The sequence below is a fragment of the Pelophylax lessonae genome, assembly GCF_965119305.1.
Source record: "Pelophylax lessonae genome assembly, chromosome: 3".
NCBI lineage: Eukaryota > Metazoa > Chordata > Amphibia > Anura > Ranidae > Pelophylax > Pelophylax lessonae.
In genome coordinates this window covers 314550120-314692974 of record NC_138770.1, presented here as the reverse complement: position 1 = coordinate 314692974, position 142855 = coordinate 314550120, and the positions used below count along the sequence as shown (strand labels likewise).

The 142855-nt window shown below is 45.0% G+C and overlaps 1 protein-coding gene across 1 annotated transcript; it reads left to right on the top strand.

Moving 5' to 3' along the window:
- Positions 1–21924: 21924 nt before the first annotated feature.
- CAPN10 (calpain 10) lies at positions 21925–106243 on the top strand. The gene is made up of 10 exons (XM_082252572.1): positions 21925–22188; positions 22276–22407; positions 36310–36506; positions 42337–42527; positions 55757–55898; positions 72202–72368; positions 79688–79947; positions 82363–82565; positions 92147–92396; positions 105984–106243. Exons 1-10 carry the CDS (start codon positions 22063–22065, stop codon positions 106173–106175), a joined length of 1860 nt encoding a protein of 619 aa, XP_082108698.1. The 5' UTR covers positions 21925–22062; the 3' UTR covers positions 106176–106243.
- The last annotated feature ends 36612 nt before the right edge of the window (positions 106244–142855 follow it).

Genomic DNA, 142855 nt, shown 5'->3' with positions numbered 1-142855 from the left:
AATTATTTCTGCTGAATCAAGAATGGCATTTCTAAGCTTGCTCTAACTTTGGATTTTAAAAACTCTGCTAAACATTTGGAGTATTGTTTTTCTTTTACCTGATTTTAATTTGATTGCTAGTGGTGGAGAATAATCATTTTAAATGTGTTTTAGTGTGACAGCAAGTTAAACCCTTACCTTAAATTTACTAGGGCAGATCTTTCTAGCTGCACTTTAATTTGCCTGCTCATTCCATTTCTATTTGTAGCAGCCCATACTGGTGTTATCAACAAGGCACTTTTTGTTTTAGGTCCCTGACTAAAATGGATAACCAGCATGCATTTTTTTTTCTTCATATTTGGCCAGTTGACTGTCTTTTTTTTTTCCCTGTGATGATTAGATGATTGGTCAGGGGCAATATTCCATTAATAATTTATTCCCCACCCCTATGGCTCTTTTTACTCTCACGTACCAGCAAGTCATTGCCCTTTGCTATACTAATTACCCGTTTTAATACTCTTTTGTATTGCTGTAAGCATTGTTTCTCAAGAAGAGGTAAGAAATAAAAACTTTTTTTTTTTAACTGTTTTTTTTTTATAGATGGCATTCAAACTTCAAAAATTAAACAATGCTTACATTTCTATAATGTGTATGCTTGTCTACATGTTTGAGATACAATTAAAAGACAGCCTTTCATGAGGGAAAAGTGCACTGGCACTCCCAACCTACTCAATGTATAGTTAGGTCTCTGCCTGCTGATCCAACTATCCTACAGCTAGTCACTTTCACAGAGCTAGTTAAAAACTGGTATAGTCAGGACTTCCAGTCTACATGCTTATTCCAGGTCATTGACCCAATAGGTGGTAAAGCTGGAAAATGAACATGGCAACCAGGAAACTGGAAACCTATAAGGAAGGTCTGTAATTGCAGTGCACATATTTGTCTCATATTTGTTTCCTTTTGTACAGCATTCATAATACGGGCTGGTCTCCTGGCCAGTAATAAAAGGTGGCACACTATTACCAACTTGTCTAAATAAGGCCGTTTTTTTTGTTTCATCCTTTTTGCTTCGCCAAGAAAATGGAGACTTGAGAATGATTTCAGGCAGAAGAGCGTACCATACTTTTATCAGTTTTTTTTTTTTTTGGTATGTTTTTGTGTGCATTAAAATGGTTTTGCATATTAACAGTTCTGTATACTGTTCTGTGTGCCCTCATCACTTTCCTGTTTCCCAAAGCAGTAGACAATTCTGAAAACTTACCTGGGAGGCTACAATACTCACCTCCTCTCTGGTGCTATCCCCAGCTGTAATTCCTGTTCACCATTAAATGTCCTTAGTCTTCTAAGTTGAATGAGGCCCAGAATCCTATGAATGTAGGGAGTCATGGACTCGCCCCCTGATGGGAAGTCACCATATAGGTAAACACTACTATACAAAAGTTTTAGGCGAGTGTGAAAAAATGCTGTAAATTAGGAATGCTTTCAGAAATAGTAGTTTTAATAGTTTATTTTTGTCAATTGCCAAAATGGAAAGTAAAAGAACAGAAGAGAAATCAAATAAATATTTGGTGTGACCACCCTTCCCCTTCAAAACGGCATCAAATATTTTAGGTACGCTTGCACACAGTTTTTGAAGGAACTCGGCAGTTAGGTTGTTCCATATATCTTGGAGATCTTCTGTGGATTTAAGCTGCCTCAAATCCTTCTGTCTCTTTATGTAATCATAGACAGACTAGATGATGTTGAGATCAGGGTTCTGCGGGGGCCCAAACCATCACTTCCAGGATTCCCTGTTCTTCATTATGGTGGAGATGGTTCTTAATTACATTGGCTGTATGTTTAGGGGTCGTTGTCCTGCTGCAGAATAAATTTGAGGCCAATCGCATGCTTTTCCTGATGGTATGGCATGATGGAAAAGTATCTGACTGTATTTCTCAGCATTGAGGACACGATTGATCCTGTCCATATCTCCAACTTTATTTGCAGAAATGCAGCCCTAACTTGCAAGGAACCTCCACCATGCTTCACTGTTGCCTGCAGACACTCGTTATTGTACCCCTCTCCAGCCCTTTGGTGGACAAACTGCTTCCTGCTACAGCCAGAAATGTGAAATTTTGACTCATCAGTCCAGAGGGCCTGCTGCAAAGTTTCTGCACCCCAGTTCCTATGTATTGCTGCATAGTTGAGTTGCTTAGCCCTGTTTCCATATCAGCAGTATGGTTTTTTGGCCGAAATTCTTCCGTGAAGACCTCTTCTGGCCAGACTTCTCAGTAGATGGGCATACCTGGGTCCCACTGATTTTCACCAGTTCTGTGCTGATGGCACTGCTGGACATCTTGCAATGGGGAAGGAAAGTAAGCATGATGTGTCGCTCATCTACTGCATCAGGTTTCCTTGTGCTTCTTCAAAAGAGCTTGAAAAGCACATCTTGAAATCCCCATCCTGCTACAAAATATTTGCCCGAGAGAGACCTTGCTGATGCAGTATTGTTGCTCAGTGCTGGGAGAAGATTATCTAGAGCCCAGGACAAACATGGCAAATTGGGCTCCCCCTCAAGATGTTTGAGCATTATGTGTCAGCAAAAATCCCTCCCCCCAAAAAAAAAAAATCCACCCTCTGTAAAAATCTCATTCGAGCACAAATCTTGCCCCCCCCCACTCAAATCCTTTTAGTCCCTATATGCTCCCAGAATTTACCCCCCCCCCCGAGACAAAAAATCTCCTCCCTCGTAGTACACATCCTCTACCCTTCAAATTTCCCCTCTTGAGTACAAATCCTCTCCTCCCACTCCAAATCCCCTACCTCCCCAGGAAAAACTCTCCCCAATCCCCCATCCTAGCACACATACCCCCAATTATCCCTATTCACACAATCTCTTAGCACAAATCCCCCCTCCTATCACAATTCATCCCCCCCCCCAACACAAATCCCCTCAAATAAACACTCCTAGCACACCTCCCCAAATTTCCCCTCCACCCAACTTCCTTGTGGTGCCCCCCCACCTCACATTATACCACAGTGCCCAGGGCAGCCACCCTTGTCCCAACCCTGTTGTTGCTGTTGTGTCTTGTGCAGTATTGTTACCTTGTGTTTTGTTGCTATGCTCCGTCTTAAGAGCATGGTGTATGACATGAAACTGTCTTCCACAACCTCACCTTAGTAATGTAGAATTTGGCTGTTCCTCACCTAGTTTTAAGCCTTCTACACTGCTGTTTTTGTTTCAGTTAATGACGGTTTCTACCTACATATGAGATTGATAAATATTAGCATCTGCTTGGTATAACTAATTTAATCATATACCTGATTCTTATCTTACAGTATGCCTAACCTTGTGCAAGTGTACAAAGTGTGCAAGTATAAGAATTGATGCTGGTTTGAAGCCAAAGGGTAGTCACACCAAATATAGATTTGATTTCGATTTTTCTTCTGTTCGCTCGCATTGTATTTTGTAAATTGATACAAATAAACAATTAAAATTAAAAATATATATTTCTCTTTCGTTCATTGACTGACACAGCTCCTTATCTTCTTGACCATTGGGTTTTACTGCCCCCTACAGGAGTAGGACACTAGGCAGGAAAAAACTTGACTATGCCTATGGGGCAGTCCCAGGGGGTATACTCCCACCCTAAGCTATATGCATCTGCATAGTCCGGAGGATAGAGTAAGGACTTAGTTCCATGCTGGAAACTCTGGTCCTGGCAATTTTCCCTTTTTTAAATTGAATTTTTTTAGATGTGGGGGGGGGTACGCGCCACCTGCGACCGGACAATCGAACTTTGGGTGGGGGCTGTACCTGATGGGGGCTCCTGCCAGGGCCCCCCTTCCTACTGGTATCCTGTTAGGTGCTCCTGGGGTCCCCCCTGGGCCCCTGGGACCTGCGTGGCGCTGCCATTTTCTTGTGGCCTTTTGTGCTGCAGATCGGTGACCATGTTTGTGTAGCCTCAGCAGCCATTTTCTTGTGGTTTTCTCATTGAAAATAGCGGCGGCCATGTTTTTGAAGCTATATGGACGGTGATTTTGGCGGTGGGGGCCTCTCCTCATCTAGTATGAACTCTTGGATCTTTCTCTTCCTGGTCACAGCATGGTGTGGTTTGCCTGGTGCTTGTAAGTGCCTTATCGGTGGTGGTGAGTCTTTTTGTGGGGTCTTTTTGTGGGGACCTGGTCTGGCAAGTCATGAGCGGGCTCTTCCAGACCTGTGGACAAGGCTTCCTCTGCATGAAGGGGCGCCCTCATCTGTATCTGGGGTGGGGGGACGTCATTGTGGGTTTTCGGATCCATGGACCTCCCTGGTAAAGGACAAGTGGGTCCACGAAGTCATTTGGTTCAGCTACAAGATCGAGTTTTGGTCTTATCCTCTGGAAAAGTTCTTCCCTTCCAACCTGCGCTTGTCCCCAGATCGCTTACAGGGTCTCTTTGAGGCGGTGCAAGACTTGTTACTTTAAGGGTTTTACTCAAACCAGTTTACAGTTCCCAAGAAGGAAGGCAAGGTACGTCCAATTCTGGACCTCAAGGCACTAAACTGCTTTGTGCAGGTACAGAAGTTCCGACTGGAGTCCATTTGCACGGTACTGGCGTCCCTACATCAGGGGGATTTTCTCGCTTCTATCGACATCAAGGATGCCTACCTTCACATATGCGCCTGTCACCAGCGCTTCTCCGCTTTGCCATGGGTGAGGAGCATTATCAGTTTGTGGCGTTACCCTTTGGTCTCGCCTCCGCTCCTCGGGTCTCCAGAAAAGTGTTTGTTGGCCCAGGTACTAGCATTGTTGCGTCAGCAGGGGATCGCGGTAATAGGGTACCTGGACGATCTTCTGCAAGCAGAGTCTCTGACTGCTCTGATGGACAATTTCCAGATTACTCTGCGAACTCTGAGGGAGTTTAGTTGGATTCTGAAACTCCAGAAGTCTGCTCTGGTTCTGTCCACAAGACTGGACTATCTGGGTCTGACTCTGGACTTGTCCTTAGCCAGAGAGTGTTTTCCTCTGGAAAAACTCAAGAAATTGCAGGAGGCAACCAGCTTCTGTTGGCCAGCAGACGGTCATCCCTCTGGGCTTGCATGCGGGTGCTGGGCCTGATGGGGTCTACCTTCGAGGAGGTTCCGTTTGAACAGTTCCACACAAGCTCTCTACAAAAAGAGATTCTGGTGAAATGGGACAAGAACCCACAGTCTCTAGACAATCTGATCCTGTTGAGCCAGGGTACGAGAGGGTCCCTGAGCTGGTGGCTTTGTTCTCCAGCACTTCGTCAGGGAAAATCCTTTCTCCCCCTGTACTGGACGGTTGTCACGATGGATGCCAGCCTGTTGGGTGGGTGGGCATCCTCGGCACAGATTGTGCTCAGGGGGTCTGGACTCTGGAAGAGTCCAGACTGCCGATCAATTTACTTGAACTCCGAGCATCAGACTTTGTCTGGATCGTTGGACAATTCGTCTTCAGGGGTGTCTGGTACGAATTCAATTGGACAATGCCATGTCCTATGTCAATCACCAAGGGGGCACAAGAAGTGTCCTGTCGGCTTGGGAAGTAGCTGGCATTCTAAGGTGGGCAGAACGATTCCTTCCAGCCCTCCCTGCTGTACACATTCCAGGGGTGGAAAACTGGCAAGTGGATTACCTCAGTCGACAGGCGTTGGACCATGGGGAATGGTCACTTCAACCGGAGGTGTTTCATCAGTTGTCTCTCTGGTAGGGTACTCCTGAGGTGGACTTGTTGGCCTCTTGTCTCAACAGGAAAGTACAGAGGTTTGTGGCATGGTCACGGGATCCTCTGGCCAACGCCACATTTGCATTAGTGGCTCCTTGGAGTCAGTATCATCTGATTTACTCCTCCCCCCCCCCCCCCCCTCAAACTTCTGCCAAGACTTCTGCGCAGGATCGAGGCAGAAGGGATTCCGGTCATTCTAGTGGCTCCAGACTGGCCTTGCCGATGCTCCTTGAAAACTTTCTCTCGGTGAAGATCTGTTGTCCCTAGAGCCAATCTTCCATCCTGCTTTACAGTCGCTGGCTTTAACTGCTTGGCTGTTGAAAGCCAGGTTCTGAAGGATAGAGGTTTGTCTGAATTGGTGATTCCTATGCTGCTAAAGGCTAAAAAAATCTACCTCCTAGGAAGATCTACCATCGTACTTGGAAGATATACATTGCGTGGTGTGAGTCTCTTGGGGTTAACCCTTTCTTCTTTTCAGTGGCTCGGATCTTGGCTTTCCTCCAACGGGGGGATTGAGCAGCGCCTGGCCTTGAGTACCATCAAGGGCCAGGTTTCAGCCTTAATGGTTTTCTTTCAATGTCCATTGGCTACACATTCCTTGGTGCGTTCCTTTATCCAGGGAGTTCAACACTTGGCTCCTCCAATGCGGGCTCTTTTGCCGTCATGGGACCTCAATTTAGTGTGGTCAGTTGTTCAGAAACCTCCCTTGGAAAGTCCTCGGGAGGTTCCCCTGCTTATGTTGTCCCAGAAGGTGGCCTTTTTTGGTGGCCATTACTTGTGCAGGGTGTCAGAACTGGTGTAGCTGTCTTGTCTTTCACCTTACCTGGTGGTTCACAGAGATAAGGTCGATCTTTGTCCCTGTCTGTCGTTCCTTCCATTGGTCACCTCTGATTTCCATTTGAATGAAGACATTATGTCCCAGGCATAAACATCCTAAGGAAATTGCCTGGATCTGGTTCGGGCAATCAGGGTGTACATGGCAGCTACGGAGTCTTTTCGAAAGTCAGGATCCCTATTTGTACTCACGGATGGACCTCGAAAAGGATTGGCTGCTTCTGCTGTGACCATTTCTAGATGGACCAGGCAGACAGAGATTCAGGCCTATTCAATTAAGGGTCAAGTTCCTCCTTTCCCTGTTAAGGCGCACTCTACTTGGGTGATTAGTGCCTCCTGGGCCTTCCGTCATCAGGCGTCAGTGCTGCAGGTTTGCAAGGCGGCCACCTTGTCGTCTGTGCGCACTTTCACAAAGTTTTATAAGATGGATGTGTTGGCATCTGCAGATGCTTCTTTTGGCCGCAAGGTTTTGCAGGCTGCTGTTTAGAGAATCTGGTCCTCTTTGAGGGTGTATTGTTTTTTTCATTGAGCTGGAGTTGTTTACGGTTGAGCTTCACGTTACCTGGTTGGTTACGGTTTAGCCTTGCCCATTTTTTTTTTTCCTTGCTGTTCCCACCTATCGTGTTTGACACTGCTTTGGGCTAACCCAATGGTCAAGAAGATGAGGAGCTGTGTCTGTCAATGAATGAAAAAGAAAATGGGATTTTTAACTTACCGTAAAATCCATTTCTCTGATGTTCATTGATGGACACAGCAGCCACCCCTCTGTGGAGTTGGCTTTCTTCTGACATTGCTTATAACAAAACTGAGTGCCTATAGCTGAGAGGGAGTATACCCTCTGGGACATCCCCATAAGCGTAGTCAAGTTTTTTCCTGCCTAGTGTCTTACTTCTGCAGGGGCAGTATAACCCAATGGTCAAGAAGATAAGGAGCTGTGTCCATTAATGAACATCAGAGAAAAGGATTTTACGGTAAGTCAAAAATCGCATTTTTTTTTTTTTTTTCAATTCTTACTTTACAGCATTTTGTCACACGTGCCTTTAAAACTTTTGCACCATGCTGTACCTTTGTTAGACCTCAGTCTGTCTGGCCAATATGATTACCTGGTGCATAAGCGCTGTTCATAGCTCAATTCTCAGCACACGGCAGTTTATTCCAACGTAGTTTTACTTGTTAAATCAGAGTATGTGGATGTTAATGAATCAAGTCAAAGTCAATGCTGATTAAAAGTAATTGTCAATGAAGACAATGATCTTCTACATCATGTGCCCACTATAAGTGATGTAAGCTATCTGAGGGACATGAAAAACAAGGGAGGGGTCTAGCTAAGGACTCAACCAACTAGTGTAGACATACAGTTAGACTGGATTGTACCATTTCACAGACATTAAAACAAGTTGCAGTTATAGAAATTGACACTAGATGCCAACACAGATATTTATACATCACATACCCAAGTCCAATGTAAGGTGATGGATACCCCATAAGTGTTCCAGAACACTTCCTGTCTGAAATTGTCCGAGTTCACTACTAAACATAACATGGCTTTATCCCATAACAGAGGAATTATTATTGAGTGCATCACCAATCTCCCCTAAGACATGATCAATGCAAAGAATATATAATGACAATACATGCTCAACCAAAAGATGTGCAATATAATCACTACATAAAAATTACATTTTATATAACATTTGTAAAGAAAGTTAAATGCAAAAATTCCCAGTCCATGTGCAAGTGAAATCCGGAAACATTCCTCCAAAACATAAATTCTTCCAGGTGATATCCATACCACCACTGTGCTATGAGCAAGTGAACTTTTACGGGATGGTAATGGTGGTCATAAACAGAATGATTGGTATATAGCCGTAATGGACTCATAGGATTATTTTAAAGGCTTCACAAATATTTAGGTAGCTCAACCACATAGTTAGTTTACAACAGTGATCTCTTTGCTATCATCCTGGTCCAGGAAATAGATCCTGTTGTTGGATGATCTGTGAAGTTTTCTGGTTGATAGTGTCAAGGTTTGCATATTGTTGGACAATCATAAGTCTCTTCTCAAAGTCAGAGATAGGTCTGTAGAGCTTTGGCTAGATCGGTGGGGGTCAACTTTCTTGATATGGGGGGCCTGCACATAAACTTTAGTGAATGTTCAGTGCCAGAGACAGCAGACACACAACAGGATAAAGTTAAAGACCATGGGCAAGATACGAACAATGTGGAGAAGATACAAGAGATGGTCAGAGGCTGTGGAGATGATACAAGAGATGGTCAAAGACTGCAGACACGATACAAGAGATAGTCAGAGACTGCTGACATGATACAAGTGATGGTCAGAGATTGGACAGGATGCAAGAGTTGGTCAGAGAAAGCAGACAGGATACAAGAGATGGTCAGAGACTGCGTACACGATACAAGAGATAGTCAGGGAGTATGGACATGATACAAGAGATAGTCAGATAATGTGTACATGGTACAAGAGATGGTCAGAGACTGCAGATATAATACAGGAGATATTCAGAGACTGCAGACATGATACAAGAGATGGTCAGAGACTGCTGACATGATACAAGAGATGGTCAGAGACTGCAGATATAATATAAGAGAGGGTCAGAGATTGCAGATATAACACAAGAGATAGTCAGAGACTGCAGACATGATACAAGAGATGGTCACAGACTGCAGATATAATACAGGAGATAGTCAGAGACTGCAGACATGATGCAGGAGATGGTCAGAAACTGCAGACATGATACATGAGATGGTCAGAGACTGCAGACATGATACAAGAGATGGTCAGAGATTGCAGATATAATGCAGGAGATAGTCAGAGACTACAGACTTGATACAAGAGATGGTCAGAGACTGCAGACATAATATAAGAGATGGTCAGAGATTGCAGATATAATACAGGAGATAGAGACTGCAGACTTGATACAAGAGATGGTCAGAGACTGCAGACATGATATAAGAGATGGTCAGAGATTGCAGATATAACACAGGAGATAGTCAGAGACTGCAGACATGATATAAAGCCCCGTACACACGTACCGATCGTCGGCATACAAATGTTCGTCTTTTCTCCCCGGGATGTCGGTGTCTGTTGAAAAGTGCAAAGACAGCACAAGGACAGCACAAGAATTTTGTCTGCAGACTTCAGCTGACTGCAGAAGTGATGTCATGTAATGGTTAACTTTCCCTGTGTTTTTAATTTTCTGAGCATGCCCAGTCTTGCAAATCTGCGGTCTGTCGGCCGAATTCTGTACTGACAGGCGAACAATCGTCCGTTCTGGTGTCCGCAGACAAAAATTTTCATGTTTGCAAGAAAGACTTTTGTCCGCGGATTGTGCGCAGACAGCTGTCGGAGGCACCATACTAACACGCGTACAATCGGCAGATCTTTCGTCCGCCGACGTTTGTATGCCGACGATCGGTACGTGTGTACGGGCCTTAAGAGATGGTCAGAGACTGCAGACATGATACAAGAGATGGTCAGAGACTGCAGATATAATATAAGAGAGGGTCAGAGACTGCAGATATAATATAAGAGAGGGTCAGAGATTGCATATATAATACAGGAGATAGTCAGAGACTGCAGACATGATACAAGAGATGGTCAGAGACTTCAGATATAATACAGGAGATAGTCAGAGACTGCAGACATGATACAGGAGAGGAGATGGTCAGAGACTGCAGCCATGATACAAGGGATGGTCAGAAACTGCAGACATGATTCAAGAGATGGCCAGAGACTGCAGACTTGATACAAGAGATGGTCAGAGACTGCAGACTTGATGCAAGAGATGGTCAGAGACTGCAGACATGATATAAGAGATGGTCAGAGATTGCAGATATAATACAGGAGATAGTCAGAGACTGCAGACATGATACAAGAAATGGTCAGAGACTGCAGGCATGATATAAGAGATGGTCAGAGACTGCAGACATGATACAAGAGATAGTCAGAGACTGCAGATATAATATAAGAGAGGGTCAGAGATTGCAGATATAATACAGGAGATATTCAGAGACTGCAGACATGTTACAAGAGATGGTCACAGACTGCAGATATAATACAGGCGATAGTCAGAGACTGCAGACATGATACAGGAGATGGTCAGAGACTGCAGACATGATACAAGAGATGGTCAGAGACTGCAGACTTGATACAAGAGATGGTCAGAGACTGCAGACATAATACAGGAGATGGTCATAGACTGCAGACATGATACAAGAGATGGTCACAGACTGCAGACATGTTAGAAGAGATGGTCAGAGACTGCAGCTTTAATACAGGAGATAGTCAGAGACTGCAGACATTATACAGGAGATGGTCACAGACTGCAGACATGATATAAGAGATGGTCAGAGGCTGCAGACATGATATAAGAGATGGTCAGAGGCTGCAGACATGATACAGGAGATGGTCAGAGACTGCAGACATGATATAAGAGATGGTCAGAGATTGCAGATATAATACAAGAGATGGTCAGAGACTGCAGACATAATACAAGAGATGGTCAGAGGCTGCAGACATATTATAAGAGATGGTCAGAGATTGCAGATATAATACAAGAGATGGTCAGAGACTGCAGACATAATACATGAGATGGTCAGAGGCTGCAGACATATTATAAGAGATGGTCAGAGATTGCAGATATAATACAAGAGATGGTCAGAGGCTCCGGACATATTATAAGAGATGGTCAGAGATTGCAGATATAATACAGGAGATAGTCAGAGACTGCAGACATGATACAAGAGATGGTCAGAGGCTGCAGACATATTATAAGAGATGATCAGAGATTGCAGATATAATACAGGAGATAGTCAGAGACTGCAGACATGATACAAGAGATGGTCAGAGACTGCAGACATGATACAAGAGATGGTCAGGGACTGCAGAAATAATATAAGAGATTGCAGACATAATACAGGAGATGGTCACAGACTGCAGACATGATATAAGAGATGGTCAGAGACTGCAGACATGATACAAGAGATGGTCAGGGACTGCAGAAATAATATAAGAGATTGCAGACATAATACAGGAGATGGTCACAGACTGCAGACATGATATAAGAGATGGTCAGAGACTGCAGACATGATATAAGAGATGGTAAGAGACTGCAGACATAATACAGGAGATGGTCAGAGACTGCAGACATGATATAAGAGATGGTCAGAGACTGCAGACATGATACAAGAGATAGTCAGAGACTGCAGACATGATACAAGAGATGGTCAGAGACTGCAGACATGATATAAGAGATGGTCAGAGACTGCAGACAGGATACAAGAGATGATCAGAGACTGCAGACATGATACAAGAGATGGCCAGAGACTGCAGACATGATATAAGAGATGGTCAGAGGCTGCAGACATGATATAAGAGATGGTCAGAGACTGCAGACAGGATACAAGAGATGATCAGAGACTGCAGACATGATACAAGAGATGGCCAGAGACTGCAGACATGATATAAGAGATACTCAGAGACTGCAGACATGATACAAGAGATGGTCAGAGACTGCAGACATGATACAAGAGATGGTCAGAGACTGCAGATATGATACAAGAGATGGTCAGAGACTGCAGACATGATATAAGAGATGGTCAGAGATTGCAGACATGATATAAGAGATGGTCAGAGACTGCAGATATGATACAAGAGATGGCCAGTGGTCAGATCAATGTGAGATGGTCAGAGATTGCAGATATAATACAGGAGATAGAGACTGCAGACTTGATACAAGAGATGGTCAGAGACTGCAGACATGATATAAGAGATGGTCAGAGACTGCAGACATGATACAAGAGATGGTCAGAGACTGCAGATATAATATAAGAGAGGGTCAGAGACTGCAGATATAATATAAGAGAGGGTCAGAGATTGCAGATATAATATAAGAGAGGATCAGAGATTGCATATATAATACAGGAGATAGTCAGTGACTGCAGACATGATACAGGAGATGGTCAGAGACTGCAGACATGATACAAGGGATGGTCAGAAACTGCAGACATGATTCAAGAGATGGTCAGAGACTGCAGACTTGATACAAGAGATGGTCAGAGACTGCAGACTTGATACAAGAGATGGTCAGAGACTGCAGACATGATATTAGAGATGGTCAGAGATTGCAGATATAATACAGGAGATAGTCAGAGACTGCAGAGATGTTACAAGAGAGGGTCACAGACTGCAGCTATAATACAGGAGATAGTCAGAGACTGCAGACATGATACAGGAGATGGTCAGAGACTGCAGACATGATACAAGAGATGGTCAGAGACTGCAGACTTGATACAAGAGATGGTCAGAGACTGCAGACATAATACAGGAGATGGTCACAGACTGCAGACATGATATAAGAGATGGTCAGAGACTGCAGACATGATATAAGAGATGGTAAGAGACTGCAGACATAATACAGGAGATGGTCAGAGACTGCAGACATGATATAAGAGATGGTCAGAGACTGCAGACATGATACAAGAGATAGTCAGAGACTGCAGACATGATATAAGAGATGGTCAGAGGCTGCAGACATGATATAAGAGATGGTCAGAGACTGCAGACAGGATACAAGAGATGATCAGAGACTGCAGACATGATACAAGAGATGGCCAGAGACTGCAGACATGATACAAGAGATGGCCAGAGACTGCAGACATGATATAAGAGATACTCAGAGACTGCAGACATGATACAAGAGATGGTCAGAGACTGCAGACATGATACAAGAGATGGTCAGAGACTGCAGATATGATACAAGAGATGGTCAGAGACTGCAGACATGATATAAGAGATGGTCAGAGATTGCAGACATGATATAAGAGATGGTCAGAGACTGCAGATATGATACAAGAGATGGCCAGTGGTCAGATCAATGTGAGATGGTCAGAGATTGCAGATATAATACAGGAGATAGAGACTGCAGACTTGATACAAGAGATGGTCAGAGACTGCAGACATGATATAAGAGATGGTCAGAGACTGCAGACATGATACAAGAGATGGTCAGAGACTGCAGATATAATATAAGAGAGGGTCAGAGACTGCAGATATAATATAAGAGAGGGTCAGAGATTGCAGATATAATATAAGAGAGGATCAGAGATTGCATATATAATACAGGAGATAGTCAGTGACTGCAGACATGATACAGGAGATGGTCAGAGACTGCAGACATGATACAAGGGATGGTCAGAAACTGCAGACATGATTCAAGAGATGGTCAGAGACTGCAGACTTGATACAAAAGATGGTCAGAGACTGCAGACTTGATACAAGAGATGGTCAGAGACTGCAGACATGATATTAGAGATGGTCAGAGATTGCAGATATAATACAGGAGATAGTCAGAGACTGCAGACATGATACAAGAAATGGTCAGAGACTGCAGGCATGATATAAGAGATGGTCAGAGACTGCAGACATGATACAAGAGATGGTCAGAGACTGCAGATATAATATAAGAGAGGGTCAGAGATTGCAGATATAATACAGGAGATAGTCAGAGACTGCAGAGATGTTACAAGAGAGGGTCACAGACTGCAGCTATAATACAGGAGATAGTCAGAGACTGCAGACATTATACAGGAGATGGTCAGAGACTGCAGACATGATACAAGAGATGGTCAGAGACTGCAGACTTGATACAAGAGATGGTCAGAGACTGCAGACATAATACAGGAGATGGTCATAGACTGCAGACATGATACAAGAGATGGTCACAGACTGCAGACATGTTATAAGAGATGGTCAGAGACTGCAGCTTTAATACAGGAGATAGTCAGAGACTGCAGACGTTATATAGGAGATGGTCACAGACTGCAGACATGATATAAGAGATGGTCAGAGACTGCAGACATGATATAAGAGATGGTCAGAGACTGCAGACATGATATAAGAGATGGTCAGAGATTGCAGCTATAATACAGGAGATAGTCAGAGACTGCAGACATGATATAAGAGATGGTCAGAGACTGCAGACTTGATACAAGAGATGGTCAGAGACTGCAGACTTGATACAAGAGATGGTCAGAGACTGCAGACATGATATAAGAGATGGTCAGAGGCTGCAGACATGATACAAGAGATGGTCAGAAACTGCAGACATGATACAAGAGATGGTCAGAGACTGCAGACAGGATACAAGAGATGATCAGAGACTGCAGACATGATATAAGAGATGGTCAGAGGCTGCAGACATGATATAAGAGATGGTCAGAGACTGCAGACAGGATACACGAGATGATCAGAGACTGCAGACATGATACAAGAGATGGCCAGAGACTGCAGACATGATATAAGAGATGGTCAGAGGCTGCAGACATGATATAAGAGATGGTCAGAGGCAGTGTTGGGGGTAACTAGTTACAAAGTAACTGATTACAGTAACTACATTACTTTTTTTGGTAACGAAGTAATGTAACTAGTTACATTACTAATATTGGTAACTGATTACAGTAACTACATTACTTTTTTTGGTAACGAAGTAATGTAACTAGTTACATTACTAATATTGGTAACTACACTACTTTACTAGGCTATAGGAGGTAACTACACTACTTTACTAGGCTATAGGAACGCGCTTTCCTGCATTACCCAAGCCGTGCGAAACAATCGTTATTTCGAAGAATAGAGAGGGATGAAGTTTATGACTTTTTGTTGCACTTTATCTTTTATTCTGTTTTTTCAGGTTTTGTTCTCATGTTTCCGAAAGCCTGTGTTTATACAATAAACTCTATGCAGAAAGAGTGTCATGTATCTTCTTCTACACGGTCAATTAAGAAAGAGGAGAGTAAAGTAATAAGTAGTGAAGTTACTTTTCAAATGCAGTAACTAGTAAAGTAATCTCATTACAATTTACAGAAGTAACTAGTAACTAGTTACATTTTTTGAGTAACTACCCCAACACTGGTCAGAGGCTGCAGACATGATACAGGAGATGGTCAGAGACTGCAGACATGATATAAAAGATGGTCAGAGATTGCAGATATAATACAAGAGATGGTCAGAGACTGCAGACATATTATAAGAGATGGTCAGAGATTGCAGATATAATACAAGAGATGGTCAGAGACTGCAGACATAATACAAGAGATGGTCAGAGGCTGCAGACATATTATAAGAGATGGTCAGAGATTGCAGATATAATACAAGAGATGGTCAGAGGCTGCGGACATATTATAAGAGATGGTCAGAGATTGCAGATATAATACAGGAGATAGTCAGAAACTGCAGACATGATACAAGAGATGGTCAGAGGCTGCAGACATATTATAAGAGATGATCAGAGATTGCAGATATAATACAGGAGATAGTCAGAGACTGCAGACATGATACAAGAGATGGTCAGAGACTGCAGACATGATACAAGAGATGGTCAGAGACTGCAGAAATAATATAAGAGATTGCAGACATAATACAGGAGATGGTCAGAGACTGCAGACTTGATACAGGAGATGGTCAGAGACTGCAGACATGATATAAGAGATGGTCAGAGACTGCAGACATGATACAAGAGATAGTCAGAGACTGCAGACATGATACAAGAGATGGTCAGAGACTGCAGACATGATATAAGAGATGGTCAGAGACTGCAGACAGGATACAAGAGATGATCAGAGACTGCAGACATGATACAAGAGATGGCCAGTGACTGCAGACATGATATAAGAGATGGTCAGAGGCTGCAGACATGATATAAGAGATGGTCAGAGACTGCAGACAGGATACAAGAGATGATCAGAGACTGCAGACATGATACAAGAGATGGCCAGAGACTGCAGACATGATATAAGAGATGGTCAGAGACTGCAGACATGATATAAGAGATGGTCAGAGGCTGCAGACATGATATAAGAGATGGTCAGAGGCTGCAGACATGATACAGGAGATGGTCAGAGGCTGCAGACATATTATAAGAGATGGTCAGAGATTGCAGATATAATACAAGAGATGGTCAGAGGCTGCGGACATATTATAAGAGATGGTCAGAGATTGCAGATATAATACAGGAGATAGTCAGAGACTGCAGACATGATACAAGAGATGGTCAGAGGCTGCAGACATATTATAAGAGATGATCAGAGATTGCAGATATAATACAGGAGATAGTCAGAGACTGCAGACATGATACAAGAGATGGTCAGAGACTGCAGACATAATATAAGAGATTGCAGACATAAAACAGGAGATGGTCAGAGACTGCAGACTTGATACATGAGATGGTCACAGACTGCAGACATGATATAAGAGATGGTCAGAGACTGCAGACATGATATAAGAGATGGTAAGATACTGCAGACATAATACAGGAGATGGTCAGAGACTGCAGACATGATATAAGAGATGGTCAGAGACTGCAGACATGATATAAGAGATGGTCAGAGACTGCAGACATGATATAAGAGATGGTCAGAGACTGCAGACATAATACAGGAGATAGTCAGAGACTGCAGACATGATACAAGAGATGGTCAGAGACTGCAGACATGATACAAGAGATGGTCAGAGACTGCAGACATGATATAAGAGATGGTCAGAGGCTGCAGACATGATACAGGAGATGGTCAAAGACTGCAGACATGATATAAGAGATGGTAAGAGATTGCAGATATAATACAAGAGATGGTCAGAGACTGCAGACATAATACAAGAGATGGTCAGAGGCTGCATACATATTATAAGAGATGATCAGAGATTGCAGATATAATACAGGAGATAGTCAGAGACTGCAGACATGATACAAGAGATGGTCAGAGACTGCAGACATAATATAAGAGATTGCAGACATAAAACAGGAGATGGTCAGAGACAGCAGACTTGATACATGAGATGGTCACAGACTGCAGACATGATATAAGAGATGGTCAGAGACTGCAGACATGATATAAGAGATGGTAAGATACTGCAGACATAATACAGGAGATGGTCAGAGACTGCAGACATGATATAAGAGATGGTCAGAGACTGCAGACATGATATAAGAGATGGTCAGAGACTGCAGACATGATATAAGAGATGGTCAGAGACTGCAGACATAATACAGGAGATAGTCAGAGACTGCAGACATGATACAAGAGATGGTCAGAGACTGCAGACATGATACAAGAGATGGTCAGAGACTGCAGACATGATATAAGAGATGGTCAGAGACTGCAGACATGATATAAGAGATGGTCAGAGACTGCAGACATGATACAAGAGATGGTCAGAGACTGCAGACATGATACAAGAGATGGTCAAATACTACAGACATGATACAAGAGATGGTCAGAGACTACAGACATGATACAAGAGATGGTCAGAGACTACAGACATGATACAAGAGATGGTCAGAGACTACAGACATGATACAAGAGATGGTCAGAGACTGCAGACATGATATAAGAGATGGTCAGATACTGCAGACATGATATAAGAGATGGTCAGAGACTGCAGACATGATACAAGAGATACTCAGAGACTGCAGACATGATATAAGAGATGGTTAGAGATTGCAGACATGATATAAGAGATGGTCAGAGACTGCAGACATGATATAAGAGATGGTCAGAGATTGCAGACATGATACAAGAGATGGTCAGAGACTGCAGACATGATACAAGAGATACTCAGAGACTGCAGACATGATATAAGAGATGGTCAGAGATTGCAGACATGATATAAGAGATGGTCAGAGACTGCAGACATGATATAAGAGATGGTCAGAGATTGCAGACATGATACAAGAGATGGTCAGAGACTGCAGACATGATATAAGAGATGGTCAGAGACTGCAGACATGATATAAGAGATGGTCAGAGACTGCAGACATGATATAAGAGATGGTAAGAGACTGCAGACATAATACAGGAGATGGTCAGAGACTGCAGACATGATATAAGAGATGGTCAGAGACTGCAGACATGATATAAGAGATGGTCAGAGACTGCAGACATGATATAAGAGATGGTCAGAGACTGCAGACATAATACAGGAGATAGTCAGAGACTGCAGACATGATACAAGAGATGGTCAGAGACTGCAGACATGATATAAGAGATGGTCAGAGACTGCAGACATGATATAAGAGATGGTCAGAGACTGCAGACATGATACAAGAGATGGTCAGAGACAGCAGACATGATACAAGAGATGGTCAGAGACTACAGACATGATACAAGAGATGGTCAGAGACTACAGACATGATACAAGAGATGGTCAGAGACTGCAGACATGATATAAGAGATGGTCAGATACTGCAGACATGATATAAGAGATGGTCAGAGACTGCAGACATGATACAAGAGATACTCAGAGACTGCAGACATGATATAAGAGATGGTCAGAGATTGCAGACATGATATAAGAGATGGTCAGAGATTGCAGACATGATATAAGAGATGGTCAGAGACTGCAGACATGATATAAGAGATGGTCAGAGATTGCAGACATGATACAAGAGATACTCAGAGACTGCAGACATGATATAAGAGATGGTCAGAGACTGCAGACATGATACAAGAGATACTCAGAGACTGCAGACATGATATAAGAGATGGTCAGAGATTGCAGACATGATATAAGAGATGGTCAGAGATTGCAGACATGATATAAGAGATGGTCAGAGACTGCAGACATGATATAAGAGATGGTCAGAGGCTGCAGACATGATACAGGAGATGGTCAAAGACTGCAGACATGATATAAGAGATGGTAAGAGATTGCAGATATAATACAAGAGATGGTCAGAGACTGCAGACATAATACAAGAGATGGTCAGAGGCTGCATACATATTATAAGAGATGGTCAGAGATTGCAGATATAATACAAGAGATGGTCAGAGACTGCAGACATAATACAAGAGATGGTCAGAGGCTGCAGACATATTATAAGAGATGGTCAGAGATTGCAGATATAATACAAGAGATGGTCAGAGGCTGCGGACATATTATAAGAGATGGTCAGAGATTGCAGATATAATACAGGAGATAGTCAGAGACTGCAGACATGATACAAGAGATGGTCAGAGGCTGCAGACATATTATAAGAGATGATCAGAGATTGCAGATATAATACAGGAGATAGTCAGAGACTGCAGACATGATACAAGAGATGGTCAGAGACTGCAGACATGATACAAGAGATGGTCAGAGACTGCAGACATAATATAAGAGATTGCAGACATAAAACAGGAGATGGTCAGAGACTGCAGACTTGATATAAGAGATGGTCAGAGACTGCAGACATGATATAAGAGATGGTAAGAGACTGCAGACATAATACAGGAGATGGTCAGAGACTGCAGACATGATATAAGAGATGGTCAGAGATTGCAGACATGATACAAGAGATGGTCAGAGACTGCAGACATGATACAAGAGATACTCAGAGACTGCAGACATGATATAAGAGATGGTCAGAGATTGCAGACATGATATAAGAGATGGTCAGAGATTGCAGACATGATATAAGAGATGGTCAGAGATTGCAGACATGATACAAGAGATGGTCAGAGACTGCAGACATGATATAAGAGATGGTAAGAGACTGCAGACATTTTATAAGAGATGGTCAGAGACTGCAGACATGATATAAGAGATGGTCAGAGACTGCAGACATGATATAAGAGATGGTCAGAGACTGCAGACATAATACAGGAGATAGTCAGAGACTGCAGACACGATACAAGAGATGGTCAGAGACTGCAGACATGATATAAGAGATGGTCAGAGACTGCAGACATGATATAAGAGATGGTCAGAGACTGCAGACATGATATAAGAGATGGTCAGAGACTGCAGACATGATACAAGAGATGGTCAGAGACTGCAGACATGATACAAGAGATGGTCAGAGACTACAGACATGATACAAGAGATGGTCAGAGACTACAGACATGATACAAGAGATGGTCAGAGACTGCAGACATGATATAAGAGATGGTCAGATACTGCAGACATGATATAAGAGATGGTCAGAGACTGCAGACATGATACAAGAGATACTCAGAGACTGCAGACATGATATAAGAGATGGTCAGAGATTGCAGACATGATATAAGAGATGGTCAGAGACTGCAGACATGATATAAGAGATGGTCAGAGATTGCAGACATGATACAAGAGATGGTCAGAGACTGCAGACATGATACAAGAGATACTCAGAGACTGCAGACATGATATAAGAGATGGTCAGAGATTGCAGACATGATATAAGAGATGGTCAGAGACTGCAGACATGATATAAGAGATAGTCAGAGATTGCAGACATGATATAAGAGATGATCAGAGACTGCAGACATGATATAAGAGATGGTCAGAGACTGCAGACATGATATAAGAGATAGTCAGAGATTGCAGACATGATATAAGAGATGATCAGAGACTGCAGACATGATATAAGAGATGGTCAGAGATTGCAGACATGATATAAGAGATGGTCAGAGACTGCAGACATGATATAAGAGATGGTCAGAGATTGCAGACATGATACAAGAGATGGTCAGAGACTGCAGACATGATATTAGAGATGGTAAGAGACTGCAGACATAATACAGGAGATGGTCAGAGACTGCAGACATGATATAAGAGATGGTCAGAGACTGCAGACATGATATAAGAGATGGTCAGAGACTGCAGACATGATATAAGAGATGGTCAGAGACTGCAGACATGATATAAGAGATTGTCAGATACTGCAGACATGATATAAGAGATGGTCAGAGACTGCAGACATGATATAAGAGATGGTCAGAGATTGCAGACATGATACAAGAGATGGCCAGAGACTGCAGATATGATACAAGAGATGGCCAGTGGTCAGATCAATGTCTGTAGGGTCTGAGAGGCCTCTGGGCCATGGGTTGGGTACCAGGGAGGATAGGTCGTGGAGGACACAGTCCATAGTAACGTAAATAATATGGCACTGTAAGCGTGGACCCTGAAGAACATAAACTGTTCTTAGATTATAAATAAGCAGAAGTTACCTATCTGCTATACACCACACAGCAATAGAAAAGGCACATGTATTGCAGCGGTAGCCTACAGCAATGGACACGACGAGACACATTCAGGGCTGGCTGTTAGGACGAACCATGGCAAAATGAAACAAACTGAGGCTAGAGATTGATTACTATGCACAAGTTAGTCAATTCTCCTCAGCGATCATAAATAATGAATTCCTGCTAAAGTATGCTCAGTCCCATCCCTAAAGCCTTCATTCACACACGGGGCTTGGTTTTAGGGAGGTGGTACAAGCTACAGCAAAGCCTCGCCCACATGTGAGCGGCAGCCAATCCCCATGCGCGGCACTCGCATATTAGCTCACCTCTCATGCAGGCACGTGTGTGAAGATTTGTGATTGGCTGGCGGCGGGGTGCCTGGTGGAAGCAGAGTGGGATGGATGGGGGGATGTGGAGAATGTCAGTGATGTCCCCTATGCCATGTTGTGTCAGTGCACTCTGCTCGGGGTCACACCGTTCCCGTATATATCAGTGAGGAGGGCCTGATGGAGATGCCATATGCTGACTCCCTGCAGGTGACATGCCGCCTCCCATGTCGGAGCTCTTTGTGGACCCCGAATTCCCTCCCTGTGTGTCTTCCTTAGTCCGGAGAGGGGGTACCCCTCTATCCCCTCTGTGTGACCGCATTACATGGCTAAGACCCCAGGTGAGCCCTCTAGTCACAGTGTATTTCTTCCTGCACCCTGGATGAAGTGATTGATCAATAGGTGTTATGTCTTCTTCCCTCTCCTAGGAGATCTGTCCGTCCCCTCATCTATTCGCAGAGAAGCCCAGGCTTGCTTTGGGAAGGCAGGGGATATTGGGGGACTGCTGGTTTATATGTGCCTGCTATGCTCTTCACAAATCCACAAAGCTTCTTCACCAGGTACTATTCTTCACATATCTTTTAGGCCCTGTCCATACTGTTGCATTGTGGGAAAGCGTGTGTTTTTGCATGTTTGACCGCAACATGAGGTACCACCCGCTACTTGCAATGGTGTGATACAGTGCCATTCATTCACAATGGCTCCCCCGTGCTGGCCGAGGTGCACTGCACAGCAGCTAATGTGCGTTGCAATGGGCAGGTCTGATTTCTGGGCCGCTGAGCTGAGCGCCAGACCGGTTCTTTATTAGAGATGGGCTCTGGTGTGTTCAGGATTCTAGTCCCAACCCACCTGCCTGACACTGCTAGAGATAGGTTCTGGTGTGTTCAGGATCCTAGTCCCAACCCACCTTCCCGATACCGCACACCGCTAGGGATGGGCTTTGGTGTGTTCAGGATCCTAGTCCCAACCCACCTTCCCGATACCACACACCGCTAGGGATGGGCTTTGGTGTGTTCAGGATCCTAGTCCCAACCCACCTACCACACACCGCTAGGGATGGGCTTTGGTGTGTTCAGGATTCTAGTCCCAACCCACCTGCCCAACACTGCACACCGCTAGAGAGGGGCTCTGGTGTGTTCAGGATCCTAGTCCCAACCCACCTGCCTGACACTGCTAGAGATGGGTTCTGGTGTGTTCAGGATCCTAGTCCCAACCCACATTCCCGACACCACACACCGCTAGAGAGGGGCTCTGGTGTGTTCAGGATCCTAGTCCCAACCCACCTTCCCGACACCGCTAGGGATGGGCTTTGGTGTGTTCAGGATCCTAGTCCCAACCCACATTCCCGACACCACACACCACTAGAGATGGGCTCTGGTGTGTTCAGGATCCTAGTCCCAACCCACCTTCCCGACACCGCTAGGGATGGGCTCTGGTGTGTTCAGGATCCTAGTCCCAACCCACCTGCCCAACACTGCACACCACTAGAGATGGGCTCTGGTGTGTTCAGGATCCTAGTCCCAACCCACCTGCCCAACACCGCACACCGCTAGAGAGGGGCTCTGGTGCTTTCAGGAACCTAGTCCCAACCCACCTGCCGGACACCGCTAGAGATAGGCTCTGGTGTGTTCAGGATCCTAGTCCCAACCCACCTTCCCGACACCACACACCGCTAGGGATGGGCTTTGGTGTGTTCAGGATCCTAGTCCCAACCCGCCTGCCCAACACTGCACACCGCTAGAAATGGGCTCTGGTGTGTTCAGGATCCTAGTCCCAACCCACATTCCCGACACCACACACCGCTAGGGATGGGCTCTGGTGTGTTCAGGATCCTAGTCCCAACCCACCTGCCCAATACCGCACACCGCTAGAGAGGGGCTCTGGTGTGTTCAGGATCCTAGTCCTAACCCACCTGCCCGACACCACTAGAGATGGGCTCTGGTGTGTTCAGGATCCTAGTCCCAACCCGCCTGCCCAACACTGCACACCACTAGAGATGGGCTCTGGTGTGTTCAGGATCCTAGTCCAAACCCACCTGCCCAACACCGCACACCGCTAGAGAGGGGCTCTGGTGCTTTCAGGAACCTAGTCCCAACCCACCTGCCTGACACCACTAGAGATGGGCTCTGGTGTGTTCAGTATCTTAGTCCCAACACTGCACACTGCTAAGGATGGGCTCAGGCATGTTCAGGATCCTAGTCCCAACCCTGCCTGAACCCATAAGAAGTTGACTTCGCCCACCGCTAATCACAAGCAGTGAGACATTTCCTGGTCTGTGCAACTGCGGACTGGAAAATGTCTCACTGCCTGTGATTAGCAGTTTCAGCACCCTGGCAGGATTGGGCAGATGGTTTGGGGCTAGGATCCCAAACACGCCAGAGCCCATCTCTACACACCGCTAATCACAGACAGAGAGACATTTCCTGGTCTGCAGCTGCACGAACAAGGAAATGCCTGTGATTAGCAGTGTTGGCTTCCTGGCAGGATCCTAGTCCCACCCCACTTGCCCAATCCCACCAGGAAGCCGACACTGCACACTGCTAATCACAGGCATTCTCTTGTCTGTGCAGCAGACATTTTCAGGTCTGTGCAGCTGCGGACCAGGAAATAACCCACTGCCTGTGATGAGCAGTGTCGTCTTCCTGGCGGGATAGTTTGGGACTAGGAACCCAAACACGCCATAGCCTATCTCTACACACTGCTAATCACAGGCAGTGAGACGTTTCCTGGTCCGCAGCTGCACAGACTGGGAAATGTCTCACTGCCTGTGATTAGCAGTGTGCAGTGTTTGCTTCCTGGCAGGATGCTTGTCCCAACCAACCTGCCTGACCCCGCCAGGAAGCCGACACTGCAAACCACCAATCACAGGCAGTGAGACCTTTCCTGGTCTGCAGCTGCACAGACCAAGAAATGTCTCACTGCCTCTGATTAGCAGTTTGCAGTGTCAGCTTCCTGGCGGGATCCTAGTCCCAACCCATCTGTCCGATCCCGCCAGGAAACCGACACTGCTAATCACAGGCAGTGAGACATTACGGATCAGAAAATGTCTTACAGCCTGTGATTAGCAGTGTCAGTTTCTTGTGGGTTGAGACTAGGATCCCGAACACGCCTTAGCCCATCTCTATTCTTTATATATGGACTGCCTAAAGTGTGTAACAAAATGTGTGCTGTACATGCCATACCTTAATAATTGTAAGCCTAGCTGTGTTGTTAACCAGTTCAGCTCATCGAGCGTAGTACGTATGTCCAAAAAGTCAAGGATTAAAGTGGAAGTAAAGTCAGCTTTTGATTTATTCCAACAGGTAAGTCTATAATAAGGCTTGCCTCTAGGTACAGTAAATATCTCCTAAACCTACACCGTTTAGGAGATATTTACTTTAGTAGCAGCCAGTGACGTCACTAACTCATGCGCTCTGAATGGCGGTGTCGTCCATTCAGAGCTGTGTGTCACTTCCATGACTCCTGTGTGCAAATGGCTGAACCCCGTGAACCCGGAAGGAAGACACTGTGACCATGGAAGCCCCAGCAACGGTGACCGCAAACCACTAGAGGTCTCTTTGTCTTAAATTTAAGTTAAGGAGATAAGTTCACCTTTTGGGAACACGTTACATGTTCCACCCAATTGTAGGGTGGGACATGAAACATTTTCCCAGTGCTGTATCTGCTGTGTCCCCCCCCGTGGCAGCAGTACAGAAAAAAGTTCCCTGAAGTAGCTGGCACTATTTGAAAAATAGTGCATCTGTGTCATTTATACACACAGCTCTGTGTGTCTGAATGAACTACAAGCCAGACATCCTTAGCGCCTGTCAGCTTGTAGTTCTTGAACTACCACTGCGCTGTGGAGCACTGTGGTAGTTCCTTGAGTCTTCCTGTCGGGGAGTATTGCGTTATCCGTACACGATGTACAGGTAAGCAGATACACTGACAGTGTGCAGGCGGCCTGTATGGCATCAGCGATCTGCTGATAGCTGGTAAAATGCTTTCCAGGCGCCTATTACCAAAGAGTAATAAATGCAAATTTTTTTTTTACCTGCAAAAAAAAAGTGCACTGATTTATTGATTAGTAATCAAGTTAACTTATCCTTTTAAGATAAGTCTGTCATAATGTGCTAGTATGTGGTGCATACTAGCACAAATTACATTACCCTACAGGGGCCCAATTTATTTATTTATTTATTTATTTTTCTCCTGCTTTTTTTATTTTCTCATCCGGCTCCCGGCTGTAAATTGAAAGTGATCCAGTGGCTGTACAGCTGCTCTTTATTCTCACAGTGCAGGTAGTGTGGTGCCCTGCTGGTCCCACCTCCCACCTGCTCTGGCTCTCTCACCAGGGACCACATCTAGAGCTTCGACAAAATGGTGGGCAAGAGGAGACTGAAGAACATTTGTTCTTCGTTCTCCTCTGTGCAGAATGAAACTGGAAGCAAAGCAAATTTCTTTACTTCCTGTTTGAGACTGGACTTTTGTGGCAGCTACAGCTAGAGAAGCATGAAACTGCACAAATCTCTGCTCAAGTTACTTGCTTTGCAGGGCGGACATTGGGGTAGATTAGACCGTCAAATGTCCATATAAGGAGTACTTGTCATCTGCTCACTGTTTGTTTACTGTTTGTGATAGCCATAACATTTAATTTAAAAAGTTAAATATAAAATTAAGGGGCGGTTCACACTCTTGCGAGTGCGGCGATCGCATGTAATTCGGAGCGCACTGCTCCTTCATTACATGCGATCGGATGTGCGGTGCGAATTCAGCCATACACTTTGTATTAGTTCGCACATGATCGGATCGAACAGTGGTTCACACTTGTGCGATCCGATCCTGTGCGAACTGTCAGATCGCACTGCGATATGCGATCAAACTGGGGGTGTCGTTAACATTTAATTGACACCCCCTACGTATCGCATATGGCAGTGTGAACTGCCAGATGTGCGTTTGCGATGTGGGAACAGGCTGCAAATTCGCAGCCTTCCCGCATCGCACAAGTGTGAACCGGGACTGAGTGTCGGTTCACTCTGATCCGACTCGAAGTCACCCGACTCCGGGCGACTAATGAAGTTGCCCATGCACCGCTACTTCGGCACGGCTTGCAATGACTTCTCATAATGGAAGTCAATGCAAGTCGCTCCGACTTTGCAAAAAAATAGTGCAGAAACCTTTTTCTAAGTCAGAGCGACTTGAGTCGCTCTGCTTAGAACGGTTCCATTGCACAGCATTGGAAGCTACTTGTCAGGCAACCAAGTGGCCTGACAAATCGGATCCGTGTGAACCGGCACTAAATGATGTGTTAAAAAACAGAAACAATTTTTTTTAACCTTTACTTCTGCTACCCTGCACACATCCGCAAACGCATGCCCAGGGTGCACATGTGTTAGTAAACCGCACCACACCTGAGATAGAATTATTATCTCACTCTGAAGTTCCCAAAGCGAACACCAGAGCTCCCTGTAAACCGTTCCACATACCCAGTGAAGTGACTGGCCTCTAGTGATACACAGAGAGGATACAAATCCTCTTACATAAATTGTATCTGTCTGTCTGCATTCTTCTTTTCTCTACAGACATTCAAAGTGCTGAATTTTAAAGCTTGTATGAGCTGCCATAAAAAATGGGACGGAGAGCTGAAGTTCGTCTGCAGAGCTCAGCGAGGAGAGCTGATTGGAGGGAAGGGACACACGCCCTTCAAACAGGAACACAGCTGAGGCTGTCAGATCCCTCCCCTGTCCCCTGTCAGCTGGAGATCCCTCCCCTGTCACCATTTTTCTCTTGGTGCCAGGAAAACTTGTCAGAAGTAATCCATGCTGATAGCAGAGGAATGAAGCAGCAGACAGACACTTAGTGCTCTTAACTAAGACAAGTACACATTATAGAGGGATATGCTTTGTACAGTTTTCATGTTTGAGGTTTACAACCACTTTAACTCTAAACTGATGAGGTGCAAAGGCTTTTCAAGCATTATCTTTTGAGAAATGTTTGGCATCTGTTTACTGGATGCAACCTCGTCTTTTTATATTTTACCGAAAAAAAAAAAAATATTATGTTGTGTTTTTCCCTAAAAAATTATTTTTATAATATTTTTACCTGAAAATATGCATTTTTTTTTTTTTTATATAATCTTCATTTTATTTAACATAAAACACACAGTACTACAAGGAAAAGATACGGGATAAGGCCGAACATGGCCAAAAGCATAACAGTATAAAAAGCCAGTTTCCGGGAACATCTTGCACATAAAATACAATTGCATATCTACCACATGACGTAGGTTGGGCTGCTGGCAGCGAATGCCCAGATAGACACCAAATGGCTACGGGTGTAGTACAGAAAAACAGTGCCAGCCCCGCAAGATGCCCGAGCAAGGGCACACACCGGAGGAGGGGGGCAAATACCGCCTGCAGCAAACCTCCCCCGATGCAGCGCACCCCACTAGGAGCCCCCCCATTCACACCCCCATCCCCCAAGGTGGGTGAAAGGAGGGGGCCTAGCAAAAGCAAACTTCTCAACGGGGAAGCTCTAACATCATCCGAGCTACCAGTCACAATGTATATTGATGTTAAATGTACTGCCAACAGTCAACCAGCCTGGGTCGTAGTGGTAAACCCTCCATATTAGGGCAAGAGCATCAAGTGTAAAGGACAGAGAGAAAAAGTGGAAGAGAAGGAGAAAAGAAAAGAGGCCATTTGTTCTCCCAGGAGGAACCAAAGGTAGCCCCCGAGAGGGGCTAACGGGGAGACAGGGGGCGTCAAGTTTAGAAGCCGGTTCACCCGATCCCACACTTTAAGTGCATGAATCGTGAAGGGAGACCTATATTCTGACAGCCCCCTATACTCTCGAGACAGCCACGGGGTGTAGGACAGATTCCTTCCCGCCAAAAATGTCTCCATCGAGACCGAGAGTTTAGAGTGGGTGTTGAAGCGCCAGTTCAAGATCCTCTGAAGGACGATCGCCCTATAGTACCGCTGTATGTCTGGAAGTCCTAAGCCCCCCAAATGCTTCGGACGTTTGAGAGCAGCCATGGTTATTCGCTTTCGCAGCGCGTTCCAGACAAACTCCGATATCATGCCAGAAAGTTGAGTAAAGAAGCTCCGCGGCAGGGGGACAGGTAGCATCTGCAGGTACAACAAGATGCGCGGGAGGATATTCATTTTAACTATGTTCGCCCTCCCCAGCCAGTAAGAGGTCCTGTTTAATGGCGCTCAGCAACTTAGGGTAGTTGGCCGCGTATAGAGTGTCAAAGCAATCAGTAAGCTGGATACCCAGATACTTCAATGAAGAGGTGGCCCATGTAAAGGGAAATGCGGTCCAGAGGGACATATTCGGGGACGAGGGCAGGCGGATGGAAAGGATCTCAGACTTGGTAAGGATAATTTTGAAATTTGAGAGTCCGCCGAACCTCTCCAGTTCCCACATCAGAACCAGCAATGAGACCAGGGGGTCCGTAAGATGGAACAGCACATTGTCTGTGTAAGCGGAGAGTTTATGCTCCGTATTGCCAATCATCACGCCTCTGATATCCACATTCGCTCTTACCTTACACAAAAAGGGTTCAAGAACTACAGCTAAGAGAAGAGGCGAGAGTGGTCACCCCTGTCTGGGGCCATTCCTGATTGGGAGCCTGGTGGACAGACATCCATTCACCCGAACCCTCGCGCTAGGGTAGGTGTAGAGTGCCATGATCCAAGTCAACATGTGTGGCCCCAAACCCAAGGTCTCTAACACCGTCCGCAGATAGGCCCAGTCTACGCGATCAAACGCTTTTTCTGTATCGGTCGATAGTATTAGGTAGGGTGGAAAATCGGAATGGGTATTAGCCCAGTGGATTAACTGCACTGCCCTGATAGCGTTGCCCCTAGCCTCTCTACCTGCAATAAATCCGGTCTGATCAGGGTGGATGACTTGGGGCAAAAAATGTTTCAACCGGTTCGCCAGGATCTTGATGTAGCACCCTCCTGGATAGGTGCTAGATTAAAAGCATTTTTGCTCCATTCTGCTTATCAGGGGAGGCTGATCTGTTAGTTATGCCTGTTACATGTGCCCAGGTGTGAGTCAATTGGTCTGAGGGAGTGTCCCCACTGTATCCAATAGGGGAGCCTGTTGTACAGTGGAGGAAACCTGGCCAGTGGCAAACAGGCTTTAGTGGCAGTCCCAGTGGGAAGGCACCACTGCAGTGCATCCTGGGATTGACCATAAAAGCCAAGGGCACACGTGACAGGGCGTCTTTGGCGGGAAGCAGAGTCCCAAGAGGAGGGTGACGGCTGTCTCTCCTCCTGCTGTCTGAGGAAGGTGGACCCTGACAGTCTGCCTATTGGACCAGGTGTGGAGCTGAACCTAAGGGATCCTGGAAAGCTGACTGTGTTGATGCGGGCAGAGTCCTCTGGGAAAAACAGTGTCCATGAGTACCAGTGGCTTGCCAAGGGGTCAGACTAGGAAAGGGGACCACTCCAGGGAAGTCAGAGGATAGCCGGTCAGCTCACACGGTTAGCAAGAGTAAAAGGGGGTGCCAAACGTGACCCTGAAGAGTAAGGGCAAAGGAAGTACCAAGCAGGGCCCTGAAGAGTGATTCACTGTATATAAGCAAAATAAATATATTAAAAGCTTGGGACTTTAAATGAGGTGTGACCAGCTACTAAAATGAGGGTAGAAATAATGTAGAAAGTATGAAACCAATGTAACAAGGGTTCAAACCAGTGAAGATATCACTTACAATATAATATGAAGTATATATGAGGAGGATTGGAGGCAACGGGTCATGCGAGGGTATGTCCTGCCAGGGAACTGAGGGGGCGAAGCCCGTGCATGTCAAGCATCTCACCCATATTATACCTTTTTATAATAATTTTTCTTACCTATCATATTTACCATTGCATCTTTACTATTATTATAGATATACCCTTAGGAGTGAAGGGTTTGAGATCTTCTTTTGGAGAGCCATATTACACTAATGTTTGACTCATCATGCCTGCTTGACATGCACGGGCTTTGCCCCCTTAGTTCCCTGGCAGGACATACCCTCGCATGACCCGTTGCCTCCAATCCTCCTCATATATACTTCATATTATATTGTAAGTGATATCTTCACTGGTTTGAACCCTTGTGATTATTGGATATACACTGTTGCTCATCTATGTACATTCTCTTTAGATATCTATACTGTTCCTACTCCTGACGAAGTGAAAGTTGTTCACGAAACGCGTTGAGTCTTCTACGGGCCATTTCTGCAATTTTATACATGCGATTAACTGTTTTATGACTGTTAAAACATTAGTATAATCTATGTACCTTCTATATGTTATTATCATGATATTATTGTATTACCTTGTACCATTATTATGGTCTTGCATATTTACGACTGTACTATTCATCGTTACGCTCATATTTTGGGGTTACATATTGAACATGACTGGTTCCTACTAGAGCTGCACAATTAATCGTATGAAAATCGCAATCTCGATTCACCCCCCCTGACGATCTAAACCTGACATATTCTCGATTCTTTGCATAGCTGAGGGAGCAGAGAAAACAGCTGTGGAAAACTCCCAGTAACTATAAACAAAATGATTACATTGTATCTTTCCTCCCGCAAACGCCTATCAGCATTAAGTCTCCCAGTAACTATAAACCAAATGATTACATTGTATCTTTTCTTCCCTCTGCCAGGGAGAAAGGAAGTTTAACCTCTTAAAGACTAGACCTTTCTCTGACACTTGTTGCTTGCAAGTTAAAATATTTTTTTTTTGCTAGAAAAGTACTTAGAACCCCCAAACATTTTATATATTTTTTTTAGCAGAGACCCTACAGAATAAAATGGCGATTGTTGTAATATTTTATGTCACACTGTATTTGCGCAGCAGTCTTTCAAACGCAATTAATAAACTTTAATGAATAAAAAAAAAAAAACGTAACAGTAAAGTTATCCCAATTTTTTTTTGTTACACAAAGAATCGTGAGAGAATCGTGATCTTTATTCCAAGCTAAAAAATCGTGATTCTCATTTTGGCCAGAATCGTGCAGCTCTAGTTCCTACCAATAAATCTATTATGCATGTTACATTGGTTTCATATTTTCTACATTTATTTCTACCCTCATTTTTGTAGCCGGTCACACCTCATTTAAAGTCCCAAGCTTTTAATTTATTTCTTTTGCTTATATGCAATTTAGGGATGGAGACTCTGTTGGCCATGAGTCTCATTTAAAGTCCCAAACTCCTTCCCCATGTTCCACTGATTCACTGTATAGTTCGCTTATCTTATACTTCACTACAGTGGTAAGGTGAAGCAGTGGCCTTGCTGCATTCAACATGGCCAGAAGTCTTCAAGTCATGCATAGTTCATCTAGTTGGAGTATCCCACTCATCCCTTCTCCCATCCCAATTTTTACAATAAACAACAAAAAAAAAATTCCCTAGACTGTTTTCTGACACAGCCAAGAACCTAAAGTACTAAGGATTTGCCTGTTGTTGCTATGAGTAACCCCAGGGAACCCGCTTCAAGCAGCTCCCAAGGGAGTAGTGCTACATTACCTAAGATATTGATGTCTGTGTTAGGCAAGGATATGGGACGATAGCTCTGTGGGACTGCGGGATCCTTATTCTCCTTCGGGATCACCGTGATGTGTGCTAACAGTGCTTCCGATGGGAACCCCCCCCCCCCTCGAGGCCAAAGAGTTAAAGTAACTACACATGGGTCCCTGCAGGAGGGGGGAAGAACTGTTTGTAGTAACTTAGTGTACCCGTCAGGGCCAGGACTCTTACCATTGGGCAGGGACAGTAGGGTTCGTTCTAATTCGGCCGTCGTGAGCAGAGATTCTAGGTCAGAGCATTGGTCAGCAGTCAAGGGGGGAAGCTATGGTCGGAGAGATAACTCTGAAACGCAGTCAGCTTAGCAGACTGAGCATAAGCGGTGACGGGACCATCGAGGTTATAAAGATCAGCGTAGTAGTCCCTAAACCTCTTGGCACTCTCGAACGGTTTAAAAAACCGTGCCCCTGATGGGGATCGAAGCTTATGCACTCACATTTTGCGCTCTCTTTTTACGCAGGGCTCGGGCTAGCATCCGACCACATTTATTCCCCTGTTCATAATATTTATGGGACATGTAGCGTAAGGCCCCTTTCACACTTGTGCAACTTGTAATGTAATTTGGGACTGCAAAATAGCATGACAAGTCATTCTCCTTTTATTTCTAATGAGTACCATTCATATCTGTGCGACTTGAAGTCGCACCGACTTCAGAGTAGTCCCTGCACTACTTTGGCACGATTTTGATGCGTAGCCTAGTCAAACTCGCATCAAAATCATGGCAACAAAGTCTCGGTAAAATCGTGTGACTTTGAAGTCGCACAAGTGTAAAAGGGGCCTTAACGTCAACGGGTGAGACGGTCCAAGAGGTGGGAGAAAAGCACCCTAGGGTCACTGAACCATTTCAATGCGTCAGGGTCCCCTGTCTGTTTATGGCAAAGTTCAGCCTTCTGAAGGGAAGACAGCACTCTCTGGAAGTCTGTCTGTCTCTCTCGCTTGAGCTTGGTGCCGAGGGAAATAAACTCCCCTCTCACCATAGCCTTGTGACCCTCCCACACCACCCCCTCACTCAGAGTATCCGACCCATTTTCCTCAAAGTAACATCTTAAGACCTCCGAGACCCTGGAGACCACCAGCGAGTTGCCCGATAAATTTTCGTTCAGCCGCCATGACCAGGACCTGTGGGAGCCAACAGGTAAGGCGAGCTCCATCGTGACAGGTGCATGGTCTGAAATATTTTCTATGGATGACACTGCAGGCACTCCAGAGTGGGGTGGGCAACATAGATAACATTAATCCGTGTATAGACATTGTACATTTTAGAGTAGTAGCTGAAGTCTCGCTCCGTTGGGGAGCACGACCCTCCAAGTGTCTATCAGGAGATGGGATTGTAAGGTCTTACGAAAGTGCTTAAGGAAGGAGTAGGAATGAGATGACCGACCGTGTGAAGTATCTATCAAGGGATCAGAACGGATATTAAAGTCTCCCCCAACAATCAGTGAACCCTGCCTGAACTCTGCCAAGCGCTCAAGCGTCGCATCTAGGAAAGTGAGCTGATTTGCATTAGGGGCATAAACCGAGGCAAAGGTAAACCTCTTACCCAGAATGGTCCCTTTTAGGAACACCTAACGACCCTGGGGCTCTACCATGTGGCCAGTGGGCTGAAAAGGGCAGGTCCTATGTATCGCAATAGCCGTGCCCTGCGACTTACTGACCGGGGAGGGACTCTGAAACCACTGATTAAAGAGGTGCGTGGGCAGCATTGGTAGCGACCGAGGGGTAAAGTGGGTCTCCTGGAAGAAGACCACCTGCGCCTTAAGCTTCTTCAACTCCCACCATAACCTACTACGTTTGTGCGGGGAACATAGACCACGTACATTGTATGAGATTACCTTAAGTGACTCCATGAGCAATTTGGGAGGCAGGTAGGTTTCCCACGAGATGGTAGCACGGCACAAGCCGCATTGAAGACCATGCATCCAGGGGGTCAGGCACGAAGAAAGCAAGGAAAAAGAAAGAGGGGAAAAAATAAGAGAGTTAGCACATACATAAAACACATAAACAAAATGAACCAAAAAAAGTGGTAAAGAGATCTAAACCAGTTAGGAGAGAAACTAGAGGCCGCGCCAAGTGTGCCACCCCAGCCGGGACAACACACTGGGCCATGGCCCTGTGTCCCAAAAAGGGACAATACCTGTAAAGTTATGGCCTACTTGGGAAAAGTGTACCAACCACAGGGGGAAGAAAGGGGGGGAACGAGAGAACACCCGCCCTGCACGCACCACCCCAGCCACATGATAAAGTGCTAAAGAGTCAGGGGGCAGTCCAGTGCCATGGTGACACCAGCGCAATGACCAGACCTCAGACCAAAGTCACGCTGTCTCGCCAGCAGAGGCAAAATGGGGAATTGAAAAGCCACAAGCGTGCATGAGGATCAATTAGAAAAGGTGCATAGGACAGAGAAGCAATCAGGTCCCCGAGGTAGAGGGGTCAGGGAAAGGATCCTCGGTAGGACGTGGGTGACCTCTTCTGCGCTGTTTGAGTTACAGGCTGCCAGGGCTGGGGTAGCTGTAACGCTGGGAGATCTGGCAAATTCCTCCAATCTGGGAAGTCCACAGGATCCAAGCCCAATGTGGATAGGAAATTTGGGAGGTCATCTTTAGTACGTAGAGTAGCTTGCTTGCCATCCTTGGTAGCTTGTAGGTAGAAGGGGAAACTCCCAGCCGTAGGTGAGGCCCTCGGCCTGGATAGCTGTCAGGAGGGGGCGGAGAGCCCTGTGCTGCATGAGAGTACATCGTGATATGTCTTGATAGAAAAAAAGATGTGCCCATCAAAGTCAAAGTAAGGCTTATTGCGCATTTTCCGCATAATGCGGTCTTTGAGAGTGTACTTGTGTAGCTTACAAATGATATCACGCGGGTTATCTGCATCCTGTGAAAGGGGATGCAAGGCCCTGTGCGCCCTGTCAATCTCAATAGGAGCAGTAGCCGGGAGCTCCAGGATCTTTGAAAATGTCCATCAGGGTGGGGATGATATCCATCGGTGCCATGGCCTCAGGGAGGCCCCGAATACGGATGTTGCCTTTCCTGCTGCGATTTTTTTAAAGTCATCTAGCTGTGCATCTATTTTTCTGTCTTGCTCCTCACACCGTTGAGAAATAACAGGCAGGGTGTCACCAAAACGCTGCTCTAGAATCTCCAAATAGGTCCCCAGATGGGAAGTGTCAGATTTAAGCTGAGCAATGTCCTCTTTAAAGGCAGTTTCTACCCTGGTAATAAACCTGTCCAGGTCCGCTTTAATGGGTAGGGCCCATATATGTCTCTTCAGATCCCCATCCTCAAGCACCTCCGCCATATCGGATCCCCCTCCCAGTGATGCCGTGGAGGGAGGGGAAGCTGGAGTTACCGAGGCAGTCACTGACCTTGGTGGGGAGATCCCAGGTTCTGCACTCCATGTGGGGCTCGCCGCGTGGTGCTGAGAGGCCGGCTCCGCCGGCGCCATCTTGGAGGCCTGCATCTCCCTACCACGGGTCTTGGGGAAGAAGGAACGCAGACGACCCTGCCGGGAACGATTGGGTCGTGGTTGTTGCGAGGCTGTCCGGCGGTGCTGGGACATGATGTGAGCTGGTTTGGAGCAGGGACATCCCTGTAAGCTGATGATTAAGCGGGTGCGGAGCTGAAGCGGCACATATCCTTACCCGTCTATAGTCAGGCTACGCCCCCTGAAAATATTCATTTAATAAACAGTTGCCCAAATATCGTGCAACATAAAAAAAATTGCAACGACTATCTTTTTATTCTACAGGCCCTATGCTTTATAGAAAAATGCAGATGTTTACAAAAAACGAAAAGATTGCTCTAGTGCCAGAGTAGTTTAAATATGTACATCATATTTTATGTGTTTATGTTCCCTTTAGCCTATGTTTCATGGTTTGCTTTCTTTACCAAAGGTGTTTCCCAAAGGACAGTGTACGTGGAATGAACCTGGATACACCGGACGCTTTACTTGTCGATTTTGGAGATTTGGACGTTGGGTGGAGGTGACCATCGATGACTGCTTACCATGCTTGGGACAAAAGCTCTGCTTCTCCCATTGTCAAGACCAGAAAGTCTTCTGGCTTCCACTCTTGGAGAAAGCGTATGCTAAGTATGTCATCCTTGTTATTGCACTAATATGTGATTTGTGATTGCAAATTTTCTATAGTTGAAGTTATAGGTGAATGTTCTACAGTAATCTTCCCTAAATGGTGGACCACCGTCCTGGATCAGACTGAGTGACTGTTCTATCTGGACTTCCAGCCCCCAGCGAAGGTCTCCCCTTCCCAGGGGCGTAACTACAGGGGTTGCAGGGGTTGCAATTTCAACCGGGCCCAATGCTCCAGGGGGCCCGGCATTGGATAGGAGGGGAGGCTGGGGCAGCATGTAGAGAAATCACTGTCCTCCTTTTTCCTCCTGTAGCTGCAGAAAGAAAATGGAGGAGATTGGATCCTCTGTATGCTGCCCCCGCCACTCCTCCTATCCATTTCACTTGTGTTCTGCTGTCTCTGGGCCCCTGTGTGCTCCCCTGGTCCCCCCCCCCCCCCAAGTGTGATCCCTCCCCTCTCCTGCCAGCTGCTGCAGGGGATGTGTCACAATAGAGAACCAGGAAGGGGTCGGTAAATATGTAATTTACCAGCTCCTTCCTTTTCTGAATGGACAGAGTCATAGTCAGTGACATTGTAAAAAAAAATCAAATAAAATGATAAAAAAAAAATACAATTAAAATACCAAAAAATAAAAACTACTGACACCAGTGGGTGAACTTCCAGGATCGCAAAGGTCACACTTGCAACTGGGCCCTGGGCTTCCACCACCGTGGGGAGGCCCCAAGATGGCAGGAAGGGGGCCCACTGCAAAACTTGTGAAAGGGACCCGCTGTGGGACCGTAATAAAGGGCCCCGCAAGTGGAGTAAAGGGCCCCAGGATCAGTGGGAAGAGCCCTGGGCTTGAAGAGAAGGGCCCCGGCCAGGGGTCCGGGGGGGCCCTTCATGTTTTCTTGCACCGGGGCCCTGAAGGTTCTAGTTACGCCTCTGCCCCTTCCCCCACTCCTCAGTGATTTGTTGTTAGGACCGCTGGTGTCCTTTCAACTAATAGTGTCACGTGTACGCCCCACCCCCAGCACAGGTGGATGGAATTGGAACTTCTGTCCAGACCTGCAGTCTGCAGGTCTGGACACCACCTTTCAGCCCCCACCCTCTCCATGCCTGGCACTAAAAGGTACAGCAGCACTGTGATGGGGATACCTGGTGTAGGGGTGCACTGTGATGGGGACAACTGATGTAGGAATTGTGAGCATAAGTCTGACCAAAGACAGCTGGCACATTGCTGCCAGATCGTCTGAAATTTGAGCCATGGGTCGACCTGCAAGCACCACCCAGCTTAACAAAAGAAGTTTTAAAAATTGACTGAGCTGGGTAGAAAATCATGGGCCAAACAGACTGAAATTTTTCATATTCTATCGGTGTTCAACAGTGCCTCTGTGTTTAGGCAGCTGTGGGTGCTGTGATTGCTGAAAGCATTAAATGGCAGTGGAGATTCCTCCATCCACATTTAGTGTGGAAGGGGAGATTGATTCATTTTTCCCCTGTTTAGCCCGTGGGCTGAACAAGAGAAAATCGAGCAGTGTATAGCTAGTCCTTTTCTCCCCAGAGGGCTGATGAACCTTTAACCGCTTGCCGACCACCCAACACAAATATACTGCGGCAGGGGGCTCAGCTGCGCAAAATCACGTAGATCTATGTGATTTTGTGCACGCGGTCTCGGCACAGCAGGAGGTGGGCGGCGAGAGGAGTGGTGGCGATTACCGACGGCCTCCTGCGATCGTCAGAGAAACTGACAGAAGTCCCGCCTGCTTATGTAAACAAAGCAGGGCCGAGTCTTGTGTCACACAGGCAGGGAGAGACCAGGAGTTTCAGCTAAGCTGAAACCCCGATCTCTCTCTGCCTGTCAGACTCCCCCCCCCCCCCCCCCCCCAACAGTGAGCAAGCACCCACAGGCATACATTAACCCCTTTGAGCACCCCCAGTGTTAACCCCTTCCCTGCCAGTGTTATTTATACAGTAAAAGTGCATAATATTTAGCACTAAATACTGCATTAGTGTCACTGGTCCCCAAAAAGTGTCAAAAATGTCAGTTATGGGTCCTATCTGTCCGCCGCAATGTCGCAGTCCCCCTAAAAATCTCTGATCGCCGTCATTATTACTAATAAAAAGATAAATAAAAAGTCCAAAAATCTATCCCGTAGTTTTGTAAACACTAAAACTTTTGTGCAAACCAATTTAAAATACGCTTTTTGGGATTTTTTTTTTTTTACCAAAAATATGAAGCAGAATGCAAATTGACCTAAACTGATAACATTTTATTTTTTTTATTGGGAAGGTTTTATAATGGAAAGTAAAAAAACATGGTGTTTTTGTTTTTTCAAAAATGTCGCTCTTTTTTTTGTTTATAGCGCAAAATCTAAAAACTGCAGAGGTGATCAAATACCACCAAAAGAAAGCTCTATTTGTGGGAAAAAAGGGACATTAATTGTATTTGGGTGCAGCGTCGTAGTACTGCGCAATTTTTCGTTGACTACTTCCGGACCGCCGACCGCAGTTTTACTGCGGCAGGCAACCCCTCCTTCGCGAACCGACGTAGCTCTAAGTTGTCGCGCTCCTACAGCGAGGGGCGCGTTCCCGCCCCCACTCGGCCGCAGGGACTCCAATGCAAAGGGCAGGCGGCTCCGATTGCCGCCTGCTACCCACGATCGCTACCCGCTGGGCTCATTAGGATTCAGGTCAGGTGATTGACTTGGCCATTGCATAACATTCCACTTCTTTCCCTTAAAAAACTCTTTGTTTGCTTTCGCAGTATGCTTCGGGTCATTGTCCATCTGCACTGTAAAGCGCCATCCAATGAGTTCTGAAGCATTTGAATGAATATGAGCAGATAATATTGCCCGAAACACTTCAAAATTCATCCTGCTGCTTTTGTCAGCAGTCACATCCTCAATAAATACAAGAGAACCAGTTCCATTGGCAGCCATACATGCCCACGCCATGACACTACCACCACCATGCTTCATTGATGAGGTAGTATGCTTTGGATAAAGGGCAGTTCCTTTCCTTCTCCATACTCTTCTCTTCCCATCACTCTGGTACAAGTTGATCTTGGTCTCATCTGTCCATAGGGTGTTGTTCCAGAACTGTGAAGGCTTTTTTAAATGTTGTTTGGCAAACTCTAATCTGGCCTTCCTGTTTTTGAGGCTCACCAATGGTTTACATCTTGTGGTGAACCCTTTGTATTCCCTCTGGTGAAGTCTTCTCTTCAGGGCCGCCATCAGGGGGGTACAGCCAGTACTCCTGTATGGGGCCCCGGCACATAGGGGGGCCCGGGCAGCAGGAAGATCGGTAGGATGACAGCATACCTCCCAACCTCGGCAGGACTGTCCCGCTGTACAGAGGCTTTGTTTGGCATAATTCTGGTGATAAATGTTACCTTCTAGCTCAGAAGGACCTGCAGCAGTGGGAACATTTAGAACAGCCAGGGATTGGCTAACAAACCAGCTGGGTGTGCACTGTGCAGCCACAATGAGAGACTGCACCTGTCAAATTCATGCTGTGATGTCGGTAATGGGCAGGACTGCTACTCAGACCCGCCCCCTGTGTCAAGCAACACGTGCATAGGGAAGAAGGAGAAGGAAGATATGGCAGCCAGCAACAGAAAGGTATTTTAGAAAGGTAATCATGTGGAAGATGGGGGGACCTTTGGGGAAGATAAGGGCAGAGGAGAGGTGTGTGTGTTGCAGAGGTTGTAGCAGCTGGGAAGAGGTGCAGTACAGAGGCATTTACATACATTCGCTACTATGTACAGCTTGGTATGGCACTACTCCTATTAACATTGGCCTCAATGGGAAATCTTGGTCACCTTGGTATAGCACTACTCCCGATTTTTAACATTGGCCTCAATGGGAAATCTTGGTCACCTTGGTATGGCTCTACTCCCGATTTTTAACATTGGCCTCAATGGAGAATCTTGGTCAACTTGGTATGGCACTGCTCCCTGTCTAACATTTGCATCTATGGGAAATCTTGGTCAGCTTAGTAAGGCACTGCTCCCTATCTAGCACTCTCCTGAACCCTGTGCATAATGCACTCCAGAACCCTGCATTCTGTATCTAGAATTCTCCTGAACGTATTCCTGACCCCTGCACTCTGTACGTAATGCATTCCTGACCCCTGCACTCTGTACGGGGATGGGGTTGTGAATTTGCGGAGGGATTTGGGGGGTTGCGCTGTGAGGGGTGATTGGGAGGGATTTCTGCTAGGAAGAGGCATTGGGGGAGGGGGTGATAATATAATTTTGATATTTTCGGTGAAAGGGGGGGGGCCCTGTCAGGTAGGCTGTATGGGGCCCCAGGATTTCTAGCGGCAGCCCTGCTTCTCTTGATTGTTGGCTTTGACACACATACACCTACCTCCTGGAGAGTGTTCTTGATCTGGCCAACTGTTGTGAAGGGTGTTTTCTTCACCAGGGAAATAATTATTCGGTCATCCACCACAGTTGTTTTCCATGGTCTTCCGGGTCTTTTGGTGTTGCGGAGCTCACCGGTGCATCCAAAAATATACGCTTATTGAGATTTTATTTTTATTTATTTTTTTACCAAAGACATGTAGCTAAATTTTGGCCTAAATGTATGTAAAAAAATTGAGTTTATTGAATATTTATCATAAGAAAAGGTAGAAAATGTAATTTTTTTTTTCCTTAATTTTCAGTCTCTCTCTTTTAGTTTATATTGCAACAAATAAAATTGCCAGTGGTGATAAATTACCACAAAAAGAAAGCTCTATTTGTGGGGAAAAAAGGGATATGCACTTCGTTTGGGTAGAGCATTGCATGACCGCACAATTATCAGTTAAATTCGCGCAGTGCAATGTTGCAAAAAATGGCCAGGTCATTGGGCAGGGGGGGGGGTTTAAAACCTTCCGGTCCTTCAGTGGTTAATATCGTAAATTCCTGCTAGTCCACTTATGGGCTGTCCTGGAAGAGGACTGGGGAAAACTGGAGTTAAACTTATTGGTAACTCTGTTTCCAGACAGCCAGGTTCCCGTCCTTAAGTTAATGGTTGTTTTTATGTTTTGTATATGCTTAAAGGTTTCGCCCTTTTGGTTTTTGTTTTAAAACGGACCAGTTCAGCAGAGGGACTGCTTTTTAAAGTGTATTGGTGATCTGTTTCCTGTTCCTGTTCTCTCATGGGCGATCCTGGAAGACTACTGTAAACAATTACCGGTAAGTCTAACTCCGGTTTTTGCGGTGCGCTGTGAGCCCAAACAAAATGAATAGGCTCAAACTGCATTGGAAAGAATCGCATGCAATTTGAACAGCAATGCAGTGCGATTCCTGTCCGAATCCCATGTGGTTTCCCCCACCACTCCTGTGTGAACCTAGGCTCGTCATAGTGCTCATATCGCACTCTAAAGGTATTGGTACAAGGTATCAGTGAATACTTGATCGAATGTATCGGTACTCGATAACAAAAAAAACATATCAGTGCAACCCTAGCGTAGAGAGCTGTTGACTCCCCATGGCCATCAAAGCCTTATACTGTGTATTTTGTGGTGATAAAGAATTTTCTACAGCACTCCCAACTTTGTTTGCTTTAGAAAAGTGAATTGCATTAGTAGCAACAAGCATCGATTGCTGATGGACAAATTGACAGGACCACTGGTGAGTCCTTCTCAATCAACATTTATTCAAAAAAGTCCAGGTGATATGTCAAACCCAAAACCTATACACCATCCTAGGTAGGGTTGTTTGTGCTGAAAAGTCACTTGTATCTGGTGCAATAAAGTCACTTAGAAAGGGCTTGTTTGTGGTGTAGATCATCTGTACACATGTACTTTACATGCATTTAGCAAGCACACTTTATTTCAAATGTTTATTTTATGTATCCGCAGGTTACATGGCTCCTATGAGTCTCTGTGGGCAGGTCAGGTTGTTGATGCTTTGGTAGATCTGACAGGTGGGATGGTAGAAAGATGGTCCTTAGAAGATGCAGAGGACAGCGCCCAGAAGAAAATGCTTTGCAGAATGTTGGACCTGAAGGACCGCTGTGCAATAAGTTGTTCTGTGCTCCACAGTAAAGAAGGTAGGGGCAAGATCTATGAAGTGGTTTAGTGCATTCTTGCTTTTTTTTTTTGTGCCTTTTTTAAAGTGGAACTTCACTCTCCCAAGCAACCTTGATTACTTTTAATCCTTATGCTACTTGCACTATTAAATAGATAAAGTATATCATATTTACTTTTAAACTTGAATGCATGCTTGAGCTAAGGGCAGATGGATTTTGGGAAGTAAATACTACATGACTCATTTGCCCTTACTCAAGATCGCCATAGGCAGAAATGCTAGGTGGTGTTTTTCAAAGTGATTTCTCAGCAAAATAAAGCATGGAGACATAGATGGATGGTGGAGTTTGCTTTGAATATCAAAAATGAATTAAACAGTGTTTTTGGTTTGTTGTGGAAAAAAAAAACAATATTTTTCACATTCTGCTATAGGACATTCCCCCTAAAAAATGTAAAAATCAAAATGTTTTAATATTTTAGGCCAATTTGTTTTCTGCTACATATTTTTGGTAAAAAAAAAATCGCAATAAGCGAATTTTGATTGGTTTGCGCAAAAGTTATCGTGTCTACTAACTACGGAAAAGATTTAGGTCATTTTTATTGTGTTTTTTTTTTTTTTTTTTTTTTGCGGGACTGCGACATTGTGGCGGACAGATCGGACCCCTAACTGACATTTTTGACACTTTTGGGGGTACCAGTGACATTACTACAGTAATCGGGGCTATAAATATGCACTGTTACTATAAAAATGCCATTAGCAGGGAAGGGGTTAACCCCGTGGGTGATCAAAAGGGTTAATGTATGCCTAGATGCTTACTAACGCGTGTGTGTGTGTGGGGGGTTCTGTGAAAGGCACAGACAGATCGCAGTTTTAGCTTAGCTGAAACTGATGATCTGTCCCTGCCTGTCTCACAGAAGATCTGCCTGTTTTGTTTAAGCAGGCGGGTCTTCTCTCCGTTTACCGGACGATTGGGAGAGGAAGGCGGCAGTCGCCAACAGAATCACATGCACTCCAGTCATATAGTACTACGTGACTGGATGCAGGGGAGCCGCACTGCTGCAATAATATTACTGTGGCCAGTCGGCAAGTGGTTAAACAAGACAGATCGCCGTTCTATGAGAGGGGAGGATGGAGATCCTGGGGTTCTGCTAAGCAGGAACATGGATCTCTGTCTTCCCCCCAGTCAAAGCACCCCCCACACAGTTAGCAAGCAGTCTCTAGGAACACATTTAACCCTTTGATCGCCCATGATGTTAACCCCTTCCTTGCCAGTGTCATTAGTACAATGACAGTGCATATTTCCCTTTCGTTCATTGACGGGGACAGCTCCTGATCGTCTTAATCATTGGGTTATACTGCCCCTTACAGGAGTATGACACTAGGCAGAAAAAAGTCTGGCTAAGCCAATGGGCAGTCCCAGGGGGTATACTCCATTTCTCTGCTATAGTCACTCTATTTTTTTTTTTTTTTCTGCCTTTTCAGGAGTAAGGACATTGTTACTTGCTTGGATTTCTGGTCCTGGCAATTTTTTCTTTTTAGATAGATTTTTTTTTCTCCTGTTTTTTTTTCCTGTGAGATTTACAATCAACTGCCGGACTGGGTGACGGGCTGGATAATCTATATCCAGTGGTCACCCCAGTCTGGCCAGAGAGTGCGCGTAGGCCTTAGCTCTGCGACAGGTCGGCCGCAACATAGCCCCACCGCAAACTCTGACCGAGTGGGCTAAGCTGTTACGCCGTGACCTGGAGGGGGTGCAGCTACTCCTTGCCTTTGCTTAGCTGGCGAACCAGTTGGTCCAGGTGCTGCAGTTTATCTGTGATGCCTCTTTGGATGTGGCTCCCCTATTTGCTAGGTTCTCTGTTTCGGCAGTGGTCCTTCGGCGTATTTTGTGGCTCAAATGCTGGTCTGCGGACCAGACTTCTTACTTTTCAAGGAAATCGCCTGTTTGTAGCTACCCTGGAGGACATCTTTAAAGATCTCACAGCGGGGAAGAGTACCTTTTTCTTCCGCAGGCTAGTAAGTGCAAGGACCCTCGTCGTAGATGTGGGCCATCTTTCTCGGCTCATAAGAAGTTTTTTTGTCTCTCAGGTAGGACTGACAAGGGATCAAAACCTTTCAGGGCCTTCTCTGGTGGATCCGAGCAAACTTGGTCTGGCAAGTCGAGAGCAGGCTTTTCTAGACCCGCGGACAAGGCTCCTTCAGCATGAAGGTGCGCCCTCACCTGTATCTTGGGTAAGGGGGACATCTTCGCTGGTTTCCGGACCTGTGAATTTCCCTGGTACAAGACAAGTGGGTCCAGGAAGTCATACGGTCTGGCTACAAGCTCAATTTCATTCTTACCCTCCGGAAAGGTTTTTTCCTTCCAACTTGTGCTTGCGCCTGTCCCCGACCGCTTACAGGGTCTTTTTGGGGTGGTGCAGGACCTGTTACTTCAAGGGGTGATTGTCCCGGTTCTGACATAGAAACGTTTTCAAGGGGGTTTTACTCAAACTTGTTTAAAGTTCCCAGGAAGGAAGGCAAGGTGCGTCCAATTCTGGCCCTTAAGGCACTGAACTGCTTTGCTTTGTACGGGTGCAGAAGTTCAGAATGGAGTTCATTCACATGGTGGTGGCATCCCTGCGTCAGGGGGATTTTCTTGCCTCTATCGACATCAAGGACGCTTACCTTCACATTCCAATATGTGCCGGAAACCAGCTCTTCCTTCGCTTTGCCATTGGAGAGGAGTGTTATCAGTTTGTGGCGTTACCCTTTGGTCTCGCCTCCGCCCCTGGGGTCTTCACAAAAGGGTTGGCCCCGGTGCTAGCATTATTATGTCAGCGAGGGATCGTGGTACTGGGATACTTGGACGACCTCCTTCTGCGAGCGGAGTCTCCTACTGCTCTGGTGGAAAACCTAGAGATCACCATACGAACTCTGAGGGAGTTTGGCTGAATTCTGAATTTTCAGAAGTCTGCTTTGGTTTCTGTCCACAAAGCTGGACTATTTGGGTCTGACTCTGGACTTGGCCTTGGCCAGAGTTCTCCTTCCTCTGGACTATCTGCAGGCTGCAATTTGTCTTCTGCTGTTCAGAAGATAGTCATCCCTCCAGACTTGCATGCGGGTGCTAGGCCTAATGGTGTCTACCTTTTTTGAGGCTGTTCCATTTGCACAGTTCCATACAAGGTCCCTGCAAAGGGAGATTCTGGGCAAATGAAACAAGAATCTGCAGTCCCTGGATCATCCGATCCGGCTGAGCTGGGGAACAGAGGGGCCCCTTTTATATGGTGGCTTTGTTCTCCGGGTGCATCGGCTGGGCAAATTCTTCCTCCCCTTGTATTGGATAGTGATCACCATGGATGCCAGCCTGTCCGGCTGGGGAGGCATCTTTGGCAAAAATTCAGCTCAAGGGGTCTGGATACTGGAAGGGTCCAGACTGCCAATCAATGTCTTGGAACGCCCAGCAATCGGACTGTGTCTGGAACATTGGATTGATCGTCTTCAGGGATGTCCAGTCCACATTCAATCGGACACAATGGCACGGCCGGGGCTTATGTCAGTCACCAGGGGGGCACAAGAAGTGTCCTGGCGGGTAGCCGGCATTCTAAGGTGGGCAGAACGGTTCGTTCCAGCCCTCTCCACCTTACTCATTCTCATGGTGGAAAACTGGCAGTCGGATTACCTCAGTCGGAAGGCGTTGGACCAGTGGAAGTGGTCTTTTGGTCCAGAGGTGTTTCATCAGTTGTGTCTCTGGTGGGGCATCCCCGAGGTGGATCTGTTGGCATCTTTGCTCAACAGGTGCAGAGGTTTGTGGCACGGTCACAGGATCCTGTGGTGGACACCACATAAGCGCTCGTGAACCCGTGGGTTCAGTATTGTCTGATTTACACCTTCCCTCCTCTCAAGCTTCTGCCAAGACTTCTATGCAGGATTGAGGCCGAAGGGATTCCAGTCATCTTAGTGGCCCTGGACTGGCCTCGCTGGGCTTGGTACACTGACCTGGTGCTGCTGATTGCTGACATTTCTTGGAAGCTTCTTCTCAGGGAGGATCTGCTGTCCCAAGGGCCAATCTTCCATCCTGCTTTACAGTCGCTGGCTTTGATGGCTTGGCTGTTAAACGGCAGGTGCTGATGGATAGAGGTTTGTTGAGTCAGTGATTCCAACACTGTTAAAAGCTTGGAAATCCACTTCTAGGCAGCTCTACCATTGTACGTGTAAAATGAACATTGCGTGGTATAAATCTCTTAAGGGTTCATCGTCACTCCTTCTCGGTGGCTCGGATCTTGATCTTCCTTCCACGGGGGGGGGGCGGGTGGAGCAGAAACTGGCCTTGAGTACTATCAAGGGCCAGGTGTCAACCTTTCGGCACTTAGCTCCTCCAATGCAGTCTCTCTTGCCACCTTGGGATCTTAATTTGGTGCTCTGTCCTCCAGAAGCCTCCTTTTGAGATTCTTCAGGAGATTCCCATGCTTACGCTCTCTCAGATGGTGGCCTTTTTGGTGGCTATCACTTCTGCGCACCAGATGTTGCAATTGGCAGCGTTATCCTGTGATTCACCTTACTTGGTGGTTCACAGAGATAAGGTGGTTCTTCGCCGCTGTCCTTTGTTGCTTCCAAAGGTTGTCTCTAATTTTCATTTGAATGAAGACATTGTGTTGCCTTCCCTGTGTCCCAGGCCAAAACATCCGAAGGAAATTGCTTTGCATGCCTTTGATGTGGTCTGGGCAATTTGGGTGTACCTGGCAGCTACGGAGTCTTTTAGGAAGTCGGACTCACTATTTGTGCTCGCTGATGGCCATTGAAAAGGGTTGACCCCTTCCTCTGACCATTTCCAGATAAATCAAACAGACGGTGATTCAGGCCTATTCCATCAAGGGTCAGGTTTCTATTTTCCCTGTCAAGGTGCACTCTACTCGGGTGCTCAGTGCCTCCTGGGCTTTCCGTCATCAGGCGCCAGTGACGCAGGTTTGCAAGGCGGCCACCTTGTCGTCAGTGCACACTTACACAAAGTGGATATGTTGGTATCCGTGGATGGTGTTTTTTTTTTTTTTTTTTTCTTTTTTTGGACACAAGGTTTTGAAGGCTGCTCTTTAAAGGACCTGGTCCTCTTTGAGTGTGTATTGTGTTTTTCTTTTTTTTTTCTTCAGGTGGGCGCCAGTTGTTTTGGGTGAGCTCCTGTTTTACCTGGTCGGCTATAGTTAAGCCTAGTGTCCTACTTCTGTAGAGGGCAGTATAACCCAATGGCTAAGAAGATCAGGAGCTGTGTCCGTCAATGAACATCAGAAAAATGGATTTTATTTTTTTTTTTTTTTTTTAGCACCGATCACTGTATTCGTGTCACTGGTCCCCAAAAAAGTGTCACTCAAATTCTATAGAAAATATCTCCTAGTTTGTAGACACTATAACTTTTGCGCAAACTGATCAATATACGCTTTTTGGGATTTTTTTTTACCAAAAACATAGCAGAATACATATTGGCCTAAATGAGATTCTTTTTACATAGGTTTTATAGCAGAAAGTAAAAAATATTGTTTTTTTTTTTCTTTTGAAATTTGTGTTTTGTGTTTTTAGTTTATAGCGCAAAAATAAAAAATGCAGAGGTGATTAAATACCACCAAAAGAAACCTCCATTTGTGAGAAAAAAAAAATCATTTATTTAGGTACTAACCTTTTTTCTCCCTGTATAAAATATATACCTATTAGTCCATAGAGTCCAATGTGTGGCTTGCAGGCAAAGTTCTCTTTACCATGCTCTCTTCCCACACTACCATCTTGAATTTGAGATCTGGCACATGTGCAGATATATTGTGCATCTCTGACTAGTCATTGGGACCTGGCAGAGAGTCTGGGCATGTGCAAAATCTCGCAAACTGCCTTTTGTAATATCTACGTCACAGATTCCAGGTGGCAGTTTGTGATCTCTTACAAATGCGCAGACCTGTTGCGGGGGGGGGGGGCTCTGTTCTATTCCAGACTAAGATCCAAGCCATTTCTGCACAGGAGTGGGATTCTATTGCATCACCCTAAAGATCTGCTTTAATGTAAATTGAGTTTGACGATAACAATATATATACCAAAACAAAATAATTGTTAGGATTTATATACTCATATATAAAGCCTGTGATGTTTTAAAATCCCCTTAACTTGGCCACTCTCTTTTGATATCAAACTTTTGTTTTTAGGCCCAACAGTCACCTCCATTCTTCAAGAACACAAAAGTCTGCCACGTTGCCAGGGACATGGTACAATAATATGGTATATCCAGGATAAATGGTAAAACACAAGTTTATGCAACGAAGCATGAATGCCCATTCACAAAAAAAAAAACCTAAGCTCCATTAATTGCATTATTGGTATAGCCCACAGTACAAATGGAATCTAAGGTGTGCGTTAAATTCAAAACCCTCTCCAGATAACCAGGATTATGTATGAAGTTTAGGCTTTCTTCCTTAAATTATAATTAAAGTCAAAACTTCTTGTTTAGTTTTGAATAGCGTGCTGAGAGATTTGAACGCTTGTCTGTTTTTATTGCTGTCTGTGCCCCGTTGAAGAGATTCACCCTCTCTATTTGTCCTGTTTACCATTAAAGAAAATCCCAAAATTTAGGTTGTCCCCAAAAAAGTAATAGCAGGGAAATCTTGCAACACTAGTGCTGGTGACCTGGGGTCCCCAATGGATTCCCTTTATTTGCAGTGATTTCCTCTCCCTTCCTGTTTTAGCTATGGGACAGGAAATTAAGGGAAATCTCCACAATGGGACACAGATGGCAATAATATACCTGACAGGGGTTTATTATCCTCCCTTACTGTATGGGGGGGGGGGGGGGAGTTTTGCCTATAGTTCTACTTTAAATGAGGTAGAACGCCTGTGTTGGTAGAGGTATTTGAGAGGAAGCTTAAAGCCTCGTACACACGCAACGAATTTCCGCCGACCGGTCGTCTGTCTTTTGTCCAGAGTGCATGTCTGTTGGTTGGAATGTGCTCTAGACTGCACACAAATTTTCCCGTACGACAGAATTCTACTTCAGAAGTGATGTCATGTGTTGGATTGCTTTTTATGTGTTCTTTCATCTCTGAGCATGCCTAGTCTTGCTCATAAGATTTTTCCCCATCGAAATCTGTACTAATGAGAGGAAAATCGGAAGTGTTTTGACTGAGGACAAAAATTTTAATGCCTGCACACCAGGATTTTGTCAGCCGAAAAGTCGGAGTCGGCTGTCGAAAGCACCATACTAACAAGCTGAAAATCGACAGATCGGTCGTCGGACAAAATTTCCCGGCCAAATTTCTTATCGTGTGTATGGGGCTTAACAAGGAAGTGAATGTTCCTCAGGTTGTTACCTTGGCTCTTTCAGTTGTTCTAATTAGATCAATACTTGCTTCCGTATACAGTGGTTATAGAAAGGAATCACCCCCCTGACATGAAGACGGACACAGTTTTTGTTTTATCCAGCTGTATTTGCTAGTGAAACTTATAATATCCAAGTGAAATGTATAACACCAACCATGGCAAAAAAAAGAAATAAAAGAAATTCAAAAACGGAATCACTTAATTGGAAAGGGGATCACCACCCTCATGCCAGTATCTTGTTGAACCACTTTTTCCTTTTATTGCCTTTAGTCTGCTGGGATATGTCTCATCTAACTTTGCACATCTAGACTCTGCAATATTCGCCCACTCTTCTTTGCAAAAGTTCATTTAAATTTTACCGTGACTGTTTGTGGACTGCAGTCTTCAAGTTATTCCACAGATATTCAATGGGGTTTAAGTCTGGGCTCTGACTAAGCCATGCAAGGACATTTACCTTTTTGTCCTTTAACCACTGTGTGGTAATTTTTACTGTCTGCTTTGGGTCATTGCCATGTTGGAAGCTAAACCTTAGGGCAGCATCCATTTTTCCTTCTATCCTGATAAATAAGAGACAACTAGGGGAGTAGAGGACACCCCTGTATTTTTGGACCCTACTGATGAGTGGTTGGAAACCCTCTTTACAACTGGTGGACTCTGGCCTTTGTTCCTATTAGTGCTATGATTTTAATTTTTCAAACTGTGGCAGAATGGTCAATATATCTTACTAGATCTCTAAACTGGGGCAGTGCATCCTACCCTGATGAAGCATGTTGAGCAGATGCTTGGAGCTTTAAAGTTTAGCTTTTTACACTGAAAGCATCTCAGCCTGTTCCCAGCCTTGGTTCTTTGTCAATATACATCCGTAGAGCATTCTGGTTAAATTGCTGTTCTGTGGAATCTGCATCCAAGGAGGACTTGACATGCCTAATCTTTGAGGGACAATTTCTCTTTGATCCAGCTTTTGATGTTATAAAGGATGCCACTGGGGGCAATAGCTCCCACTGCCCCAGCTTTCGAAGCCTAAAGAAAAATTTACAGAGTCTCCGCCCTTTTTAATTTCTTTCACCTAGTATGCAGGTCTAAAGTTTGTTCTATGGTCACCTGAAAATAGTTGGGGTGGAAAAAGTGTGAAGGTTTGTGTCACAGATCAGCTGCAGAGCTGATCTGTGTCTTACTGTTTGCATATGTTTTTTTTACCTTTTTGCTGCTGTAGGTCTGCTGGCACCTGTGGTTCCACAAGCTTGTGCTCTGCTCTTGCTGCTCTGACTTTACCAGCTATGGGTGTCGCCCGCCTCAACTGATGGCTAATATACGTTCCTTCCAGCTACTTCCTGTCCAGCCTCCCATGTGTCTCCCTATTTAAATCCCACTCAGACCAGTTTCTGGTTGCTTGAGCAACACTTGTTCCTGAGCCCCTCCCGTGCAATCATTCATAACCTGAATTCTTGTGGACTGATCTCTTGTGTACCGACTCGGCTAATTCTCCTGATTAAGTTTGTCTGCTGCCCGCCCAGTCCTTGGCCCATTATCAGGCTCTCCTTTTGCTCCATCCATCCGTCCATCCGTGCCTGCACTGTGTCTTTGGGAACTCTCCCCGCAAGCAGGGTGAACCTGGGGGTCGTGACCTGAGGTCAGCACACAGCTAAGTCCAAACTACTGTGAGGGGGTCTCTGGCAGAACATTGGCTGGCCCTTAGATTCCATGCCCGGGGGATCCCATGTCACCTGCTCGCCTGTGGGCTCACACCCGTAGAATCATGAGTGTGCTTTCTCTTTCCAAAGTGGTTCGGGAGGGAGGGTGTAATTGATAGATTCTTCAGGGCTCCTGAGCAGGTGTGTGTGTGTGTGTTTTTTTTTTTTTTTTTTTTTTATACCTGGTTGTTGTCCCCGGTAAATGGAACAGCTGCCTCCTTTGGGGCCTGCAGGTTCAAACACTTTGCATGGTGTTCACAAAATCTACCAATCCTTCCTGTCCCCAGTTGGATATTCTGACTTCCATATGCAGTTGAGGATGTGTACCTTACAGGCCCCAAACCTTTCAGCTCTCTAACTTGTTATGCCTGTCCCTGTATCCTGGTTGGTCACCAGGGACCTGAACCCATTGTTCGCCCTGATTTGTTTGTCATGGAATCCCCATTGTGAGATATATAGACTATTTCTAGTGGAGGACACAGTTGGCACAGGCTCTGTTGGATACCATCTCTTTGTCCAGATGTCTTAATGATTCAGTTAAACATTGAATCTTCAGAAATCCATGCCGGAACGGTCTCTTTGTCTGCAGGCAACTCCAAACAAAATGATTTTCCCCAGAAATTTTCTTTGGGTTGTCTGATCTCCTGTCTTTGGCCTTAAGTCCCAGAGTTAGCCATTTTCTAGCTGTTATGGATCTGTGGGTAACACTCTTGAAGACCTTCCCTTTTCTCCAATCTAACCCCATACTGTCTCCGGGTACACTCTGGCTTTGTAGTACAAGTGACCCAGTTTTTGTACAGTCAGAATTTCAGTCCTGGAGATTCAGGTAGTTTGATGGATCAGTCCCTCAGCCATGGAATTGGTGGACATCTTTCCTATCCACCTGAAAGATTGTATCTTTAGACCTCAGACTCTCACCATGGCAGGTGCCCCGACTGTTGGAGAACTCTGGACTATGGGACTGCATCTTGTAGTTTAAAGGAATGTGGTTGTTTCTGCATTACTGGCTTATTCCCTTGACCGGTTACTTTATCTGAGTCTAGCTGGACAATGCCGTGGACGTGGTGTGCCTCATCCACCTAGGGAGAACAAAAGATCTTGCTCTGGTAAAATAACACCCTGCCATTGGAGGAGCCTTGTTTGTTGTCAAACTCTTGTCTACTGGTCTACATCTTGGAGTTTCACAGAATGTAGTGGTTTGCTTTGCAAATTATTCCTTTGACAGGTTACTTAGTCTGTTTGAACAACACCACAGTGGTGGTGTGCCTCATCCTTGTTGGAAGAACAGAAGATCTTGCTTCAGTTCTTATCCTGTTTGCTATGCTCTTTTCAGGGGTGGACCGGCTTCCCCCAACTGCTTTTATCTGAAAGTTGTGACGTGATCCATGCACCCAAACACCCTCAAGAATCTGCATCACAGGTGGAGAATGCAGGTTATTGACCTCCTGATATCCTAGTTCTTCTCCAGGTGCAGGAATCTTATACCAGTATCGGTAGATGCTTTGGCAACTAGTGTGGGATCTAGGCTTTTCCTCTTTTTACTCTTATGCCTTGCAGACTCTAGCTAGAGGGCCTTTTGGCAATCTCTTTCCCGGAATGTTATTTGCTGACCTTGTAAGGTACCTAACAGTTACTCTGTAGGTTTCAAAAGATCATTGAATTTTTGGAGTCAAGAGCAGGGTTTCCAGGATTGTCTATTTTGGGCCCTTGCCCTAGCAGTGATTTTTCTTCATTGCAGAAGGGTTGGACTAGAGTTTAGTTCTCGGCACTAGTTTGGATTTGGAAGTCTGGGTTCTTATGTTTTGATTAAAGCGATTTTAAACCCAAATCAAAAATGTAATATATATTTCAACTTACCAATCATTAGATGTGGTGTCTCTGTTAGTTTTCTTTTTTAGGCTTTTTTTTCCCCTCTGTTTTCCCCTGGTGAGCTAGCCAATACCACCTCCTGTAGTAGAGTCCCACATTCTGGATGAAGGAGCACAGGGGCACTTTTGAACAGCAGCATTGTCAGTCTGGGGGAGGGTAGTGTTAGATTCCCCAGCAGATTTAGATACACTAACAATTTGAAGCCAAAATCCAGCTCACGCTGCAGTTACACAATCCTTTACAGCAATGGCTTTTTTTGTTCTGTTCTGTTCCTTACCGCATTTGTCCTCCATGACTCTGTGAGATCAGACTTGGTTGCATATTCAGGAATTGCTGTTTGGACTCCTTTTTTTGAGGTAATTTTGTTCATCATTGAATGTTTTCCTGGTAGTCCTAGCTTCTGTCGGGTGAGTGTCTAACCTGATAGCCATCCGTGCACAGAATCCCCTTTTCATTTTAATTATTGTAATGGGAACAGCTGAGCTGAGGCCTAGGCCTTTTTTTTCTGACCTAGCGTAGATTTTAGATCTTTCTCGAACAAGCCATCATTCCTCAGTTCCCCTGTCTGCTCTCCAATTCTTTGAGAGTACCTTGCTTTCTTGCTTGACTATGCTTCTTGGCGTCATGGCTACTGATTCCATTTTTTGGTTTCCCTGGATTTGTAGGGTGATTTGGGGTTTTTTACTCTGCCATTCTGGTTGATTCAAGTAGACTAGCTGCAAGCTTATGGTCCTAGAATCATTTTCTCCTTTTTCTGTCAAGACATACTTCACTGACTATGTTAGTATTCAATCCTTTGGCATTGCACATCGGTTTTTCCAGTGCTGGGCTACCACCTGATCTGTTCTTATGATTTTACTACCAGGCAGTGATGCTGATGGTGGTTACAGCCTGTCCTCTTGTACAGGCCCCATCGAGTCAGCAGGGGGGCCCAGACACAGTAAGGGCTGCCTGTGACTCGCCTTTCCCAGAATAGTTTATTTCCTTATTTCGGTCTCCTGTATATCTCCTCCCCATCTGTTCCCTATAAGATGCACTCTGAGGCTAGCAGTCAGTGGGCGCTCTCTGAGCTCTGCTTCCTCTCCTGAGTAAACAGGGCTAGGATGTGGCCACCTCTGCCCCCTCCTCAGACAAACCGTTTCCCTAAAGCCTGATACACACGGCCTGAATATTTGTCAGTACCACCCAGTTCAACAGAAACCGGCCGACAATCCGCTCATGTGTATGTCTGTCTGCCAACAGCAGCCAGCTTCTGTTGCACAGGCATGCTGGAAAACCAGCATCTAAACGGCATCCGATCAGTGCTAGCAGCCAATGGCTGCGAGGGCTGATCAATGTGTTCTGGTGGGGGGGTGGGGCTAGGATGGGGGCAGTCTGCATGTCAGAGCACAATAGCTTAGCGGGGAACATCACATTTTTAGTACCACAAGCTCCTACCAGGGTTTTATTTTTTTTCTTCAGCCTGCTGGGTGTGTACCAGGCTTAACTCCTGCACAATGCTCTGCTTTGCTGCTACCTGACCTCCCAGCCCTGTAACGCCACAGTACCCTGCTGCCACCTGCTGTCTACTGTCCTGCACTTCCACTCCACACTGCTTTGCCCTGCAAATCTATACTGTTCACTCTCTGCACTGCCATTACACACTGTCCACCGACTTGCCACTCCACACTGCCCACTGTCCTGCCTTGCCACTACATACTGCCCTACCACTGGTTATTGTTTTGCCCGCTACATGCCACTCTATGTCCTGCCACTACATGCTGCCTATTGCCCACTGTCCACTTTTCTGCCAGTACATACTGACCACTGCCCTGACCCGCCACTCCACGCTGCTTTGCCCTGCCACTACATATTGCTTACTGTCCTACTATTGCCAGAAAACATTTCACTGCTTGCATCGAACTGCCACTATGTACTATGCATGGCCTTGCACTTCTCTACTACAACATAAGGCCATACATTATTCAGCTAAATACCACACAGTCCACAGCTCTTCACTGCCATTTCTTACTGCTCACTGTCCTGCAGTGCATAATGTTCATTTCACTTTTCTCTACTTGCTGCTTTAAAATGGACGCTTCATACTGTTGTCGCACATGGCACACCCTATCTTTGACCGTCGCAATGAGCAGGGGGTGGGGTTGGCTGGCCCTGCTACCAGGTGGAGATTGTGGCATCATCTAATGCCAGCTTCTACAGTTTTTAGGTTGGGAGTGTCCATTCCTCCAGTAGGAAACAGTATAACCCAAACATTAAATACTTTCTGTGTTCCATTGGAGTTCAAGAAAGATTTTAAAGGGAGTGCAAAAATCAAATTCTTCTGTTGGTAAATTTTAATATGCTGATATCTCTGTATGTATTTTAGGTGCTGGAAATCTGGGTGAATTTCATGCCTTTACAATCACAGAAATCAAGGCTGGAGTCACAAAGTTTGGACATGAGTTGATTTTAATACGTGTGCATAATCCTTGGGGGCGAAGCTGCTGGAGTGGAGCATGGGGGAGAAAGTAAGTAGCAATTGCTAATTTTTTTTTTTTTTTTTTAAGGAAATCATTTTTCATAAAGTAAACGGAGACTGTATTATATTCACCTATTTATGTCCCCTATTTATGCTGTGTGAGGCCACTGACATGCAGCCAATTAGTGTCCACCAACAGCTTAGCCAATTCATGGCCAAGCTTAAAGGAGCTGCTGCGCATTGCTCTGCCTTTCACATGCTAGAGCCTGTGGTCCCTTGCAACTTTTCAAGTAGTTTCCTGTGCCTCCCAGTGTTATTTCCATGACTTCTAGTGTTTCAAGTGGCTGTCCAGTCTGTACCCAGCACCTGTGCACTTTCAATGATCCCCAGCCTGTCTGTGTGTCGTTGTGCTCCCAGTGTGTCCTAGCCTTCAGTCAGCCATGTGATCCCCAGTATCCTGCTTTGTTGACCCTGTGCACTCCTGCTGGCATCCATTCTTCATTCCAGTGTGGACTGGAAACACGCAAAAAGTATAGCAGGAGTGATTTTTAAAATCACGCCACACGAAACCATTTGGTAAAAACACCTGCGGTCAGGTCAAATTTGAAAAAGATTGACATCAGAAAGGACCAGATGTGGTGTCAGACCGTATACTGCGTGGATGTGCAGATCAGTAAGCAGGTGTGTTTACTGATATATTTATTCTGTCTCTGAAGCAGGCTGCAGTACCTTCTTGTTTTAAATATGCTATTATTGTCCCGAAACCTAAAAAATCAGCAGTAACGTGCTTTAATGATTATCGTCCAGTTGCCCTAACTCCTTTTTAATAATGACATGTTTTGGGAGTCTCATATTATCAGATATTAAGGCAAGCATTCCTGTGGATCGGGATAAGTATCAGTTTGCCTATCGTTCAAACAGATCCACAGATCATGCATTTGCTATTGCATTGCATACTGCCTTGACACCTCTTGAGCACTCAAACACATATGTTAGGATGTTATTCATTGATTTTTAGCTCAGCATTTTTTTTTTTTTTTTATGTAATCTTTATTGGCTTTTAAACATAAAAAGTAAAACGGAGAGCAGTATAGCAGACATGAACATCATGCCCCATAAGTCAAAACTTGTTTAAAATGCACGTAGCAACAAACATTTCGCCATATCTGTGAGTATAAGCATTACCTAGCATAACGTCGAGAGAGGACAAAGCTTGTTTACCCTAGGATATTGCAGAACCCACACAAGGGGAGTTCAGACCACTAGCAGCCAGGATAATCTTATGGTTTGGATGCCTCCAGCAGAAGGAGGAGGCCAAGCTGAACCCCATAAGATCTGGAGGTAATTAATGGGCTGCGCGGTGAGAATACCACTTGGGGGATTTGCCCTGGCACCCACCGCACAGTCCACTTGGCTCAAGGATCACCAGGACAACATCGCTAAGTTGCCCAGGGCAGTAACCTCTTAAGGCCCTCAAGCTTCAAACTCTCTCCCAAGGGTGGTAGAAATTTTGAAAGACTAAAGGAATGTGAATGTAAGGAAAAAAAAAAGAAGGGGAGGGACAAACAAGAGTAGGAGAGGAATAAGGTGGGATGAGATGGTAAGAAGAATAAACGGGGGGGGGGTTAAGAGAGGACAGGGATCAGGGTTAGTAGACGCATTACGTACCTGGAATTCCACAAGACCACTCACACCGGCATATATCCTTGTACTAACAGAAGATCAATACGAAGTCAGGCTACCCAAAATTGGGGACTGCTAGTTTCAGTGGGGCCACATCAAGGCTTGATGAGACAGTTTGCAGCCGCTGTGTGTTCCTACCATGCCATCTAAGTGGCACAATGTTTATCCATTGTACCTTTTAGAGGTAGAAATCCATTCCTCAGCTGCCATCATTTTATTACCTTTCCTGATCCATTCCTCACAGCCCGTACCTGAGGTCGCTTCCAATATGATGGTATTAAGCGTTTTACAGTAGTTACTATTTTGCTGTCGCTGTTTCCAGTTAGTCTAAAAGTGCTTTTGTGCAAAAAGATTGCTTTTTGGACCCGTGATCATTCTCAATTTTCCAGGCACAAAGAACTGAAAAAGCACAGGCAGGGCACTGGAAAAGCCACCAGGTGGCATGATGCAGTGTAATCCGTTAGGATTAAAACTTTGTATCATGTCATTTGGTGTGTTTACATTTTTGAAATTGCCGCCGGGTTCCACCCCCCTGCGTTGCTACGCTCGCAGGGAAGGGTACCGAAAGACAGGTGCCAGCATTGGCTGAGCGCACAGCGGAAGGATGGCTGGAGGACGGTGGGGGATCACAGGGGAAGGTGAGTTTTTTTGTGGGGTAATCCCAAGTGTGGCTCGGGGTTACCGCTTTTTGTACTCTATATTAACCCAGAGCCACATTCGGGAATACCGCTAGTGAGGTTAAGATGAAAATTCTCCCTCTTTTCCTCCTACAAATGGTACCAGTGTCCTTACCAAAAAGTTTTTTAACCCAGCTCAAAAATGTTTACTGTCTTTGTCTGGTCAGACAGAAAACCTTGAATAGCCAAGCGGGTGACTGTTAGTCTGGTAGTCCAGAACTAGTTCGAAAATTCTAGAGAAATGTTTAAATAATGCATTGCAATTTACCTTAACCAATTTGAGTTGTAGTTAACTAAAATATGAGATTTTAGTAGACTAATATGTACTGGAAATTTTAGTCGGCTAAAATACGACTAAAACTGAAATAGCATTTTAGTCAAAAGACTTTGACTAAAACTAAATCCAAATTTGCTGCCAAAATTAACACTGCTCTCAGGCCTATGCAAATATCCTCCTATTCCATCTCCCGGACCCCCTTGTCTCGCTTCCTAACCTGATGAAAGAATTGCAGCTTTTTGGCTTGGTATCTAACTTCACGAAGTCTGAGATACTACCCATTACTCTACCTTCCACCCTAGCTACTAATTTACGACAGGCCTTCCCATTCACCCCATTCACCTGGGCGAAATCCTCTTTGAAATACTTGGGTATCAAACATACTGACCAAGTGGAGCTGCTATACACACAGAATTTCATTCCCCTGTTAAGCTCTATTCGCCATGACTTACAAACCTACGATAAGACTGCCTTCACCTGGATGGGTCGCAAATTTTTTTTTCTCTTACGTCCTCCGACAGTCGCCGCCCACTCATACAGTCTTCACCAATGGGGTATTGACTTCCTCTCCGCAGGAGTAGCTAGGCATAAGACTTGTTAAGAACAAAGCATTTACATAGTCACACCATGGGGGCTGTGCCACTGATCCAATACCCCCCTGCAATAGCCATCCCAACTCAGTTTTTCTTCTGCCTAGTTCAGGAGTAGATAGGCTTCCCTGTGCTGGGGCTACAGTCTCCGCCTTCTTCTTCTATTTTAGGATTTTATTTTCTGCAAATGTCATTTTTTCTTTGCATTACTAGCTGTTTTATTTTGTCAGCGTTAGTTAGTCGGATCTTTGGATGAAGACGGCGTTTGCGGAGCTGGGAATCGGACTGGTCGTCCTGGTGCTCCGGGGACAGAGGATCAGATGGAATCCCAGCCCGCCATCGAGCGTTTAGCAGGCTATGGGTTAGCCCTGGCCTCGCAAACAACCCATCCCTGTCCTCAGGGATGCAGCCTGTGAGGTGGCTACCTCACCGGACACATTCTGAGGGTGGGTGGTTTCCCGTTGATATGGGGCACCCCACTCCATCGAGTACAGGTAAGTACACTTCTGTGTGGGGCCTCTGTCTGGGGTCGGCAGTCCTGTGTGTCTGTGGTGTCCCCTATGTCTGTGCGTTTTGGGCTCCCTGATCCCGGTCCCTGCAGGGGTTTTTTCTCACACAGCCAGCGCTGTGTGGATTTTTGGGGGTTCCTCTCCTGTGTCACTTTAGGGTGCTTGGAGGTACAGACAAGTGCGGCGACCGCTGCAGGGTTAAAAACCGCCGGTCCGCCATTTTAAGTGTGGGCAGCATGTCTGGCTTCACTATGGGCGCTTATACAGCATGGAATGTAGTGTATTTTGGCGCCTTGCGGCGCCATCTTGTGTGTGGCAAACGATCGTTCCGAGCACATGTCGGCGGCCATTTTACTGAAGCCTCCCATTACTTTCCATAGGCATCCATGTTTCCTTAGCCTGCAGCCTCAGTTCAGTCTCTGACGGTGACATCACTTCCTTCCGTCACTCTGGAGCGACCGACGGCGGTGGTAACACACTTGTTGGGCTCTGTTCTGCTGTCCTTTTCCTCCCTTGTGCAATCTTCCTGGCTTTCAGTTTGTCCCTGCGGGGGGTCTGTGTTCCAGACCCCCCGCGGGGTCCGCGGCGCGCTTAAAGGGCCAGTACCTTACAAAAAAAAAAAAAACTTTTTTGCAATGGAATCCCAGGACAGCAAATTCCCTCCAGCTTTGGTGGGGGATTCAAGTTCCTAACTGGCTACATGGGCTGTGAAGGAAACTGTATTTATACAGAGCACCAGAGCGGTCACTTCCATACACCCAAAACTAACTGCAACGCTTCCACCTAGTGCCAGGAAAAGGCACTACATACTGTAAGCAGCCAATTTTATCTTTTATTTTGTCACTATAATAAAAACCGATTTACACTATATTTTGGCTTCCCTATCATATTTTTCCATATACATCCGTTTGAGACCCTATCATGTGGTCCAGATTGGAACATCTACCACCCATCCTTGGATTGGATAAATTCGGTGGAGGATTGATCTATCCTTAACCGCTTGCCGACCGCCGCACGACTATTTACTGCGGCGGTCAGCCCCTCACAGGCAGAGCGACGTAGTACTACGTCGCTAGCCTGTGAGGGTCTAGGGAGCGAGCGCGCACCCCTGCTCGGTCACGGACCCCCCCCCCTGCGTGTGACCGGCGGACCCGATGTCCGCCGGTCACTCGGCGATCGTCGGTGCGGAGGGAGAAAGGCAGGCGGCTGATGTAAACAAGCTGCCTGTCATTCTCCCCTGTGTAGGAATAGTGATTATACGGTTCTACTATGTAGGACCGTTGATCACTGTTCCTACACCTCAAGCCACAGCCAATCACAGTTAGAATCACGCCCCTAGGGACACACACCACCCCTCCCTCTCAAAAAAAAGTTAACCCCTTCACTGCCAGTGTAATATTACAGTAACAGTGCATATGTATAGCACTGATTACTGTAGAAATGTCACTGGTAACCCCAAAAGTGTCAAAAATGTCAGTCAAGGGTCCGATCTGTCCGCCGCAATGTCGCAGTACCGCAAAAAAAATCGCAGATCGCCGCCATTACGCGTTAAAAAAAAACAACAAAAATGACAAAAATCTTTCCCTTTATTAGTAAACGCAATAACTTTTACGCAAACCAATCAAAATACGCTTTTTGCGATTTTATTTTATTTTTTTTTATACCAAACATATGTAGCATAAAACAAATTGGCTGAAAATGTTAATAAATTTAGATTTTTACATTTTTTTTTTTTTTTTTTTTTTTTTTGGGGGGGGGGGGGGGAATTTCATATAAAAAAATTTGAAAAATATTTTTTTGCAAAATTGATGCAAATTTTTTTGTTTATAGTGCATGATCAAAAAATCGCACAGGTGATCAAATACCACCAAAAGAAAGCTCTGTTTGTGGGAAAAAAGGACGTCAAATTCGTTTAGGTACAGCGTTTTAGGTACAGCGTCGCACGACCGTGCAATTGTCCGTTAAAGTCACGCAGTGCCGAATCGCAAAATAGGCCCTGGGAATTTCATATAAAAAAATTTGAAAAATATTGTTTTTTGCAAAATTGATGCAAATTTTTTTGTTTATAGCGCATGATCAAAAAATCGCACAGGTGATCAAATACCACCAAAAGAAAGCTCTGTTTGTGGGAAAAAAGGACGTCAAATTCGTTTAGGTACAGCGTCGCACGACCGTGCAATTGTCCGTTAAAGTCACGCAGTGCCGAATCGCAAAATAGGCCCTGGTCAGGAAGGGGGTAAAATCTTCCGGGGCTTAAGTGGTTAAAAGGGATCAAAAGCGATATAGGTCCTTGTGGCCTAAAGCCATCTGGTAAGAGGCAAATATTGCTGAATTTTTATCAAGAGCACATATTGGAGCACAAAAGCACTTTGAAGATTTTATCAAATCACTACGGACTTTACTTCACCTATTGCACAAAAATATAAATGTAAAGGGAGAGCTGCGCTAAATTGATGGAAAACCAGAGTCACCCAGTATGAACAAAATAAATTGCAATATGGTAAACCCATAATAACAGATGGTACTATGTCAAAATAAATTCTTCTGCAACACAGACACATATATATCACAAATTGTCAGCAGGCATAAATAAAGATGTAAGAAATAGTCCATCAAAAGAAGTCCATAAGGTTGAATAGGTGTCCAGTGAAAAGGATGAAACCACACACCGCTTCCAACGTGTCTAATTCTACAGGTGCCACATGCAAAGAGCTCAAGATCTGCTTACCAGAGCTCATAGGATTATGAGCATAACACACATGTCCACAAATGGGCCAACCAAAATCGACCATATGTACCGTAATACCACTATTCTTGGGCGGATGACCCCGAGCTGGAATAGGAGCCCCTCGGTGTTCCACGTCCCAAAAAAAGAAGGGTACGATAGCGTAGTACGTCCACACAAGTTTATTAAACATAGGTTAAAAACACTTACATTGTATATAAGAACAAGCGCTTGTAATAGTCTAATGCCGCCCGACTTCCGGGTCGCGTCGTGGTGACGTCAGCACGCCTTCCCTACGCCGTTTCGTGACACCTCACGTCTTCCAGGGGATGCGGGCGGCGCGCTGACGCACCACTTAAATAACAAACAACAGACCACCTCCTCCGCTGTCACACGGGACGGAAGCCGCCATCTTAACTAATGGAATGCCACTACCTAAGAGGTTTAACATCAAGGCAGGCAAAAAAAACACATAAATCTCAAAAACAAAGCCACCGGAAGGAGCTAGGTCCGTATCAATATGCCATTTTAGACAAAAAGCTACATTGCAAAACAAACATCGTGTTGGTCCAAAAGCCCCCATGATGCTGTATTCAATTATACTGACAAATGATATGCAATTAACCTCAATATCACAAAGACTTCACAAATGGGCAAACGCCCAATCTGCCATGCTAAATGCTGGCAAAGTGGAAAAGGGAACCTAATCCATACAGCATAATCACAATAATATGGATATCAATATACACTAGTATTTAAATAAGTCTACCGGGGCAGACCTAAAAGTAATTTGGGCAGAAGTAAGGATAGATTAGATCTACCTACCTATCTACCTTGCAGTTCGGTGTGGTGCTCAATGGGCTGGAAAGAACAAGACTTAGGAATTTCTACAGCTGTACCCTGCAATTTAGCAATCGGTAAGGAACTGGGATACCCGTGAGTGAAGAGATGGCTGGGCAGCTTGGGCGTGGAGGTATGTGTAAAATGGGTTTCCTGTCAAAATAGTCCATGAGCTCCCAACTTTTCCAGCTCCAGCCATAATTTACTGCGCTTATGTGGAGAGCAGAGAGCCTGAACGTTATAAGAAATTACCTTGAAAGTAGCCATATTAAGCCTGGCTGCGATGATGCCTGCCGCTTCTGGTGCATAATAGAGGGTGTTTTAAAGGCTTAAATCGCCCTCTAGGCTGAATAGTAGCTGCAGTGTGAGCAGAGCTCCGAAGCAGCACGTCCACATGCTTTCATAGCCAAGCCATGCCCCCTTTAGCTCAGCATTTAACACAGTAGTCCCTGGCAAATTAGTGAAAAAGTTAAAAGCTTTGGGCCTATGTCCATTGCGGTGCTCATGGATTATGGATTTCATAACAAACAGGCCACATATCGTAATAATAGATTAGGTGTTGAATACTATTATTTTGAATACAGGGGTACCACAGGGATGTGTATTAAAGTGTTACTAAACCCAGATCCTGCATTCATTATATCTGGCCTCCCACAGTACACAGAACATGGAAATACAATACTTTAGTAAATATAAACTGATAAATACCCTTTTTCATCAGCTGTAATAGCAGTTAGAGCACTCTTGTGACTTGTATCAGTGAGTGCTCATAGCTCTCTAGCAATACACACCAAACGGAGCAGCCTGACTCTGTAGACTCTGTAAATATTAGGTTATTTTTTGGAGTCTGTGGAAGGAGGAGAGGATCAGAGAAGACAGGATTGAACAGCCTTTTTACACAATGCAGAGGATTTACCCCTTAGGATCCACAGTAAGGGGTATAACAAGCCTGCTTTACTGCATTCGCAGACAAATTTTTACTGTTGTGGGTTTAGTAACACTTTAACTTTCACCTGGGGTGACATCTTTATTAACATAGTGTTCCATATTTCAATACACTCCTGTCCATAGACCACGTTAACCACCACCACACATTTGTGGGGAAGAGACCCTTGTCCTCTCAACATTGATACAAGCTGCTTTCTCAGTGCAGGTGTTTGGAAGCTGGCAGTGTGTTATAAGGGGGATGAGGGTGACAGGGGGTAGTGTATTAGGAAGGTTGCAGTGGGGTGCCAGGTGTGATGAATAGGATGACGACGGGGTAGGTTGTTAGCAAGGTTGCAGTGTACCGTTTAGGAGATATTTACCTTACATGCAGCCAGTGACGTCACTGGCGCATGCGCTCTGAAGGAACGGCCACTGGTGCCGTTTCCTCAGAGCCCCGTGCCGTGACTGTCGGCTCCTGCGCGCGTGCGCGGGAGTGACGTCACCGCGGCTCCGGCCAATCAGATGGCCGGATGCCGCGATCCCGGAAGACGGGCGACTGGACATGTCGCCCGTCATACAGGTAAGCGGGCGGCACGGCGGGGGCTCATTCTAAGTTAAGTATTTCATAATGAGCTAGTATGCGATGCGTACTAGCTCATTATGTGTTTCTCTTACAGGTTGCAAAAATAAAATAAAAAAAGTTGTATGGGTTTACAACCTCTTTAATACCATGGGACATGAATAGCTCAGCTAAAACCAGGAAGTGTTCTCTCCAGCAATAGACCAAACTGAGCATGTGCAGCTGAATTACACTTACTTAGGCAGGAAATTCAACATTTGGTGGTGTGGAGAAAATGATTTAATTATTATATAGTATTTATATAGCGCCGACAGTTTACGCAGTGCTTTACAACTTGAGGGTAGACAGTACAAATACAATACACTTTAATACAGTAGGAATCAGAGGACACTGCTCATTAGAGCTTACAATCTAATACGCAATACTGCAAAAACTAAAGAAATAATGGACTATAGGGGATCAAGAAAGATCAACGCCCAGTGTATATATAGGTGGTGGAAAGGGTGGATATTATTACATTTTTGGGAGTGCATATTACAAAGGATTTGTCGTGGTCTCAAAATACTTATTTTCTCTATCGTCCATTGACAGACGCAGCTCCATATTTTCTTAGACCATTGGGTTATGCTCCTCCCATCAGGAATAGGACACTAGGCAAAAAAAAAGCTTTACCACGCCTATGGGGTTGTCCCTGAAGGCATAACCCCACACACTCTGTTACAGCTTGTTTCTGCCTAGTCTAGGAGTAGGACCTAGTTCCCTGCTGGGATTTCGGTCTTGGCTAAATAAAAGGAAATTTTTTGTTTTATGTAATTTTTATTTACTAGTTAGAGTTCCTGGAGAACTACAAGCAACAGCCGGCTGAGGTTTCGGACTGGATAATCTACATCCTTATGGTCTCCCCGCCTGGCCAACGAGCGTGAGCAGGTTATAGGTACTAGGCCTTGCCACGACAGTGCCCCGATGGATGGGGACGAGCCTGCGAGTAGACCGCTTCGCTGGGACGTGACAATCTGGAACGCCCTGAGTTGCAACATACCCCCTGGCTGGCAGCACCCCCAACCCGGGTGGAAGGTGGTCTGTTCGGAGTGGTGCCCACCTGGTACCATGGTATGGTGAGTAATGCTGTCCCCCCAATCCTCTGGCGGTCTCGGGGTGGACGTGGGCCCCCTCCTGGGAATAGTTGGACCCTCGGGATATCCTTCGGTTCCCCTGGCCTCTCGGACATACCAGGCCCCCCCCCCAGTTATTCCCCTCCCTTAGTAGGTTCCTACCTTGGGGGGGGCAGTAATATTATGGCCGCTGCTGCGTTCCTGAGGGGGGGGGGTGACTGTCCTGGTGGGGTCTTTTGTTAAGGTCCTTCCGATGCCACGTGTCTGGGAACCCCCCCCCCCCTCGGGGGTCCGGGAGACCGCATTGGGCACCGTGGGGGGCGGTCGTTTTGCTGTAGATTCGTGCTCATTACTTTCCATTGACCATGTATGGGCAGCCATTTGCTGTTGTTTTTGGGGTCTCCTATAGGTTTTTCTTACTCACTCTATCAGATAGTAATGGATTCGAATTTGTGATACTGCTAGTAGGGCGGTGGAATCGCGATTTGCGATCTTTTGAAAGTGACACTGCATTCTTTTTAATCCATGAAAAATGGAGTCCCAGGACAATGTTTCACCTACAGACCCCCTCAGTGTCGCTGCGGGACCCTCTGGGTCACAGTCTCTGTCTGCTTTTACAGCAGTCCTGGAAAGCCTGTTGTCAAAGGTAGATTTTGTGTTCAAAAGTGTTGATAGCCACAAACGTCCACTGCCTTCACCTCCATCAGTGATATCTTCAGATTCTGAGGCAGATATGGCCGCCACAGACGCTCCCCATCCTGATGAATCGGTGTCCTCGCATTCAGATGGTGAAGAGAACCTGTCCTCTTCAGCCGCCAAGCCGCAACGCGTGGAACACTTTCCGTGTGGGAAACTTTAAAAGTGGCAGATGAATCTACAGCTTTAGTTACGTAGGTGTATTTTGGCTCCCACAAAGCCCAGAAGTCAGGCAAGGTGTTTCCTTGTCTGGAGCTTTTTGACGATATTGTAAGTGAACAATGGCGGTGCATCAAGCACATGATAGTAGTGCCCAAGGCCTTTAAATGCCGTTATCCCTTTGTGGAGGCGGTCTCCACTCGATGACCGCGCCACCAACCCAGTTTCCAGAATGAATAAGTCTACTGTGGTTCTGGTGGAGGAATCCCCAGCTTTTACAGACCCCGTGGATAGACTGATGGAGTCTCTGTCCCGCCATCTACACATGTTGGCGGTTTCCATAGTAAAATCAATCTTTGTGAACGTTCTGGTGTCACAGACGGTCACTGAGTGGGTGAAGTTACTTAAGGGGAACTTGGAATCTGAACAGATTCCCCGGCGCTGAGTGAGCTCCTGGACCAGATGACTCAAGCCCTTGTGTTCATGTGTGATGCATCCTTAGATGTGGCCCCCTTAGTGGCCACGGTGTCTGCAGTGGGGATTGCCATTTGACACATGGTGTGGTTAAAAAGCTGGTTGGCAGAGCAGGCTTCTAAGAAGGCCTTTGCGGACCTTCCCTTTACAGGAGAGAGGTTGTTTGTATCTTCTCTGGATGAACTGATCAAATGGCTTATGGGTGGGAAGAGTACTCTTCTCCCTCAATCCCTTAAGGGCAAGGCGCCACGTCATAGGCGGGGGCCTTCCTTCACTGCTCATAGGTGGCTTTTTCGTACCTCCAGGTCGCAAGAAAAAGGCAAGCTGTTCAGCTCTTCTGGGGGTTCCAAGAAGCCATCGTCAGGTTAATTTAAGGACCGGCCAGTCCGGTTCTGTAGACAAATCCTCGTCTGCATGAAGGGGGCGCCCTCACCCGCTTTTGGGGTGGGTGGATGTCTTCGCTTCTTTCCGGAACCATGGACTTCCCTGATTAAGGACAAATGGGTTCACAAACTGATCCGATCAAGGTACAAAATAGAATTCTGGTCTCGACAGGTTCTTCCTGTCCAATCTGCATCTGTCTCCAGACTGCTTAAGGGATCTATGAGAGGCAGCACAAGATCTGCTTGCACAAAGGGTGATTGTGCCGGTTCCCTCAGGAACGCTTTCAAGGGTTTTATTAAAACCGGTTTACTGTGCCTAAAAAAGAGGGCAAGGTGCGTCCAATCCTGGATCTGAACTGCTTAGTACGGGTACAGAAGTTTGGGATGGAATACATTCGCTCGGTAGTGGCGTCCCTACAACAGGGAGACTTCTTGGCCTCCATAGATATCAAGGACGCATATCTACACATCCCTATCTACGCTGGGCATCAGCGGTTTCTTCACTTTGCCGTAGCAGAGGAGCTTTACCCTTTGGTCTCGCCTCCGCTCTCAGGGCTTTTACCAAGGTACTGGCCCCCGGAGTTGGCATTGCTGCACCAACAGGGGATTGTGGTGGTACTGGGGTATCTGGATGATCTTATTTTGAGAGCGGACTCTCATTCAGCCCCGTTGGGTAATCTGTCGATCACTGTCAGAACCCTGCAAAAGTTCGGGTGGAATATCATTTTCAAGAAATCCGCCCTGATACCTTCATTGAGACTGGATTATCTGGGCCTGACTCTGGATTCCGCCTTGGTGAGGGTATTTCTTCCCCTGGACAAGCCGCAGAGGTTGCAGGGGGCGATTTGGTCCCTGTTGGCAAACTATCTGTCCTCTCTGCGGATTTGCATGCGGGCTTGGGGTCTGATGGTATCAACCTTCAAGGCAGTTCATTTGCTCAGTTTGACCTTTACAAAGGGAGATTCTTGTCAAATGGAACAAGGATCCGAAGTCCTTGGACAATGTGATGCGGTTGAGCCACAACACAGTCTGCTCTGTTGTGGTTCAGTCGCCAGTACTAAGCCAGGGCAAGTCCTTTCTGCCATTGTTTTGGATGGTGGTGACCACGGACGCCAGCCTGTCAGGCTGGGGCGGGGTGCTGGGAAAGCTCTGTGCCCAGGGAACCTGGACAGTAAGAAGAGTCAAAATTACGATCAATGTTTTAGAGCTCAGAGCAATAGCTTTGTCTGAGCCAATGGTGGACTCCTCTGCGAGATTGTCTGTCTGGTTCGGATTCAATCAGACAATGCCACGGCTGTGGCTTACATCAATCATCAGGGGGGCACTAAGAGTTTTTGGTGACCAGGGAGGTAGCTGAGATTCTGGCTTGAGTGGAAATGTTTGTTCCAGCCCTCTCTGCAGTACACATTCCAGGTGTGGAGAACTGGCAAGCGGATTACCTGAGTCGTCAGATGTTGGATCAAGGGGAGTGGTCCCTACACCCGGAGGTGTTTCATCTCCTGTGTGTCTGGGGGGGGGGGGGACACCCGAGGTCAATCTGTTTGCTTCTTGTCTCAACAGGAAGGTTCAGAGGTTCATAGCCAGGTCTCGGGATCCTCTGGCCCACGCCACAGATGCACTGGTGGCTTTTTGGGGTCAGTATCGGCTGATTTATGCCTTCCCTCCGCCGAAACTCCTGCTGAGGCTTCTACGCAGGATAGAGGTGGAAGGGATTCCGGTCGTTCTGATGGCCCCAGACTGGCTTCGCCAATCTTGGTTCACAGACCTGATGAGGTTGGTTGCCGATGCTCCTTGGAGACTTCCTTTCAGGGAGGATCTGCTGTCTCAAGGGCAGATCTTCCATCCTGCTTTACAGTCCCTGGCTTTAACGGCGTGTTGAGAGATAGAGGTCTTTCTGACTCTGTGATTCCTACGCTACTGAAGGCCAGGAAGTCGACTTCCAGGAAGATCTATCATCTTGCGTGGAAATCGTACATTTCATTGTGTGAATTATTAAAGGTGCACCCTCGCTTGTTTACAGTAGCTAGGGTTTTGGCCTTTCTGCAAAAAGGGGTTGAACAGCAGTTGGCTTTGGGCACTATCAAAGGCAAGCATCAGCTATATATTTCCAACGCCCATTAGCTACGCATGCCTTGATTCGCACTTTCATTCAGGGAGTGCGCCATATGGATCCCCCCCTACTTCCGTGGGATCTGAGTTTGGCATTCTCTGTTCTTCAAAAGCCTCCTTTTGAGAACATTCGGGAGATTTCTCTGCTTTCATTGTCTCAGAAGGTTGCCTTTTTGTGGCTATCACTTCTACCCGCAGAATGTCTGAATTTGCGGCGTTGTCCTGCCGCTCACCTTTCTTGGTGGTCCACAAAGATGAGGTGATACTCCGAACGACCTGATCAGTCTTTTCTTCCTGTGGTGTCTGATTTTCATTTGAATGAAGATATTGTGCTGCCTTTGTTCCAAGCATCCCAAGGAAATTGCTTTGCATTCTTTGGATGTAGTTCAGGTGATCAGGGTTTACCTGGTGGCCACTGAGTCTTTCAATAAATCAGATGCTCTTTTTGTTTTTATCGAGGGACCTCGTAAAGGATTGGCTGCGTCTGCTGCGACCATATCCAGATGGATCAGGCAGACGGTTGTTTAGGCTTATTCATTGCAGGATCAGGTTCCTCCTTTCCCTGTTAAGGCGCATTCTACTAGGGCGCTGAGTGGCTCTTTGGCTTTTCGCTATCAGGCGTCAGTGATGCAAGTTTGCAAGGCGGCAACTTTGGTCGTCTTTGCATATGTTTACAAATTTCTACAAAGTAGATGTGTTGGCATCCTTGAATGCCTCTTTTGGCCTTTTTGCAGGCTTCTTTTTAGGAGAGAGAACCTTTTTTGTTCTCTTTGAGGGTGTATGTTTTTCTAGGTGAGATCCAGTTGTTCCTGGTGGAGCTCCATGTTACCTGGTTGGCTAATTTTAGCCCTTGTGGAATTACGTTATTCTTTGCGTTTGTTTTTCCCACCCCTCATGCATATACTGCTTTGGGACATCCCAATGGTCTAAGAATATATGGAGCTGTGTCTGTCAATGGACGATAGAGCAAACTGAATTTTTGTACTTACTGTAAAATCCTTTTCTCTGAACTCCATTGGCAGACGCAGCACCCACCCCTCTACTTATGAGTGAAATTGGGTTTTTGTCTTCTAAATAGTGCTTGCAACGAAACTGGAAGCTGTAGCAGAGTGTGCGGGGTTATGCCTGCAGGGACAGCCCCATATGCCTGGTAGAGCTTTTTCCTGCCTAGTGTCCTTTTCCTGATGGGAGGAGCATAACCCAATGGTCTAAGAAGATATGGAGTTGCATCTATCAATGGACTTCAGAGAAAAGGATTTTACAGTAAGTACAAAAATCAATTTTTTTTCTAGTAAAAAAAGCACAGCAGAGAGTTTTTCCTTTGGATACTGAAGCAGGCTGGATTGCCCTTACGGCTACTGGTCAATCCCTGTCATTGTACTATTGAACGTATTCTTCTCCACTGCGCCGTAGTGTGGTATGACCGCTGCATCGTGGAGGGTAAGAAGTGCCTGTCTCGTGTGGTGAAAAAAGCACAGCGGATCATAGGAACAGAGCTACCAGATTTGGACACAGCATATTCCAGCCGATTAAAAAAGCTGGCAAAAGCTATTAGTAGTGATCCAACCCACCCGGGGTACAGTGTGTTTGTTGTGTTGCCATCAGGAAAAAGATATAAGACACTTAAAACGCACACAAATCACAAAGTATAGTTTTTTTTTTATTTCCCCTAGGACTGTATTGTCCATAACCCCACTAGGTGCAACATTTTAGGAATTTGTTATATTTGGTATATGAAAAGAGTATCCTGATACATTTTGTAGTATGTATACAATGACAATAAAGTATATCATATCTATCTTCTATCTTATCTTGGTACTGTGGTACCATGTAATTTGGTGGCCATGAATGCAAACGTGTTTGCCAGATGCATGAGCGTGTCATTAATAATGGCACCGATGCGTGTCTAAGGATGGCAGAGTGTAACTGTGTGGTGTGGGAAACGTGTGTTTTTCGCGCATCACAGGTGGTGTGAACAGGCCCTGTGTTTCCTACTGTCGCATCAATGCAGTGCACCAGCACTGTAAGGGACTTTTATCTGCTGTCAGTTGCAGCCTACTTGGGTGAGTCAGAGGACTAATCTGGGTGTCACCTGCATCATGACATCTCCACCCCTAGAAGCTCTGGTGGAGACCAGGCAGTACTGTAGACTCAGTGCCTTGTTTCTTCTCAGGACTCATATCCCTACTAAATTAGTGGGCACACTGAGCTCTTTGGCCTTACATTGTGCCTTTCTCCACAGTCTTCTCAGTTGCTACAGCTAAGTCTTGGTCAGCCACTCTACTCCTAGTGGAAAGGGATCTCCAATCTGTGACAGAATGTAACCTATAAAGTTAGATTATTTTGTTAGCATAAATTGATAACGTGTCGAAATATGTAGCAAAGACAGATTTTGACACAAAATAAAGCCACCATAGCTCTGCTGTGACCACGGTGCTGTTGGCTTTGTGTAGTTGCATCTTATGGCTATTTAGCTGTAAGGACTTGTGTATTAAACTTACACTTTAATGTCTGTATCATAAAATGTGGTTTATGAAACCAGCAACTTTGCTAGGTAACCTGTGGTAACACTGAATTTCCAAAGTAAATTTTACTCTGCCTTTTTCTTTAGAGGTGATAAATGGGCCTTAATGGACAAGTCAGAAAGTGATAAGTTTCTTTATGGTCTTCAAGATGGGGAATTCTGGGTAGAGAGAGAAGAATTTCTGCAAGAGTTTAATGAAGTTATTATGTCGTTTCCCATTGATGAGATGGAGCACATACAAAGCATTTGGACAGGTGAGATAATGTGGTTATAGAATGTCCATTGTCCAGATATAAAAGCTAGAAAGCTGTTTGTAGGCTGTGTTGTCCCCAGAGTGATAGCCACATAATGTGGTGTAACCTCCTTTGTCTTACTGAGGAACCCATCATTAGGCTTCTTTCACAAGAGCATTCCGTATGTCCGTTTTTCAGTGCACATATTGCAGACAAAGAATGGGGGCTGTGTGCGCAAGAAGAGAGCCAGAGGAGAAGAGCATTGTGTACAGTAGGCTTCGCTACTGGATCACTGAATGGAATCTGTGTATCCACTCACTGCAAAGTTTGAATTATGAAACTGAATCCATTTCAATTCATTGTCCAGGATCCTCTCATTTCAGGATGAGTAGGGAGGGAGCTGAAAATAGCAGCCTCAGCTCATGATTTGCAAAATGAGCTATAACATGATTAGCTGTGTAAGCCATCAAGACTCCAAGTCTGAATTAATCACAGAGCACGCCAAATTCTCTTTTGAACGATGAGCGGTCTGTGTGTGAGGCAGGCAGCAGCAAGACTGAGTCTGTAAATGACTCAATGACTCAGAGAGCACACATGTTTTGTAACATGAGCTGTGTGTGTGAGCCAGCAGCTTAAGGCCCCTTTCACACAGGCAGACCATTCAGATCCGCCTGTCCGTTTTTCAGGCGGATCTGAACGGATGCCCCATGCATCTCTATGGGGCATTGGATGTCAGCGGAGACATGTCCGCTGACATCCGATCCGTCAAATCTGGACGTATGGAAACCCTATTTTCCATCTGTCCATCGGATCGGATGAGAACGGACAGACGGTCCGTTCCCATCCGATTCCCCCATAGAGAACAGCGGGGACCTGACAGCTCTGTCTCCGCACATAGTGCGGAGACAGAGCAGCCATCTGCTTGATCGGCGGATCGATCCCCCGCTGAGAAAAACGGAGTCCACCGACGGACTCCCCTGTGTAAAAGGGGCCTTAAGGCCCGTACACACGTACCGATTGTTGGCCGTAAAGATTCGGCCGACGACCGATCGGCCGATTGTAGGCTTGTTAGTATGATGCTTCCGACAGCCGACAGCGCACTTTCGGCCGAAAAGAATCTGTCGTGCAAGCATTAAAATTTTTGTTGGCCAACACCAGAACGGCCGATTGTTCGCCAGTCAGTACAGAATTCGGCCGAAAAATCGGCAAATTTGCAAGACTGGGCATGTTCAGAAAAGAAAAAAGACCAGGAAAGTTAACCATCACATGACACCACTTCTGCAGTCGGCTGTTGTTGGCCAACAAAATTCGTGTGCAGTCTTTTGCAGTTTTCAACAGACACGACAGCCCTGGACAAAAGACGGCCGATCGTTCGGCCGACGATCGGTACGTGTGTACGGGGCTTTACTCTTTAGTCTATGAATGAGTCATCAGAGCACATAAGATTCATGAGCTACTGTGAAAAGTCTCTGAATAAATCGCAGAGAGCACACAATGATTCTGGATTGTGTATAAACCAGCAGCATGACTTTTCAGTCTATGAATGACTCGCAGCCTAGAGAGCTCACAATGATTCAGTATTGGATCACGGGCTATGTTTTTGAGTCAGCAGAAAGGCTGAATTGATAAGGGACTTGCTAGTTGCTAAATCTAGACCATTACAGTCAGTCAGGAATTATTCTCCTAATCAACTTTTTTTTTTCCAAATCAGCTGCTTTGGCCTAGATTTTGCAATTCCTTTACCAATTCACCTTCATGTATTTTTTTTTTTAGTGGATAACCTAGAGCAGTGGTTCTCAACTCCGGTCCTCGGGACCCACCAACAGGCCAGGTTTTCAAGATAACTAAATTACATCACAGGTGATTTCATTTGCTGCTCAGTGATTGTGGTATTCTAGTCTGCATCCCCCAAGGTAATACTTAAAATATGGCCTGTTAGTGGGTCCCGAGGACCGGAATTGAGAACCACTGACCTAGAGCAGTGATGGCAAACCTTGCCACCCCAGAAGTTTTGAAACTACATTTCCCATAATGCTCATGCAGTCTGCAGTGTAGTTGAGAATCATGGGAAACATAGTTCCAAAACATCTGGGGTGCCAAGGTTCGCCACCACTGACCTAGAGAGTCTCTGAACTGCATCATCACAGCACACAGGATTCTCTAGTAACAGGTTACTGTTTAAATTTAAAGTCCTGTCTTTAAGAGATACAGTGCGGGATCACTTTATTTGAACAGTGCCAGACAAAGTAAAATGCAAAATATGCTCAACTGTGCTGTTTGCAAAGAGCTCACCCACTTCAAATTTAAGAAGACATTTGCACCTGAAACATCCGATAATTAATGTCAATGAAACTCGTAAAAACACGACTTTGGAGATGAAAATCAGTTTACCCTTGGGAATTTTTTCTTGCTGTTCCCACCCCCCACATGTTTGACACTGCTTTGGGACGTCCCAATGGTCAAGAAGATCAGGAGCTGTATCCGTCAATGAACGAAAGGGAAAATGGGATATTTGGCTTACCATAAAATCCATTTCTCTGATGTTCATTGATGGACACAGCACCAACCCCTCTATGGAGTTGTAATACTTCTGACACTGATGTAACAAAACGGAGTACCTATCGTAGAGAGGGGGGGGGGGTATACCTCCTGGGATTGCCCATAGGCGTAGTCAAGTTCTTTTTCTGCCTAGAGTCCTACTCCTGTAGGGGCAGTATAACCCAATGGTCAAGAAGATCAGGAGCTTTGTCCGCTAGTGAACATCAGAGAAATGGATTTTACGATACGCCAATAATCCCAGTTTTAAAGTATGCGTATATTTCCAGGTAATGACCACTAAAACATTGGTTTGTGAGGAATTGTTCAACCCTCCTGTTTCACTGCAAGTGAAGTTGTTTAACCTTTCTGTTCTACTGAAAGCTCAGCACCCCCCAGCAGTAAAAACAATGCAAAATGACTGGATTTACTGTGAAACCATTGCTGGTTTCCAAGCGCATCAAAGTAGACATTTAACATGGTTGAAGCCCAGAATTTAGAAGGTTACTTTCATTTGCAATAATTTTTAAGTTTTCAAAAACAGGGTGACAATCATCAACAGTTAAAATGAAACAAATTTAACCGCTTGCCGACCGCCGCAAGTAGATATACTGCGGCGGTCAGCCCCGGCCAAAGTGACGTATATATACGTCACTAGCCTGTGACGGGTTTGTGAGCCAATAGCGGTCGAGCGTGCGCCCCGATGAGGCTCGTTCACGGAGGAGTCCGCGCGTGTGACCGGCGGACCTGAAGTCCGCCAGTCACACTACGATCGTCGGTAGAGCGGGAGAAAGGCGGGCGGCTTATGTAAACAAGCCGCCTGTCATTCTCCCCTGTGTAAAAATGGAGATCAGACGGTTCTACTATGTAGAACCATTGATCTCTGTTTTTACAATAGGAGACCTGTCCCACTACAGTTAGAAACACGCCCCTAGGACACACTTAACCCCTCCCTCTCCAATACAGTTAACCCCTTCCCTGCCAGTGTCATTTTTACAGTAACAGTGCATATGTATAGCACTGATTACTGCAGTAATGTCACTGGTAACCCCAAAAATGTCAGTCAAGGGTCGGATCTGTCCGCCGCAATGTCGCAGTACCGCAAAAAAAATCGCAGATCGCCGCCATTACTCGTTAAAAAAAAAAACACCAAAAATGACAAAAATCTTTCCCTTTGTTAGTAAACGCGATACCTTTTGCGCAAACCAATCAAAATACACTTTTTGCGATTTTTTTTTTTTTTTTTTTTTTTTTTTTTTTTTTACCAAACATACGTAGCATAAAACAAATTGGCCGAAAATGTTAAAAAATTTTGATTTTTACATTTTTTTTTTTTTGGGGAATTTCATATAAAAAAAATGTGAAAAATATTGTTATTTTTGCAAAATTTACGCTATTTTTTTGTTTATAGCGCATAATCAAAAAATCGCACAGGTGATCAAATGCCACCAAAAGAAAGCTCTGTTTGTGGGAAAAAAAGGACGTGAAATTCGTTTAGGTACAGCGCCGCACGACCGCGCAATTGTCCGTTGAATTCACGCAGTAAAAAATCGCAAAAAAAACCCTGGTCGGAATGGGGGTAAAATCTTCCGGGGCTTAAGTGGTTAAGAACATAAAAACTTGTCATAATGAACACAGGCCACAATGGCAACCATAAACAGTGGGACAGCACATGTGCATAAGGCATACTGGGCAGTAAAAAAAAAAGTAGAGAAATATAGCGCATATGGCAATGGATCTCTCAAAAGGTAATATAGAAGGTTACTTTCTATGCCTTATCCGTATTATGAGCCACCAAGTAGGAAGACTCTCAAACAGTTTGTCTGATCTATATGACAAGAAATTAGAAGAAGTCAGTTAAGCTGTTCATCATTTGGCCTACATTTCTTGTATCACTGATGGCTGGACATCGTTTAAAAATGAAAAATATTTTGCTGGCAGATGAAGTGTCAAGTTAAATGGGCAAGGTAAATGGTGATTTGGGTGTGGTACTGGAGGCAACGCTGCTCGATCCCAGATATAAAAATTGTGGTTTTACAAAAGATGGTCAGTGCTTCAAACAAAGGAAATCATCATAAATATGTGCTGTTAAATATAAGGAAGAAACGGAGAGCCTGAAGCACCAAGGGGGTCAATCTGTTCAGCCAACCATTCAGTCCAGTCACCTTGGGACCCCTGGTTCCAGACCTATGTCTACAATCAGGCAGGAGTTTGAAACTGCAGCAGACATGGTCCAAAATCAAGTGGATGTGCACTTGCCAAGTGCACATTGCCAACTTGCAAGTGAGCATGCCACTACTACATAGAGGAAAACCCACTGAGTTGGTGGAAGGAAAATTTAAACCGATTTTTACTTTCACTTTTTGAAATCATGAAACGCCGTCTCTGCATCATGGCCACATCGGTACCATGCCAACAAATATTCTCAAAGCAGAAACAAACAATAACTGAAAGACATACTTCACTTTCTAGTAATAAAGTTTCATAAATCATGTTTTTAAATTTCAACTTAAAATAGGAGCAGGTAATGTTTTTCATTGTTCAGGTCAGGATCCATTTAAACTTTTATTTTTTCATGTTTTTGGTGTGCCAGAACAAGCTATAATTGTTTGTATTTATGTTTATGTTAATTATGTTTTTGTATATTCAAGGTATCTGTCTGTATACAATGATTAATTACTATTTTTGTTGTATTGCAGAGATTATAGAACGGTTATTGTTATATACCTTACAACAGCAAAATAGTTACTTAACAATTATTATGCTCAGCTGATTGTACTGAATGTATCACAGGACTGAAGTTCGTGATCCGTAATCTTAGCTTGGAGGAAGTGAGTTGATTCAATGATTCAAATCATTTCACTAAACTGATTCAAATTATTTGAATCAAGTCTAGTGTACAGCCAGGCTCCCTCACTTGGCGGCCCTTACTATCATTGCCCGGCTTTAAATGTAATTGCCGACTCTCTTCTTCTTTCTTTTTTCTTCTTTATGGAGCTGTCATTCGGCCCTACTGCTAAGGTAAACAGAGGGTCTGGGTCACCGGTTGATGTCACCAGCACTTGCTAAAGAGGAATGGCGGCGGGGGACCCCAGAAGAGAGTCAGGGCTACTCTGTGCAAAACTATTGTACAGAGCTGGTGAGTATAACTTGCTTATTAAAAATAAAAAATCAATTATGGCTTAGAATTACCGGACCGGAAGATTGAACACCCTTAATGACCAGCCCATTTTTTGCGATACGACACTACGTTACTTTAACTGACAATTGCGCGGTCATGCGACGTTGTATCCAAATAAAATTGATGTCCTTTTTTTCCCCACACATATAGCTTCTTTTTTTTTTTTTTGGCGGTGGTATTTGATCACCTTTTTGCGCTTTTTTTTTTTTTTTTTTTTTTTGCGCTATAAACAAAAAAGCGTTAACTTTAATTTTGAAAATAAAACACAATATTTTTTTACTTTCTGCTATAAAACACAGCTAATAAATAAAAAAATTTAAAAATCTATTTTTTTCCATTAATTTAGGCTAATATATATTCTGCTACATATTTTTTGTAAAAAAAAAAAAAATAAATAAAAAAATCTCAATAGGTGTAAATTGATTGGTTTGAGCAAAAAGTATAGGGTCTACAAACGAGGCAATATTTTTATGGAATTTTTATTATTATTATTTTTTTTTTAAGCTGGACTGCGACATTGCGATGGACAAATCAGACATCTAACTTTTGACACTTTTTGGGGAGATCAGGGGTGATCAACGGGTTGGGTGTCCCTAGGGTGTGCTTACTAACTGTGGGAGGGTTGCACTAATTGGGGGAAGACACAGATCCAAGTTTCTGTTTAGCAGGAACACAAGATCTCCATCTTGTCCCCTTGCAGTATGGCAATCTGCCTTGTTTACATGGGCAGATTGATGTTCTGCCTCTCCCGGGAATGATCGTGGGTGGGCGGCTGTCATCTGGTCCGTCAGACCTGTTGATTGAAATCCCCGCTAGCCAATCACAGCGCGATGGCGCCTCCGGCGGTGCAATGGCGCTATCTAGTGGTTAGCAAATGAAACGACGTACAGGTATGCCATTTTGCGCAATAGCGCCACTTTGCCGCAGTATATACACAGCGGTTGGTCGGCAAGTGGTTAAGGTGAAAATTAAACTTTGGCATAAAAGAAACAAAGAATACCTACTGCTTTTTTTTTACAGGCATAGCAGTTGAATCCACCCCATTCATTTTTGGTTGGTGATCTGCGAACACCTTTTGCTAAATTGGTTGTAATATAGGATCAATAGTCCTAAATTCATCTTCTTTAGAATCCTTGCTTTTTCATGCAGCCACCAGTAAGTCAAGTGTACTTTGGAAGTGTGACAGTGACTGCTAATACATCAAGCAGAAAAGGGACATATTGCACAGTACACATACCCAGCCTGCATATGAAGAGCCCTGGTAAATCTTGATGCAGGGGAGAACAGACATGTAGTATATTTAGTGTTTACTAAATAGTATTAGGGTCTCACTAATTTTTCTTCACATGTCTTGAGTTTGTTTAAATTTACAGGTCACAAATACAGGAAATCAATGAGTATTCTAGTCTGAATTTGCCTTACGCACTCCATGTTTCCCTGTTAGTATGCTTTATCTTTAGCTGCCTTTCCCTTGTTTTCCACAAAGAGTGAACTGGGAAATACCATGTTTTAAAACCAGCGACTGACATTAGTCATGATGTTTTTAATATATTGGATGTATCCTATATGCAGCAATTGCTGTATTTGTTTTATGGTACCTACATGTGCATTTCTTGTGTTACAGAATGTCCATTGCTCCACACTCAGCAGTTATATGGTTCCTGGGTCAAAGGTCATACTGCAGGTGGATCCCGCAATAATGTCAGTTTCGCGGACAACCCTAAATTCTGGTTGGTTGTTAGGGAGCAAAGTGAGGTGTATCTGGCACTTATGCAAAGGCCACAAAGTGAAAAATCATCTGCTGATGGTACACACTGGAACCAGTCAAGAATTATGATTTCGAAAAGTACTCCTCTGTATGCTATTGGATTTCATGTCTGGAGGGTAAGTATGAGAAATCACCGAAGGGTTCTTTATAAATAAAGAAAAAATATTGCATTTTGGCATTGTTATCATATAGTACATTCATAGGACACAGGCTCTTAACCATTATGACTTGTTTATATGCAGCTACTTTCAGGTGAATAGATGCTTGCCAGAAAATATGAGAGCTGCAGGCACACCCCTTTATAACCCCTCGCACTCCCAGCTTGCCTCAGTGTTTGTTGTGTTTTTTTTTTCTTTTTCGCTAGTGTCCTTAAGTGATGGCCTTCTTTCTATTAAGAGAAGCCTACCATCTTTTATGGAGGTTTTTGTTTCTCTTGCGCTCTCTATCTATATCTTTCATCAACATTCTTTTTCTGTCAAGATTCCTGTTTCACCATAGCCACTGCAGCTCCTCATAAAGCAGTGCCTTGTTGGAATTTATGCCAGATGAAAGATGTGGGACCGGCCAGTAGAGTTTCTTCCACTCCCTGGATCCTGCTGTTTTGGTCCCCTTGGTAAATATTGCAACGTGCTGAGTTAGTTGCAGGATGCATTTCAGATCAAGGTCTGTTGTATGCTTGCAGCAGAGCTCTGTTCCTCTGTTCCAGGGCTATGACCATCATGGAGGGTGAAGCCAGAACCGGGTATATTCATTGTTACTCCAGCTTCCCTTTAAACCTATAGCACAGGGTGAAAGTGGATAGTAATGCGCTTCAATAGTAAACCAACAATATTAATGTGTAAAACAATCAAATCTTTTAGGTGCAAAAATAGTGCACAAAATTGGAGGACTTCAGAATCATGTGTAAACAAAATACAGTTTATCAATTAAAGTCCATAATCAAACATGTGCAAATAATATGTTCAGTGGCGAGTCCACATTTAGATGGTGATTGTGTTTAAATTCCAACGTAGTGAATGGCCTCTTACCATGTGTTAGACAAAACAGAGCCTCCAAATAAACTTGACAATGTGATAATAAAATAACGCCCAGTGATAAAGATGGACTCTTACCAGAGATGATGGAGGTAAAAACTTCAAGCAAAGTAGGTAGATGATCCCATGTTAGCAGGACCGAAGAGGTGGAGCACTCTCCTTGAGGATCCTCCAGATCACATCCACCCACAGCATCCAGAAAAAAACTTGGTGCGGCTCAAGATGAAATGGCCCAAGGATGCATTCCCAAAAGAAAGAAAAGGACTAATAGTGCATTATCTTTTAAAACCAAATTCAATATAGGCAAATACACTTACAGCAATCCAAGTTAAAAAGATGCAACAAGCTGCAGAACGGTATCGTGACAAAATGACAGCGCGACCAGCTCCTTCCGACGCGTTTCCACACAAGGGGTCGTCTACTTGGACTGGAGGTAGACAACCCCTTGTGTGGAAACGCGTCAGAAGGACTTATCCTCTTAAGGACTTATCCTCTTAAGGACTTATCCTCTTAAGGACTTATCCTCTTAAGGACTTATCCTCTTAAGGACTTATCCTCTTAAGGACTTATCCTCTTAAGGACTTATCCTCTTAAGGTAAGTCTTCTCTCTATGCACATGCACAGGACTCTTTGGTTTAAGTGCTAGTCAGCTGAGCTTCCACGTAAGAAACGTTTTCAGCGGTTACCCTTTGAAACTAAGGGCTCCTCCAACGTTTGGCCCCTCCTTGGATGAATGCATCAAGAAGATCCTTGGGGGCAAGAGTACTTTCCATTCCCAGAAAAAGAGGAAATACACTTCCTATTAGTATGTTTTCTACCCTGAGCATTCATCCCTTCAATCCTTCAATTCCAAGTCTAAGTTAGAAATGTAGTTTCATAACAAGACATGACCCTTCAAACCAACCAGGGCTTTATCCAAGGCCTCTTCCCAATAATGTAACACCCTCATGTCTGTCAGCCTTCTGGTCCCAAAAGTGTCATTCAATGCATAGGTCCAGAGTGCCATTTCCAGGGGCTACAAACTGGAGTTTGCACTCTCCTTCCCTATATCGTGGTGGGTAGATCTTTTTGCTGCTTTCCAGCAGCTTTGCCCCCCCCCCCCCCAAGCTTTTACCAAGGTACTTGACCTGGATTTAACTGTCCTGTGCACAGGACATTTTTTTTGTGTGGTAGTTAGATGATCTCTTGTTAGATGATCTTTTGTTAGATGATCTCTTGTTAAAGGACGAGTCCTCCATGTTTGTGTTTTGAATAAAACTGAAGATTTTGGAATCTAAGTTATATTATTATACTTTCATGTAATGTGCTAAACAAATGTTCTATAAAACCCAGTTTTGTCAAAATTTGGAAATTGTTCTTGTGTTTTTTTGAGATATTGATTAAAATCTTACTTTTCAAAAGGGGTGTACTCATTTATGCTGAGCACTGTATATTAAATAAGCAGTTTGTAAATTTATGAAACTAGGTTTTTGGTAATATATCTAATTTTCTTTGTAGGTGGAAAAACATCGTTTTAACTTGCAGAAGACCGTATTATCACCTGTTGTTGCTGGCACCTCCTCACATTCCTATGATCGACAGCTTCACCTGCGTTGTGAGCTTTCTCCTGGATATTACCTGGTTATACCCAGCACTTTCCTCAGGGACACAGAGGGGGACTTCTTGTTGCGAGTCCTATCTAGTGGACCAATCACCCTCAGGTAGCATCTTTCACACTACATATTGAATTTACTACTGTTAAAGCAGTATTGGCACCAAGGTCTGGTTTACATGCAGTTAAAAACTTAAAGCGTAACTCCACTTTTATTGAGAATAAAACATTCCCCTCTGGGTGATCTCTGTATATTACAAGGATTTTAACAAGCTTTGTTGCAGATTTCTACCTTTTGTTATTCTGAAGAAATCATTGTTTGTTCATCTGTCCTGAGTGGGTCAAATGGGAGTGGTTTCATAATTATCGATCAGCTGTGGCAGCTGCAGAGCTCTGAGGAAAGCTACTGGGCCTGCATCCCTTTTAGACGTGTTCCTATTGGGAGTATCTCACCATAAATCACATTTTTGTTGCAGTGGATGCCAGAAATCTGACTTGTATCTTAGGCAGAATTGTGGGAAAATTGGTGAGCCCAATCACACTAGCAGGAAATTATGTTTCTCTGTCGCTCATTGACAGACGCAGGACTGATATCTTGATATCCGTAGGGTTATACTGCCCCCTACAGGAGTAGGACACTAGGCAGGAAAAAAGTTCTGGCCACACCTATGGGCAGTCCCAGGGGGTATGTCCTCTCTCTCCCTGCATAGGATGTCAGTTTTTTTCTGCCTAGTCAGGAGTAAGGACCTAAGTTCCTTGCTGGGATCTCTGGTCCTGGCAAGCTTTTTTAGATAAATCTTTTTTTAGTTGGCTTTTTTCTCCAGTTGTTCCTGTGAGATCTTCAAGCAATTATGCCGGATCTGGGAGACGGGCTGGATGTTGAGATCCAGTGGTCACCCCAGCCGGCCTACGAGTGCGTGCAGGCCCTAGCTCCGCGCTTGGTCAGCCGCGACATAGTCCCTCTGGACGGGGACTGGCCGCGGGTTAAATGTCCCGCCGAGTCGCATACAACCGGTCGACGGCCGAGTCGCAGCGTCTCCTTTGGCCGACACCCCCCCACTAGGCGAGGGGTTTTGTCTGGAGTGGCGCCCGCTCTGTTCCGGTATGGTGAGTAAATGTTTCCCCCCTGCTCCTCATGGCTGACTCTGGGGTGGACCCGAGCCCCTCCCTGGGACGGTTGGACCCACACTAATCTGGGTTCCCCTGTGCACCCTCCCCCTGTGGTGTTCCTCTCCCCCCTCCCTTCCCCCCTACGGGGGGGTGTTTGTCTGTGTGTGTGTGTGGTGGATAACCGTTCATGCAAGCCGCTAAGGGGGTGGGGGGGTCCCGAGTGCGGACGGCTGTTGTGCGGGGGGCTTCCTCCCTGGCTTCCCAGGGCCTACCTGCCGATGGATTGTCTGTTAGTAGATGTGGGGACCCCCCTTCCCACAGCAGTGCTCAGGGCTGCCATTTGTATAGAGTCCCTCATGTGGCTCATGGGGGTGGCCATCTTGGTACACCCAGCTCGTTTTGTTTGCAGAGCTGGGCAGCTGTGGGAGTTACTGAGGGCATGTGAGGGGGCGGAGCCCCTCCCTAGACCCGGGAAGGTTGCTCCACAGGACTTGTCATGTAGACCAGTGGTCCTCAACTCCCGTCCTCAGGGCCCACTAACAGGCCAGATTTTAAGTATTACCTTGGGGAGATACAGACTAGAGTACTGCAATCACTGAGCAGCAAATTATATCACCTGGGATTTATTTCAGTTATCTTGCAAACCTGGCCTGTTAGTGGGCCCTGAGGACCAGGGTTGAGGACCACTGATGTAGACAACGCTGAGAGCAGTCCTTTTGAACTCTGGTGCATCGTGTGGTGAGCCTTTTGGGGGTCTCTCACTCTCTGCGGGGGTCTCGAGGCACGCTGTCTCAAATTTTTTTAAATTTTGTCATACTTTGCTGACGGGTTCCCCTGGTGTTGCCATGGACCCTGCTGCACATGTGACACCACCTGATCCCCTCGAGGTGGCCGCAGGGGCCTCTGATTCTCCGCTCACCATTGATGCGCTTCGGCGGTCCTGGAGTCATTTGTGTCCCGGGTGGAGGTGGCCTGTGTCACGAAACCATGAACCAGACGTACAACAACAGATAAGTGAAAATAAGAAGGCTTTATTGAAAATCAAGCTGTAAAGCAAAAGTCCAAACGGATGGCGAAACCGAGGCAGAGTCCTTGCGAAGCCAGAGGTCAGGAACCAGGAGGGTAGTCAGACGAAGCCGGGATCAGGAACCAGCAGGGTAGTCAGACGAAGCCAGGATCAGGAACCAGCAGGGTAGTCAGACGAAGCCAGGATCAGGAACCAGCAGGGTAGTCAGACGAAGCCAGGATCAGGAACCAGCAGGGTAGTCAGACGAAGCCAGGATCAGGGACCAGGAGCAGCAGCAGTCTTAGAAGCATGTGAACACAGGAGGACCAAGCAAGGAACTGAAGCCACAGACCTCCTATATATATGAGCTAGGCATCCAGCTCCTCCCAGTGGGAAGGAGGAGCCGCAGGGTGGGAGGCTACAAGAAACCCAGAAACCAAGATGGCCGCCAGCACATGTCAAACGAAGGAGAACAGCAAGAAGGTAAGACCATGACAGCCTGCCAGGGACGGGGGGCTAAAAAGCGACCCCCGCCTACCCCTGTCTTGTCTGATGCCTCAGATTCTGATCCTGAGCCAGTCGCTGCTGCTGCAGGTTCCTCCTCTGGGGCTGCTGTCTCGCGCCCCGTCTCGTCTGATAGTGAGGATGACCTCTCTGCCTCCGATATAGCGCAAGACAAGGCACTAGTGGACGCACTGATTGTGTCTGTCCGGGAGACCCTAAAACTGGAGGTTGCACCTGCGGATGCAGCTCATACGGAAGTTGCCTTTGGCACTCGCAAGCCCTCCAGGGTGGCGAAGGTGTTTCCTTTTCCCAAATGCTTTGACGATATCATTAAGAAGGAGTGGGTCCGTCCAAAACGACCCCCAGGGATGCCCAAACGGATTGCTAGGCGCTACCCGTTTGAAGAGTTCCTCCTTAAAAAATGGACGGTGCCACCTTCGGTGGATCCGCTGGTTTCCTACCATTGCTCTGGTTTTACAGACGTTGACGGAATGGGCCAAGCTGTTACGCCATGATCTGGAGGGGAGAAGTCTCCCCCCTGCTGTGGCGGAGTTGGTGGAGCAAATGGTGCAGGGGCTACAGTTTGTGACGCCGCACTGGACGCTGCTCCATTGCTGGGGCGTGTGTCGATCTCGGCGGTGGTCCTCCGGCGCATGCTATGGTTGAAGTCCTGGTCGGCGGATCAGGCTTCCAAAAAAGCCTTGACTGATCTCCCTTTTCAGGGGGATCGCCTGTTTGGTGCTACCTTGGATGAGATTATCAAGGATCTCGCTGGGGGCAAGAGCACCTTTCTACCACAGGCTAATAAGGGTAAGGAACCTCGTCGCAGACAGGGACCTTCCTTTTCAGCTCACAAGAAGTTTTTTCGCTCTTCCGGGGCGGGTGACAAGGCGAAGCCCTTCAAAGCCCACCCGGGGGGTTTCAAGAGACCCTGGTCTGGTAAGCAAAAATACATTCCTTCCAGACCTGAGGATAAGACCGCTTCAGCCTGAAGGTGCGCCCCCACCCATATTAGGGGTGGGGGGGGTCTTCGCCGGTTCCTGAACCCGTGGCTCTCCAGGGAGGTCATACGGTCGGGATACAAGATCGAGTTTCGATCGCTTCCACCGGTGCGGTTCTTCCCTTCCAATATGCAACTGTCCCGAATCGCCTAACGGCTCTGTTGGGGGCAGTGCAGGACCTGATGCAACAAGGAGTGGAGTCCATTCGCACAGTGGTGGCCTCCCTGCATCAGGGGGATTTTCTGGCGTCCATAGTCATCAAGGATGCCTATCTTCATGCTCCCATTTACGCAGGACACCAGCGGTTTCTGCACTTTGCTGTGGGAGAGGACCATTATCAGTTTGTGGCGTTACCCTTTGGTCTCGCTTCTGCTCCCCGGGTTTTTAAAAAGGTTTTGGCCCCAGTTCTGGTGCTGTTGCGGCAGCGGGGCATATCGGTCCTGGGCTACCTGGACGACCTGCTCCTCGGTACGGAGTCTCCGCAAGCTCAGTTTCATACGCGGACTCTCCAAAAGGAGATTCTTCTCAAATAGAACCGGAATCCCGATTCCCTGGACAATCGGATCCGGATGAGCGAGCGGACCAGGGAGTCTCTGGCTTCTCAGGGGCTCTGGTCCCTGGAAGAATTCCAGGTGGCCAATAAATGTGTTGGAACTGAGAGCGATCAGGTTTTGCCTGGTTCACTGGATCGAGCATCTTCGGGGCTACCCGGTTCGGATTCAGTCGGACAATGCCACGGCCGTGGCTTATGTCCATCACCAGGGGGGCACCAAGAGTGTTCTGGCGGCCTTAGAAGTGGCCGGCATTCTTCATTGGGTGGAACGGTTTGTTCCGGCTCTTTCCGCAGTTCACATTCCGGGCATGGAAAATTGGCAGGCGGACTTTCTCAGCCTTCAGACCTTGGATCAAGGGGAATGGTCTCTTCATCCAGAGGTGTTTCACCAGTTGTGCCTTCATTGGGGCACCCCGGACGTGGATCTGTTGGCATCTCGGCTCAACAGGAAGGTGCAGAGGTTTGCAACCCGTTCCCGCGATCCTCGGCGGATGCCGCAGACACGCTGGTTGCTCCGTGGGGGCAGTATCAGCTGCTGTATGCCTTTCCTCCTTTCACGTTGCTGCCATAACTTCTTCGCAGGATAGTTGCGGAGGGAATTCCAGTCATCCTTGTGGCTCCGGACTGGCCTCGTCGGGCCTGGTACGCCGACTTGGTCAGGCTGGTCGCGGACGCTCCTTGGCGACTTGTGCTGTCTCAGGGACCGATCTTCCATCCTGCTTTACGATCGCTGGCTTTGACGGCTTGGCTGTTGAGAGCCAGGTGCTGAAGGACAGGGGTTTGTCTGTTTCAGTTATTCCTACTCTGATTAAAGCGAGGAAAGCGACTTCCAGAAAGATCTATCATCGCACATGGAAGTCTTAGATCGCGTGGGGTGAGTCCCTCGGGGTTCCTCCACGTTCTTACTCGGTGGCTCGGATATTGGCCTTCCTGCAACGGGGGGTTGAGCAGAAGCTGGCCTTGAGCACTATCAAGGGTCAGGTTTCAGAATTGGCGATCTTCTTCCAGAGGCCACTGGCTGCTCATTCTTTGGTGCGGAACTTCATCCAGGGGGTGCGGCACCTGGCTCCTCCGGTGCGCGCGCCCTTGCCGCCCTGGGATCTTAATTTGGTGTTGTCGGTTCTCCAGAAACCTCCCTTTGAAAATATTAGGGAGATTCCCTTGCTTACCTTATCCCAGAAGGTGGCCTTTTTGGTGTCTATCACTTCTGCACACAGGGTGTCGGAACTGGCTGCGTTGTCCTGTCGTTTCCCCTATCTGGTGGTTCATATGGATAAGGTGGTTCTTCGTCCGAATCCATCCTTCCTTCCTAAGGTGGTTTCCGACTTTCACTTGAATGAGGATATTGTGTTACCTTCCCTGTGTCCTAAGCCCAGTCATCCTCGGGAGTTTGCGTTACACTCCTTGGATGTGGTTCGGGCGATCAGGGTGTACTTGGCTACTACTGACTCTTTTCGTAAGGCTGATTCACTTTTTGTGATCACGGATGGCCCTAGAAAGGGGTTGCCTGCGTCTGCCGCGACTATCTCCAGATGGATCAGACAGACGGTGGTGCAGGCTTATTCTATTAAGGGTCGGGTTCCTCCGTTCCCTGTTAAGGCGCACTCTACTCGGGCTCTTAGTGCTTCCTGGGCCTTCCGCATCAGGCGTCGGTGCTTCAGGTTTGCAAGGCGGCTACCTGGTCGTCGGTTCATACCTTTACAAAATTTTATAAGGTCGATGTGCTGGCATCGGTGGATGCTTCTTTCGGCCGCAAGGTTTTGCAGGCCGCTGTTTGAGGGGACCTTTGGTCTACCTCTGGGGTTTTGTTTTTTTTCAGGTGGGTCTCATCTGCTTGGTTCAATGAGTCTGTTCTTCTGGTTGGCTCTGTTTTGGCCTTCTGGATTTGGATTTTATTTCTAATATCCCACCCCTCATTTATGGCACTGCTTTGGGACGTCCCTACGGATATCAAGATATCAGTCCTGCGTCTGTCAATGAGCGACAGAGAAAACTGGATTTTTGACTTACCGTAAAATCCTTTTCTCTTAAGCTCATTGACAGACGCAGTACCCGCCCCTCTATTTTGAGTTGGGTTGGTATGAGTCTCTGACACTGCTTTGTTACATAACTGACATCCTATGCAGGGAGAGAGAGGATATACCCCCTGGGACTGCCCATAGGTGTGGCCAGAACTTTTTTCCTGCCTAGTGTCCTACTCCTGTAGGGGGCAGTATAACCCTATGGATATCAAGATATCAGTCCTGCGTCTGTCAATGAGCTTAAGAGAAAAGGATTTTACGGTAAGTCAAAAATCCAGTTTTCTGGGGTGGGGGTCAGTACACATTCTGTATACAGAACAGCTCCAGGTAGACATATTGCATTGAAATTTCAGAAAATTATAACAGCTGCAGATTGAAAAGGAAAGGCAATTTTTAATGACATTCAATCACAATATGATTTGTCGCAATTGTATACGCTATATTGTTTTTTCTTTATTTGTTGATTTTATTCCCCACGAAAGTGGAGTTAGACCCCATTCACACTAGCGCGACTTGTCAGGTGACTTGAATCGCCTGACAAGTCGCGGTGGGTCGCCTGCCATTGATTAGCACAGGACCGGTTCTAATAGGAGCAACACAAGTCGCTCCGACTTAGAAAAAGGGTCCTGTACTACTTTGGGGCGACCTGGAGGCGACTTGCATTGACTTCAATTATATGAAGTCCGTGCAAGTCGTGTCGCCCCCTGTGTGAATGGGCTCTTACCCTTTTAAATATCCCTACATCATTTAGTGCACCAAACATAGATCACAATCCAATTTAAAGCCAAACTATGCAAAATATAAAAATGACTAGATTAAAGGTTCACCTTTCCAAAAAAAATAAATTCACATCTTCTTTTTTTTGCAGGAAAAAAAAGTGCATTTATTATTTATTTTATTGGGAGCCTGCGATGCATTGCACTCACATATGCAGGGCTCTTGCAGACTGTGTAAGCTGTGTGCTCGTACCTCGTACAAGCAATCAGTTACTGAAAAGAACTTTCGAGGGACTACCTGAGCGCTCAACAGCTCCGTGGTAGTTCATTGAGAACTACAACCTGACAGCTGCCAAAGCCGGTAATTGTAGTTTCCAATTCACAGGCCCGCAGGCCACGGCTTTTTTCAATTGTGGCAGCAGACCTAGGGAGAAGATCTCCAGTCTGCTATTACAGCCGGGATCATGGCGGGGGGGCAGGGGCAGCTGCAGAATGAACATGTTACACCCTGAAAATGGATGTGACATGTTAGAAAAGGTGAACTTCTCCTTTAACCATTTTCAGCTGTCACACCTGTTAGGGCTGAACGATATTCGATGTTTACATCGACATTATGCTGTGGGAGTGGGCGATAGTCACATCGCCGGAACATGCGATGGAAGACACAGTGTGGAAGGCAGAGAAGTCGGGACTCCCAGTGAGTAGAAGTCTGCCCTGCAGCTAGTTCTCCTGACTGAGCGGTGAGCAGCGTGCCCTGAGCAGCGGCACAGCGAACCAATCACGCGTGCCTGCACACGTGATTAGCTGTGCCGATGCTCACGACGTGATTGGTTCGCTGTGCCGCTACTCACGGCGCTCACCGCTCAGTCAGGAGAACTAGCTCCAGGGCAGACTGAACATGTCAGGGGACGGATTTCAGGCTGGCTGTGTTCTTCTAGAAACTCACTGTGAGTCCCGACTTCTCTGCCTTCCACCACACTGTCTTCTTAACCTGCTGTAATACTCCCCCCCCCCCCCCCCCCCCCCAGCTCCCTACATTAACATTAACCCTGGCCTGCCCTGTATGGTACAATCGGAAGGCTGCATTGCTTCCCTACTGTAACATTAACCCTGTATGGTACGAAGGCTGCACTACTTCCCTACAGTAACATTAACCCTGGCTTGTATGGTACAATCAGAAGAAGGCTGCACTACTTCCCTACTGTAACATTATCCCTGTATGGTACAAAGATGGCTGCACTACTTCCCTACAGTAACATTAACCCTGTATGGTACAATCAGAAGGCTGCAGTACTGCCCTACATTAACATTAACCCTGTATGGTCAGAAGGCTGCACGTTCTACGTGCCTGCACAGTCACACGTCATTGGTTTGCTGTGCCGCTGCTCACGGTGCTCACCGCTCATTCACAACATTTATCAGTACTAAAAATGCGCGACGAAGAGGATCCGCCGCAAAAAAATATTGCAATATATATAGTTGGGAAAAAAATATGGCAATGTGATTTTTTTTTTTTTTTTAATATCGTGCAGCCCTACTAACTATGGAAAAGAGCAATTTTTATGTTTGTCAGGGGCCTATTGATTTGAGCAATTAATTTGCCATTTCTTAACACAACAAAGCTGTGTGTTTTTACTATTTTAGGACAAACCATGCATTTTGGTGATCTTGCCCTGCATAAACATTTCTTTTTTTTACAATCTATGAAGAAAAAAAAACACAACAAAACAAAAGAATTGTTACTGTAGATTCATCGTATATATTTTTATTATTTTATATCTGTTCCATTTAAAATTAACTCAAAGTACATTGTATATACACGTGGGGTCTGTTTCATGGAAAGAAAAAAAAGAGAAAAAATCTCAGCCTTCACATTCACAAATAGTGCCTGTAATGTGACTAATATGTTTATTTTTTTATGAATGCCAGTGCCGTCTAGTGATTTAGGTATTTTATGAAGATACTTTAATCATGGTAAATTGATTGTGCACTCTATATCTATGGTTTCTGTAATATGGGCAGCATCTAAAGTTGGGGAGTGACATTGTCCTTTTTTCATGAGGTGAGGAGACTGATCATTGTCCCTTGTCATATGTATCATAATCGTCACCTGGGCATTATGTATAACAGAGCAATAGCTGCTCTTCATAGGACATTGCACTAAATTCTCCACACTGATGACTTTGTGTCCATAGTGCTATATGCTGGGTGTTTAGTGTGCCCCTGTACCTTTTAAGGAGGGGTGGGCCCAGCCCATCTGCCCTCTATCCGTCAAAATGCATGTTCTTCCACTGTGGAGCCTCTTAAAAGTTAGAAGTAGGAACTACAGGTAACGGGGTCCCTTGGCAGGGCCTGTAGCTTACGCATGTATTTGCAAATGTGTGCAGACTAAACCCCTGTTTTTAACAGGAATTTTCCTTGGCTTTTTTTTTTTTTTAAACTCTCTACACTGATCCTGCATTTTTTATTTAATTTGTAAAATGCAGAATGCATTGTGGAGCCTGCAGTATCCTTCCATGTGTATTCTACAAAGCGCTGCAGAGAACACTTTGAGATGGGAAATTCCTTTTACGTGTCAGTCATGTGACTTTTTTTTTTTTCTCTATCTCCCTGACCAAATTTTTTGCTTCTATCCCTTAGAATGAGTAGGGCTTTGCTTTCTTTTGTGTCTCAAAGCAGACAAAATGGAAAGCACATTTGTGTAATATTGAGTTTGGTTATGAATGTGCTGGAGATTTAACTGAGCTTTTCTTAATAATTTTATGTTTGCATCCTACAGTGAAATAACCTCCCATCAGCCACTGGTAAAAACAAGTGAAGATGATATTAAAGGAACTTGGAAGACCCAAGAAGTAAAAGGCCAGTGGAAGAAGGATGTTGATGCCGGAGGCAGCAGGAATTTTCCATCTTACTGCCGTAATCCAACCATCCCTTTTATAGTGTCCAGTAAAGCCCGACTGGTGAGGGTGACACTGAAGCAACACTGTCAGGGAAAACACTGCCATGCAATAGGGTTCCATGTGTACATGGTAAGAATTGTTTAAGTGTTTTGGGAAACATAATTGTAATGTCTTACCCTCTACGTATTGTGTGAACTTCGATACAAAGAGCACACTAATTTCTTAATTGCAGAGTTAAAGGGTCTCCTTACTGTAACTGTGTGATCAGTCCATGTATTTATTAAGCAAATCTGGTAGGAACTGCAGTGAGTGGAAAATTACAACCCAAAATCGACAATCCTATTTAGTATACTGTGGGGTTAATTAACTAAAACTGGAGAGTGCAAAATCTGGTGCAGCGCTGCATAGAAATCAATCAGCTACACTCAGGAGGGAGGGGCCTGTTTTGGCGCCAAACCGGTGTGCAGGCTGATGCTGTGAGCTGCCCAGAGAGATGCAACTTAAGCCTCTCAGCCCACCCGCGCCCATGATCTGCTGAATGACCCCCCCCCCCCCCCGGATATACCCCCCCCCCTACCTTCATCAAACCTACCGAGCAAGGAAGACCGGTAGATAGCGGTGATATTCCAGCACAGCCGATAACGAAGCCGGACCTTGCCGGATGCGAGGGGAGGAGACCTAGCAAGCCGTGTAAGCACACGAGCCGAGCGACGGCTGAAGCTTGAAGGCAGACCCTAGTCGAATACACGGCGGAGGATCAACCACCCGCACCCAGCCTTCCTGCCATACAATAGCCGACCAAGCCACTACAGAGAGAGAGGGGACTGTATCTCGGAGGCCAGAGGATGGAGGAAGCACGGCCAACCAGGGAGTGGTGAGAGGGCGAAAAGCCCGCTGTTTATTCTCTGATTCACTGAATGTGCACACCGACCATTACTCTGCTATTGTTTTTTTTTTGTTTTTTTTTGAAAATCTTTTTTATTGAGTTATGCACAAAAAACACAACAACAAAAACAGAACAAAACTTGGTGCGGGAAAAACTCTTCAAGGAGACATGTACTGGTGTGCTGCCTGCCACAGGCGGGGTCAATACAGTAAACAAGCATAGTCATACATTATGTGTCAACAACTAAACTGTAACACCGCTACTACACATCAGTATTCAAATGTCAGGACATAGAAAGCACCCAACTGCAGCCGCCACGCCAGGGCGACCGTACAGAGAGACCGTGAGCTAGTAGCCCATGGGCCATCAGAGCAGCAGTGCGGAGGAAGACTCCTCGAGCCAGCGTGTCCACACCCTGTCATATTTCTTGGGGCAACCTCTATGGCAGTATGTATCACGATACAGCGGGATGGCGGCGTCTATCAGAGTCCTCCATTGAGGAATCGTGGGGGAGGATCCCTGTTTCCAGCGGAGGGCAATATTTTTCCTAGCGTAGAAGAGTAAAAGTCCTAGCAAAGTGCGATCTGCCACCCTCGGGACAATGTCATCCAGGAGACCCAGAAGACCCAGTCGAGGAGACGGGGCAACCGGGACCCCCAGGACAGCAGAGGACACCGCAAACACCTTAGACCAGTATGGTAGAAGTTCAGGACAGCGCCAGAAGATGTGTATAAAATCACCCGGTGCATGGCCACAACGCCAGCACTCCGAGGAGTGGGAGGCATGTATCTTATTCATGCGATGTGGGGTAAGGTAGTCCCTGTGGACAATCTTGTATTGCACTAACCGGTCCCGAAGAGAGACCAGAATAGCGAAGGGGGAGTCCCAGATGTGCAGCCAATCCACCGAGTCCAGGTCCGGGACGTCCCGGGCCCAACGTGCGTGAAGGCCAGAGAGCTCCGGAGACGAGACACGGAGGAGATGAGCATGTAGCACCGACATCGCTCGTGCAGAGCAATCGTGACGCAGCACCCTCTCCAGATCTGACTGCACCAGCTGGGAGTCTGGGCCAGAGAATTGAGCTCCAAAAGCATGAGACAGCTGTAAAAAGTGGAAAAAGTAGGAGGACGGGAGATTACGATCCGAAGCCAACTGCGCAAAGGAGGGAAGGGAGAGACCACCCGTGAGGTCCGAGATCCTCTTAATGCCGCGTCTAGCCCAAAGAACCGGGTCCGGCAGTCCATACAGGTGGGGCAGGGAGGGGTTGAGCCACAGGGGGGCGTTGGGGGAGACAGCGGCGTCCGGATAAGCCTCCAACAACAACCCCTGCCGCCAGGCCCGGAGTGTCGTTTTCATGGAGGTAGTGAGACCGTGAGGGGCCCGAGGACCCCTGAAGAGCAGATGAGTCAAGGCCTCCACTGATCCCAGCACCGCGGCCTCCACCACAACAGCGGAATTAGACGCCTCCGGGCTCAACCACCACCCCGCGGTGACCAACTGAGATGCCAGGAAATATTTGTGGCAATCAGGGAACGCCAGTCCCCCCTGTGACAGAGGGCGCATAAGCGTAGCAAACTTGTACCGGGGAGGACTAGCGCCCCAAAGAAAGCCAGAAAACAATTTGTTAAGTTGACAAAAAAAAGACCTCGGAATCCAGCAAGGGGAATGGCGAAACAAGCAGGTAAGTTTAGGGAGAACCTTCATCTTTACAAGGTTAATCCTACCCAAGAGAGAAAGGGGAAGGCGCTCCCATGCCCTTAATCTGGCCCTAAGGCTCAGTACAACCGGATCTAGGTTGAGAGCAATGAAGTCCATCGGATCCCGAGACACCCGCACCCCAAGGTAGGTGAACGTCTCCACCCACTGCAAGGTGTGACTTGGACCAGTTCACCCTCAGGCCCGATACAACTGCAAAGGAATTCAACACCCGCAGGGCTCCCCCCAGGGAGGGACCAGCATCGCCCAGAAACAGCAGAAGGTTGTCCGCGTACAGGGCCACCCGCTCCTCCAGCCACGCCACCCGTAAGCCCTGGATGTGGGGGGAGACGCGGAGCGCCTCCGCCAACGGCTCCATGGCGATAGCAAATAAGGCCGGAGATAGAGGGCAGCCCTGCCGCGTACCCCTCCAAATTACTCTGCTATTGTTACATGCAGGTTGAGTAGCATAAAAGTGGTGAACTGTAGAGAAACACCGCATATTAACCCTAGGAGAGATCTAGCCGTATCAAAAGGGGACTGAGGGGAATCTTCCCACGGGTGGATAAAAAGCCTGGACCCCCTCCTATACCCCAGGATATCCCAGGATAAATAGACTCTCACTATCAGTCCCCCTCTAAGTGGCTTAGGATAAGAGACCCCTATAATTGAAGGTAAAACTAAAGCGCTGGGTGCGCAACCCCTGTTCCGGCGAGAATATACTTAAAGAAGGAATCACTACTATTGAGGATCCTTACAAAAGGGTATAAAGGATTGAAAAGAACATCTGAAATAAATACGCACTAAGTTTATACCATCACCACCTATTAAAAACCCAGCAGCGCACAAAGTCCAAGACATTTCTTGAAGTAAAAAAAAAAAAAAAAAAAAGAGACCCTCTCAAGCAATAACCCACAGATACACCGACTTTCAATCATCTAGAAGCGGTTGTATATGCTGCAGAGGCTTGTCTGTCTTCTTTTGGTGAAGCGGACCTCTTCTCCCTAAACCCTCTAACTATACTTATAAAATACTAAATATACTTATATGGCCTCAAGCTATTTACATATTAATGGACTAACACACAGGAGAGGCATAGCAACATTAAAAAGGAAATCCCAGTGAAAAAACATCCACCTGTTGATTAAAAATAAGGGTCAACTTACACCCCAAGAAAATTTTCTTTTCTTTACCAAGCTACACCATAGGAGGAAAGGAAGGAATCCTACCAGTGGAAGGGTATATCAAAGCTTTTGGGTTTATGATACTTCCCAGGGTTTACGGAAACAAGGAGATCGACAAATCGAAGCCCCTTAAAAGGGCGGAAGGACTGACTAAGATAATATAACTTGAAATAAGTCTGTACTCTACGCCTCCACTAAATATACACCAGTATATAAAGAATAAGCCTTGTTCGCAAGTAAAACCAGCTGGCCCCTCTCAATTAGGAGCCTTGCTTTGGCCGCACGTTTCTTGGTTCCAGAACACCAGAGAGGAGCTGTTGGAAGTTGTTCTCCGTCCCCTAAAACCTCTTAAATACGTTTACAGATATATTTGGTGTATCATATCGATATTGAACTAATATCTGTGGCAGGATAAGAGAAGGAGGATTGAAGACAAAAATGAAGAATAAGCAAACAAAAGAAGTTTCAGGGAAACCCCCAAAAGGCACAGCAAGTCCAGGTTCAATCAAAATGTATATGACACCAGAAGGAAAAGGACAAAGCCTACCGCCAGAGAGGCAACCAGTAGTAAGATCAAAACAGAACACAGAGACAAGTAAGAAAAGTAAAAGCCAAAAAAACAAGGGTGCAAGCGGAGAAGAAAGTCTAGAAGTATCAAGAGAAAGTATGCAAAATCCAGGGGATGAAGAAATGAGTAGGGAAGAAGAAATCAATGGAAAAGAACTCCCCCCATCAAAATCGGAGATGCGGGAAATGTTTGCAAGTCTCGAGAAATCTATCAAAACTGAAATGGCTACCCTTTATAGGGATATGGGACATGTCCTGGTGAGGGTAGAGGAAACAGAAGACAAGATAGTCCATCATGGAAAAAAATTGAAATATTTAAAGGAACAAGTTAAGAAAATGCAAATCGACCAGAGAAATATGGTATATAAAATGGAGGACCAGGAACATAGACACAGAAGGAAGAACTTCCGAATTAGAGGAATACCGGAGAAGGGACAAACAGAATATATTTAATCCTCTCTTGGGAAAAGCGATCACAGAAAAAATTGAAGTTGAGAGAATACACAGAATACGAAGACCAGCTAATATATCAAAAGAGAAAACAAGAGATGTGATTGTGAGATTCCACAAATACGAGACAAGAGCCCAAATATGGGAGAAAATGAGTGAGAGACCAGCATTAAAATATGAGGGTGAAGATATACAGATTTTCCCGGACCTGTCGCAAGAGACGATTAATAGGAAACGTATTCTGAGACCAATAGTAGAGGAACTAAAAAAATTAAACATACAATATTTCTGGAGCCACCCAGCTGGTCTGGGTGTACGGCGTGAAGGAAGGACTATATTACTTAGATTCCCTGAAGATACCTAAGCTTTTTGTGAAGCCTTAAAAATACCACTGATAGAGATACCGGGCTGGACAGACCAAGGACCCCCAGAAGAGGAAACAGACGAAGAAGATTGGACTCAGAGGAAAATGAAGAAAAAACAAGAAAAAACGACTAAAAAATGAAAAAGAAATGATGGGGGCGGGGGGACCTGGGGAGGGGGAGATTGGTAGAGGAGCGGGGGAAGGGGAGGAAGGGTAAATAAGGTAAAAAATGATAAATAATGGGCAGCTTTACAGTATTCAGCAAGCCTTTACCATTCTGGCCTAGGACTAGGTAAGATGGGCGGTAAAGGCGAGCATGGCCAGAGCCCAACCTCTGTAACCAGTCGATGGGAAAGGGAGAAGGAGACGTCGACAATCCTGGCCAAGGGCAGGGGGAAGGTCAGGCCCTCACAGGGGCAGGGAGGGAGGGAGGGGGGTAGGGGAGGCAGGGTGGAGGGAGGTTGGGGAAGGGAAGAAGAGTGGGAGGGACAGTTAGAGAAAAAACCCTTAAAAATTTGACTAACTCCGATAAGAAAGAGGGGGAAAAAAAAAAAAAAGAACCAAATCCTATAAGATACAAATCGACCCAAAGGAGCAAAACCCCTCAGGTGTACGAGATCATACTAAACCCCAGACAGGAAAGACGAGAAATTATAAAAATGAGAAATGGCAGTAATTAAAATATTATCTTGTAACGTACGAGGCCTGAACGCACCAGACAAAAGAAAAAAAAATCTTAAAAGAAATCAATTACTTGAAAGCAGACCTAGTCTTTCTACAAGAGACTCACATTTCCCACGCGTCTAATATCAGGCTATATTCACAGAGTCACCCTACCTGGTACTACACGGACTCCACGGGGAGAAGATCTAGGGGAATAGCCATTGGCATTGCCAGAGGCCTCAGATTTGCACTTGAGGAGAGATGCGTAGACCCAGAGGGAAGATACCTCTTTTTAAGAGGGAAAATAGGAGAGGAGGAAATTACCCTAGTAAATATTTATAGTCCTACTGTAAGACAAATAGATTTTCTGAGTAAGGTAATGGGTAAGTTAATGACGTTTAAAAAAGGGGGAGTGGTCGTAGCAGGAGACCTAAATCTATGCCTCGACCCAAAAATAGATACTACCTCAAAATCGGAAGGCATCAACAAAAACCAGAAAAATAGAATAAAAGAAAAACTATTAAAAAACCAATTAGTTGACATTTGGAGAATGCTCCACCCGAAAAGCAGAGATTATACATGCTTTTCGAATACATACAGAACCTATTCAAGATTAGATTACATACTAATAGAACATAGATTGATAGAGAGGGTAATCGAGGCGGAGATTGGGACAAGGACCTGGTCCGACCACACCCCCATTACCGTAAAAATAAGAATGGACAGGGAAAAGCCGAAGAGGGACGCGTGGAGAATTAATGAAGAGATGTTAAGCGATAAAAAATGGGGAAAAGAAATAGAGAAGGAGTTGGAACTCTACTTTCAAGAAAATGATGACAATGACTCGCCAAAAAATATGGTCTGGGAAGCTCATAAAGCATATATGAGGGGGATAATGATATCAAAAGGGGCAGAAAGGAAAAAAAGAAAAATTAATAAGGATAGACTCCATACGGAATTGTACCACCTCGAGCAAAAACATAAAAAAACACAAGACATATCCACATATAACTTGTTAGAGGAAAAAAGAGAAGAATGGAAAGACCTCCTAGATCAAGAAGTCAGACAGGAAATGAAAAGATATACAAAAGAAAATTATAAGGAAAGTAATAAAGTGGGAAAAAACCTGGCAAGAACCTTAAAAAAGAGGAAAGCGAGGAACTTCATAGACAGAATAAAAAATAAAAACGGGGATATAATCCAAACAACAGAAATCGCTAAGGAATTCCAAAAATATTATGCAAATCTCTACTCAGTAAAGAAAGAGGACACACAGGTTATGGAGCCGGACAGGAGCGAGAAAATTACAGAATACATCAGAAATGCAAAATTGACAAGGGTAGAGGAAGATAAATTAATAGCCCTAGAGAAGCCAATCTCAGAACAGGAAGTAGAGAAGGCCATTAAAGATACTAAATCAGGTAAAAGCCCAGGTCCGGATGGGTTTACAATAAACTACTATAAAAGATATAAGGAAATACTAATACCAAAATTAAAAGACTATATGAATGGAATTGGTACTCAATATGAGATGAGTAAAGACGCCCTGTCCGCCTCTATAACCGTCATCCATAAAGAGGAGAAAGATCCATTACTGTGCTCAAGCTATAGACCCATATCTCTCCTTAACACAGACACCAAGCTATTTACAAAAATACTAGCCACCAGGATTAAGAGCCTGATGAAGGAATGGATACATAGAGACCAAGCGGGGTTCATACCAGGCCGGCAGGGCCGAGATAATGGAATAAAAACAATTCTCCTAATTAATCAAATGTCAAAAAATAGACCAGCAAGTATAATAATGTCATTAGATGCAGAAAAAGCATTTGATAGGGTGAATTGGGAATTTATGTTCAAAACCATAGAAGAGTTAGGACTTGGCCCTATAATGTTATCCAGGATCAAATCCCTATACAACCAGCCTACCGCCAGAGTTAAGATCAATGGTATTATGTCAGAACCCTTCAAGATGTTTAATGGAACCAGACAGGGGTGCCCGTTATCCCCAATGTTGTTCGTGTTATCCCTGGAACCATTACTAGCAACTATCAGGAGAAACGTGAACATTGGGGGAGTTAGGCTAGGAGAGGATGAGTATAAGGTATCCGCCTTCGCGGACGATATCCTATTATATATAACCAAACCTACGATCACACTGCCAAATATAATAAAAACTATGAAATACTATGGCAAGCTTTCAAATTTAAAAATCAATCCAAAAAAATCAGAGATACTAAGTATAAACATTGACAAGCAAGAAGAAGAGAGGTTGAAAAATGAATTCAATTTTAAATGGCGCAAAGATGAAATAAACTATCTAGGGATTAAATTAACAGCATCCCCTGAGAAATTATATAAAGTAAACTTCCTCCAAATGTTAAATAATACGAGAGTAGAACTAAATAAACTATCCCCAAGAGTATTCTCTTGGATAGGAAGAATAAATACAGTAAAGATGAGAATCCTACCCAAAATACTATACATATTCCAAATGATCCCTTTCCCAATTCCACAAATTTTTTTTAAAACACTAAAAACGTTGATAACCCAGTTTATATGGAAGCACAAAAAACCAAGGATTAGCTACACGACACTAAGTAGAGAGAAAGGACATGGAGGGCTTGCACTACCAGATTTTAATAAATATTATTTAGCATCAATAACTACACGGGTGATAGAGTGGAGTAAACATTTTTGTCGATTTGTGGTGCCTCAAGTCAGGTGTGGGATTTTAAGGGCAGGAGTAAAGCGAGTAAACAATAGTGGTACAGTTTATAGATAAAATTTATTCACATGTATAATTATATACAGAAATTTGAGTGAATTGATGGGTAAAGTCCCATTGTGATAGTGAAGAGAAAGTAGTAGGTGTGTTTACACGTGAAAACGGTGACTTAGACAAGAAAAATAGATGGTCCTGCCCTGCTGTTCCTCATATCAAAGAATGGGAAATTGTTGCAGAGAGGGGCCTGATCGGTATTCCGACATGTTTCGGCCTGTAGGGGCCTTTATCAAGGATGTTACCGATTCTAGGAATAAGTACAATGCATTTGTCAGTAATAATAATATATAGTTGTTCAGATTAGATTATATATAGAATTGTACTATAACATACATATTTTTTGTCCACTTTCTGGAGTATTGCTGTTCCCAGACTTTCTCCGGGAGCTGCAGGAACAATGCTGTATTGGGTGAAAAAGGTGTGGTAGGGTTGTAATTTGAGCCACAAGTAAAAAACAACATGAAGGGTTGTTTGTAGTAAATAATATAAAGTATAATAATAATTACTTCTTGGGCCACGTTTTTCTGGTCCAAATGGTTCAATGTGGCTATGATATATAGATTTCCACATTGATAGAGATCATCTGTGGTGTTTGCACATTGATGGAGATCATCTGTGGTGCGGGGTATATAAAATTTAGTACATAGTAAAGGTAAAGGATGTGGTTTAAGGTAAAGTAGAACATCCTTAGTTGAAGTACTAAAAATTAAAAGTTTTGGAATTGTATAAAGAATTAGGACTTGGTTGAAAGATGTTTGCACATCTTTTCCAGGTCTATGCTTACGCTTTGTAGAGGGGTATTGGTGTAGTATCACAGCATGTTGCCTCCAGGTCCTGTCCTCCTGCGATCCGGGAGAGACTGAGGATCTGGAGGTGTTCCCCGGCCTTTTAAAGGCTGTCGCACATGCGCAGTGATGTGCTGTGTGACGCCTATGGGCGGTGTCCGTGGTCTGACGGGAGATGCGTCTGCGTGCGGCAGATGCGGCATCCCTTGTAGCCGTGCGGACGTGCCCCTACGGCCGCCGACACGGAATGCAAGCCGCAATCCCCAAAGGGGATAGTGGAGGGTACAGGACCGACCAGTTGGCTTAAAGATGCCCCGATCCAAAAGGGGATCCGGGGCTTTCCGTGCCGGGAGTTCCTGGAGTTCTGGAAATGAGCAAAAGAGGTGGACGAACAGTATCATAGCAATATATGTGATATATTTAAGGTGATACACTGTGCAGAAGTGTAAACACCAGTTAGGTACATATAAGGAAAAAATTAATAAAATAAACAAGACATGGTATATAGTAGTGTCTTAGTGCAGCAATATAGTAGTGAAAGGAGAGGGGATGTGAGATGGTCTGGATCGGGTCAGGGTGGGGGAGGGTTTTTTATGGTCAGGTATCCCCGCATCATGTTTTGCGATGTATTGGAGGTTAGGATGGCCAAATGATGGCTAGATGGGAGGTTGATCCAGATAGAAGTGGGTTTTGTTGATGATGAGTTTAGTCTTTTTTGCCGGAAGAAAATCCTGGGAGGAATGGACGATAACTTTGAGCTTCATTTAGCCCTGGTGGGGTAGTAGCCTTGAGAAGTGTAATCCAGCGCATTTCTAATTGTAGCAACGTTTTGTTCCAGTCCCCGCCACGTAGTGGGATATGGATCCTGTCCAGGGCCATGAAGTTAATTTTTGGCATTTTGTAGTTGTGGTTGTCCCTCGCGTGTCTGCCTAGTGGCACATAGAAATTGCCAATGTGCATGGTTTGGAGGTGTTGATTGACCCTTTTCCCAAATTCCTGTCGGGTCTTTCCTATGTAGAAGGACCCGCATTCGCAGGTCATCATGTATATTATTCCTCTGGTTTTGCAGTTGCAAAAGTGCTTTGGTTGGAATGGGTCTCCATTCGGTAAAATAGTATTAGTTATTTGACGGATGACAGGGCATTGGGCGCAGTCTCCGCATGGGAAGGTGCCTTTGTTCTTGCATGGGTCTCTTTTAGATCCTTCCTGGAATTCACTGCGTACTAGTTGTTGTTGGAGGGAGCCTGCTTTCCTAAAAGTAATAGGTGGATGGTGTGGTAGGAACTTAGAGGTGCTGGGTTCTTCCATGAGGATGGGCCAATTCTTTGTAAAGATATTTCTGATTTCCTGGTGTTCGTTGGTGAATCTGATAATAATGCGAGTATCAGTTCCAGTTTTGGTGGGTTGCTTGTTTTTGAAGAGAAGCGTTTCTCTGTCTTTGTTGTTGGCCCGATTAAATGCCTTGCGTAGTGAGGTTTTGGTGTAACCTCTTTCTAGAAATCGGGAAGTGAGTGCATCGGCTTCCAATTTGAAGTTGGCTGGGTCATTGCAATTTCTCTTGATTCTGAGGTATTGGCTGTAGGGTATGGAGTGGATGAGAGGTTGTGGATGAAAGCTTGAGGCATGGAGAATGGAATTGCCTGCTGTCTCCTTTCTGTAGAGAGTGGTGGAGATTTTTCCTGTGGGGTCTTTGTATATTAGGGTATCAAGAAACGATATTTGATGTTTGTTATACGACATTGTAAAAAACATGTTATATTCGTTTTGGTTCATCTTAGTTAGTAAGTCAAGTATCATGTGTTCTGGTCCGTTCCATATAATCAATATATCGTCAATATATCTTTGCCATATGAGAATCTTGTCAGTATAGATGGTGTTTTCTTCATTTGATAGGAATTCTTGCTCCCATGAGCCTAAGTAAATATTGGCGTAAGAGGGCGCGCAGCTGGTTCCCATCGCAACCCCACACGTTTGGATATAGTAGTTGCCACCAAATGTGAAGACATTATAATTGAGTATGTATTGTAGCATTTCTGTGATGAAAAGATTGAAGTTTTGGTCACGTTGATTGTGACAGCGAAGTGTTTTTTCGATTATTTGTATTCCTTTAGTATGGGGTATGTTATTGTATAGGGATTCCACATCAATCGTAATTAAGTATGTTTCTTCTGGTATGGTGATGTCATTAAGTATTCTGAGAAGATGAAGGGTGTCTTGGGTATAGGAGGGCAGGTCTTTAACATGAGGGCGTAGGTATCGGTCAATAACTTTACTCATGGACTCTGAGATGCTTCCGTTTCCGGATATAATCGGTCTTCCGGGTGGGTCATCTATGTTTTTATGCAGTTTAGGTAATGCATATAATGTCGGAGTTTTGGGGTGTGGTGTCCTTATGTATTCCCATAGGTTCTGGGAGATGGTACCTTCCCGGAATGCGTTATCCACTTTGGTATAGAAAATTTGATCGTATGATTTGATCATAATTGGGGCGATCTGTTTGTAGCATTTGGTGTTGGAGAGTATTGTATGGCACATATTTTTGTATTTTTCTTTGCTCATAACAACTACATTGCCTCCTTTATCAGATGGCTTAATGATAATTGTGTCATTATTTTTGAGTTCTTGAAGGGCTCGTTTTTGTTTGTTGGTCAAATTGGACATATGTTTTTTCTCTCTGATTGCTTCTATGTCCTTGGTGGAGTGGAGTAAACAAAAAGACGAAAAAGATTGGGTAAGAATAGAATGCACGCTTAGTATGGCACACTTAGCAAAAATTATTTGGATACCCCCGAAGTTTAGAGAATTAAATAGCAACACACATAATCACACGACATGCCCTAAAAATATTGGACATGATTCATTTAAATGAGAACTGGAAACACAATTCACCTTTGATACCGCTTCAAAACACCAATTTTTTTGCACCTGGAGAAGGTAGGAAATTAGGTAATTGGATAGAAGATAGGGACGCCCGGTTAGGAGAAATAATAGATCAAGGGAGACTCTTACCTTTTGCAGAATTAAAACAAAAAAAAAAGGAATGGAAAATAAATGAGTGGAAATACATGCAGCTGAGGCACTTTGTTGCTACCCTACCCCAACCACTAAGAGACGCGAAAGACCTAAGACCCTTTGAACAGATGTGTGTATCGGATAGAGTGGCCAACAGTGTCTCTAACGTATATAAAATCTTGCTTAAAAAAACAAAGGAGATAAGTCCCTCATTAAAAGAGAAATGGGAGAAAGATCTGGGACCATGTAGTAAGGATATTCTTTGGGATAGAAGTCTACAGCTTGTACATAGGTCAGCGATCGACACAAACACAGAGGAAATGAACTACAAATTGCTCGCAAGGTGGTACAATACCCCCGATAAATTGGGTAATTTCCAGAAGGAGAATTCAAGAGACTGCTGGAGAGGTTGCCAGATGACTGGGACAATATCCCATATCTGGTGGGAATGCCCAAAAATTAAAATATTTTGGAAAGAAATCTTATCCTTGATAAAAAAAAATTACAAAAAAATATATTCCAGAAGACCCCTGGACATGCTTGTTCCACGGAACGCAGATGTCAGTGAAGCAATATAGAAAAACACTTCTGCCCCATTTACTAAACGCAGCCAAAAGTCTTATCCCCTTAAAATGGCAAAAAGAGGAGCCCCCAACAAGAAAAGAATGGGTGATTAGAGTGGAAAAAACAAGAAAACTGGAAGCCTTAAAGAATTGGGGAGAGGAGGACCAGGGGAGTGAGATAGAAATCTGGGTAGAGTGGCAAAACTTTAAGGAAACAGAGGAGTATAAAGAAATAATAGGAGAAGGTTTGATAGTAATTCAAGGGGAGTAAGGGGGAAAAAAGGAGGTTTTGAAGGGTTTAGGGGTAAAATGTTTAAAGTGTATTGGAATGGACTTTCCTCCAGAGAATGGAGTGGTGAAATGTTTTCTTCCTTTTAAATTGTAAAATTTGAAAAATTTAATAAAGAAATATATATAAAAAAGAAATCAATCAGCTTTCATATATTTTTGCCAAAGCTTAATTGAAAAAGCTGATGTTAGAAGCGGATTGGCTACCATGCCCAGCTGCTCCATATTTCACACTATCCAATTTTATTAACTCAACCCCCATGGTTTGCAAACATCTAATCTGTTGCCCCTTTGCAGGAGTGATGATGAAGTCACTATTTCAATATTCTGTAGTAAATAAATCTACCATAAAATTACACGAATGGTTGATAAATGGAAAAATAGGGTCCTGTCATAATCCTAATAGATGTTCTCGGAGTTGTAGTTAAAATCACTGTTGGTTTTTAAAATGCTATGTGTTTAATCCATCTGTAGGTTCCCTCTGATAGCAGCCTTTCACCTTTTGTACAAGAGCCACATGCCAGTTGTGTACCACACAGTTACTCACATGAAGTGTCCATGATGTGTGACCTTTCTCCTGGGCAGTACATCATTGTGCCTTCCACTTACTTGCCTAATCAGGAATGTGACTTCTCTGTATTCATATCCACCAAGATGGAGAGGTAAGTGCAGTGTTTATATTGCTTCTGTTGTTAACTTGTATAAATTCAATGTGCCACATAGAGCTACTACCAGTTTCAATATATTAAATGTGAAGTTAAAAATGTTTACTGTTGAATTATGGTACACCGTGTACCAGCATAGTGCTTTTTTTCATCCCAGCATTGATTTTGTGCACCAGGCACGCCTACTTTGCAAATCCATGTACCTGCTAATTAATGGCGAAAAAAATTTGGTGCTAACCAAGAAGACCTGCGCAAAGGATATATTTGACACCAGGGACTTCTAAATATATTTGTGTATTAAATTATGAATTTATAAATAACTTCCGGGAATTGCTTCCACACTGCGAGCTGCAATCTGAACGTAAAAACGTGAAAATTGATAACAAAAGTGAAAATTGCGCTCAGCAATAAAAAGTGCTATTGGTGCATTAGTGTATAGGTGATGAATCACAATCTATAAATATGCAAATACAGTGATATATAATAAATAAATAATGGCATTCATTAGGCTAAAAAGTCCTTAAAGTGCTCTGTGCAAACTGTGCAATTCTAATCTCCAGCAGTCTTGGATTTGATGGTAACCTCCACCACAAAACACCTCCACCCAGTGGTCATCTGATCCCCCTGATGACGTCAGCGTGGCTGACGAAACGTGCGTCGGGAGCGTGAGACCGTAGAGTTCCGGTGAGGTGAGGCATGGAGCGCGAGCGGCGTCTCATCCACCAGACCAGCTGTATACTTTGTACTACAGGCGCATTAACACCGCTATGATGTAAGTGCAATTTATCTTTTAATAAATCCATTATCAAACGGTATTATACTATTGGAGTTTCCTTTATCTTTCTTTGCACCCTAAATGTCTGGAGATCCGGAACCTTGTCAAAGCATTTGGGCAAAGTCCTTTGAGGTGATAACAGCGATGTGGATAACCTTGAGCCAGTGTGGAGTGATATGCCGTGTTTGACCCCCTGTAATTAAGGGGTCATCGCATTCTGGTAAGGAGTATATTATCTGACCACTGGGTGGAGGTGTTTTGTGGTGGAGGTTACCATCAAATCCAAGACTGCTGGAGATTAGAATTGCACAGTTTGCACAGAGCACTTTAAGGACTTTTTAGCCTAATGAATGCCATTATTTATTTATTATATATCACTGTATTTGCATATTTATAGATTGTGATTCATCACCTATACACTAATGCACCAATAGCACTTTTTATTGCTGAGCGCAATTTTCACTTTTGTTATCACCTGCTAATTAATAACCAGCTCTCCTGGAGTTCCTTCTGTCTGAGCTTGGGAATGTTCAAGTCAGTGCATCCTAGTTCTTAGCATCCTAGCTCTGCCCATCTAAAATGGGGTGGTTGTGTTTCTTTATATACATCAGGGTCAGACCTAATGCACATACATGCACCTACAGCATTTAATGTAATAAAAATATAGTAAGAAGGCTTCGTTCACATGGGCATACTACAACATACACCCCATCAAGGGCTCTGTTTACCTGCATGGGAATGCTTTGGTATTTCGCGCCTCCCTGTGCAGGCACTCCCGTTTTTGTCTATGCAGAAGCTGCATGGACACAGCCGCTGCTCTCTGTTTGACATCTGTGCGGGTTCACGGCCCCCAATTTATTGGGACAGTGGCTGTGTCTGTGCAGCTACTGTATCCCAATTTACATGAATGGGACTGCTTGTATGGGTATACATAAAAAAACTGTGCATCCCCTTGCAGTTAAACATGGCCTTTGCATATGTGTACATTGTTTTACTCCCGTGTGAATAGGGCCTAATTAGGTTCTGAAAACTCCCTTATTCAACAAATTATGGATTTTGGCTTCACATGACAGTTTTGACAACCCGACCCACTTTCAAACTTACATTTTTAAGGCTTACTGTTTTTGTTCACATGAAAGCCAATTAACAATGGAGTTACCCACACAGGGGTGTTTTTAGCATTACCAGATACAAATAAAATATTCAACTTCCTATTCATTTCAGTTGCCCAGCTTGGCACCCTGCCTGTTCAGACAAAGTCTCTTTCTCGCAAGACGGTGTTAAACAATCATTACCATCAAATGTCAGTCTGATCACAGCACTGGTCTGTAGGGCTACTCTTTGTGTGTCCACACTGCCATGCTGCCTCTGCAGTACACCTCTCCTCAATAGGTGCCTGACTGAGTGGAGACTACAATCTATTTTAAAATAACCTTGTTCTTTCCCATGTAGTCTCCTGGAAGCAGGGTGGCCATACAGGAACACTTGCATAGTGGTCCTCTAAAAACTTTGTCTAAGGTGGGTTATGGTAAATTCACTCAAAATCCAATCTTCTATTTTTTTTTTTTCCCTACTTTTTTCTATTTTAATATGGTCACAGACATTAGCATTGCGTTTTTTTGTGTTTTTTTGTTTTACTTGTTGCCTCTTTTTTTTGTTTTTAAACCATGTAATTTTTATTAAGAACAAAAAAGTCAATTTTTTTTTTATTTATTTATTTTTTCAAAACGTTTGTTTTCTATGATAAAATCAAATAGTAAGTTACAGACAACTGAGCATAAATGCAGTCCACTTCAATCACAATATATATCAAAATACAGTAGAAAGGTAAAAGAAGACCTTTAATTGCAGTCAATATCCAGGTACTAAATATGCATTAAATAGATCAATGAGCACAAGTAATGGTTATTGATTTTCCCTTTAAAGTTATTTTGTTTTCTGGATACAGGAAGTCCTTCAAGAGCCAGGAGATTCTTGGGAAAATCCTAAATGAGGTGAGAGAATGCATTTCTAATGCACGTAAATGAACAAACATTGGAAGTAACTTCTTTTTGGAAACTTCAATTTAAATTGACAAATGGAACTATTTTTCAGTGTAAATGTAACAAGTGCACACAGCGCAAAATATATGTGAGTGTCTCTATTAAATCACTATGAATAATGTAATTTTTAACACCTGGGTGACATTGCAGAATAATGACTGTATGGCCTCATTCACATGGGGTATACTACAGCGTATGCTCTTGTCAAGGCCGCGTTTACCCGCATGTGGATACACGTGCAGGCAGTCCTATTGCTATCAATTGGGACTCAGCAGCTGCATGGACACAGCTGCTGCTGCTCCCAATTTGACATCCATGTGGGTGCACAGCCCCAAACACACTGTTTGGGATTGTGGCCATGCACCTGCATCCACATGGATGTCAAATTAGGAGTAGTGGCTGTGTCCATGCAGCCGCTACATCCCAATTGACATCAGGGGGACTGCCTGCATAGGGATGCACTGAACACATGTGCATCCCTGTGTGAGTGAACCTGCCCCTCATATGGGTGTTGTATGCCTAGAGATGGTAAGGCCTGGAAAAATTGGGTAAAAAAAAAAAAAAAATTCTGTTTTTTGTTTAAAATTTTTGGGTTTTTTTCAGAAAAATAAAAAAAAAATAGTATGGGATGTATTCTTTTACGATGATAATATATCTGATATGGTATTCAGACTATATACCATGAGGACCTTAATTAAATAATTATTGCAAGTTTTCTTAGCTGAAGACAAGCAAATACTGTAATACGACTCAAGTAACACTGTACTTCTCAACACATTCCTCATACAAGAGAAATGTGTATTTCTGCCACTAGGGGGCACTGCAGGTAAAAGGCTCCAGATTGGTTTGCTTCTGGGCTCCATCTTGTACCTTGTACTATTGGGTGATTGTGAAATGTGTATTTCTGCCACTAGGGGGCACTGCAGGTAAAAGGCTCCAGATTGGTTTGCTTCTGGGCTCCATCTTGTACCTTGTACTATTGGGTGATTGTTGGGATATAGTAGATGATGATTTCTGTCCTCTCAGACTTTTTTGACAGGTAAGGAGGTAAATTTGTCTGACAAATTAGTTTATCTTCATAACCTTTAAGTGATTCCTATTGTTCTCCACCATAAAAACATAATGTTTACCTGTAGTCTGGTTCGTAAATTGGCTTTTCTTTTCCTCCTTTCAATAAAATGATGAGACCAACATTTAGGGTTCAGGAACATTTCCACAGTGCAATTTCTGTAGAGAGCAAAGCTGCAATTTATGGATTTAAAGGATACGTTTTCCCTTTTTTAAACATGTTACATGTTCCAGCAGCTTCAGCCTCTCTATTTCCCCCCCCCCCCCCGTGACAGCGGGTGGGCACCTACCCAGGGCGTCCACCGTCCTTGTTTGAAAATAACGTGGCCATATGGGGCTCCACCCACCCTTCACGTCATCCATTCATAGTCAACCAACCATCAATGTCTAAAGCACTGGCAACAAAATTGAGTACACCCCTAAGTGAAAATGTCCGAATTGGGCCCAAAGTGTCAATATTTTGTGTGGCCACCGAAAATTTTTTTTTCAGCATTGCCTTAACCCTCTTGGGCATGGAGTGCACCAGAGCTTCACAGGTTGCCACTGGAGTCCTCTTTCACTCCATGACGACATCATGGAGCTGGTGGGTGTTAGAGACCTTGCACTCCTCCACCTTCTGTTTGAGGATGCCCCACAGATGCTCATAGGGTTTAGGTCTGGAAACATGCTTGGCCAGGCGATCACCTTTACCCGCAGCTTCTTTAGCAAAGCAGTGGACGTCTTAGATGTGTGTTCAGGGTCCTTATGTTGGAATACTGACCTGCGGCCCTGTCTCCGAAGGGAGAGAATCATGCTCTCCTTCAGTATGTCACAGTACATGTTGGCATTCATGGTTCCCTCAATTAACAGTAGCTCCCCAGTGCCGGTGTCAACGAGTCTGTGGTAGTGAGCCCTTATAGATCCCCAGCTCAGGATTCCCCAGGGCGCGGAGTCTAAGCCCCAGCCTGCTTCTTCACCAGGGCCCCTGATGGTGGGTATGGACTTGCAGCAGACTGGAACCAGGTCGCGGCCCCCAGGTAGGCCCAGCTGAGGATGTGGAGACCGCTGGCGTGTGCTGGGTAAACAGGAGACTATAAGGAGATCCAAGAGACAAGCCAAGGCCAGGACAGGCAGCAGACGAACATAGACGGAGAAAGGAAGCCGGGTTGGTACACAGATCAGATACAATAACCAAGGGATACACGAATGGGAGCTCAGAGAACAGCAATGTTGCTCAAGCAAGGGGCAGTGCACTGAGCATGTGTATATATAGGGAAGCATACAGGGAGGTGACCTAGGAAGTAATTGACAGGAACAGGATATAACCCACAGTGGAGCAGGCAACGCCCATAGAAGCCCAAACACCACATGTGAAGGGAAGCAAGACAGAAGCACTGCAGCAAGGCGGTAAGAATATACAGACAAAACTATAGGCTAACTTGTGACAGCGGCAGAACTCATGCAACCCCAGACCATGACACTCCCACCACCATGCTTGACTGTAGGCAAGACACACTTGTCTTTGTGCTCCTCACCTGGTTGCCACACAAGCTTGACACCATCTGAACCAAATAAGTTTATCTTGGTCTCATCAAGGACATGGTTCCAGTAATCTGCTTGTCTTCAGCAAACTGTTTGCGGGTTTTCTTGTGCATCATCTTTAGAAGAGGCTTCCTTCTGGGACGACAGCCATGCAGACCAATTTGATGCAGTGTGTGGCATATAGTCTGAGCACTGACAGACAGACCCCCCCACCCCTTCAACCTCTGCAGCAATACTGGCAGCACTCATTCGTCTTTTTTCCCAAAGACAACCTCTAGATAGCATGCTGAGCATGTGCACTCAACTTCCTTGGTCGACCATGGCGAGGCCGGTCTTGGCCACTGTGCTGCAGCTCAGTTTCAGGGTCTTGGCAATTTTCTTATAGCCTAGACCAGTGATGGTGAACCTTTTTGAGCCCGAGTGCCCAAACTGCAACACAAAACCAACTTATTTATTTCAAAGTGCCAACATCCATCGCCATGCAGCTTCTCGCTGTAACGCTCCGGCGTTTGTTTAGTGAACTGGATTTGCAGCTGCAGAATTTCCACTCAGTAGTCGTGTAGAGATGTGTTGAATCACCATATCCAACTCTCCAGACTCATCATTGTGGCCCAGCCTGCCTCAGCATGCAAATATACAGGCACTCAGATAAGATGTTCCTGGAGTGATAGGTTGTATACAATAGTATAGAGGTGATGTGCTGAAAGGACAGGCGTGAGTAGTGATAGCAATGATAGGCACTCAATAGTAATGTTCAGGAGTGTTAGCAGATGGTGATAGATAGTATGCAGATAGGTTAGCAATCATGTACAAATAACAGGTGGTAGGGGACAGCAGATGAAGTGTACAGGAATTGCTACCTCAGTGCAAGGATATAGATGGCAGTAGACTCAAAAGCTAGCAATCTATGTAACAGTGCAGATGATAGAAATAGTAATGCATAGATAGCAACAGTCCTTAGTATGCAAGAGTAGATAGTGTAAGTTGATAGGAAGGAATCCCCTGTGGGGTACTTATCACTAGTTGGTTTAGAGAGATGAGGGGTCCGGTAATGAGGTAAGGATCAGGTAGCGAGATACAGGATCAGTAGCGAGATACAGGAAATAGCTGGAGGCTTCGGCAGCGTCAGACAAGGCTGTATAACAAGCGGTTTGCACGAACACCTTGTGAGTGAAAGCCAGCGATTGAAATAGCCGCTCAGAGCGGCGCCTAGTGATGGCGTCATGAGAATTAAAGGGACAGGTAGCTATATGCGTTCCACCTACCTAAATGGTGGAACGCAATGCGGAAGAAATGGGCTGGAAGGGTACCGAAGGTACCAGAATCTTACAGTACCCCCCCCTTAAGGCCGGCTCCGGAAGGCCTATAGCACTGGTCTCTCCGGGTATTTGGAGTGGAACCTTCGTATAAGCCTGGGAGCGTGAACGTCAGAAGTATCCAACCAGGTGTCGTCTTGGGGTCCATAGTTTTTCCATCTTATGAGATATTGGAGTCTCCCTCTGTGGATACGAGAATCCAAAATCTCCTTAATCTCAAATTCTTCTCCGCCCTCAACTTGTACTGGAGGGGGAGGCGAGATGGTAGGTCTTATTCCTTGGTTGGGAACATGTGGTTTCAGTAGCGACACGTGAAAGATGGGGTGTATTTTAAGATCTGCCGGTAAGGTGAGTTGAACTGCAGCTCTCCCAATGAGCTTCTCAATTGGGAAAGGTCCTAGAAACAAAGGCCCAAGCTTTTTACTGGGGATCTTTAACCTTAATTTTTTCGTAGATAGCCAAACGAGATCCCCAATAGCATATTGAGGAGAAGGTCTTCTACGGAGGTCGTAGTACCTTTTTTGTTGGCTATGAGCATGTGAGATGGTGGTGTTAAGTAAACCCAGAGAGTCTTTTATTTGGGTAAGATAGAGGCTACTGGGTTACTTGATGGCAGGATGCGTGGTGGAAGAAGTGTGGGATGAAACCCATAGTTTAGGTAGAATGGACTTTGCTTAGTAGTACTGTGGGTTGCGTTATTGTAAGCAAATTCTGCCAGAGGGAGGAGGTCCACCCAATCATCCTGTAGGTATGAGGTGTAGCAACGCAAATATTATTCAATGCACTGGTTGACTCTTTCAGTTTGTCCATTGGTCTGAGGGTGGTAGGGAGAAGTAAGTTTTCGCTCAATTCGTAGTATATGACATAGAGCTTGCCAAAACTTGGAGATGAACTGTGAACCTCGGTCAGATAAGAGTCTTTGGAATTCCATGTAGCTTGAACACATGTTTCACTAGTAATTCCGCTGTTTCCTTAGATGAAGGTAGTCTGCGAATAGAAATGAAATGTGCCATCTTTGTCAGATGGTCCACTGACACTAGAATGGTAGTAAATCCTTTGGAAGGTGGTAATTCTACTATAAAGTCTAAGGACACAACTTCCCATGGAACTTTGGGTATTGGTAGACTGCAAAGTAGACCAGATGGTTTTGTAGTGTCAATTTTGGACCTTGCACAGATGTCACATGCGGAAACAAATTTTTGTACAGACGTCTTCATATCAGGCCACCAAAATTGCCTGGTGAGCAAATTGAATGTCTTAGTCATACCCATATGTCCTGCCATAGGTACGTCATGTGATAATGCCAAGATCTTGGTACGCATACCAGGAGGTATGTAGAGTTTGTCGTTAAAGTAGAGGAAGCCTTCTGCATCAGCACTTAGTTGTGGTGGTGGTGAATCCAGTCCTATACTGTGCAGAATCTCTTCCTTCAAGGAACGAACAACACCAATAATACGGTCATGGGGTATTATAGGAAGTGAAGGGATTTCGGCGCAGTTATCTTCGGTTAGCCGTGATAGCGCATCCGCTTTTTTGTTTTTGTCTGCAGGCGTGTAGGTCACTAGGAAGTTGAATCTTAGGAAGAATAATGACCAACGTACCTGCCGGTGGGAAAGAGTCTTGTTGGTCTGAAGGTATTGGAGATTCTTATGATCTGTATATATGAGTATTGGCAATCGAGTACCTTCAAGTAAATGTCGCCAATTTTCTAGTGCCAATTTTATGGCAAGCAACTCTTTTTCACCCACTGGGTAATTCACCTCTGGGCTACTTAGTGATTTAGAGAAAAAAGCAACTGGGTGGAGTGGTGAAGTATTCGTTGGTCGTTGGGAAAGAACTGCTCCTACAGCCATATTTGACGCATCTACCTCCAGGATGTATTGGAGGGATGGGTCTGGATGGCGTAGTATGGGAGCAGAAGTGAAGCTTGATTTTAACAAGCGGAAAGCTTTATTTGCTTCTTCAGACCATTTGAATGGTTTCTTTACACTTGTAAGTTGTGTGAGTGGTCTCACAATAGAAGAGAAGTTCTTGATGAACTTCCTATAGAAGTTTGAAAATCCAAGGAATCATTGTAATGCCTTACGAGTTGTTGGTACAGGCCAATCCAGTATACACGATATCTTGCTCATATCCATCTTGATACCGTTCTTAGATATGATGTATCCTAGGAATAGTACTTCTTCCTTATGAAATAGGCATTTTTTCAATTTTACGTATAAATTGTGTGCGAGTAATCTGGATAGCACAAGTCTTACATGTTCGGACAAGGACTGAGAATAAATGAGTATATCATCCAGATATACCACAACACAAACATCAAGTAAGTCTCTGAAGATGTCATTTATGAATCGCTGAAATGCTGCGGGAGCATTACACAACCCAAAAGGCATCATTAGATATTCGAATAATCCGTATCTGGTTCTGAATGCCGTCTTCCACTCATCCCCATTACGGATTCGGATGAGGTTGTATGCCCCTTTTAGGTCCAATTTTGAAAAGTAGGTAGCTCCGCGCACTTGTTCAATGAGTTCGGGAATGAGAGGTAAAGGATAACGATCCTTTATCGTAATGGTATTTAATTGCCTATAGTCAATAATAGGCCTGAGACTTAAATCCTTATTGCGGACAAAGAAAAGTCCTGCAGCTGTGGAAGAAGTAGAGGGTCTAATAAACCCTTTCGCTAAATTCTCATCCAAGTATTCCTTGAGATGAGAAAGTTCATCCTGAGAAAGAGGATAAACATGACCGAAAGGTAGTTTACTATTAGGGAGTAGATCAATAGAACAATCGTAGTCCCTATGGGGAGGCAATACTTGAGCATTTTTCTCAAGGAAGACTTCTGATAGATCCTGATAACATGGTGGTGGTGAAATTTCATCTGACACCATGGACAGGATTTTTTTATATGATTGAAGGTTACACGTGGTCTCGCAGTAGTGAGAGGGGAAGGTTAAAGTCTGTGTTTTCCAATCAATGATTGGTTGATGTATGTGTAACCAGGGAAGTCCCAAAATAATGGGAAAATGGGGTGAAGGTAATACATCAAAAGTGGTGGTCTCAGCATGAGACTCGTTAGCAGTAGCAAGGAGTGCTTGTGTCTGATTGGTAATTGGACCAGAAGATAACGGAATACCGTTAATAAAACTAACAGAGACAGGTTTAGATTTTGAAATAATAGGTATTTTATTTAAAGCAACAAAACTAGTGTCAATGTAGTTCCCACAAGATCCTGTGTCGATCATAGCCTTGGTGGTGATCCTATTGTGGTCCCACTGTAAGGTCAAATGAATAAAAAGATAGGGATTAGAAAAAGAAGTCGTTAATCCCCCCAGCAAGACATGTGAACACTCACCCTCTTTTTTGCGGACAAGGGGACAGACGCTTATCAAATGATCCGGGGAGGCGCAGTACATGCAGAGATTTTCAGATCTTCTCCTGGCTCGTTCAGTAGACGATAATGGTGGGCGTATGGTTCCTACCTCCATAGGAGTAGGGTCAACGGGCGAAACCCGAGAAGGATTGGATAATGGTACTCCCATTTCAGCCTTTCTTTCTCGCAGTCGCCTGTCAATATTGATGCTGAGTTGTATTAAGGCATCCAAAGTGCCAGGTAAATCCGCTCGGGCGAGCTCGTCTTTAACGGCTTCTGATAACCCGAGTCTGAACTTGGTTCGCAAAGATGCATCATTCCACCCTGAATCAAGGGTCCATCTTTTGAACTCTGCTACGAAGTCTTCAACCGGTCTCCTTCCTTGTTTTAAAGCCCTCAATTGGCTGTCAGCAGTACTCTGCCTATTTGGGTCTTCATATAGGCTAGCGAGTTCTGCTAAAAATAAAGGATAGGAGTTAAGAAGAGGGTCATTTTTCTCAAAGAGAGAGTCTGCCCAAGCCCGTGGATCACCCGACAAATATGAGATAGTGGTGCAGACTTTAACCACTTTACCACCGGAGGATTTTGCTGTCTTCCGTCCAGGCCACTTTTTGCGATTCGGCGCTGTGCGACTTCAACTGACAATTGCGCGGTCGTGCGACGCCGTACCCAAACGAAATTTCCGTCCTTTTTTTCCCACAAACAGAGCTTTCTTTTGGTGGTATTTGATCACCTGTGCGATTTTTACTTTTTGCGCTATAAACAAAAAAAGAGCGTTTATTTTGAAAAAATAACAATATTTTTAACATTTTTTTATATGAAATTCCCCCCAAAAAAGATGTAAAAACCAATTTTTTTAAAAATTCTTGGCCAATTTGTTTTATGCTACATATGTTTGGTAAAAAAAATCGCAATAAGCGTATTTTGATTGGTTTGCGCAAAAGTTATTGCGTTTAGTAACAAAGGGAAAGATTTCTGTCATTTTTGGTGTTTTTTTTTTAACGCGTAATGGCGGCGATCTGCGATTTTTTTTTTTTTGCGGGACTGCGACATTGCGGCGGACAGATCGGACCCTTGACTGACATTTTTGACACTTTTGGGGGTACCAGTGACATTACTGCAGTAATCAGTGCTATATATATGCACTGTTACTGTAAAAATGACACTGGCAGGGAAGGGGTTAATTTTATTGGAGAGGGAGGGGTTAATGTATGCCTGGTGCTTACTGACGTGTAGGGGGGGAGGTGACTGTGTGAGTCATGGACAGATCGGATGTCCAGCTATGCTGAACAGTCCGATCTGTCACTCCCTGTCACTATGGAGATCCGCCCGCTGTGTTTACACACAGCGGGCGGATCTCCAGACTCGATCCCCGACGATCGGGTAAGAGCAGCGGCGATCGCCGCTGCTCCTCCCCTGGCCCGACTCCCGCTGTGAATGAAAACAGCGGGAGCGAGCCTCCGGCGGCGCGCAAGCGCCGCCCAGAAGGGGGAGTGTCCAACGACGTTAATACTACGTCGCTGGACGATAACGAACCACTCTGCCGCAGTAGTATTACTGTGAGCGGTTCTAAAGTGGTTAATTTGGTCTGTAGTGTAAGTACGAGGTTTTAAATTAAAAAGCAATTGACATGTGTTTTTAAATTCACGAAATTTTTTCCGATCACCTGTAAACACTAGAGGAGGGTTTATTTTGGGCTCACGAGGTTGAGCAGCAGTGAGCTGTGAAACACGGGCTATCTGCTGTCTCAAAGTCTGATTTTCATTTTTCACTTCGGCAAGGGAAAGGATTAATGCATCTACCTTTTGTGTTAGTTGTAACACATGAGTGGCTAATTCTGCTGAATCCATTTTTTTTTTCAGGTTCGTGCAATCTGTAACGCTCCGGGGTTTGTTTAGTGAACTGGATTTGCAGCTGCAGAATTTCCACTCAGTAGTCATGTAGAGATGTGTTGAATCACCATATCCAACTCTCCAGACTCATCATTGTGGCCCAGCCTACCTTTAGCATGCAAATATACAGGCACTCAGATAAGATGTTCCTGGAGTGATAGGTTGTATACGATAGTATAGAGGTGATGTGCTGAAAGGACAGGCGTGAGTAGTGATAGCAATGATAGGCACTCAATAGTAATGTTCAGGAGTGTTAGCAGATGGTGATAGATAGTATGCAGATAGGTTAGCAATCATGTACAAATAACAGGTGGTAGGGGACAGCAGATGAAGTGTACAGGAATTGCTAACTCAGTGCAAGGATATAGATGGTAGTAGACTCAAGAGCTAGCAATCTATGTAACAGTGCAGATGATAGAAATAGTAATGCATAGATAGCAACAGTCTTTAGTATGCAAGAGTAGATAGTGTAAGTTGATAGGAAGGAATCCCCTGTGGGGTACTTATCACTAGTTGGTTTAGAGAGATGAGGGGTCCGGTAATGAGGTAAGGATCAGGTAGTGAGATACAGGATCAGTAGCGAGATACAGGAAATAGCTGGAGGCTTCGGCAGCGTCAGACAAGGCTGTATAACAAGCGGTTTGCACGAACACCTTGTGAGTGAAAGCCGGCGATTGAAAAAGCCGCTCAGAGCGGCGCCTAGTGATGACGTCATTAGAATTAAAGGGACAGGTAGCTATATGCGTTCCACCTACCTAAATGGTGGAACGCAATGCGGAAGAAATGGGCTGGAAGGGTACCGAAGGTACCAGAATCTTACCCTCGCACATCTCCATCACACTGTAAACTTCTAGTACATAATATGTATATCGCCCTTCAGCTCACAACTCTGTTATCCAGCCACATCACATCAATGAGCTACACATTACACATCGTCATGTAACTTATAGCACACCTCCTAACCATGCATCCCACCCCTCCATACAGCTCATGACACACTTTCCTCTCCATCACACATCTTTCTCCCCCCTGGAATGAAGTGGCTGCATTCGGCAACCCCCGGGCAAACAAACGCCCACTTCAACAATTCTTTTTTTTCAGATCCTCAGAGTTCTTTGCCATGAGGTGCCATGTTGAACTTCCAGTGACCAGTATGAGAGGGTGAGAGCGATGACACCAAATTTAACACACCTGAGACTTTGTAACACTAATGATTCAGATGACACCGGGGAGGAAAAATGGCTTATTGGGCCTAATTTGAACATTTTCACTTAGGGGTGTACTCACTTTTTTTGCCAGCAGTTTAAACAGTAATGGCTGTGTGTTGAGTTATTTTGAGGGGACAGCAAATTTACACTGTTATAAAAACTGTACACTCATTAGTTTACATTGTAGCAAAGTGTAATTTCTTCAGTGTTGTCACATGAAAAGATATAATATAATATATTTACAAATGTGAGGGGTATACTCACTTTTGTGAGATACTGTATATCAGGTTGTTGGCCCTTGTTGTCGCGGTCATCTTTATACGACTGAAGGGCAGCCAGTGGGTGGCCTTTTTAAACCTATCTCTCATGTGACCGTCTTGGAGGATTCCTGGAAAGGAAGTTATCAAGTAATAACTCAGACTTTCGTTCTCCCGGAGCCGCAGACAAGAGCAATAAATCCTTTAAGCCCTTCCCTGGGAGGTTCTAAGCGACCCTGGTCTGGCAAACCTTCCAGGCCTACAGACAAGTCCTCTTCAGCATGAAGGTTTGCCCCCACTTATGTCCTGGGTGGGGGGATGCCTTCACTGGTTTGCTGCCCTGTGGACATTATTAACTTCAGACAGGTGGGTCCATGAGATGATCCTGCCTGGGTACAATTTTTAAGAATTTCACTCTTGTCCTCCAGAGAGGTTCTTCCCTTCCAATATGTCTCTCTAGATAGCCTACAGGCTTTCCTCGGAGCGGTGCAGGATCTGCTACTCCAGGGGGTAATCACCCCAGTTCAAGCCTCGGAGCGGTTTTAAGGCTTTATTTCAACCTGTTTACGGTTCCAAAAAAATGGAGGTGGGGTTCGTCTGATTCTGAATTTAAAGGCCCTGAATCGCTTTGTGTAGGTGCAAAAGTTCAGGATGGAGTCCATTTGGTCTGTGGCGGCCTCCTTGCAACAGGGGGATTTTCTGGCCTCCAGCAACATCAAAGATGCCTACCTGCACATTCCGATTTGTGCTCAGCACCAGTGTTTCCTCTGCTTCGCAGTTGGGCAAGCGCACTATCAGTTAGTAGAGCTAACCTTAAGGGCTTGCCACCACTCCTTGAGTTTTCACGATGGTGCTGGCATGGGTTCTAGCATTGCTACGACAGCGGGGGATCGCCGTGATTGGTTATCTGGACGCCCTCCTTCTCTGGGCGGAGTCCCCTGCATTATGGGACAATGTGGCAGTCACAATCCATTTCTTGCAAGAGTTCAGTTGGATTCTGAACTACCAAAAATCTGCCCTGACCCCAACTTGGAAGTTTGAATACCTGGGTCAGACTCTCAGCTCAGTGCTGGCCAGAGTGTTTCTTCCAATGGACAAGCTCTGGAAGCTGTGTCCTGCAATCTTCCAGTTGTTGTCCCGCAGGTAGTCTTCCCTTCCGGACTTGCATGTGGGTTCTGGGCTTGATAGTGTCTACCTTCGAGGAGGTTCCGTATGCACAGTTCCACACTAGTACCTTTCAGAAGGAGATCCTGCACAGATCTGCCTGGGTCAGAAGACGAGGGGGCTCCCTGGCTTGATGTCCTCGATCTCCGGCCCTTCAGGAGGGAAAATCCTTTCTCCCCTTGCATTGGACAGTTGTCACGACAGATGTCAGCCTGTCCAGGTGGGTGGAGTCCTGGAGCCAAGGTTGGCTCAGGGCTGCTGGACGCTGGAGGTATCCTGATTGCCAATCAATGTCTTTGAACTTTGGGCATTTAGGCTGTGCCTGGAACACTGGACAGAGTGTCTTGGGGGGCTCCCGGTCCGGATCCAGTCAAACAATGCCACGGTAGTGGCTTATGCCACTCACCAAGGAGTGTGGTGGCGGCGCTGGAGGCTTCCGGCGTCCTCAGGTGGGCAGAACGCTATTTCCTGGCGCTCTCCGCTGTGCACATCCCAGGCATGGACAATTGGGAGGCAGATTACCTCAGTTGGCAGGTACTGGACCAAGGGGAGTGGTCCCTGCATCCGGACGTGTTTCATCATCTGTGTTAGCACTCCGGATATGGATCTTTTGGCATCTCTGCTTAACAGTGCAGAGATTCGTGGCAAGGTCACGGAATCTCCTAGCGGACACCACAGACGCCCTGGTGGAACCATGGAGCCAATATCTCCTCCTTTGCACTTACCCTTCTTCAAGCTTTTTCCTTGACTCTTCCGCAGGATAGAGGCAAAAGGGCTTCCTTTTAGTCTGGTGACCCCGTCGGTCCTGGTACACTGACGTAGTGTGACTGGTTGCGGACGCCCCTTGGAGACTGCCTTTTAGGGAGAACCTGCTGTCCCAAGGGCCGATCTTCCACCCTGGTTTACAGTTGCTTGGCTGTTGAAAGCCAGATGTTTAGGGACAGAGGCTTGTTGGGGTCAGTGATCTCTACTATGTTGAAGGCGAGGAAGTCTACCTCTAGAAAGATCTACCATCATACCTGGAGGGCGTACATCTCCTAGGGTGAGTCGGCCGGCGCCCATCCCCGTTCTTTTTCAGTGGCTAGGATTTTGGACAGGTGTCTGCTCTGGCGGCTTTTTCTTTCAACTACCCCTGGCCACGCATTCCTTGGTTCATACCTTCATTCAAGAGGTTCGGCACATGGCTCCATTGGTGCGCTCTCCATTGCTGCCATGAGATGTGAACCTAGTTCTTTCTGTCCATTTCAGAATATTCAGGATATTTGCTTGCTCGCATTATCACAGAAGGTTACCTTTTTAGTGGCCAATGCCACTCAGAGTGTCATAGCTGGCGGCCTTATCCTGTCGTACTCCTTATTTGGTGGTTCACAAATAGAAAGTGGTTCTCCGCCCATTACAGTAATTTTATGCGGAAAGAGGTCTGAAATTTTAATTCAAATGAAGACCTTGCGCTGCCTTCTTTGTGCCGCAGGCCTTCTCATCCCAAGGAGTTTGCGTTGCACACCCTAGATGTGGTTTGGGCGATTAAGGTGTATATATCAGCTACGGAGTCCTTTTTGACGGTCAGACTCTTTTTGTGATTATGGACAGGCTGTGGAAGGGGCTGCCGGCTTCCTCTGCTACCATTTCTAGGTGGATCAGGCAAACGGTGATTCAGGCTTACACCCTTAAGATTTGGGTTCCTCTCTTTCCTGTAACGGGCGCTTAGTACCGCTTGGGCCTTCCGTCATCAGGCATTTATTTCTCAAGTTTAACAGGCGGCTACCCGGTTGTCTGTGCACACTTTCACTAAGTTTTACAAAGTGGATGTCTTGACATCTGCAGATATTTCTTCTGGCCGCAAAGTTTTGCAGGCGTCTGAGGGGTCTTTATTCCTGGTTGGGCACTGGTGTTCTTGTTGAGCTACTGTTGACCTGGTTTGGCTTCTTTTTTTTTTTCCTTTTTTTTTTCCTCGTCCCTGGCCTGCCGTGCTGCATGCTCGGATAAGGGTCTGGCATATATTTTGGGGGGAACCCCCTGCCATGTTTTTTTGGTTTTTTTTTTATTTTGGCGTGAGGTTTCATCCATTCCAGAGCCAAAGCAATGGTTTTGATTGGACAAAAGACGCAATCATCTCAAAGTCGGATGAAAATCCGATCCCGTTCATTTAAGTCGGACCTGAAGTAGCAGGGCAAAGTTTGATTGCAAGTCGTGAGGCTTCAGTGTTGGATCAGTGTGAACATAGCCTCAGGAAGTGTTACATCTGAAAATCAGGAGAACGTTGATCAAGTTCTTCATAGAGCAATATATGCTTCTGGATCAGCATTGTCAATAACTGAAAATGCATATTGGTAGGAAGATGTATATTTGAAATATTCTTTACACATACAGTCCTTGTTCCACAAACATGTCCTTGTAACACAAAAATAACATTTTAAAAAGTTTAGTTTATTTACTGAATAAGCTGTATTTTTATTTCAAGCATAATACTTTTACAGACACTCCTCGTTTAACGACCGCTCAAACTTATGACCAGCTCTTACTTTTACTTTTTTGGGCACCGTACATCATTGTATTGTACAGTACAGGATTTTATGGTGTTTTTATATTTTTGTGTTCTGTACTTATGCAAATTAAAACAATGTTATTGAGTTGGAGTTTTGTGTTTAGACCTTTTTTTTTCAGAATACAGTACAGTAGTTAGGAATGCTTAAAATATTGATTACTTGTGGCTCCTTGTTTAACAACCAATTTGTTTAACAACCTGGTCGCTGGAATGTAACCTGGTGGTTAAGTGAGGAGAGCCTGTATTTCTCTTACGTCCTCTGACAGTCGCCGCCCACTCATACAATACAGTCTGCAACTCTGGGTATTGGTCTTATCCACAGGAGTAAGCTAGGCATAAGATTTTGTTAGAAAACATTCACAAAACCTTTGTATAGACACACCTAGAGGGGGCTGTCCCTCTGGTCCAATACCCCCAGCTAGCAGCATTCCCACATCAGTTTGTCTTTGCCTAGCATGGGAGTAGGCTGGCTTTTCCCCGGCTGGGGCTGCAGTCTCAGCCTTTTTACTTCTTATTTTTTCTCTCTGAGAAAGTGATTTTTTTTTTTACAATAATAGCTTCTTATTTGTTCCTGCGCTTAGTTAGTCGGACTTCGGAAGACTACAGCGTTTGCGGGCTGGGAATCGCACTGGCTATCCTAGGGCCTTATGGAATCCCAGCCTGCCATTGAGCGTTAGCAGGCTATGCGTACGCCCAGGCCTCGCAAACGACCATGTCCCTGTCCTCAGGGACGAGCCTGCGAAGTGGCTACTTCGCTGGGATGTCTCAACTACGGTACGCTGCGTGTTGCTAGCGTCCTTTTCGGCTGACGGCACCACCACCCAGAGTGGGAGGCTTCCTGTCACAGAGCGGTACCCACGTTTCGCTGGACCGGTGAGTACCATGCTACCCCTCTGTCTATGGCATTGTCTGTCGGGGTGTGTATGTGGGCCCTCTGTTTATGGGGATGGCAGTGCACATGGATCTGTAATATTACCCTCATGTCTGTTAGTGCGGTCCCTGTGTGTCCCTTCCCGGTCCTTGCGGGGGCACTGTGGCGGTTCTACCGCTGTGTGGGGGGTTGCAGGGGTCCCTGATGTCCCTGAGGTGCTACGGCAACATTTTGGGGGTACAGACATGGTATGTGGGGGCCGCAATCGGTGTAAAACCGCGGGGCCGCCATTTTAGGTGTGGGCAGGCTCTTTGGCCTCATTGTGAGGGCAGCACCCATTCTCAGCAATTCTGTTGGCGCCCTTCGGGCGCCATCTTTAGTGTGGGCACTATGTTCTTTATGTGAACAGAGGCCATTTTCCCAGAGCCTTCTCCATAGACTTGTACTGACAACCATTTTCTTGTGGCTCAGAGCTGTGTTCTGCCTCTAGTGGCGTGAGGTCACTTCCTTCTTCTCACATGCAGATCGAGCTGACAGCGTGTGGCAAGGTATAGGCACACTTTTAGGGGATTTTATGGTGTTTCCTGGGCTGCATTCCTGCTGGCATTCATTCTTTTGCAGTTTTTAGTAGCACAGGCTTAGTTCCTCATTGCGGTGCATTTGCGGTGGGAACCTCGGTAATCGCCGATTTTAAAGGGCCAGCGCCTTTTTAAATTCTGAAGTGCTTTGATGGAGTCCCAGGATAGCAAATTCCCCCCCTGCTCTGGTGGAGGTTTCAGGTACCCCTCAATCCTCTGCTATAGTCTCACTTACTGCTGCGCTTGCGACTTTAGCGTCAAAAGTGGATTTAATAATGTCTGACCGGGCTTCTAGGAAAAGGCCCAGGCTTTCTCAGTCTTCTGATTCAGAGCCAGATATGGTTGCCACGGACAGTGTACCCCCTGAGGGGTCTCAGTCCTCTCGGTCGGATGTGGAGGAGGATTCCACCTCCGGTTCAGCAAGAGAACGCGCTGCAATGTCTGCGCTTATTAGCTCTGTGAAAGACACGCTAAATTTAGATGAGCCCCACCTGTCGGGCAAGCGGTCTTCCTTTGGGACCCGCAAAGCCCAGAAGTCGGGTCAGGTTTTCCCTGCCCCGCTGAGATTCACGAGACCGTGAATGACCAATGGCGCAATTTAAAGCGCAATTTTTGTGGTGCCCAAGCGATTTCAGTACCGTTATCCCTTTGCGACTCCGGTGGATTCGCGCTGGACTGCCGCTCCTAAGGTGGACCACACTGTGTCCAGGTTAAATAAAGCCACTTTAATGCCTGCGGAGGTTTCTCCAGTGTTTGAAGACCCGGCGGACAGGCGGGTGGAAACTCCTACCCGCCACATCTGCTTGGTACCGTGTTCCTTAATGAAACCCGTGTTCGCTTCCATAAAGGTCTCTCAGGCTGTTGTGGAGTGGGCCAAGGTGCTTAAACGCACCCTTATTGCTGACTCCGCCCCTCCTGCTACTCTGGAGATGGTGAATCAAATTATTCAGGCTGTTTTATACCTGTGTGACGCGGCCTTGGATGAGGCCAGAGGCGTCACGAGCCGGGTGCGGGGGGGGCGGGCCGCACCCGGGTGTCCGCCGGGTGGAGGGTGACACCGCTCTCTGTCTGCCTCTCTATTCTCTTGCTGTGCGGCCGTGCCGCCGCCGCCGCCGCCGGGCCGGCATCGCATCTCCGCTGCCGCATACTAGTACAGAGAGAGAGAGAGACGTACTCTGTCAGACAGTGAGTGTGCTGTCACTCAGTCTGCTGCCAGCCAGTGCCTGGGCTGGACTTCTTTGCTCCGCCTCCTCTGGGCCGGGCCGCGCGCCCTGAGCCTCCCCTCCCTCCCTCACTATCTGCCCTCACGTTCAGGCAGAGCGGGCGGGGGCGGAGCCAGTTGCGGTGACGTCAACGCTAGGGAGAGGAGGTGAGTGTCATGTGCCGCGGGCGGCCAGGCCGGGTGATGTGATTGTGAACTTAGTGCAATTTAATAATTGATCTGGACTGGTGGCACTGCCTGGTGCAACTGCAATTAATTGTCAGTCAGTGTCTGTCCCTAATGCACAGGCAGGCTAGCACAGTGACAGACTCTGACTCAGTAACCACTCAGCAAAAAACTCTTCTATCTGCATTGCATGCAGGCTGCAGCCTTACTTTTGGCAATGGTCTCTCTCTCCACTCCCCAGAAGTCCAGCCTGGACTTGGCCCACCAAAGACAGAATTTCAGTGGGCTCTGGCTGCTGCTCTGCACACAGCTCTCTCCACTCCATCCAGCAATGTAGTCAAGTCCCATCCATGTAGTGGTTGCAGCCTGCAGTCCTTTCTCTTGTCAAGAGCAGTTTCACTTTCACAGAGTACAGCTGCCAATGCAGCCAGTTGCAGTCCTCCTTCATCCCTGGTCTCCCCCAAAATGCTTGTTGCTCCTCCTCTGTTGGAGAAGCTTTCCAGTTCAGCACTGTCTCCACTGCAAAAATAGAGTAACAAACTGCAACAAGGGGGAAACAGAGCAGGCTAAATATATATATATATATATATATATATATATATATATATATATATATATATATATATCTACAGTCTATAAAGTAGTCCAAACAAAAAACACATCAACCAGTCTGGCAGGCTCTCAGGGCTCTTTCACACGGTCCGCCTCCGTAGGCGGATCCGTGCTGCTCAGCGAGGATCGATCCGCCGATCCCCTCTGAGCCGGCGGATGACAGCTCCGTCTCCGCTTGCAGTGCGGAGAGGGAGGTGTCACAGCTCCCGCTGCTCTCTATGGTGGATCGGATGAGAGTGGACCGCCTCTCTGCAATCATCCGATCCGATCCCTGAACGGATGGAAAAATAGGGTTTCCATCCGTCCAGATTTCACGCACAGGATCAGATGCGGATGGCAGCGGGTGTCAGCGGAGGTGTCTCCGCTGACACCCGCTGCCCCATAGAGATGCATGGAGGATCCGATCAGATCCGCCTAAAAAACTGACAGGCGGATCTGATCGGATCGCCCGTGTGAAAGAGCCCTCACTCTCTCAAGAGACAGTGTCAGTCATGTGAAGTAACTGTATTCCTCCTCCTCTGCTCTGTGTGTGCAAGCCAGGGCCCAGCCCAGGGCCACAGCACTCCCCAGACAGATTTGGGCCTGCAAGGACCCCCCTGTGTTTTGAGTACAGATAGTACAGTCAGATGTCCTTAGTGGGTCCCCCCTGTTTCATCTTTCATGCAGTGGGGAGAGAAATATAAAAAATCCCATCCAGACCAGACCGTCTCTCTGTGTTATTCCCAGGCCGCCAATCCCCTGCTGAGCAGAAGGATGACAGACAGCAGTGCGGAGACACAGCTGTCAAGTTCCCCATGCATCTCTATGGGGGAATCGGATGGGAACAGACTGTCAGTCCGTTCTCATCCGATCCGATCCACTGGAAGGATGGCAAATAGGGTTTCCATCCATCCAGATTTGACGGATAAGATATCAACGGACATGTCTCCGCTGACATCCAATGCCCCATAGGGATGCATGGGGGGACCGTTCAGATCCGCCAAAAAAACAGACAGGCGGATCTGAACGGACCCCCCATGCATCCCTATGGGGCATCGGATCTACATGTCCACTGACATCCGATCCATCAAATCTGGGCGGATGGAAACCCTATTTTCCATCCGTCCAGCGGATCGGAACGGGTGAGAACTGACCAATAGTGTGTTCCCATCCGATTCCCCCATAGAGATGTATGGGGACCTGACAGCTGTGTCTCCGCACACAGCACGGAGAACAGCTGTCATCCTCCTGCTCAGCGGGGGATCGGCAGATCGATGCCCCGCTGAGATAAACGGAGTCTGTCCGATGGACAGACAGTGTGAAAGAGCCCTTAGTGTCAGTGTGAATTTGCTATTCCTCCTCCTCTGTGTGCAACAGTGCAAGGGCCACTCCCCAGACAGATTTGGGCCTGCAAGGACCCCTGCGTTTTGAGTACAGTACAGATGTCCTTCTAGTGGGTCTTCCCTGTTTGATGGACACATAGTGTGAAAGGGGCCTTAGGGTGAATAAAGTGATTGCTGAGAGTGAGACAAGCACTGCTGCATCTGATAAATAAAACATATTGGAGTTACGGACTATTTAACAGCACAAATCAAAAAGAAGCTCCTTATATCTGTCTGGGCACCTTAAGTTTAATTGCACTATTTTCCACATTGCCACTTTTTTATGAATAAATATAATTGCATTTTTTTTTTGAATAATACAAATATTATGTATGAATATTGCATATATGTTTTGAATAGAGTACTGTATATGAATTTGCACTAAGGAAATGCACTTTGGTCTTTATATGTATGGACCCTTTCACACAGGCGGACCGTTCAGATCTGCCTGTCTGTTTTTTTGGCGGATCTGAACGGTCACCCCATGCATCTCTATGTCCGCTGACATCCAATACAATCTGAACAGGCTCTGCTCCTTACTCCGTGGGTCCCTCCCCCGGCCGGCCCCACACTGACCAGCAGGGGCGTCACAAGGGGGGTGTGAACCACATAAGTTCACACTAAGGTGACCTGTGAGGCGACCTGGTCGCCTCACAGGTCGCCTCCCATAGGGAAGCTGCGGACCCGTTCTAATAGGAGCGACACAAGTCGCTCCGACCTAGAAAAAGGGTCCGGAGCTTCTTTGGGGCGACCAGGAGGCGACTGCCATAGACTTCAATGTTATGAAGTCCATGGCGGGCGCTCCGAGGTCGCGGCGCGCTGCTCGCACCGCGACCTCGGAGGTCGCGGTGCGAAGTAGCGTCGCCCCTATGTGAACGGGGCCTAAGGGTGTCCTTCAGGGGTTGACACACCACAATGAGGGGCCCAAGGCATTTGCCTCCCGATCTGATCCTTCGCTATGCGAGTGGCATCATATCCCCACATAGTTAAGGACTTACTTCCTACCCTTTGCGTACCCACGTTCTGTGACATCAGGCGGAGGTGGTGTAATGCACTGGGTAATATGTAATTAGATTGTAAGCTCCTGAGCCCTCTGTGAATGGATCTTTGCACTCCGTAAAGCACTGGTTAACATATCAATAGATTGTGAACTGTGTATGAACCTGTATACACTGTAAAACATTGCATAATATGTTTTAGATTGTGAGGTCTTGGGACTATGTGCATGGATCTATGTATTCTGCGTATGAATTTACCTACTCTGTAAAGCACTATGTAATATGTGATTAGATTGTGAGCTATATAGGATCACATGTCTCTGTGATCATTTCAAAAGTCCAACCCCCCCACAGTTAGAATCACTCCCCTAGGCTTAAATTTAACCCCTTGATCACCAACAGTATTAACCCCTTCCCTGCCAGTGTCATTATTACAGTAAGAGGGCATATTTTTAGTAATGTCACTGGTCCCCCCCAAAAGTGTCAAAAATGTCAGTCAGGGGTCCGATCTGTCCGCTGCAATGTCACAGTCCCGCAAAAAAAGTTGCAAATCGCCGCCATTACTAGTAAAAAAAAGAAAAACAATAAAAATGACATAAATCTTTCTTTTCGTTAGTAGATGCGATAACTTTTGCGCAAACCAATCAAAATACGCTTATTGCGATTTTTTTTTATACCAAAATATGTAGCAGAAAACAAATTGGCCTAAAATGTTAAAAAATTTTGATTTCTAAATGTTATTTTTTTGGAAATGTTATATAGCAGAATGTGAAAAATATATTGTTTTTTTTTTTTTTTTTACAAATTGTCGCTCTTTTTTTGTTTATAGCGCAAAAAATATAAATCGCACAGGTGATCAAATACCACCAAAAGAAAGCTCTATTTGTTGGAAAAAAGGTCAATTTTATTTTGGTACAGCGTGGCACGATTGCGAAATTGTCCGTTAAATTCACGCAGTGCCGAATCGCAAAATAGGGCCTGGTCATTAAGCAGGAAAATCTTCCAGTCCAGAAGTGGTTAATCAAATGTTTGCAGGAATATTACATCATGCCACATGGAGTGCATAAATCAAAGAGGCCAAGTGGATACCAGCAAAGGAAAGCAAAAGAGACAAGAAATAAAACAATCAAAACACTTGCTGGGTCCATCCTTCAGTATGTCAAAAGAACGGATGATGGCCAGGGTTCATCAAAAGACACTGCTTGTCAGTCTCCAACTGACAAAGCGGACTCTTCTGATGCTATTGCTAGCATGCATTCTTTAGAAGAGCAAGAAGTGGAAATGGGAGACTCTGAAGAAGAAGAGCAAGAAGTTGAAATGGGAGACTCTGAAGCAGAAGAGCAAGGAGTGGAAATGGCAGAATCTGAAGAAGAACGGAGTGCTGAATGTGACTCTAGCCATAGCCACGATGCTGTAAAAGAGATAAGTGTTATGGAAAAAGATTTGATCATTTTTTCTGATGTTTCTTTCTGGGAGTTACCAGTTCCTGATCCTATTCGGATTGAAATAATCAAAAGGGGAAGTGCTTCTTTTCAGAACAAAGATGGGCCTTTCAGTATTGTGAAAAGGCAAGATGCAAAAGCTGCAGCAAAGGGAGCTGTCCGCCAACTTTCAAAAGAGTGGTTTTACAAGGTGATGCCTAATGGCGAGAAAATTCTGCGGTCATGGATGGTTTATTCACCTGTTAGTGAGATGTTATACTGTTTTTGCTGCCGACTGTTTGCTGTTAGTGCTACAGAGACGACATCCAAATTTGTGACTGGTTTTCAGAAGTGGTGGAAACTGAGCCCAAAGGTATATAATCACGAGACATCCGAAGATCACCTACGTTACCTTGAAAAGTGGAAAACTTTGGCAACAGGACTGAGGCTGCACAAAACCATTGACGCCGAAACTATAAGTTTGATGGAAGCAGAGAAGAAAAAGTGGAGGGACATCTTGCACAGATTGCTTGACATCACATTGTTTCTTGCCAAACAGAATCTGGCATTTCGTGGTCACAAGGAAGATGAATCTTCATTAAATAAAGGGAACTTTCTTGAGATGGTTGAAATGCTTTCGAAATATGATTCAGTACTGAAAGAGCACCTTATTAGATTGAAGCAGAGCACAGGTAAACTTAAAGTATCGGTCTCATATCTTGCACCAAAAACTCAGAATGAATTTATCAGTGCCCTGGCAAATCATGTGAAGGAGAAGCTGGTCACGGACATAAAGTCTGCAAAGTACTTTGGGATCATGTTTGACAGCACCCCTGACATATCACATACTGACCAGATGTCTGAAGTGATCAGATATGTAAAAATCAGCAATGGGAAAGTTCAAGTAAAAGAAGTATTTTTAGGATTTTTCCCTTTAAAGGGGAAAAAAGCTGCTGACCTCAGCTCTGACATCTTACAAAAATTGGAAAGTGATGGACTGGACATAATGATGTGCCGCGCTCAGGGTTATGATAATGCAGCTACTATGGCTGGAATCCATGGAGGTGTACAATCCATTCTTAAGGGAAAGAATAAAAAAGCTATCTTTAATGGATGTGTGGACCATTCCCTTAACCTGTGCGGTCAGCACTCTTTTGCTGAAAATGCATCGTGCGTGACATTTTTTGGAACTCTTCAGACTATGTTTTCTTTCTTTGCTGCTTCCACTCATCGATGGGATGTGTTAATTGACCATACTGGAGTGTCAGTGAAAAGGTTATCAACAACCCGCTGGAGTGCTCATCATGCTGCAGTTAAGCCAGTCAAAGAAAAATTTGATAAATTTGTGGAGGCCATTGAAGCTCTTTGTGATCCACATGAAAATTTGGACACAAGAGGAGCAGCACAAGGTCTTTTGCCTGCTGTCTGTGATTTTACCTTTTTGTGCTACCTGTACTTCTGGTGTGACGTACTTCAGGAAGTTAATCTTACACAGCAGTACCTGCAGACTAAGGGATTGAGTCTCGACAAGGTGGTTACAAAGCTAGAGACACTAAGACTATTTCTGTACGAGGAGCGCAGTCACCTAGTGGAGCACGCAATAAAACAAGCAATTTTAAAATCCAACGAATATGGAATTGCAATAGAAAGAAGAGCCAGGTTCAAAAAGAGGATGGCAGGGGAGCAGACAAGGGATGCTGTAGTCTTGAGTCTGCAAGAAGAAAATAAGAGGACAATGCTTGAGTGCATTGATCGCTTCCATTCTGAACTCCAGATCAGATTAACAGCCATCATGGAAGTAGCAGGCATGTTTGAGGCTGTTCAAGCCAAGAGTCTCATCTCTTCGACTGAAGAAGAGTTAAAGGTGTCCATTCAAAAACTGACCACTTTCTATGATGAGGTATCTGAGAGTGAGCTTTTAATGGAAATACCAAGGCTGAGAAGGCACCTGAAAGCAGCAAACATTAATCTGGAAGAAGTCAAAGATTGGGCAACATTAGAAGTTTTGACATTCATAGCAGAATGGGACTTCATAGAATCTCTCCCAACCCTCGCACTGAGCCTAAAATTATTTCTGACGATCTGTGTGTCTGTGGCTTCATGTGAGAGGAGCTTTTCAAAGCTGAAGCTTATAAAGAACTATTTGCGATCCACCATGGGACAGTCAAGACTTTCTGATCTTGCAATATTATCAATTGAAAGTGAGTTAGCAAAAAGCATAGATTTTGATGAAGTGATTAACAATTTCGCAGCTTTGAAGGCCAGGAAAGCAAAGTTCTGATTTAGTTGAGATGTTCCCTACATGCTTGCTTGTGTATTTGTTCCTGTTTATTGTTAGGGTATTCTTTTTTTCAATAATGTTAAATAACGTTATGTTATGTTAAAATAAATATAATTTTGTAAAAATGTTAATATTGAATTCTATTATTTTCATATGATATTGTAATTTAAAGGTCATTTTAATTCTCCTAGTTATTAATGTCGCTATTGCCATTACATTTAGTGTTATATGGGAGCTATGATTTACGAGTTACATTAGTTAAAAAAAAAACACATTATTAAAAGGGGTTGGGGTGACACCATGAGTTACCGCACCGGGTGACACCAACCCTAGTGACGCCACTGGATGAGGCCCCTTTAGTCTCACGCCTGTCTGCAGTTGCAGTGATGATTTGTCGCATCGTTTGGTTGAAAAGCTGGTCGACCGACCAGTCTTCCAAGAAGACGGTGTCTGACATCCCTTATGCAGGGAATTGTCTTTTTGGGGACTCTCTAGATAAACTGGTGAAGGGAGTCACTGGGGGGTAAGAGCACGCTGCTGCCCCAGGTGTCCTTCAGCGGTAAGCGGGGCCCTTCATTTAAACCTAACCAGGGGTCCTTTCCTGCCTTCTAGGCACAAGACAAGGGTAAGTCCTTCAAGGCCTCTGGTGACCAGAAGAAACCTTGGGCAGGCAAGCCTAAAGCCGCCCACACGGGCACATCGGCCCAGTCAGCCTCAACCAGAAGGGGCACCCTCACCCATTTCAGGGGTGGGGGGACATCTGCGCTGTTTTCTTGAACCTTGGCTGGCCAAGATTCAGGACAGGTGGGTTCAAGAACTCATTCGGTCAGGGTACAAGATCGAGTTTCGATCACGCCCAGCAGACAGATTCTTTCCCTCAAATCTTCATTTGTTCCCAGATCGTTTCCGAGATCTCCATTGGGCGGTTCAGGATCTCCTCGCCCAGGGGGTGGTTGTCCCAGTGCCACATCGGGACAGGTTTTGGGGTTTCTACTCAAATCTGTTCACAGTGCCCAGAAAAGAGGGCAAGGTGTGTCCAATTCTGGACTTAAAGTTTCTGAACCGCTTTGTGCGCGTCCAGAAATTCCGGATGGAGTCCCTCCGGTCGGTGGGGGCATCCCTGAGTCCAGGGGATTTCCTGGCTTCCAAACCAAACTTCGACCTCAAGGATGCTTCTTCCGGAGGACAAACTCCAGACTCTGCAGGACGAGGTCAAGTCCTATTATTGTGTTTTTATCATATTAGTGTGTTATTGTGTTTCAAAAAACTTTTGTTTCTATGTATAGTTCTAATTACGGCATATTTACATTGGACAGTCATATTTTCCAGATACACATGTAGGTTCTGCTTCCTACTTTGCAGTGCTCCACATTGTTTATACACTTCTTACAATACAAGCCTGTGAGTCACTGCATTCCATGTGTGGCTGATATTTTATGTCAAACAGTTGCTCAGCAGGTAAGCTAAATGATTGCAGTGAAATACAGAGGAAGCCATGTAGTGTAAAATCTACAAATCTATATAAAAATATAGAAGGGGATGCTTGTAAAGTTTTGAAAGTCACATCAGACATTCTGTTATGGTAAGTACTACAACAATCATTCAAAGTATTTTCCAGCTCTAAGTACACTGTACTTATCCTTCAAATTGTCAGTTATTTAATTAGTGTGGACACTGAGGATTTTATTTTTTATTTTTTTTAGGTTTCAGTTGTCACAGTGATGAAATAAGAAGATTTTGATCCAGCCAACCATTATCAATATCCTTCTTGTTAAAAATGGAACAATCTATTTATTACACATTTCTAAACTCTGTTTTCCAGATTCTTTCATAGTGGTCTTGCAAAGGACCTGTAAAGCTAGCAGCTTTTTAGACCCTTTTGAGAGTTTTCTATGAATTCTGTTAAATGTGCTCTGGTATTACTAATCCTTCTAAAACTGTACACTGCCTACTTTTGCGCCACAACTGTTTTTTTTTTTTTTTGTAATGTTTACTGTGGAGTTAAATTAAAACTGGGGAAAATGTGACTCGTTCCTTGTTCAAATTTTATTTTAATGCTATAGTTAATATTTTCCAAGCAATTCCTTAAAAGCTTTGATAAATTACAGTCGGGAGAATTTACTAAAACTCAAGCAGACCGTAACTGGATCTGTCCTAGAGAGAGCAATTTCTTGTTCCAATATTCCAGGAATTCTTGATTAAAAACAAAAAAATACCTCACGTGGTGGTGTGTCCACGGTCTAGCAAACCTCAGGCTTAGAACGTTTATTACCTAGTGGGGTAGGTGTTTGATAATTGCTTTTCAGGTAGTCATGTATTCTGGGTTCAACTCCAGAAATGTGTTGAGATTCTTACATAGGTACACAAACCTACATACACTATATTACCAAAAGTATTGGGATGCCTGCATTTCCATGCACATGAATTTTAATGGCATTCCACTTTTAGTCCGTAGGGTTCAATATTGAGTTGGTCCATCCTTTGCAGCTATAATGGCTTCAGCTCTTCTGGGAAGGTTGTCCACAAGGTTTAGGAGCGCATCTATGGAAATGTTTGACCATTCTTCCAGAGTATAAGCTTTTATAGCTGTAAAGGGTGGGAAACTCCATATTGAACCCTACGGACGAAGACTGGGATGCCCTTAAAGTTCATGTGCATGGCAAGGCTAGCGTCCCAATACTTTAATTACCTAATAGAGTGTATGTATATGGTATCATGGTGATATAGTGTCTTTAATACTATCTGATTCACTGACCAGGAAAATGCATGCTATTTCAGAATAGTGAAATTGATATTGGCGTGGCACTGCGAATTTACTTCTACAATCAAATATCAAACAATGTGATAATCTATAATGCACGTCCCTCTCTTTGTTATGTCATGTGAACACATTGATATGTGATTTATTTTAAATGAGGGGTGTGTAAAGGTATCAGAACTGTAAACCACCCCCCCCCCCCCAGTAGTCCTCCCAGGGTAAGTATAAGAAAAAAACAAAGAATACAAAAAAAAACAGAAAGACCTCTAACACATTCCCCTCTTTAGGGGTGCCAACAATATTCACAGAAATGTGCATCCAATTATATAACAAAAGCTAGTGTGATAATAAGGTGCTATAGTGCCAATATTATATGAATATAACTTAATTCATGGGTAGATAAATACAAGTATAACTGCATTCATAAACAATACATAATCCATATTAGTATGCAACATGTGAAAAAAACATAAAACCACATAAAGAGTCCTTGAAAACTGTGCATTTGAACATACTGTATCCTTATTCTGTGAAAAATGCTTCCACTCGTGCTCCCCCTCAAGGACCGCACTCGCTGGAATGAATGACCTTGGGTCTTTAGCAGTAGCATAGATTTCTCCCCTCTCCTTTCCCTCATAGCACTAAATGCCATGTTATAAGTAATAAAAATTAATTCCATTCTAAAATTGCAACAACCATTTAAAGTGGAAGTTAACTTCCATCACTGACTTTTACCTATGCGTAAGCCTTAAATAAGGCTTACTTATAGTTAGTGTAAATATCTCCTAAACGTGCACTGTTTAAAAGATATTTACTGTACATGCAGCCAGTGACATCACTGGCGCATGCGCTCTGAAGGAATGGCCACCCGTGCCGTTCCTTCAGAGCCCTGTGCCGTAACATGCACGGGAGTGACGACATTGCAGCTCCGGCCAGTTACAGAGTCGGAGTCCAGGAACCCGAAAGTGACCTCCAGCTCTGACATCTCAGCATGAGGGGGCTTTGTTTTAAAGTAAGTTTAACATATTGTGCTAGTATGCAATGCACACTAGCACATTATGGCTTTACCTTGCAGGGTAAAAAAAATAAAATAAATACGTCCAGCGGTTTACAACTACTTTAAGTTCTAGTAGAAATGTTGTGCTTGGCTGGCAGATAGGACTTCTCTTCAGCTGGCTTAGGAGTAAGAAGATATGTATACTGTTAGGACAGACGGTTCTTGTTCTGGTGAGTTCTTAGGATGCCAAAATTCTACCATTATTCGTAGATCTAATGTGGCCTTTTCAACCAGAGTGCCTTCAGGTTAAAAATAGATGAAGCCTGCCTTTTAGTTACACAAAGCCAAAGGTTTTCGTTGTGCACCACTTTAAAACTTTATAGCTGCTGATGTCCTAAGATCCAATGATGTCATTGGTTTATAAGGAGAACATCCGATGCTTGCACAGCATCCTTGTTTTTAACCTCTTTGTCAGCACTGGGGTCAAAGGGAGAAGAGAAATGCTAGAAATACTAGTCCATGCTAGTGTACAAAGGTGTATTTGCTTTGGAAGAAAAAAATCACCTCTGTTTGGTGTCCTATTTATTTTACACAACACAGCACTGTGCTGTGTTGTGTAAAACGGTTTTGTTTTTTAGATTGGGGAGCCTCGAATGTGTGCATAATTTTAAAGGGTGCCTTGACTGAAAAAAAGTTGAGAAACATTGATCTAATGAGTGAAAAGGTGTATTATGTGTCACAGAATTCAAGGTAGCAGTTGTGTGTGGATCTTTACAAAGTAATTTTACAAATTTCAAGATGGTACAGATTGATAAAAGTAGGCTAGAAACAATTGAAAATCAATGCGAAAAATATAATATGATTTTACATTTTGACCATACATGTGCTTTCAAAATTAAAAATGATCCAAAAGGAGAACCAACCATGCACATTTCTCTCCTCAGAGCCGTAAAACATCTGATGTCACAAACTATGCTAAATTCAATGTACAGCTCATCCCTGACATCTGTATTATGATGGGAATGGAGCCAGGAGCCAGATACAACGCCTGTGGATATTTGCTGAGTTCACATCATCAGTTGTCACCCAATAGAAAAAGAGGAGTGGCTAAGGATGGAGTAGTGACTACAGTCTATACATGTCATTGGTGGAGTTGAGCATCTTGTGACATAAATGTGTGCCATAATGTGCGAGTATGCACACCACAAGCTCCCCCAGCGGATTTTTAGGGTTCTTCTATAGCCAATAGCTGTGCCATTGTATTCTGAAAGTGGGATTCCCCTGCTGTCAGAATGCACTGATCATCGCTGCAGCCTGCTATTTGAGAAAGATTTTCCCACAGTCCCATTAAGTGAGAATGCTATAGATGAATTGAAATGTTTCTGGTCCCTTCTGAACTGTAAGAATCCTGCATTGTGTAACTATTTGTAGGAAACAATGCCTCTAAATACCTTTTTGAGAAATGTCTTTAGGACTGTCACGTGACTCCTGGCCGTTCTAACACATTCCAGGGCTACAGCAGGAGGAGCCTAGCTCTCTCTTTGATGTCAACCAGGAGTCAGGTGACCACCGAGCTGGCCGCTCAGCTCCTCCTGCTGTAGCCCGGGATTGTGTTATCAGAGCGGCCTAACAATAAAACATAGCTGGCAGGTAGGCTTTTACTATTAAATAAATAAAAGTTGTTCTTCTGTCTGCATTGTTCCTCCTTAGCCCTTCTGCATGTCTTTTCTCTTTGCTGAAGGTGCTTAAAAGATGCTGTAAAGGCCGCATATTGCACACACATTTAGGCACGTCAAGCATTTGAGTGCTAATGGATTCCATTAGCCAGAATATAAATTTACTCTAGCCATTGGAATGCATTAAAGCCCAAATGCTAGATGTGTTTAGACACGTTTAGACACGTTCAGCGGTTTTTCTGCTCTTTAGCTCCTCTCCTGAACTTGCTATGGTGTTTTTTTTTTTTCAGCCTGTAAAAACCTATGTGTGCAGATATACATAGGCTTACACAGCGGTGCTTTTACAGGCTGAAAAGGCCAAACAACTATAAAAGCGGCAATTTTTTTATTTTACAAAAGTATTTATTAAAGTTTTCTGTAGGTTTTATACAGCACAAGACTACAGTACAAAAACTGCAAGTAAGGGAAAAGGATTATGGGCCAATAAGCCTAAGATCTCAAGGGCTATTCAGAAACTTTGGCCAGTATTGCAGCAGCAACTTATAAAGCAAATGCAACCAAAATGTGAGAGCACAGTTGCGCAGGAAACTGTCCGATCTCACTGGATCTGCACCTCGTTTGTGTTTTGTGTCACCTACAGCCTGACGGAAGAGATGGCCCAAGCACCACATGCAAGCCAGCAATGAAAATCTCTTGAAGGCCCTTTTGGTAAAGATACAGCTATTCTCGAGAAGAGAAGGCAGAAAAAGAGGGGTAGGGGAAGAAGGAAAGGATGGGGGAGGGGTTCGCACAGGATACCACCACATTTCCCCAGCTAAAAACTGCATCAGAGTCAAAGTTGAAAGCAAAGAACGGTCCAGGTTCAGATTGTCATTGTATGCAATCCATAATTCCCACACTTTCAGATATTAAGTGTGTGTAACGTTCAGAATGGAGGTAAGCTTCTCGTGTACAATAGTCCCCATGAAATAGTATGAATAAAGAGAAATTGAGTTTTTTAGGTGCTACACAAAAAAGAGAATATTTTGTTTAAAAAAAAAAATCTTAAATTTTAATTATACAAAGTTAAAAATCAACCCACATCAACCTTTGTGGAGTCTGCAAAAATGAGGATGAGAGATTAATCTCTCAAACCAACTATTAGTCTAGGCAGAACAATTATTTAGCATAACAAAGTAACCTTACCTAATGTCTCCTGTGTGGCAAAAATTACATCCTCATCCCAGAGAATACAAACGCTAGATAGCCTCATTCCTGGGTCTCTTAAATATCTCCCCCCCCCCCCACCTTCCTGGTGTCCAATGGCACCGGCAGTGGCATGGAAACCCAAATAGAACCACCGCGCATGTGCAAAATGGCGCCAGACCTGATGTCATGAGTCCGTAGGCGCCATATTGGAAATCCAATTTTTACCAGGAGATGAATGACAATCAGTCACCATACAGACCTGAAAACTGCGATTTCACAGATGGAGCAATTAGCACACTAGTGGGTTCTAAATAGGACACCTGCTGGGGGGGTTCTAAATAGGACACCTGCCAGGACACAACAGTGGCAATGACATGTATTGTCAGATAATCTGCCCTGCGGTGTCCCTGGAGTCCATATGGTAGCCCATCAATCCACAACAACCTGAAAGAATAGAACACCATCTAGTGGCCATTTAGTAAATCATAAAAAAGGTTTAATGAATCTAACATTCATCTAAGCCAGGGGTGGGGAACCTTTTTTCTGTCAAGGGCCATTTGGGTATTTATGAAATCATTCGGGGGCCGTACAAAATTATCAACTTAAAAATGTGCCTGGTTTATTTGGTCAAACATTTAATTAACTCACCCCTAATGTGATGGCTGCAACTGCTTCTCTTTGGTTAGGTGTGTGATGTTAGCTGGTATTGATGATGTTGCTACTCGCAACTGGTTTTCCAGGTTTGCGTCGGTCAATCTGGAGCACAGTCGACTTTGTGGTGGTAAGTTTTGAAAGAAACTGCTGGCGGCTAATGCTGGTGGGCATAGCTGGCTGGTACTGCTGGTGGGTACAGCTGGCTGGTACTGTTGTGGGTACTGCTGGCTCAGGCTTGTACTGCTGGCTTATACTGTGCTGTGGGTACTGCTGGCTGGTACTGCTGTGGGTACTGCTGGCTCAGGTTGGCTCTGCTGTGGGTATTGCTGATTCAGGCTGGTACTGTGCTGTAGGTACTGCTGGCTGGTACTGCCTTGGGTACTGCTGGCTAAGGCTGTTACTGCTGGCTTTTACTGTGCTGTGGGTACTGCTGGCTGGTACTGCTGGCTCAGGCTGGTACTACTGGCTAGTACTGCTGGCTCAGGCTGGTACTGCTGTGGGTACTGCTGGCTCTGGCTGGTTCTGCTGTGGTACTGCTGACTCTGGCTGGTACTGCTGGCTCTGGCTGGTACTGCTGACTCTGGCTGGTACTGCTGACTCTGGCTGGTACTGCTGACTCTGGCTGGTACTGCTGACTCTGGCTGGTACTGCTGGCTCTGGCTTGTACTGTTGTCTCTGGCTGGTACTGCTGTCTCTGGCTGGTACTGCTGTGAGTACTGCTGGCTCTGGCTAGTACTGCTAGCTCTAGGCTGGTGTTGCTGGTTCTGGCTGGTACTGCTGGCTCTGACTGGTACTGCTGGTTCTGGCTGGTACTGCTGTGAGTACTGCTGGCTCTGGCTGGTACAGATCAGCTGAGAGACACAGACTGCACGGGGGGCCGGACCAAATGACTTTGAGGGCCGCAGGTTCCCCACCCCTGATCTAAGCAGAGAACCTTTACAAAAAACGTGCAAGCACTGTATGGAAAAATATATATTTAGAAAAAATAAAACGCATAGAAAAAAGGAACACCAAGAGTAAAAAGGCCAGAAGTATAATGAATTATAAGAAAGTAATAGAAAAATATTTATTACAAGAAACCTTTGAAACTCATGGGCTCAATGAGTCCTGGTATAAATCCATCTGGATTTGCGCTGAAGCAGGAGTTTATCAATGTCTCCCCATCTTTCATGCTTGGGTATATGTTCAAGGGCAAAGAATCTCATTTTATATGAGTCAAAGTTATGATAGAGACCAATGTGTCTACTAAAAGGTGTTTCCATTTTCTTTTTGGAAATTAGAGACTCATGGTCTCTAATTCTGTGAAAAAGATCTTTCAGTTTTCCCAATGTAGAAAACTCCACATTCGCATGTCATGTAATAAACAACACAGATGGTCTGGCAATCATCCCAAAAGTTGGGCCTGTAAAGGTGACCATTGGGCAGGGTCACTTCTCAGGCGTTCATCACAAGGCTGCAAAAGTTGCATTTTCTACATTATTTAGTTCCAGTGAACTTAGGCGGTGGGAATCCAGGTTTGTTTGAGTAGTGGCTCTGAACCAGTTGGTCGACCCTTCAAAGAAGATCTGCTGAAAGTGATTTGAGGTCATACATTAACACATTTGGAAACAGTTTCATCAGACACCAGAAGGTGGCAGTATTTTTCACAAACATGTCGTACGTGTTTGTGATGACCAGAATATCTAGTGATTAATCTTCTGTTTTGTTTGGGAATTTTGGATCTAGTAGTGTGCAGTAACCTGTCTCTGTCTTGATTACATGCTCTATAGTAGACCTTTTTGAGACAGGATCAGCTATAACCCCTATCAAGTAGTCAAATTTGGAGGGCTCTGGCTGCGGTCTCAAAGTCCTTTTGGTGACTACAGTTTTTTTTTAGCCATAAGTATTGGCTATAAGGTATACTGGTAACTAGGGTTGTTGAATGAGAACTAGCAGCATGGAGGATTTTATTTCCTGCTCAGGGTTTGCATAAGAAATAACCCAAACTTCCATCAGTAATTACAAAAACCTGAATATCCAGAAAGCTTAAGTCTGCTGGTGACATGACATGGTGAATTTCAAATTGAAATCATTACTTTACAAAATCTTTAAAAAAGCATCCAACTCGTCCCTAGAATCAGTTCAAATAGCGAATACATCATCTATAAATCTGCACAATACTAGCACTTTACTGGTATACTGTTGATTGTCCTCACAAGAAAAAAGGTCATGCTCCTACCCCACCAGGTACAGGTTTGCATAGGAAGGGGCACAGTGAGTTCCCATTGCAACCCCCTGTACCTGAAGGTAGTGAGAGCGACCAAACATGAAGATAGTGTAATGGGCCATACACAGTATAAGATTTTCTGAAGACCTTTTCCTTTAGACTTACGAAAACCATATAATATGAGGTCAAACCTAAACACTTTCAATTTGTATGCAATCTGGCAGGCCCTTGCACTACATAGAAAAGGTAAATCTGAAGGAAATCTAACCACAAAAGTTGGATAGTGTGTATCCAGCTTTAGGATGAATCTTAATAGATCCAAAACAAACTAATTATGTTGACCTGCTGCTAAACCTCTCTCAGAAATAAAGGTCTCAACAACTTGAACACCCAAGTGATGGGGGGATCGAGTTGTACACAACCTCTATGTCTATGGCCAATAGCCAAGCTCTCTTTGGGATACAAATCCCATCAAGAGCCTGTAACAAATCCCTAGTATTCTGAATGTATGAACTAAAGGACCTCACATGGG

What these genes read in the sequence shown, in the direction of transcription:
- CAPN10 (XM_082252572.1), top strand. Translation starts at nt 22,063, where the DNA reads ATGCCGCCTCCCATGTCGGAGCTCTTTGTGGACCCCGAATTCCCTCCC. An exon ending in CCACAAAGCTTCTTCACCAG is followed by an intron (nt 22,408 to 36,309) that starts GTACTATTCTTC and finishes TCTTTACCAAAG; the next exon opens with GTGTTTCCCAAAGGACAGTG. An exon ending in TGTGCTCCACAGTAAAGAAG is followed by an intron (nt 42,528 to 55,756) that starts GTAGGGGCAAGA and finishes TATGTATTTTAG; the next exon opens with GTGCTGGAAATCTGGGTGAA.